This window comes from Chlamydotis macqueenii, chromosome 4 (genome assembly GCF_036417535.1).
Source record: "Chlamydotis macqueenii isolate bChlMac1 chromosome 4, bChlMac1.mat, whole genome shotgun sequence".
NCBI lineage: Eukaryota > Metazoa > Chordata > Aves > Otidiformes > Otididae > Chlamydotis > Chlamydotis macqueenii.
Window position 1 is genome coordinate 44,871,007 of NC_141559.1, and position 144,179 is coordinate 45,015,185.

Sequence of the window (144,179 nt, forward strand, 5' to 3'; positions counted from 1 at the left end):
TAGTATCCTGAGTATCATTTCAGATCAAAGTTCAGGGTGCTCTTACTGCTGTTGCTGTATTTGTTCAGTGAGTGTGTAAAGGGATGAAGTCTCCCAGGAAAGCGAGAGGGTGGAGACACAACAAGCTATCACAAGGCAAACTGAGTTACAGATTTACATTCTTTACATCACTGAACTGTATGTGCTCACCTCATCTTAGATATGAGATAATATGAAGTTATATATTCCTCAGTGAAAGCTATATATGCTTCCTTCTTTGCGTGCATTACGGCTTAACAGCATGCATGTTGTTATTAAGTGGAATAGTTGTTGTGCATAGCTAATAACTGATGTAACTCATTTATTTGTACCTGTACTTGTATGTGTGCTTTGAAGGCATCCTTAGCATGAAGAAGCTACTCCAAAGACCTTCTAACTTCAGCAGATTTAGGAGCAGAGTGTAAATTACTGATTTCCTCTTTCATTTTTTTTAAAGACTGCTTTAAAAATTGGTTAGCCATTCATTTTCTGTTGGACAAAACCGTATCTGTAGCAATAAGTAGTTGACAATCAACAGATACTAAAAAAAAAAGTAAATTATTGGTTTCTGTTTCAAAGGCTATTTTTATTTAATAAAATATAGAGGTACACAAACCTTTACATTTTCATACGTGTATTTAGACATAAAGTCTTGGGTTTTGTTCTTAATAAATTAACATCTCAGTCATTTTTATTACTAAGACAGCATCACCTCAAAACATTTGCATCACTTTCAAAATAAGGTGTAATTTGTAGCATGAATAGTGGTTATGCTTTATAAATTTCTTTCTTAATAATGAATGTCAGTGGTTGGGGTTTCTACATGAAAAAATGCATTTGGCTAAAATTTATCTCCTTGAACGAAGTGCAAACACCCATGACATCCCTCAATTCGTATGTGAGGGAGCCATCTTGTGGTGTAATTTATACTTTCCTGAGAAAATATGATGCTGCTACAATGAAACAAGAAGGGGAAACTTGTTTTGCATATAATGCTATCAAGTATAAATGAAATTTGTAAGAATTTCCACGATCTTCTTACTTTAAATAAGTTCACACAAATTATAATACCATGTGGATTTACTCTCTTCTAGTATACCTTTACGAGAAGACCGACAGGACGCTGCCTGGATCTGGGACCATAGGGACGCCTTGGACATGTGGTGGTAGCTATTATCCTTTTTTCCTATCTTTACTTTTCCTTTTCACTCCCTTTCACCTATCGCATCTGCTTTTTTTGGGCAAAATAATAAAGTTTGTGCTGTTTGGTTGAAACCAACCTCTTTGTTATGTTCACCATAATTTTGTACTTCAAGATCCCACTAAAAGAACCATCACAAGTCCCGAGTGGACCGTGACATATGGTCCTGGGCAACTGGTTTTAGGTGCCTCTAAGCAGGGGTTTTGGACAAGATGACCTCCAGAGATCCCTTCCAACCTCAACCATTCTGTGATTTTATGAGTCTCTGAAGTAAATGTTGAAATATCTAATTTTTCTCAAAGACTTTATATTATCTATAAAAATATATTTGTTGATTAAAGGTTTGGAAATATATTATTGAAATTTTGAAAAAGTTTAATTTATTTCCAAAATGAAATTTTCCCTGTAATTCTAATTTTCTGACTTTGGTTGATTGTTGCCTAGGTTTTTAAATTCACATGTGTCTTATTCAGAAAAAAATGCTCTCAGATCCTGTTAGTGTATAGGGGGTAGGATACTAGAAATAAAATCAATTGCATGGACCACATAGAATTAAATCTTATTTTAATTTTTTTTTATATAATTGAGCAGCTATATATGCAAACATGAAAAAGAGGATATTTTATGTCTGTTTTTGCAGAATTCTGTGTTGAAAGGGCTGCACAGTTTATGCAATACAATCACATATTGAGATCTCTTTAAGATCTGTTATTTCTTTTGTCTGTGATTCTCAGCTTGCATTACCTGGCTGCTACTTTCATATTTAATTGCTTGTTGCACATCTGGTACTGTATATTTGTGGTTTCCATGCTGTGGGAACTGTGCATCTCAGCATGAAAACATTTGCTACTACAGTAGTTTCGGAATATTGCTGCTTGTGAACAGATCCGAACAAGGGCAGAGGTACTAGTTATGCTTTGGTCTTGGGAAGACAGATGGTATAGACCTGCTGGAGCAACAACTGTCATAAATAGCAACGGTCTGATCACGCAGTTCTGCGGGCTCTTTGAGGACACACTCAAGATTTCTGCTCAGATTCCTCTGGTGCTCTTGATACATTTGGCTGTTCTTTTGAGAAATTCCCATTTCATAAAGCTCCAAGCCGTGCGTTGCTGAACTGAATTATTAGCAGCAGATAGTGGAAAAACTTTATTTGTGAATATGGCAAAGTTTGTGTATTTGTATTCCATCGACGTGAAAAGCAAGTTGAAAGGAGTGAACTGATGTTGCTCAGCATCTGTGCTGAGGCTGCTAAAGATTTCTAGCCTAAATGGCATCACATTGACGTGTGGTTGTTACTGAGATGACCATTCTGTATGCTCTTTATAAACATATTAACATCACTTTAATCAGATTAGCAGAACTCAGACAATTCTCAAAGGACTTATTATTTGCTAACTTCAGTTTTCTTGAAATCATTTTTCTATCAAGGGGTACCTAGGAGGGCCCAAAGATCTATAAATTTTCCACAAGGCTGTTTTGCTGCAAGTGAAATTCTTTGCCTTTATGATAATAAGATCAGGAGGACTGTGGCTGTACTTATTTCAAGAGGCATTTATCAGGCTAGCTTTCCCTGACTTTTGAGAATGGGCTTTTTAGAGAACTGGAGCCCATCCTCTGCCTGTTCTTTGGAGAGATCTCTTTCTGTCTCATCATGGTAAAGGAAGCCTTGGAAGATCAACCTCCTAATTCAATGCCTGCCATCCTCCATCATGCTCCCTGAAAATACCTCTTTGTATATTTCAGTAATGCAGGTAAAGTATTTTGAAGCTTAATCTGAATAATAGTACAATTGAAGACACTCTATTCCTTCCCTCTCAAGTTTTCACTCCTGGAATATTCAATGGTAGTGCACCTTAGCTACTGCTTTCATCCTTTTTTTTCAATGGTGTTGATAGCCCCTCCTGTGACTTTAAACCCATTGCCTAAAGTATCGTAAAAATAATTGCACAGTTTCTGAAAAAAGTTAAGTTTATTGTTTTTGAACAAAATATCTACAATGACATGGGTGACACCATAAATTTCACATATTGTATGTCATTTAAGTGCAATATGATACTGTAATACAATAAAAAGGAATTTAATCAAATCCATGCACAACACATTTACGGGATTTTACCAAAAAGGAAGTACTTTGAGATGAAATTGCCATCAGACAGAACTCACAGGAGAATATTTTGAAAACTCACAGACAAGTTATTAATACACATATTAATTTTTTTTTATTTTTTCTTGCTGTAGCCTTAAAAAAGCTGGGATCACTAACGAACAAAATACTGTATATTATGTTAAACATTTATGTCAAAAGCTTATGGCACAATTTCTTTTTATACAGCTCACAATGACACATTCATGGAACATCAGTAGCTACTTTAGTCCATTTCATCTGTTAACATCACTCTGTCATACATTAAAATACAAACATAAGAAATACTTCTTGCATATTTCACAAAGATGAAAGTGAAGAAGTGCAGTAATATTCAAGAATGTCAAGAATACAGGATGAGCCAACATTTTTCTGGCATTTAACCCACTGCTTCTAGCCATCTAACCTGCTTCCACAAGCCTTCCAAACTAGATAGTGTTACAGTAACCACTGTAGGTGATGTGTGTTGCCTGAAGGCACCTTTTCCATAACCACTCCAAAACAGAATACTCATTTTAGTATTAACAAGTAGCTTAGTTTGTGATTTATATTGTTGTTCTTAGTTGTCTCAAAAAGGAAAAAAGCTGTGATGATCTGATATTGTTCTCATCTAAATAACCATATGATTGTACAGTAAGATGTGAATAAAGTTATTTTACTACCTCACATGGGTACTGTAAGAATTAACACCTCATTCAGCAGTTTCACAGTATAAGGCCAAATTCTGCTCTGTTGGATTAGATTAATTCCTATGATAGCTCAAATGAGAGCAGAAGTTGCACATAAATTGTATCTATCTTTTGCAACCAACCACCTCAGCTTGGGCTGGGAACTGTATAAATAAATCCATTTCATCTAATATAAAATTATTGCTAAAAAATAATACTTTTTTTTGAGGTTAAGGAATACTTTTAAATCTTTCCCTATGGTTAAAAATATAAGGTTTTGTACATTTTATCATATTCTATTTTTATCTACATTATCAAACTACAGTTCTGTAAGGGGTTATAGTACAAAGTAGAAGCAATACCTTACTCCTTAAACGTAAAGTGCACATCTAAATCACCTAAATATAAGTACTTCTGGTCATTAAACAGAATAATGTCTCATGTCTCATGAAGGATTCTTTGCAAAGCAGTCTATTAAAAGATTATGGAACAAACTCTAACAAAGAGAATCCAAAGAAAACCAATATATAATTGAACTGAAAAAAGAATTGAATTGCAAGTTCTTCCTGAGTTCCACTAACCTGCTTAAATAACAGAGCTTGCTGTAAAAAACTCCTTCAAAGTAGAATGTGCTTTATTTTGGTGTTACAATAGCTAAATTATAAATAGTAAACCCCTAGTATGCCTTCTTCCCTTTCTCCTTCAAGCCTGCTCTAGTTTATCAGCATTACAGAGAAAAAAGCCAGCCCTCTAATCATGCAAGTCTATTTTGTTGATATTTGAATACAGTTTAAAAAATAAAATGCATTTTCTTATCCTCTCACAAGGTCCTGAAGTTTTGGCCTTAGAAGGGGTGACATGGGTTTGGCCACATGTCTTTAGTGCAGGAAGAAAAGACAGTCATAGGAGAGGTTCCAGGCACTGTTTTGGGCTTTCTCTCTCCCTCTGGTCTCTGTTGTGCTATGTACAGCCCAGGCTTTTCCTCTGGCACCTTCCTGCTCTGATTCTCTTTCCGTGAAAAAAGCGGATGATGTGGGAGTAAATTCTCTGTCTGCACAGGTAGAAACTACAGTTCCAAGAGAATACATACTTTGCAGCAGTTGACATGAATTGTTTTCCCCTGCAGCTACTGCTTCCACCTGAACTAGTGTACCTGTGGAGAGGATACTGGGGACGGGGAAAAGTAATAAGGATGCCTCATGCTTCCTTCTTTCCCCTTTATGGTGACTGAGTGAGCTCTTTGTCAGCTGTGTTACTGCAGTATTCCTCCAGATACTACAGTTTATCCCTGTTTTCATTGTATTGCATGGGTCTTCTTGTGCTGGTATTTTATTTGCGAAGTATAGGGCCGTTCTACGGAGACTGCAAAACCATGACCTGAAGAGCACAGAGCCTGCACCTGTGGTGATAATGATCTGGGGCAAAGCTGCACTGGCTGTCCTCTGTCACACAGTGGTTGTGCTTATAGGAAGCCTTCTTGTGTGGCTTTGCCGCAGACCTGTACTCTGCAGAGCTCAGGTTCAGTGAGAGTGAGATGAGGTAGATATCTACTTCAACCTAATGAATAAGGTCTTTTTTAGATGTGGGAGAAGCCCTGTTAGGTAGCATCTTTCTCAAGCGTTACTGCCTTGATGATTCTTTTTGTGCTTCTTTCACAGGACCATAGCATAAATACTGCAGTCTAATAAATACTGCAGAGTACCTTTCAGTTCTTCTGTTTTCTTGATGTTATTTGCTGCTACTTCATGATAGAGTTACAAAAGAATAATCTCCCACACCAGTGTTAGCTGGTGACAGTAGCTGTTGATTCTAGCTTTGTATAGAGGGCTGGCAGGCTTGCTGGCATTTTTGGACTTTTCCCCTAGTCAGAGGTGAATAGCAGGCATTTGTGCCTTGAAGTTTCTTATAATCTCTAATGACATTTCTCTTTCTTTATTTATTATGGGACTTCACACTGTCATTTAGGAATAAGCTAAATAAAATTTAAATTTTAAATTCTGCATTCTTTTGAAAAACACATTATTTAGTGGACTGCAGAGGCTACTGTTACCTTGACCAATGTTATAATTCCAGTAAAAAACCACATAACCTTCAGTTCAGGAGAGATCTTGGTTCTGTTACATCAAAATAGAAAATCTTTACTTACTAACGGCAGCAGAATGACATGCCAAATGTTCTGTGCGTTTGAAAACATCATCATGGAACCATTTTCTGCTTGTACCCTCTGTTTGAAATACTTTTGTTATTAATGGATTGCTAAATAAAAAAAATGTTCCAGCAACACTGTAGACTTTTCATAAGGGTGTTTTAAACATATTTAGTTCTCTTTATTTTCAATATGCCCCATCAGAAAACTGAGCATTATATGTAAATTTTCAGCATAGAAGTACAGTATGCTCAACTTGCCAATGGAACAGCCTATGAAAGAGAAATATAACTACATAAAGGAAGCGATATAATTTCCATTCATCAGGTCTAAGACCTTCTTCTTTTCTCTCAGCATAGTGCATGGCTGAAGAGATGCATCCTGAAAGGCAACACTAGGCACTAGGTCCAGTTATTAAATCTACACATCACATTTCTTTTAAATAAAACATACAGGTAACAATCCATTAGGGAGATCAGAAAATAATTGTAATGTAGATTTATGCTTTTTGTTTTATATATGCCATATGCTGTCATTTTTTTTCCTCGGATTAACATAGTCTAGTCAAAGAGAAATGTGGCACAAGGGTTATTCCCCCTTGCTGAGGTAACAGGTTCAAGTATGAATGAAGGATCTTGTATTTCTTGCTTAACAATTTACATTCCTTCTGACTCCTTGTTACATTTTGCCAGAGTTATAATAATATCTATTTTTATAACTTTCAAGATTTCTGGTCTCATTTCTCTATTTGAGACCATAGACCCTTTTTACCTTAAAGACTGAAGAAAGAAATCAGGGCTAAATTTATTTAGCTCTGCATTACTCAAATGTGTTAATGTTTTCAAAACAATATAGTACTACTAGAAACAGACTTTTCAACGATTGGGAAAGAGGCAATATGAACAAGATAGTTAAGTGTTATAAACTAGAATAACTAGGAGGTATTCTGATCTGACCAGTATTTTTTTTTATACACTTACCTCTTCAATTAAGAATTCTTTATTGAATGCAAGTCAGCTATTTTAGAAGGAAATAAGAGAGATGAGCCTGAAAGACAACATTATTTTTTATGATTGCCTGTTGATCACGGATCCAGCACTTCAAACAGTCCTTGAACACAATGCTATTGACTTTGCTGATAGCAGAAGCAAGTCCCTTTTCGTACAATATAGTTAATTATAACTTTGAGATAGACGGATATAATTCAACTGAAATGTCAACTATTAGTTTGTGACACCCCCCACACAGATATTTGAGCACCTTTATAAGTGAACAGGAATTTCTGGAACATTTGGAACGTAAAAAAATCAACAAAACCAAGACACAATCTCAGCAAACAATAATTGTTTGAAGTGAATTGAATTAATTTCCGGTCATAAAGGAAGAAAAATTATAAAAAAAATCACTGTTTTAAAATAAAGGAGGATTATACAGCTTCTTTCTGACACAGCTGAACAAAATCTGAGAGCTACTGTTTTAGAATCTCTCTAACTAATCCTTGGAGGAAAACAAGAACAAACCCAACCAAACCCAAAGTTGGTATGCCATAATTCTCAGTGCAGAGTTACATTGCTTCTGTAACTTCGTATGCACTGTGCCTTTGGCAGTGCACCAGATGTTTGCCTCGAGCTGTATTTTGCTTTTGTATGCACATTCTGAGCAACAACAAACAAAAAATTTTAAACATATTCAAACTAAAAGTATTTCACAATGAGAAACAACCTCAGCTACTGGACTTGAAAGTATCTAGTAATTCTAAGTATGTTTTTGTTTTTCAATAGACAAGATCAGCAAAAGTAAACACTCTTGCCTACAAGAATATGACTTATTTAATCCTAAACAGGAAAAATCTTTCTAAGAGTTTTAATAGTTGTTATCCTATTTATTAATGTGAAGTACAATAAATGCAAAAGACCATCCAGATCCTTTTTCATATTTTAGAATATTTGCATGTTTTCCCAAAGTTGTGAAGTGCTTCTTAACCAGTATCCAAGTCATATCAATATAATTCAAAGAGCGAGACAGAAAATTTGAGATTTTAAGATATTAAGCTTCCTGTATCTATTTAACATGTAGGAGATAAACGTGCATAAACAAAACTGTGCTCATCCTCTAAATGCTTCAGTTGAAGCAGTTGAGTGTTTACTTTTAGTTTTGGTCCAAGATCTCTTTGCATTGAATCAAAATGAAGCATTGTAAAATGTTGATGTAGATTGTCTATCTCAAAAGCTGTATGAGTTCTATCAATTGAGAAAAAAAAACCCTTCAAAAACATAAAAAGGATTTTAAAATATTATAAGTTTTGATTATCAAAGTGTTGGTAATTAAAAGGAAAAAAAATCCTTTGCAGGAATCGGTACCTTACAAACTTAAATATATTTCCCATGCGATATGCAGACTATTAGGCTGTAGAAACCTTGTGCTGTCTGTGATTATTTCAACATACACCTTCTGGGGAACGCTAATATGAAGTACATTGAATAAATTATATATCTTAAATGTGTCAAATATGCTTATTGCAAAACCACAGGTACTGTTCTTAAGACAAGAAAAAGTCCTTAAAACTGTAATCTCAAATCAGTAATTTGTTGTTATCTTGTAAAATTGAAATAGAGGTTACAAATACTAATCTATTCTGTAATACTGTGAGATTTATCTAGGGTATTCTGGATCCATTTTTTTAAAAATTAAAAATACACCAGAATTACAAAAAAAAAAAAAAATTAAGGAACATCAAAGAATACTGTACAATTATATCACTATGTAACAGTATGTATAAATACTGGGCAGTAAAGCTTCAGTAGAGAGTGATTTACAATTTAAAAATTGTTAATATTTAGTTTGACACAGAATGTTTGCAATAGCAGATGTATCTTCTCTGGGTGTCTTTCTTAAATCCACTGTGACTGGGCATTGCAGGCCATTCAGGATCTTTCTTTTTCCCCTTCAATGCCTTTAACTGTCCAAATCACTCCTTGGATGCACATTTCTAACAGAAAGCCTCCCGTTGAACATCACAGTCAGATCTGTATGTACTGCAAGCCTTGATCTTGTTATTGGTGAATGTCCTCATGCCTGATGATTTTGTAAATTACCCAGTAAAAAATATTGAAAATCAGGAAGGCTAAAGGGAAACAAGCTCTGGATATTGTGTCTATCTTCTTCGCCCGGTCAATGAATACCTTTCTCATCTCATCAGGGCTTTTTGGTGCAGCTTGAACAGGATTATTTGGCCCCTTTTGTGTCACTCCATCTTTTGCTTGCAGACATGGGCCCATTCCATATGCTGTAAAACTAAACTGACTTTCCCTTACATCATCATCCTGCTGAGGGGAAAAAAAAAAAAAGAAAGAAAAAAAGCAAGAAGGTTTTTTTTTTATTTACAGAAATCTTAACAGCTGCACATGCACCATTACCACAGTGACTTCTTGAATCCACAGTTTATCTTAACTGGTTGAAATTTCAGCCCTATCAATGTCTGTTAAAAAGATTGCAGCAGCTTTAACAAGCACATAATTTTCCTATTCATTTATAGATTCTGTAATCTATTTAGAGAAAAGAGAAAGCTCAATTAAACTAGTGGTAATCAGGCATACAACTGATTTCTTTTGATTTTCTCTGTTTACAGTCAATATCCACAGTCTTCAACCAAATAAACTTCACACAGGTCTTTAAACAACAGCCATTAAGTCTGTACATTGCTTAACAAAATGGGATCCTGGCTTCTAGAGATACTCATCATACAAGCACTAATGATGTTCACGTTAATTATAGAATTCTGCCTATTTGGTCATTGTATGCTTAGTCCATCTTATCTAGATGCCATATTTCTGTTGTTCCCTGTGAATACATCAGATAAAGAGAATAGTATGTAAAGTCTCTTAGTTTAAAATAAAGCGAATGAAAGCTAAAGGCCAGATTTTTTTTTTTTCTGGCTCATTCTTTTGTCAATTCAGAGGAAAACTGGTAAAGACATTCTGAATTCAGGGAGCTATAAGAGAAAGTGTTTTTTAATCATGTGTCACAGAATCAAAAGTAGATGGTCTGAAGATACACATATTTTCATAGCGTGCATTTCAAGAAGGTGGCTTCTGTTTGGAGGCACATTTTATAATTCTCTTTACCTGGTTATAGGTGTTCTGAAGCAATAAAGGAGGTACAAATGCAGTGAAATAAATTAGACTGTGAAGCCAGGGCCAAATTTGATTATGAAATATATTCCAATGTATTCCTTCACTATGTATGCTGCTCATAGATAGATATGTGATTTTGATGGCTTTCATATTTTTTTAATACTGATTTTAATTCAGGATTTCCTATTTTTCATGTCTAATTTAGCCTGGTTGCTTTAGGATTCTAGACTTTTAAGAAGTATGACAAAGTATTATGTATATGTTATTTCTCAAATAAGTATTTTGGAAAATAATTTTCATAAGTATTGAAAAAAGAATTGAGCAGCAGTCAACTTCCCTTTTATAAGATAATTTTTGATATTTTGAAACTCTTCCTAGCTTAAATTAAAATAAAAGGGTAAAAACATTTATTTACCAAAGCAAGTCAACTAATTAGTGTTTCAGTTCACTAATTCTGAAGCATTATTGTTTTATTTAATCCTATTCATATAGATGTAATTTTTCAACAGATACAGTTTAAATCCAAGCTTCCAGATTTTTCATTTTGAAAAAGTTTGTGACATTTGGAAAATCTGAAAATGTTTTGGAATGGAGAATTAATTCTAAACATATTTAAAGTTATGATGAAGTTGTACTTGCTAGAAGAACAATTGTTAATTACTTTGTTAAAAAAATCCAATGATGTTTATTATCAATAGTATTTGAATAAGTTATCCACGAAAGAATGCAGATCAATTACTAAGTCTGAAGTGACCTAGTTGGCAATATGCATGAGCATCCAGCAGAGCTGTAGTTATCACTCAACTGCTGAAGTTATCACCCAACTGCAATACTTTTTAGTATATGTAAATTGAATAAACTTATGGACTACTATAATTCACTGAAACTTCTATACTTCAAATCTGTATTAGAATTCTCCTATAAAAAGAAAAAAATAAAGAAAAATTAACATGAAAGAAAAGGAGGAGGAAAATTCACTGACTGACTGCAATATGGAAATGAATAACAGAAATACAAAATGACAGGATCATTATTTGATGACGTGATAAAACAAAGAGCTAATTACTATGATAGTGTTTCTCTCCTGTCAGAAAAAAATGGGAAACAACATCTAGATTGTGGTTGTATTCCAGAAGAGTTATAGTGTTGTATTCCAGTTAATAGAATTTACACATACAGGGACTGTGAGAATTTACGCTAAACTTGCCATTTAAACACCTACATAGGTACAAAAATCTGTGATTCAGGGTTTAAATCTTTTCATCCTTCTCCAGAAAATAATGCTTATGATTGCACAGGCTCAAAAGGATTATAAAATAATTCTTCTGAGAAGCAGCTTTCAGTTGAGTATGTTTTCAGGATGAGGCACTATATACTAAAACTTTACTGTCTCTGTTGTACACTTACCTGAATTGAGAGAGCCCCTAGAATGGTTTTAAAGGCCTGGTCCCTGCTTGTTTTTTTTTTCACTTGCAGACATCCTGAACTTAATCTGCAAGGAGGCTGCTTGGAAATGCACTTTGTTGTTGAGGAAATGATGTGAAGGTCCTTCTAGGACCTAGCTTTTCTATCCTGTGTCTGTTGGACGCTGTCTCCATGAGAGCAGGCAGGATGGTTGGAGCCTGCCAAGTTGGACCAAAGTGCTAGGGCTAATGGATATGCGGGAAAGGGTACTTTCCAGAGCATTGTAAAATGCCAGGTACCACTGTACTTTTTTTTTTTCTGTGGTACCAGCTGGAATATCCAAAATGTCATTCTGCAAATTTTCCAGCAGGTTTGTGATGCAGAAAAATAATTAATTTGGCCTCAGGTTCATATCTGAGGGCACTTGTGCACAGCAGGAAAGATGCAGATACTATTATTATTGATATTAACTTTTGAGTGCTTTCTTGACTGCATTTTTATAAACTGTCAATGATGGCCTATTTGTTTTTATCAATTGACTGGGCTACAGTCCCTCTTTTTGACAAGAAATATTTATCATAATGCATGTGTCTGAGTCCACAGCTGTTGAAATAATCTAATGGAAGTACCCTGTATGTCCCAGCTGAGAATCTGGACAGGGAATCTTCCTGAAAAAGTCCTGCATTTTGGTTGAAATATTTTCTTTTAAATGTTATAAAGAAGCTTTTTTTTTTTGCCTTTTGTGTATTTGTTTAGTGCATCATCACTGAAGAAAAAAATAATTAATGATTTCTTGTTGATTTTTGGTAAAGCTTTTAAAATCTTATTATGAACGAACTTTCATAAAGGTTTGATATGAATGCACTTTTCACACATATGGCTTTGGAATTAACAATTTGAAAGTTATTCTGCATATATCTACATATAAATATTTTATAATCTCTATTAAAATGACTGTAATTAAAGAATGGAAATAAATTTAGATAAAAAAATTTATTTAGAATTCTTTCAATGCCTGAAGGAAATAATTTAAATTATTTTATTTTTATATCAGTGTTCTTCAACAAAATACTTAGCTATAAAGTATTATAAAGCTGTAAGTTTCTGTGGCCCTGTGACTACATTGTTTTCTGTCCATATATGTAATAATAAATTTCTCTTGAGGAGTAATATGCATAAGACTGAAAATATCTCTATAGCCTTTTGACTGTAGGTTATGGTTACACCTTGAAGACTTATTTGAAGCCTTGGCTTTGTTTATCTGAACAGTATATTTTTTGCTGTTCATGAGAAGAAAAGTGTTATTGAATTGTTTTGCACTATGAACAGCTTGGTTTTAAACTGATTTCTCCTTGAACTGGTCTCGTTGTTCCTCTGAAGGTAAAGAAAGTAAAATTTTAATACTATGTTTTAATCTAGATTTAAACAAATCAAAATGGATTACAAAATTAACAAGACAAGTACCTTTATTAACATTTCACGTCATCATATAGAGGTAGCAATGAAGGTATATGGAGTTCACATGGGAAGACATTATTTCAGACATAAGGACAGGGCCTCTGTTAATGACTGGATATCACATTATGACAAATGGGACATCTTCTTCATAGTTTACCCTTAAATTTGTACTGTAGATTTGAGGCAAAGTCCCGTCTATAGGTCCTGCACATCTCAAGCCATTGCTATGATGCAATGATTCACTGATTTCATTTCCATCAAGAACTCCCTCAAAATACTTTCACCAAAATGGATGGGTTGACCAAAAAGAAAACAAAAGAAAAGAGGTGTGATTACCATTAAAGACAATCTAGTTTGCATGTCTATTTTCCTCACTAAAGATACAGTGATCTTTAGATTTTTGAAAATAGAATTAAAAGATTGACTATTCCTGAAAACTAAATACATTAAAAACTAATCTAAAATCAAAGTGTTATTCAGTAAATGTACACAGTTAATGTTTTTCCCCATATAGCGTAAAGGCAACTAAGAAAAAACGCTGATCGTAGGTGTATCCCTGTATGACTTCTGATTCTGCCATTTTTATCCTTTTGTCTTTCAAGACTGAAAGGAGTGTAACCGTAAATGAATAATTAGTATTCATACATTCTGAAGAAATGTTTCCATTACATTAGTAACATAATATTTGTGAAACAGTTATGTTCATTGGCCACATTTTTTTCTCTGACAGAGATAGAGCACTATGGATCATATACTGCCTACCAAATGAAGTCTCAAATTTGGAACTAAAATTCCCCTGTTCTCAGAATTTGTTATGCCATTTGTGTAATTGTAAAGAAATGAGACCCTTTTCCAAAAATCTCCTACACCTATTGTGATGTCTATTGGAAAACAGCAATGAGTAGGTTGCATATTATGTTGCAATAAAAGTTTTAGTTTATAAATGTATTTATAACACAGTCCCAGACACCTTATTTATAACACAATCCCAGACACTTCAACATTTTTTTTAATTCTGTACAAATTGGATTGGGCCTCTGAAAATAAATTTGCCTTCCCGTTATTTGGAATCATTGAGTGAGGTCCATACCTACAACCATAAAAACAGTAGCCAGAGGGTGCAGTTATACCTAAGAATCGCCTTTAATGGTGATGTTACTGTTGTCTGGGAGGCTGCAAATGTACTAGATGGTGTAAGAAAGAGGCAGTGACTGTAGGTGGAAAAAGCACAAGGGAAACGGCAAGGATAGATGATAGATTTTGGATGCCAAAATGTCTTGATGCAGTTCTGTACATAATTAAATTTTGTATAACTGTATAATTTTCCATAAATCTCAGCAGTTCTTATTGGTTTTGCTACACTTGTTTACTACAGAGTTGTTTGTTTTTTCTTTTTTCTGAGTTCAATCATATGTTTTTAAAGAGAGATATTTCAGTTCTCCTGTATTTTTAATCAGCATTGAGAATGAATAACCCACAGGTTTGATTAAATTTACAAAAGATTCCAACCTGGAAAACAATCCAAATTTGTTTGAGGATATGTTTAAAGTTAAAATTGAATTCAGTGATTTGGACAAAGAGTCTGAAAAATACAAGAGAAGAGCAGTAGGTGCAAATACAAAGTACTATACTTCACCAGGAATAATCAACTTCACAAACATAAGATGGAAAGTGAAGTGCCGTACTTCTGGAAAAAGACCTGATACTCATAGAAGGTCACAATCTTGATATGGGTCAACATCATTCTGTTATTAAAAAGGCAAATGGCAAACTAGTTTGGATAAACAAGTGTAAAACTTGCATTATGTGATTCTTTAGCTGCTCTCAACTGTTACTAGCTAGCCTTTATGTTGCAAGCAGTTTTGAGGAACTATATAGACTTATTAGGAGAATTTCCAGGGAAGGAGAATGAGAATGAGAAAAAAAACCTGTACCAACTGGGAATATTTAAAGAAAAGAAGACTGAATGGAAATGTGGAAATAGCTACATAAAGGAATGAACTAGTCTGTTCTCTGTGCCTCTTCCAGACAAGCCAGAAGAGGCAGAAAAAGACATGAGTAAAAAACTTTCTAAACCTTTGGAACAGATTGCAGGGGAGCTTCTGGAATTTTTATGACTGGGATCAATTAGGTATAACTGATCCTGACTTAGGTTAGGAAAATGGATTCATTGATCTCCCAAGGGCATTCCAGCACTGAAATTAAATCCTCTGACTGTTGCTAGGGTTACTTGGTAAAAGTAAATATTTCTTGCAACAAGCATATTTTTTTAATTACAAAGAGAACAGATTTTGGAAAGTCTTCAGCTGCCCTATTGACATTAGATATTATTTATACACATTCTTTTCTGTCAAAATATACCTGAAATGAAACATTTCCAAATCTATCAATTTTTGGACTTCTGCAACACAGTTGAATCACTAGGAATTTTGCTGTACCCTTGCAGATAAAATGCCAGTGCTGAAAAATTCTGTATTCATCTGTTGGAATTCACCTGGTAGAAAAACCTAATCCTGGTGAAATGACCCAAGATAGTAAGCATATGGAATGAAAAAAGTCTAATATTTTATCCTAACTCCTCTACTTCTCTGAATTTGGACATAAATACTGAATAGAATAGCAGTTTTCCCTTTGGAAAGAAAGAGGATTTAATGTTCATGGAAGTTTATTTTAAATGCAACCTTTTAAGATAACTTATTTTCATGCCTTTTGACTTTGTGGTCAAATGAACATTTCTTTATACACATCAGTTTTAAAGGGCAATACAGTCTAATTCCTCTGAGCCACTGGCTGTTTGACCTAGTCCAAAGGGATAACAAACATGTACAAAACTTTATAATCACGAGCTATAGTAACTGACTTTGAAAAAAGCAAAAGAGGAAGGAAACACAAGTTAATTTGACTTATGATCCTAGGGCCTGCATTTCATGTTAGAAATTGTGGTGAATAGAGAACAACACTTGTGGTACGGAAGGCTAGTTATTAACTGTTTTCTTTAATCCATAAGACATCATTTATTATTTGTATACCAGAGGGTTTAGGATGCAATCCAGAGGTTTTTTTTAAGAGATAAAATCTCCATGCTGTGACGTTTCAAGTTCTAGTATACTTGTTGGGGAAGGAATGGTTTAACAAAACATTGAGAAAAAGAAAAGCAATTAGCTGAGCTGTCTCTAGAGCTTGAGAAGGTGTATTCTCAAATATTAATCCTGGCCAGGAGCTCTAGCTCTACACAGAATTTGAGTCAGTCAAGAAACATTCAGTTAAATTACTCTTTTCAGAAAAATATCTATTTGTGAGAAACATTTTTGGTAAATTTTGACTGAGAAACCTGTTTAATGATGAAACATACAGATACAGGGAGGAATGGAAAGCTGTATACCCCTGAATACAGTTAATAACCTCACTTGGCTATGTTATGAAGAAAAGTATTGAAATGTGTGTCTTCATCCTTCAGAATCTAAGGAGGCTACTTGATACTTTACCACAGACCTTGCAGTCTCTAAGTCTAATCCTCTAATTTTATGAGAACCTAGCAGATAATCTACCTGAAGCTAGAAGACTGTCTAATTAAGTGTAAGATTAGAATAAGGATTTCTAGTGTGAATTAAAAAACAGCACGATGTCAAGCACTGATCCAGCAAAACACTTAAGTCAATTAGGCTATTCATGTGCTTATTTTTTTTTGATTAAGTGGTCTTCTCTTAGAAGTGCTTTGTACATTGTGGATACTTCCTCACATACCTCTAAATTGAAATTTGATTTATTGTGATTGCTGTCTTTGGTGAGCTTGAAGTCTCACTATGAGGGGAGTGGAGAGAGTTTTGGTTTGGTTCTGAGGAAGGAAGGAAGGAAGGTAACATTACCTGCCAGTTTCTAACCCTGTGCTTATAATTGACTTGTAGTGAAAAGACATCGCTGCAGTTGAACATGGTAGATTTGCCTGAGATGCAGAAGACACTACAGTATATGATGAAAAAAAGAAAAGACTGAAAGTATAGTCACATAATACATCACTCACCACAGCTGTTCTTACTTGATACAAGACACATTTGTTGTGGCTCACCTGCTCCCTATCTGGTAATCCATCTCTGCCCATCCCATTCTCCCCAGTCCTAACCTTTAAGCAGCTTTCAGAGAGCTGCCATATTTCAAAACCAAAGAGTTTGTTACAAAAATGCTGCTTTCCTCCTGTGTTTCTCAGAAAGTGGTTTTTTGTTTTTTTTTCTTCTGCCACTGTCAGTGAAAAGAAAAAAGTACATTTTTTTTTTTCACAGGCCAAATGTTGAAAGCAGGTACGTGCAGTCTGAATCACTCTCTTGGCTACAGTACACAAGTCTCCCTCTGCACCTGAAGAAGTCTAGGACCCAACACACAGGAACAGGCAAATGTTTGAAAACGTCCAGCCTGCCTTTTAACATGGAGTCTTGGTAGCAGAGACTGCTTAGGTAGGCTTTACAGCATTACGGATTTTCAGTATCTTCTAAGTAAAACGGAAACAACCTATAAGTTGTCTTCTCCTTGTGATGTAAGCAGTAAATGGAGGTAAGTCTTCAGGAATGAAAGATAACTGAACCGAGTCATGTTTTTATGGTCAGACTTTAATCCACAGTAATATTCTAGATAGTGACTGAAAGGCAGTGGAAACATCAATGGTGGGTATTCATTTAATGAGTAGGTTGGAGAAATACTACGCTTGAAAAATTAGAAGTTGGAATTACATATTGTAAGAAATTTTGCTTACTGCTTGATTTAACAGCAGACTTCAGAGTTCAAACCTATAGCATTAGCTGTTTGGCTTTGGATGTTGGTAGTGATTTATTTTACCAGTAGTCTAAATAGCTTCAGCTATAAAATAAATATTCATAACCTTTGCCACAGTAAAGTTTCTTACTAATAGTATGAACAATTTACACTAAATTAACATGGCAGAAGGAAAAAAAATAACTTCTCAGCCTTTTAAAGTACAATATTTGCTCTTCCACCAATAATATTAATTGAAAAAGTGGTTTTGTATTTAAAATATTTACATGAAACACAGCTGTTAAGGCTTTGAACTGAATACTAGAATGAAATTTAGAAACGTTATTTGTTGAATATCAATGCAGTACAAACTGCTGCGAATACCAGTAACATTCATCCACTGAAGTATAATCTGACTCTTCTAGCAGAGCAAAATTCATGCTTGTGCAGATGGATCCCACATGGCCCATGCCTCATTTAAATCCCTCTTAATCCCTCTTTCGAGAATTCAAGTTGGATTTACGCAGTGCATAGTCCTTGTAGTGACCCTGAATTTCATTCTGTGCTGCCATTTTATTTATATTGCCACTTTAAGCTGCAGTATGTTTACCAAATTAACCCTATATCCTGGCATAAATCAATCTCAGACTCTCTTTCAAAGCTGTGAATACTGTTACTTTTACCTTGTTCTTCTTCCTCTTGCGACGGAATCGCAGAAGTTCTTTATGCTGCCTTGACACAAAGTTTACAGCTGCGTACTCCAAAAGTGCAGAAAATACAAAGAGCAGGCACACAGCCATCCAGATGTCAATTGCTTTGACATATGACACCTACGGAGAGAATAGAGCAGAAGACTGAATACGTTAAGACCACAGATGTGAAGTTTAGTATTTCACATCAGGAGGAAGTGCATTAGTATCTCCACATCCCAACATTACTTTTATCAAACAAAACTTAACATAAAAGCCAGATAATAAGAGGGACAAAGACACAATCTATAAGCATTAAATATTATTTTTTAAAATGTAGTCTTTCATAAAACATGTTTACTGTTTACATCATTAACAGTTCCTCATAGTGTACCACGTATTTTATCACAAACCAAATAATCCATAAGAAGCACATGCTTTTCCTCCATTTGTCCCACTGCAATCTGTGAATGATCCTAAGGATAGCTTATAGTGGGATCAGTGGGCATTCCTGTATTATAATGGATCTGATTTAAATTTCCTGGAATAGAAGTTAGGTAGAAGAAAGGAGATAGATGGAGAACTCTGATATGTTAAATCTCTGGTAATATAGGCACGGTAAATCAAAGATATACATTCAGATTAGTCCTGTAATTTTGACACAGTGGAAGTACTGAAAATCAATTACAGAGTAGACAAATTCACTGCAATCCTTTATTGCCCAGCTCGGCTGCAGGACATAAATTGAACTAGGAAAGTAGGGCCTGTTCCCTCTCTATGTGCAAATTTACAAGAGCTTTTTCATATAAGACAACATAGTTAGCTTCAGGCCTCAAAAATGTGACAAAAACCATCTATAACTCTCCTTAGGAACCTCTTACACCTCTTACATTCTTACTTTTCTGAGTTTTTATAGCATTCAATTTTCTTAGCTGTTGATGTTACATTCGGATGCATTTAGATCCATATATCTGAGGTGCAAAACGCATTCACCTCTGTTAGGGGTATCTGTTTTACTCAGAAAATAATTTAATTAGCCAACCTAAAAATAACATGTTAAAACTAATAGAGAACTGGACTTCGTGTATTTTTATTGTATACATTTTATTTGTCTTTAAAGCAATGACAAGTCAGAAAATTTAAATAACTAATCATAAAAATATACTTTAAGCTATTTACATTGTGTAGTGAACTATTCTTTATACAATAGTTTGGAGCTATTTAGCTTACATTTTTCTACATTTTAATATAAATTTGTTTGTAACTAGTGAGTTAATTCATAATGGAGGCAGGTTTTGGGAAAAGAATATAGTTGAGAACAGGTTGGAACCTGCAGCCTGTAGAAATTCAGTCATGTCTGCTAGCGTGATATCAGATACTAGAATCTGGAAAAGGACTATCTAGTCAATTGCTAAGCAGCATTTATGTCGTACTGAACAACATTGCTTTCATCACTAGCTGAGGTTTATGGAATTTAGTAGATATGTTGCTGGCTAATAGCTGAAAAAGGAGAGAAAGAGAATATATTTGATTGGTCACTCAAAAAACCCCCAAATACTTAAAAGCTATTTCTCTCCTTTAAAAGATGCTTACATGCTAATAACAAAAACAAATAAAGTTGACTGAAGGTGTTTATTTGTCACATAGCATTATAACTTTGTACTAATGTGGCACAAACAAAGGAAATTCTGCCTACCTTTGGAAGAGATGCTCGTGAACCTGAGCTTTGTGTTGTCATGGTCAGTACAGTTGTTATGCCTAAAGCCACTCTGGCTGGAGCTGCATCCATATTGATCCAAAACGACACCCAGGAGAGGATGACAATCAAGAGACTTGGTATGTACATCTGGATGAGATAGTAACCCATCTGCCTCTCAAGGTGAAATCGGACTTCAATACATGTAAACTTTCCTTTTTATAATGAAGAAGAAATATACAATAGAAATACAATGTTTTTTTTACTGTCAACATCTAGTGCACCCTCTAAAGAATTTACACTGTCAAATATATTTGTTATCTAGTGAAAGATGAATGTTTTGATTTCTCTTCAGTGGTTTTTAATATGTACAGTCCCCATTATAACAGGAGTATTTACTGGAAAGAAGCAGTCAGAAGAACTGAAAATTTAAAAATTCTATAAGCTCTACAACACTTATTTCCTTCTAAAAACAAAGAGATAGGTGAAACACAAATAATTATGATATAGGAAAGTTCCTCTGTGTTATCACACTTGTTATCCCATTCATTATTTGAAAATACTGCTGTATGCAAAGAAAAGGTTTGCTCTCCCATTGTATAAAATCTGCTTTATCTTTTGATTTAATTTTAAGCTTAAACTTACTGTTTCTAATCCAATGAATTTGTGAAAAATATAGTAAGATTAGTGTGAATTATCAATAGGAGATTCTGCTAAATGTCTCCCTTTATCCCCATTCAAACTATTCCAACTCAAAAGTACAATGACGAAAATTAAAACAGGTATCAAGAACTTGAGATTAGGCAACTTAGGAAGCTGATTAAATTTTCCAGATACTGAACATCAAGCAACTTCCACTAATTTAACCAAACCAGAACAACAACAACAACAACAAAATCTATTGTTTGCTTATAGAAATGCCATAAACCCATTTTTTTTTCTTCTGTCCAGATTGTTTTTTTTTACCCTGTAAACTGTCGATTATTTCACAGATCTTGACCTGGTCTCATTAGATTTTCTAGTTCTGCTCAATGCTCCTATTAGTCAGATATGAATGGTGCTGAAGGCAATGCTGTTACTATAAATAGTGCATAAGTGAAACAGTTTTTCACAGCAAGAAATACACAGATTTCTTCCTTATTTGCATGAAAGCATTTCCTAATTCTAAATTTAACATGGAAAGCTACATAGTTATTTATTTCTTAAGTGGTATAAAGTTTTTTGGTTTTGTTTTCCAGTAGATTTTCGTAGATATTTTGTCAATCCACTTTTATTTGCCAAAATGCCATTTTGTAGAAAATAATTTCACATTAAAAGTGCATTAATATTTATCATATCAACAAAATGTATGTAATGAGCTTATTTATAAGCTTATCCTATGATAATTTAATATGTTGTATATCTTACTGTGGCGATAGTTTTAGGTGTACAGAAATGAGTTTCAGAGAAAATCCAACTTAATGTTTTTATTCTAGGCATATTAAGTGCTTGGAAATATCTTCAGAACTTAATTCTTTTCATAACAGCTCTCTTAACAGGCCATTAGTTCTTTCTATGATGTCACAGTAAATGTGATTGTATGAAATTTTTATTCTACTGAGGAACTAAAAAAAAAATATTTAGAAAGATGGTAGTTATGATGTTAAATTTTAAAATGGCATGATATGTCTCAGGAGTTTTATATCTGCCAGCTCAGTTATTAGTTCCATTCCTAATTGCCAGTGTTTTCTGAATCCTATCTACACTCCTGAAATCTGTGTCCCAAATCCTGGCTCAACCATCTGCTGCCCTAGCTTCAAAACTGTTTTTTGCTTCAATCAAGGAATTAAGTCCTAGTTTAACAAAGTGAATGGGAATTTTGGTGTTTGCTTCAGACAAAATAAGGATTTTCCCCATGTTTCTCTTCCAGGATCTTCAAAAGGATATGTACATGATACATTGTTTTACTTAGCAGTTCAGCACACACCACGTAAGTACAAGTCCTGCTCTGACTGGCTTTTGTCAGAATAATATTTTTCAAGCTAGTCCTTACCCTGAAGATTTTTTTTTTTTTTTACATTTGTTCCGTTAATTCAGCAGCCTTGGCCAGCAGCGGCCTCTCATACGTCACAGTAAATCATGGTGGTAAGGAGTGACAGAAATGCATCACCAAACCCAGGTCATCGTTGGCCAAGGTAAAAAAAAAAAAAACCAAAAAAACCCCAAAAGATGAAAAAAGAAAGTGACGTTTGTCTCAAAGAGGAAAAATAACTTTTCCTTTAAGTCCACAGCATGTGTGACTTAGAATCCTACCTTTGTCTTAGGCCCAGTGAGTTTATGGACATGCCACTCATATATCCACCTTTTTCCAGTCAACACCATGTGTTCCTTATCTGCTCTGTTCCAGTGCAGCACTGAAAAATTAACTTAATATATGGCAACTCCCCAGGGAACTGGTGGCTACCCATGTAGACATGTAGACACTTCTCTCTGTTAGTTACTGCTGACTATTGGCCTTCTCACCAGTGGGAAACAGCAGAGAAGAAAGACAGCAGTTGGAAGTCAGTCTCGGCACTGCAGTTGCAACAGTTGCTCGTCTCAAGCGTGGAAGGGCTGATGTTAGTTTTTGCCCTTTCTGGCTGAGATCTGAACCATGTGCATAAACTTGGCTACTGAAGCAGAATGGAGAAAAAATCATTTGCACTAGCAGATGTGATCTTCAGCTAGGAGGCAGCCAGCAGAGATTCTGCTATTGTTTCCCAACTGAAGCCAGCATCCTGCTGTTGGCCCCTTTTCTTTTCCTGTATTCCATTTCAAATTCAAAGCCAGGTTAGCTGTGGTTTAATCTATTTGACTGGATGCTTGAATGTATCTGAAGAGACATACCCAGGAAGTCACCTCAGATGGGGAAGGAGATGGACAAGCAGCTAAGAGCATTGTTCTAATACTTCATTCATGGTATGTAAAAGGTAAGCTCTTGTTCATTCTGATACGCACCGTAAATGTCACAGAGAGTGACTAGGAGGAGTATATGAAACCTTTGTGGTATTGTGGTTTTGCTGAGACTGAGTAACAAACTAAGGTATGGTGGAGGACCATGGCCTAAAGACTATATATCTTACATTAAACTATTTACTTAAAATAAGAATTTTATACTTGCTGAATACAGAATAGTTAGCAAAATTGAACTAAACCAAGTTAAGCAAGTCTGAATAAATCTTTATGGAGCCCTGTAGAGTATGAGTCTGTCATAGTTCAGCCCCGATCAGGACCAGACTACGCGGTCTCTCTCTCACTCCCCCCACCCTCCGAGAAAACAGGGAGAGATAATATAAGAAAAATGGCTCGAGGTTTGAGATAAGGACAGGGAGAAATCCTTAAAGTTACCATCACGGGCAAAACAGACTCAACTTGGGGAAAACTATTCATTTATTATTACAAACAGCAGGATAATGAGACAGAGAACAAGATAACCTCCATCCACCCCTCCCTCTTCCCAAGCTTAACATTATCTCTACTACCTTCCCTCCCACCCCGAGTGGCACAGGGGGGGAAGAGGGAATGGGGGTTGCAGTCAGTTCATCATACGTTGTTTTACGCCGCTAACTTTCATGGTCGGGGGAAGAACTCCTCACATTCCTCCCCTGCTCCATTGTGGGGTCCCTCCCACGGGCCACAGTCCTTCGTGGAACTGCTCCGGCGTGGGTCATCTCTTCCACGGGTGCAGTCCCTCTAGAACAGCTGTCCCAGCGGGCCCTCCACGGGCCACAGCTGCCTTCAGGCATCCACCTTCCCCGGTACAGGGTCCTTCCTGGGCTCCAAGTGGATCTCTGCTCCTCCGTGGACCTCCATGGGCTGCAGGGGGACAACCTGCTCCACCATGGTCGTCACCACAGGCTGCAGGGGAGTCTTGGCCAGGAGCCGCGTTACTCCTCCCCCTCCTTCTTCACTGACCTTGGCGTCTGCAGCCGTTCCTCACAACAGGCTGGTAGATGTCTCTCAGGATCTTTTTTTACATCTTATTCACTTCTCATCTCCTTTCCACTTCTTGCAGCCGGGCTGGACTGAGTCGGACTGAGGCCCATGAGGCCTGCGCCTCCCCCTCTGCGCCTCTGCCCCAGCTCAGCTTCTTCACATCTTCTCTTCTCTTTTTTTTTTTTCTCTTTTCCCCTTCTTAAATACGTTATCGCAGAGGCGTTATCACGGAACATTCTGCTACCAATCGGCTCGGCCTTGGCCAGCAGCAGGTCCGCCCTAGGCCCGGCCGAGTCCACTGAACAAAGGGGAGCGACTTCTAGCAGTTTCCTACAGAAGCTACCACCTTAGCCAACCCTTCACTAACAAAACCACGACAGAGTCTTAGATCTGGGAAGTGGATGTTTTCTATTCTGATTCCAACATATCTGTCAGTATGGATGTAGACTACACAATTATGTTTTCACCAGTGACTGATGAACAACAAACAGCCAGCCCAAGGACCAGAATATTGCTAGCTATGGAGATCTGCTAACAGAGTCCTGGGGCAATTGAACTGTGATGATGGTCCTCTCCTCTAGCACTGCATTTTCCCCCTTGAAAAACAGCTGGAGACACAGGTTTAATGTGAGATTAAGTACTGAGAGACAGTAGGAAGGAGAAAGGGAGAGTGAGACTTCTTCAGTGGCTAGGATATGCTCAGCCTACATGGCTGACTTAGATTTAGATCTCTTAATACAGTGTAAAGCTTCTCTCATTTGTCTGTCTTCTAGAAATCCCTTTCTTAAGCAGCTCAATTCCTTTACTCCCTGTAAAGATCCTAAGCATTCAAGCTCAATCTGAGCTTGAAAATTGTGTTAGACAGAGTATTTATTTCTAGGTGCTATTCTGAACATCTACAGTGTTTCCCATTTTTAGACTTGTAAAAATCACAGTTCCTCATTTTATGTGGAAAAGATAAAATATTGCAAAAGCCAGCTGATACACTTTTCTCTATAAAGAGAAAAGTAAAGACAATCCTCTCTTCTAAAAGTAGGAGTTAAAGACTTTTCTTCTAACAATAGGTGGACTCAAGAAACAGGGAAACAGAAGAAAGGAACAGAAAATGCAATACATGTGATAGTCACACCAACTGCCTAATTAATGTTTGCTATCTCATAAGTATCACTGAAGAGATTACTTAAAGCAGATAGATAATGGTTTTATTGGGCTATCTAGATAAAATTGGGTTTTATCTAGATTAACTAGATAAAATCGTAGTTACCTGATGCTAATGTGAGATTCTGGTCATATGGTTTTTGTACTACAGTTTTTGAACATAAGTTGCTTTGCAGAGTGGTTTTATAGACAGGGAACCTGAAAGCACTTTATATGGATAAAGTAGAATGTCTAGACAATGTTTATTTTTTTATAAAAACCCAAAATCTAGGGGAAAAAAGACCTCATACTTTGCGAGATACAGCTGTGGCTCTACCTCTGGCCTCAAAGGAGAAACACTACAATTAAATTATATTTCTGATGAATTCTTATGGTAGTCCTAGAGGGATGATCAGAACAAATGGTAGCTGAGTAAATGCAATTCTCAAGATGCTGTTTGATTCAATAATCACAGTCTGTATGGATTGATGTGATGTGGCTACTGCACTTTATGACTTTCACTGTTTTCTAATGGTTAATACCTTGGATTTCCAGGTTCTTACTAAATAGTTGCCATTGTAATGCTTTGAATATTCTCTTCTACTCTTTGTACCTTTGTATGGAGGAAAAAAAGGACCAATATTTACTCAAAACAAATGTCTGTCACAGGACAGCACATGCTGACAGTAATTTTAGATTGCTTCTCAGCTGCAGTCTAGTATGATCTAACATCAGGCCATCATATTTTTGCTTTTTTTTTTTTTCTGTATTTTTCCTTCCGTTAAGACTGGTTCTGGCACTCATCTCATCCTCAGTTTGGACACTTCAGCGTGCTAGGTAGTAGAAAGCTAGTCCTTTATGTATGAATGTGTTAGACCCCAGATATATGAAGTTTTGATCAGTATTGTCCTGAAATCAAATCATTCACCATGTAATTAATCAAACTTTTTTTTTTTTTGTTAAGTGTCCCGCATTTGTGAGCTTTAATGTTTTAGGTTATCTAGTACATAGGATGGAATCACCCTGGCAAAAGTTGCTATTGTCTTTAGTGAGAGTGAGGGTATTGGCTCCAAGTGTCCTCAGACAAACTGGATTAATGAAAAAAAAAAAAAAAAAAAAGCCAAACTCCAAATAGAAAGCTTTTTATTTTTAAAGTTATTAACGTTGAAAGAAATTTTCTGACAACAATTTTATGTTCTAACTGAAGTAACAGTTTGCCTGAAAACAAGACATATTCTCAAAGTGAAATAAAACTGTATTGCTGTAAGAGGTAATAGACCACCAGCACTTTCCTTCTGCCTTTTGTTATGTTTTCTTTTTGCTCTGCATCTGCTAAAATAAGACCAAAATTAACCTCTCTTGGTGACAAAGTAGTGTGTTATGTATCACACGGCAATCATAATGGCAGATGACTATCACAGAAAGCATGAAGAAGAATGAAATATCTAAACTGACTTTTCCATGAGGCAGTACTGCTCCTTTTGCTTTCTCTCCTGTCATTCAGTCATTATCAGAACCACCATGAGGCAAGCAGTCTAGCTGAGTCTACCTTGTTCAGTTTCTTTTTATTCCTCCCAGAATGTTACACCACATTCGAGAGGCATTCTGCTTTACTTATTACTGAAATACAGTTAAACACTTTCTATCCTTTGCCTCCCCATTATAAAATTTCTTAAATAAACAAGATACTCCATAGTGTGTGTGTGCACAAAGCTGGTTATTTCAAGAGATTGTCTATAAAATTTGTTACATGTAAGTAAATTTAGCTGAAATTATTTTCATACTTCTCTAAGGAGACAAAATAATAAAAAAACCCCACTTGGTAAGTATAGTGTCCAGACACGTTTTGCAATTTGCACTGAAATATAAATTGCAATTTGAGTGTATTTTGCAGATAAAAACTGCTTATAAAAGTACTTGCCTCTTCCTCATCGTAAAACTTTCAGGCTGTATCTGTGGTCATGCAGCCTGACTAGAAATGAGGATTTTTGGGTGTCTGGCATGTGAAACTAGATGAGTTCTCATACATATGGCTGGTGTCTATGTATCTAAAACCAAGATTCACAAAACTGTAGGAATGTACTACCATTCGTTTTTTCTTTCAAGTCCCAGTCTGCGGATTTCAGTGGCGTATTGGGGGATACCAGTGCTGGTGCTGTCACCTGCCATTGACTACATAAATTCTTAGGAAGGAAGTGAATCTGGAAACAAATACTGGGGCAGGTGACAAGATTTGTGTAAGACTGATAATGACTGCAATAAAAGAAAGATGAAAATAAATGTGGAAAACAGCAACTAATTATTTTCAACTTGATGAATTTGCATTTGCAATTCCCATCTCTCTTAGAATGGAGAACCAAGGTGCCATTCAGAGGGACCACCGTAGGCAGGAGGAACAGACCCACTGCAACATCATGACAGTCAGCAAGGACAGTTCTGCAATGAGGATGGGGTAACCCCATGCACTGGTACAGGCGAGGGATGAACTGGATAGGTAGCAGTTCTGCAGGAAAGGTTTGGGACCCTGGCAGATAAGTGCACTGAGTGACAATTAAGGTCCTGTCTCCTGCAAAGAAAAATGCCCTGTTGATGCCAGGAAGTGCTGTTTTCTGTGTCTAGGGATGATCACATCCTCAGTCTGACATAGACTCTGTTTTTCAAAGTGTTTATAATTTCTCCTTTTCCAGTGAGGGAATGAGCAGCTTCAGAGATTTCACGCTCATAGAATACCTCCTGGATAGAAAGTACAAACTTCCTTTTCTGAGAAGTGATCTATGAAAAAAACCCTGAGGGCTTAAAAATCACTGCTGTAGTCTCAAAAACAGTGGTTTAGGTGTTTGTGAAAACAAGCAGGGGTTTGAGTTCTTGTCAGCAGAGTAAGACATCAAAGATGTCTCCTTTAATCACTATGTTGGCAGCAAAATGGCTCAATATACGGCACTAAGTCAGTTGAAGGTAGGATCTAGAAGAGGCACAATCTACAGGTTGTTAGGCAAGGGTTAACTTGTTTGACCTTAAGGGGGAACCAAAAGGATCATGTGAGAAAAGATTGTGTCTGGGATGTATGTGTTAGGAGGTTGAATGGGAAACGTGGAGTTAAGGAAGTGGGCCGTTCATTGAGATTGCAGATTTACGGACACAGAGTTATCAGAAATGGTCACAAACAGAACCCAGCAGTTCTGGTGCTGTGAGTGTAGCAACCATAGCTCCACTGTTTCTGGGACCACTACATCCAATACTTTGAGACAAAACCTGTCAACAGGCATAAGACAGTTCTGAGCAGCATCATTCAAGTGCAGATGTCGTACGTTATCCATGGAGCAGGAACAATGCCAAGATTCAGAGTATTTCTATTTGTGCTTGTTAGCCAATGCTATTATGTATAAATTCATGCTCTTGTATATTGGGTTTTTTACAGCTGTGATTGAAATAACCTGTGATTGATTGAAATTAAAATTGGGTTTTGCATAAAAGCCCAGGAAAGCAATACACGCGACACAGGAAGTGAATGAGCACAAGGCAAAACAAGACCATCTTGTAATGTGAATGGTTCACATGCGTTTTATCTGGTTGTTGTGATTCTACTTCACTTCCCAAATTTGTCACCGTGGATATGCCAGTGGACGCAAAAACTTGAAAATGATCAGAAATGTTGTTGCATCACTTCAGAACACAAGACTTGATGAGCCATTATGCTGTACTGTTGCTGAAACGGTTATGTCCCTATATTTAGAGGCAGTTTGTTTTTCAAGCTGTGGTTACAGTGATCCATTTTCAATTGGGCATCAAATGCTGATGAGACATGCACTGATGAGTTTCCACATACTGTCTTAAAGATTCATGTTAATTTGTTTCACAGGGAGACTTTTGGGTTTTTTTTTTCTGTTTTATGGCATGTCTCAGAAAAGCTTTCCATCAAATAAACTTAAATTGAAAACCCTTCTTCGGTCACTTATTACGTACCAGCCGCAGTTGCTTGGCATTCTTTTAAGAGAATCATTTTCATCTAATCTGTTGTAGGCCAGAGAAATAGCCTGTATTTTTAGTTTTGAAAAATGATTTTTCTTTTTGTTTCTTGTGGATTATCCTAAAGGGGTATCTGTCTACAGTATCTCATTGCAGGAGCCTTAAGAAAGCATATTATTGGTCACATGTTTCAGTGATGAGTGAGTTATCTCAGGGATCTGTACTGGGACTAGTATTATTTAACATCTTTGTCGGCAATATAGGCAGTGGGATTGAGTGCACCCTCAGCAAGTTTGTGGATGACATCAAGTTAAGTGGTGTGGTTGATACTCTGGAGGGAAGGGATGCCAATTCAGAGGAACATTAACAGACTAGAAAGGTGGGCTCATGAGCCTCATGAAGTTCAACAAGGCCAGGTGTAAGATCCTGAAGCTGGGTCAGGGCAATCCCAGACATAGATACAGGCTGGGCGATGAGTAGATTGAGAGCAGCCCTGCAGAGAATGACTTGGGGGTATTGGTGGATGAAAAACTGAATATGAGCTGGCAATGTGCACCTGCAGCCCAGAAAGCCAACCCCATCCTGGGCTTCATCAAAAGAAGTGTAGCCAGCAGGCCCAGGGAGGTGATTCTGCCCCTCCACTCTGCTCTTGTGAGACCTCACCTGGAGTACTGTGTCCAGCTCTGGGGCCCCAGCATGAGAATCATAGAAAGACATGGACCTGCTCGAGCAGGTCCAGAGGAGGGCCATGAAGATGATCAGAGGGCTGGAGCACCTCTCCTATGAGGACAGGCTGAGAGAGTGGGGGTTGTTTAGTCTACAGAAGAGAGGGCTCCAAGGGGACCTTATAGCAGCCTACCGGTAATTAAAAGGCAACTAACAGGAAAGATGGGGAGGGACTCCTTATCAGGGAGTGTAGTGATAGGATGAGGGGTTATGGCTATAAACTGAAAGAAGGTAGATTTGGATTAGATATTAGGAAGAAATTCTTTACTGTGAGGGTGGTGAGGCACTGGAACAGGTTGCCCAGAGAAGTTGTGAATGCTCCATTCCTGGAAGTGTTCAAGGCCAGGTTGGATGAGACTCTGAGCAACTTGGTCCAGTGGAAGGTGTCCCTGCCCATGGCAGGGGGGTTGGAACTGGATGACCTTTAAAGATCCCTTCCAACCCAAACCATTCTACGATTCTATTATATGACATAATGGAGGAAAAGAAACTCTTACTTGTTGTTGTATTTTAATATAAAGTTTAGGGTTTTTCAGCCTACATACACTAGTAAATAATACCGGTTGTAACAAAGAAATGCCAGGCATGCCTACCTTCCTAGAAACCAAACCAAACCCCTCTAATTTGATTAAATTAACTTCATACTTAAGGCTTGAATAAAAAAAAAATAAATATTGTGGACAAAACACTGTTCTCTTGAAGAGGAGACCGTCACAATAAATGTAGTCCTGTGTGAATAATACTATCTTTTCTTTCTCGTTTGCTCTGTCAAAGTTCTTCTAGATTCATACTTGTAATTTTGGTGCTTTAACTTGGAGCAGGCCACTCTGCTGCTTCCTCTGATGAGGACATACCTTTCTGCCTGCAGCTGGTGCCACTCAGTATTGCATTTTTTTCCCCCTGCCAGTCATAGGCAAGTCCCACAGTTGTGCAATTGTCTTCTTGTTTGTTGAGGTCTTTTAGAATCTCCATCCTGAAATACATGGTGGGTGCCTGCACCCAGTCTTCCAGTTTTTCTGTATTAGTAAATGGCTTGGCTTATGGACAAATGAAATGACTTAATTATTTTTCTAGTTAGAGGCACAAACTTCAGCCATCTTTTCAGAGCTGTGGGCTGCACTCACATTTTAGAGCACCCGTTTGGCCAAAGCAATACGGAAATATAAGAGACTGATGATCTGCCATACTGTCCTCTAAAGTTATGACAGTAAACTTCTTCTCCTACCTAAATGTCACAGCAGTATAGCAAGCTGCACTTATCTTGAAGGCACATTTTGAGAGTCATGAGACCTCACGTGCAGTTAATAACATCTGTTGCTCCTGCTTCTCAGCTCAGTCTAGGGCCACAATGAAAAAGGCAGTAGGTGTAAGCTGACCCAACGCAACCTAGTGTGTTATGCCTAGGCCTAGCATGTTTTCCTATTTCTGCTTGGAAGGAAATGAATACCAACTTAAACAGGCTTGAAAGATAGGTTATTAAGAAAAAGGTAGTGGCTCAAAAATATTGAAAAATTAAGTTTCTGTCAAAATTGAAAGGTTTAAATGATGATGATTTTAATGAAAGTTCTCAGACAAATGAGTAAGAGGACAATTCAGCTTTGGAAGACATGTTTGGAGAGATGTTTAGAAATCACAGGAAATTCTGACATTTTGAAACAGGTTTCCATTCACTGTCAGATTAAGTACCTTAGTCATGTCTGAATTACTCAGTTAGAGATTTTTGATACATCATATTGTCCACATGAACTTTGGAAAAATGAGAATAGTTTCTATCACAAATTCTCATTTGTCACTATACAGGTTATAGAAGTACAGTCACAAGCATATGTTAAAATGGCACAAAAGCAAGAGATTCCTAAAAATGAAGAAGAAGTAATCTATATATCTCAAAGGAGACAGAGAAAAAGAATGAAAATAAAGTTTTCTTGTTTGTCATAGGAATTATGGTAAAAAGAAAAAAATAATAATATTTATTTCATTCTCATCATTAACAAAGGGATGTTTAAGTGAAAAAAAAATACCCTACTATAGGATATGTATCTCCATTTCTGGAAGGTTTTTAGGCAAGTATTAGTATTTGTACAGTAAAAGTGCATGTTATGTATTTCCAATTTATTTTAGGGAACACTTCAAAATGTCTCTGTCAGTATGTCCCCACTCTGAATGGAAATTATTAGACAACCTTTCCCTCCTTAGGGCACCATGGCAGTTGTGATAAAACCCACTTTTGAAAAGCACTCTTCCTTAATTTTAATTGCAATGGGATGTTCCTTAAGAACGACACCTGTTGAATTTTCTCCCCACTGCCATTTCAGCAGAATCGAAATAAATGAGTTCTAAACTTAAATTTCAATATATGTTTAACCTATCAAGAATCATATTGGAGAGCAGAAATTAAAAGATATATGGACTAGAATGAAAGTATTCTAGATTTTTTTTCCCCGTGAGAAGATGGAAGCTATGCATTCTTAGCCTTTGCTACATGCTTTTGGAGGATTATTATGCTTGTGATTGTCCAGGGTTTTTTTTTTACAAGTAAAATTAAAATAACTATATTAGTAATGTTGAAACCCTTCATTTTCAAATAATCCCAGAAATGAGGAGCTAAATATCGCAGTTCTACCAAGGCTTCCACTCAGAAAGGTCATGTCCAGTCTGGACACCTGGCCATTGTATACTAAGGATGCTTTCAACTTGTTTGCATTGCCCCCTTGCTGTATGAACTAGGACAGAGATAGTTGGCTTGGTAACCCTGTATCCGTTTTTCCTGACTGAGCCAGGCCACGCTTAACACACACCATATGGACCTATGGATTTCAGCAGTGCTTCATATCCCACAGTGTAGCTCATCACGTGTGGTCATGACACCCGCTGTAAAAATAAAACTCTTACTGAATTTCTTCTGAATTATTTCATCTATGTATTTTCTTAAGCTTACTGTAATAGAAGTTTGATCACCCTTTAGGTCCTTTAGTTTCATCATGTGAATTATTTAAGACTGCATTATCCTCCACAATCCATCTGTCTATTTTAATCGTCTTGTGAGTTCAGTGACAATATTTGAAAAAACCCCAAACAACTCACCAGAATAGCAATAAATGTTAAATGTCTCCCAGTTTTAGTCACTAATATGCTGTCCTACCTGTATTGTAATGCTTGGTGCAGTAACATAAATCCTTTTCTTCTTTCAACAGAAACTGTGGCAGAGTGAGACCTTCTGCTACTTGAACTGCTCCCTTTTCTTGCCATTCAAAAATGAGATCATTCATTGTGTAGCCAACTAAAAAAAAAAAAAAGTGCGAATGAACTCTAAGTCAGCTGCAAACTTTAAAAAGTAGTGATATACCAAATAGTGATGAGTTAAGTAAACTTCATAAAAATGAGAAAATACAGGGGGTCGGGGTCTGCTTGTACCATTCTAAACCATACTGAACTAGAAAAAAAGGCCAGTCATCTTTGTGAAATCTTAATAGTCACGTAGTCTACTAATGGAATTAAAAGCATCAAAATGTTGCTTTTACGCACATTGAAATCTCTTGGGTGCTTGGGAAAATCTTACCCTCCCCAGCCCATGAAGGATAAAATAGGCTCTTTGCTCTCAGATCTTTCTCTTTTTTCCTTGAGGTGAAATGATGGATTGTCAAAGCTGTGTTTGTGCATTTATGTCAATTTGAATTGTTAGGTACAAAGTCTTTAAAGAGAACAATGAATGAAAATTTCTTCAGGAGTGAGGCGCTATTTGAATTGAAAAAACACATTTCTCTGAAAACAGCATAAAACAAGGGAAAGTGATTGTAATCTCATATGAGCTGACTGTGACATATTATGATATTAAAAGGCATTCACTTTAAATATTCAGATTTCTGTACTTATCTGTTCCTCATGCACGTGTGTGTAAGGGTAAATAAAACAGCAAAAGCTGTAGAAGTACTAATCAAGGGCCAGACTTTGTAAGGGGCAAGTACTTTTTCCTTCTGTTTCCCTCTCTAAGCTGAATATTTGCATGGGATATAATTGGGGAAAATATACTACTACTCTGAATATGTGATATATTAACTTCCTGGTGTTATATATATGTGTGTATATATATAATTTAATATAAATCTCTAGCATTTTATTCCAAATTTTTTTCTGAATAAATTTTATCTGGTTATGATAACTGGAAAAAAAAAGTGGCTTCCTACTCTTCTTATTCAGGTTTCATTAACACTTTCTCAGAATCCAATAGAATTAGACAAAGTGAGATTTTAAGACTGAAATCTAAAACTAGATGGCTTCTGTTGTTGCCATAGCTTGAATGAAAAAGGTACACTTGAGCCACAAATAGCTAGAAGCAGAAGGAAAAAGGAGTAATTTTTCCATCTAAATTATATAGTTTTAATTCATTTTGCTTTATTGCAGTATTTCCCTTCTTCTTTAGTACAATGCTAATCTGTTGTAGGGAATAACCTACTGATAAGTGGAAATGTCTTTTAACCTTTCAGTAACAAATTACTATTCTAAGTACATTGTTCAGAACTTTCTAAGAGTAACTGTCTGCCCAGAAATACTGAAATTTTGAGTTCTATTTAAGGAAATAACCTCTTTGGTGTGTGGGCATAAATCTTTCCCCTGTTATATTCAGTGACTTCATTACTCTTCGAATACATCTATAAATGCTCTTCATGCATAGTGCCCTGATATGCTCAACTCAAATCTGAGACACACTTCATCCTTTCTGATCTGACTATGTTGAAGACACCTATAAGTAAAGAATTGGTGATTATAAATTTAAAATTGTTTTCAACACCTCTCCTTGCTCCTAGATTCTTCATGTTTTTTTTGGGGGGAGTACCTTTATAGAAAGGCACTCAGGCTGACTGTTGGTTTACTTGGGTATCTTTTGGGGGCTGGATAAATATGCTAAAAATGAGACCATATCCTTTTAAATAAGTATTTAATTAAGATAAGGCATTACTCAAGTCATGACAAGCATATATTAACTGTGCAACTTATTTTTCTGTCTTCTTGAATGCACAATATTCTATAAACGCAGTCCTAAAATTCACTATTAAATGCCATAAACTATGACAAATCAGAAGTATAGCTCTTATCAAACTTTGCATGAATTCAGACAAAAAGCAGTTGTGTGTAAAGCAGATTATCATTTGAAGCATGTAGGTTATGGCCAGAAGTAATATCCCCTGAGTAAAACTCATTGAACTGACAAGAAACAACTGCTGTGTCAAAATGTATTTCACTAAATCAGGATCATTCATCTCTAATGTGTGCTTTTAATTTTGATTATCTACGCTGACCACTAGTTTTTCTACAGTGCAATCTATTAAAAATAACAGCAGTGTATGCAAAAAGCTGATGTAGTAATTCATGTTTATCGTGTTTACATCTTAAATACCCAAATACAGCTTTAGCATTCAATACTGTAACTTCAGTTTTGTAAGTCAAGACCATATTTAGAAAGTAAATGTGTCTTAAAATATAGAGGAGCTTAATGGAGATGTGAGTTTCTGTTATACCAAAGAAATTTAAGATAGTATTATATGTATAATATTTCTACTAAGTATGTTAAATTAAATCAAATTAGTCTGTATTAAAATTATGGTCCTTTATTAAATATGAAATACATGGCCCAATCAAATGTGCCTATTGAATTAGGGATATCTAAAGTAATGTAATAATCCTGTACTTGGGGAAGTGAGAAAACATACATTATTAAGTATATTGAACTATTTGATAACACAAACTTGTTTCTAAATATTCTTTAGTAAGCCATGTTAACAAGGACAGGTGTTACTGATTTTCCAACTGAAAATATTTCATTATTTGGTACAGTTCCAAATAAACTGATGATCTCTTTCTTCTTTCCAACTACTGCATCGTTCTTTTGTCTTGGCATGGAGCAAAGGAAGAAAGACTACAGTGGAAAGTATCTAGTCACTTGCAGAAATAAAGCAGAACCAGAGAATTTACAAGAACTTACTGTAGCTCATGTCCTAGGCCCATCCCAGCATATTCTGTGCATGAAAGGGCTAAAACCCAGATTGTTCTGTATTAGAAATTTTTCAGAAGAAACAGCAATACTATTAGAGCTAACTGAGCTTCTTAATATCTCAAAAAAAAGGATTTTTAAAAAAAATTAATTTTATCAAGGAGACCTGCTGAATAGCACAGTGTGTAACATTCAGAATACTTGGTATTGTGTACACTGTTAAGACTGTTAGTGGTTACCATACTGTAGTATATATACTATTACAGTTTAGGTGTATGGTGTTCTACATGTAGTAAGCCTAAAAATCAATCCTCCAGCACTCTAATTTTTGGAGTTCTGCTGATTAATGTAATTAGTATCCCTTATTGAAGTGGCTGGGCTCCCAGCAGCAGCAGAAGACATCATGGCAGATTTTGAAATTACCTTAAAGTTCAGTCTCAACAACAAAGTAGGACTTTTGATCCTCAAGTGGATAAGGCACCAAATTGCTTCGTGCCATCAATGAGGGGCAGGGGTGGGGCTAAGTGCACAGTAAGTAGCCAAAGTGTAGGGAGCTTTGGTAATGAAAATTTTGAAGCCTTGAGGGCAGAGTGTTATTTTTTTATATATAGTATTTTACAATTGCCAGTCATATAAGTTGTCAGTATTAGAATTATGTGAATAACTTTAAAATTCTGATGCCACTGCCTGAGTTCAATGGGACTGCACAGATATTTCATGCATACGTGTTTGCAGTACTGAGGCCTACATTTGCAAAATGGAAATTATTAGATGTTGCCACAAAGAAGGTCTCTACTAAAATGCATCTACCTTACTCATCTAGATGAAAAAAAGTACACTCGTCCATCCACTGCTGAAATGAGTTTTGCAAGAATAAAAATGAAAACAAGTGAATTATTTAATTGTATAACTGATTAGTCAAGGAAAGGCAGACGAGAGAAGTGAGTAATGGTGCTCTCTTTGTTCCAGGTTTATGCAGCACCAGTCAATCTAACTGACCAAGCTCATAGTAAAAGCTGAGTGTTCCTGAAACATAATTGCAATTAAAAATAATTGATCTGAATGCAGCAGTACCCAAATAGTAAAATTCAATAAGACAGATATCTTTGTGTGGTCTCTCAAATTTTGCTTTGATATTATTGAATGATGGCACCACTAGCAGAAAGGGCTAATTTGTTGGGTAGATATATGCAGGAACAATTCAAACAGAATATCTTAGGAATAGATTATACTGCCAATGATTGATAAATATATTACAGGTTCAATCCAGTGCATTAATTTTTCATGAAAATAATTAAAATAAGGCAAACCATTTTAAACTCAATTCTAGAAATAGTAAACCTGAAGTCCACCTGAGCTTTTGGTTCCTACTCCACTGTTTATGGTACCTGATTAATAAATGTACATCATCTTCAAAGCAACTTAAAGAAAATTATTCAGTAACATAACTCTAAGAAAAAGTCTAAATGCCTGTTGCTGTTACTGGTCTGCTGTCAAAGATTAGAGATACACTGTATATTTTCCAAATGGCCTATGTGATAAAGTATCTCAGAAGCTATATTCCATTACATGGTTATCAATATGCACATAGAGCAGTGAAGAATGGTTGTATGATCAGATCACCTTCTCAGCAAACTCTGGGCTTGAAAAGTGAAGACTTTATTCTGAACAGATGTGTGGTTATCAGTGCAAACTTGCACTCTAGTGTTATATTTTAAAATATGTTCTGCATCTTGTAAGAACTGCACTGAAATATGTAGTAGCTATAAAGAACAAGATGTTTCTCTTTAGAGATTCTAAGTGATAAAGAAGATAACAATGTCTTTATTGTACTGTTAGGTCCATAAATACTGAATCTACAGAAGCTAGCTGTCAGGAGAGTTGGCATAATGTAGGACCTTGAATTTGAGGAAACAGAGGAACCAATTCACAGATATGTCATAGAATGATGAATCATGTCCCTTGCAGTTTTCCAAGTTCTGATTCACACCTATGGAAACCCTATCTCCCCAGTGATACCTCTTTCTAGAGCCTCCTCCTTACAGTTGCTATGCCACAGAAGTCCATGCCAAATGTTAATGCACTGAAGAGTTTTGCAGTTTATTTACATCTTTTTTTTAGATTTGCAAAAATAGCAAAGACAATACCTAATCGTATTTCCTATGCCTCTTAACATTTCTATCAGGAGAGCACTGTATTTTGTCTAGGGAAATAATTTCAGTGATCTTCTACTCAACCCTAAGAGTATAGCAAGAGATGACGTAAAATCAAATCATTATAGTGCTTTTTGCAACTACACGTAACTTTAAATGTTTATTAACTCTGCTTATAGATGTATGTAGCTTATTCTGTAGCAAACTGAACTGGTTCTGGCTAGGATAGAGGCGGGGCTAGATAGGGGGACACAGCTGGGATAGGCTACTGATTGGCCAGCAACTGAGATAGTTTACCCAAATTGGCCAAACGGCTGTTCCATACCTTGTGAAATCATGCTCAGTATATCAGTAAGGAGGGGGCTGAGGGGAGGTTCATGATACTTGGGAGGGAGCTGGTCATTGGGATCTGCTGTAAGTTATTGTACTGTAAATTATGTGCTTCAGTATTTTCTGTTATTGTTTTTTTGTTTGTTTGTTTTGTTTTCCATTTCTGTTTTCTTTTCCTCTATTATTCTCTTAAACTTTTTTTTTTTTTTTTAATCTTGGCTCATGAGTTTTGCCTTTTTTTCTTTACCAGTTTTCCTCCCTGTCCCACTGGAGGGTGAGTGAGAAACTGTGTAGCTTGGTCCTGAGTGGGCCTAAGCTATGATACAGACATAAGTGCTTAGCTCTTGAATCCTGACTTCTTCTTGGGTTAAGACTTCAGTGTAAGATGTTCTCTTTGTGCCTTGCTTTCGTTGTATTCTGCTTTCCATAGGAAATGTGGTGTGCATGTCTGAAGGGAGCCCAAGCCTGTATGTCTGGAAGAAAAAACTGTGAATCTATTTCTGAGCATACCTGTCTTTAAGGGTAAATTTTAGCTACATAATAGTTATTCATTATAAATGTTTATCGTTCAGTCTTACTGTATTATCTCTCCTGCTGGTTATTTGTAAGCAGAACATAAATATCTCTTACTTATTTGCATTTTCTCTAGGCCAACATCATATTTAGCCTCTCACTAAAAAGGAATTTTTCTTTTTTGAGTATGAGGTGGTTTTGGTGATAATTATAAACTGCTGCCAGATATTTTTATTACTGTTAATTGGGAAATACAGTGTTACGGAGGAAAGTAGTAGTGGCTACATTTTAGCGTTGGAGAAAGGATAGTCAGTCACTGGCTTAGTGAGTATACGAGGGCACAGCTTACTAAGTCATTGATAGTGGGGAAAAAAGTGACCCTTTTATATTAAAAAAATACCTGAAAGCAATGGAGACTATCATCTAGTACAGTTGTTTACAGGATCAGGCCATTAGTCAGGACTTCTCACTGTGTAATAAGTGCTAGGGTTCGAGTTTGCAGGATATAAATGCATTAAGGTTGAGAAAGGAAGTAGAGATCACAAATTTTGTGTGTTATGGGACACAAACCAGCTCCTGTGGCTGTAGTAGACTGCAGTTTGCAATGTATTTGTTCTCGTCTGGCTACTGGCCAGGTGTTTGCTCTTACTTAGTTCTATAAAGATATTAGTAATTACACAAAATCTAAGTGGTGTCATCATAAGACTGGAAAGAAAGGACAAAAAAACCCACATTGTTATGTTGAACAGCAGTGTGAGTAAACTTCTGATCCAGTTGAATACCAATATATCTTGTAAATTTTCTACTCATACTTTTTTTTTTTTATTCCAGGAAGGTTGTGCTGCTCTTGTGTCATTTTATAATACCTACAGGCATATTGAAACTTTTTTCTTTTTTTTTTCTTTTTTTTTCTTTTTTCCTAATGTTTAGTAAGGTACAGGTCCAAGAATAACTTTGGATTTATTCAGCAAACCAAGCAGTTCTGTAAATAGCCAGCTGAGGCAAGGACTGCAGTCATGTTGACTAAAGTTATTTCACTACTCTTCTGTTAGGTATCCCAACAGTGTTCCTCCAGGACAGGCTTCCTGCACATTACTGTTCCTAAGAACATCACAGAGGTTTGAATTGTGCCCTAAATTCCAAGCAACAAAGCATGTGTCAGAGCTAACAAATCTGCTTTTGGCTTGAGGTTAGAATAAATTCTTCTAATATACATTATGCACTAAAAATATTAGCTTCAAGAAATCAGCTGTGATGCACTTCAAGGCTAAATTTATGCTGGACCTCCAGGAAAGCAAGATTTTATTCTATGTACTTCTGAGTCACTTTGCAAAGGGTCTGCCCCTTGCACTGCCCTCTAAGTTGTTCTGATGGCTTCTCTCCCTTTGGAGTTAGAGATTTATCCTTCTCAGACTGAATTTCAGAAAAGAACAATATTTCAGGCCCAGCCCTCTAGCACTTATCTCAAACTTAACGTTTCTTGCTGAAGCCCATGAATTTTCAGCTGTCACTTTTATATTGGTTTCTGTGGGTTCAGTAGCAGTTGTACAGTTACTCAGCCCTCTCATCCTGAGTTGATTGGGAGCTGACGACTACGAATATCTAGCTGTTTGTAGCTGCATGTCAGATCTTATTTCAGATGTGCACAGTGGGCCGAGTCGCCCATCTGTACAGTAGAAACCATACGATGACTTGTTGACAGCTTTTGTGCTACTGAAATGGAAGGGATAGAGATATGGTTTCCACACATTCAGGCACAAGCAGGCATTGACCTAGTGTGTCCATAATTACTGTCACTGAGGAAGACACCTGAGGCTCCCTGGCAGATAAGAAATACACTCTAGTTTTATTATCTTTCATATGGTGTCTTTGTGCTGTTGTGGGAAAGGAACAACGTGCGCTTCCTTTTCTGTAATGCAGTAGCCTATACTGCTGTAGCCTGCTTACAGATCTTTCCACTTACACAATCTCCAATTTAAAGACTGGGAGGAAAGGTATTATGCTATTCGGGTAACAGTGTCATGTAGTATGGAGTGAATTTTCCCTAAAAATTCAGAAGACAGGAGGGTGATTGTTTAGAAAGACTAAAAAGCTTCCATAAATCAAAAAGGGGGGAAAAAAAGACCAGTAAGATTTATTATTACTATTTATTATTATTATTATTATTATTAAGAATTTATTAAGAGACAATAAGCATCAAAATAAAACTGAGGTGAGCAGGTGCTTTCTCCCTTACATATGTTGTTTTTCATAGTGTATTTCTTCTTCTGTAGCTGAGCTAGTCTTTTCACTGCTCTTTGAAAACTCAGGAATATTGAATGTCACATAAAGTTATAATTGTAGTATATGAATAAAGGAATGCTGTGAGATAAAAGTGAAACTTTAAAAAGAGAGAGACAACAAGCTCTAGCACATGAAAGAGAAACATTTCTTTCCTGGGAGACAGGCCACAGAAATAAATATGTATCTAGCTGACATTTCTTTGTGTCTTATTCAAGCAGAATAAAACTAAAATTATCTCACATGCCTATAGGCTGCCCTGGTGCAAAGCACAGAAATTGTAGAAGGGATTACTTTGTATGTGCATTTTCATTTGTTTCCTTTTTAAGATACAAAAGCAGCTCATTCTAGTTGCTGAGAAGTCATTTGGTAAAATAAATCCTTTAAAAATAGAAGATGTTTCCACTTAAATATTTTTCAGACACTTCATGATGTAAGTCAAGTACTTTAACTAGGGGTAAATCCAGCTGCTTAGACTGACCTTGGAAAAAAACATTATTGAGATGGATAGAAATATTATTTGTGAAGAAAAGCTATACATTAATTTTCCTCTTAGACCTTTCTATGCTGGAGCAACAGTATCAATGTTGAAGGAAAGTATCTAGAACTGAACAAAAATACAATCTTATAACAGAGGTAAAACATACAGTCTGTGCTTTATAAGTAACTATGAGCTTTTCTTTGCATCCTGGTTGTAAGATGAGTAAGAAAAAGATGAGTGATTTGTTAGAAATAGTTTAATGCGCTTAGTGACAGATGCAAGAGCAAGGCTTGCAAAATCAGATAAGATTTAAAGAACCTGTGAGATAAACAGGCCTTGTAAATTAGTAATTGTATGATGTCCTACCCAATTTGACACTCAGTGGAGAAAACAGCAATGATGATCACTTGAAAAAGAAACATCTGAAAGCACTACTGCTGCTGTTTTGATCCTGCAAGGACTTTGGTTTTCGCAACATAGCCTGATGATCAGATCATTTACTCAGGACATGAGAACTGTGTTCTCGGTTTTGAAACCCCATGTCTTCCACTTCTCTGGGACAGTGCTTTGATCCTCCTGTTTAAGTTGTCTCACTGTGCACCAAAAAATTTAAGCCAAACAGCCACAGGAGATTATGACACTGTGGCCTAGAAATTAGAGATGCTTGGATGGATTCAGGCTCTCAGGATTATGTCTGTTCTTACCTCTGGAGATTTGATATGAAGCCCGGGAAAATGCTAAGTGCACCCATCCTCCTTTCTTCTTCTATAATTTTTCAGGAGAACTGGATGCTTGTTCTTAGCCAAAGACTCTGGAATTTGAATGTATGTACTCACATTTTTCTAAGTTTTGGAAATTGGTCAGAGTTCAAAATCATATAAAACATTTTTTTTACCTAGTAACTCTCCTATCTAGCATGTAGATAATTTTTGTAACTCCTCCAAGGTGTCTATTTGCCTTCCTGTACTTCCTGTGTAGAGAAACTGGTTTTGGGCAGGTGAATTCCTGCTGTTGAAGACCTAGGAGCTTGGAAATTATGTCACTGTGCCTATCTTCTTTGGATCCATCCCAGAGTTATTTCAGGGAACAGCTGTCTTGTTCTTATGAACCTAACTGGCTATTCTGCTATGAGACATGTGGGTGTAGCCAGAGTTCCTATATGCTGCAAAATTTTCTGCCTCAGGCCAGCTACTTTGCCCCTAGTCTCTATTTTTCAATGTATAGAGTTACAGCTAAAATAAAATTAGATAAGGTGATATGAGGAAAGCTTTATTACTTGTACTTCCTTATGAAATCAAATCTGATCTTTCTTTGTAACTAGAAGATTTTGAAGCACTCATTTGTATTCTGTTCAGCTCTTCTTTTGTGAACGTTGTGTCTCTCTACTGTGTGAATGTGCAGCAGGGAATTTACTCCCACTGAACTGAATGATTAAAAACAAGACTTCAGTGAAAAATGTTCTGCTGGAAAGTACAGTAGAACATCTACAGTGCTACTCAACTAATAAGTATTGGTTCCCTATGGTGCAGTTTGTGGGAATTGTGAGCTCCTGCAAGGTTTCTATAAAGCAAACCAGATGCCTGTTTGTTCAAGAACGCTCAGTTGTTGTATGACCTGTCCTCACAAGTGCTGAAAGAGAGGAAAAGTACAGATGAGTTTTATGAAGTTGTTAAAGCAACAATTTCATAACTTTTTAAACACAGGGGTGTTTTAAATTACACATTTTGTGTGTTCAGTGAAACCTTATGATATTTTCTGTTTGAAGCGTAATTATATGTAGTGGATATACCTGCCATCTGTACGTGCTCTGATACAACGGCCTCATATTAACCTTTTATTCAGTCACATAATTATAAAGGTGACATAGATTATTAGTAGGATTATCTGCTTCGGTTGACTGTGGAGTTTTGTTTAAATGCTGAATATATGATAGCGCTAAGTTCCTTGACATTTGCAGCAAAAAACTCTCTCAATTTTAGTCAAGAAAATTTCTGCTGTCAGAGTCAACCATTGCCATCTTATTGAAAACATGCTTTATAAGATCACTATGTCTGTTGTGATGAAAGATAGATGTCTTTCATACTTTGCAACTTTTTTTTTTTTGCAAAAGCATACCATTATCCACACAACAAACAGTTCTCACATACTTACTGATAGATAATTACCTCCCTGTTCTCTTAGATGCTACTTTGTTGCAGCAAAAGAAAAAAAAAATCCAAGAAACACTTTAATCTAATTATGTGTCATACTTTTCATCTATAATATATTTCAAATAATCTAGTATACCTATTCTATATGAAAAAAAATCTGAAATATTTCACTTATTGATCCTAAAACTGTAAATCTAGATCTTACATTAAGATCGATACTTATTATTTATTTACTTTTCCTCTCTCATTAATTTTCTCAAATGTCAGATTGCTGGAATCTTTCAAAGAATGCTTTACTCTATTTTAACTTTTGTTCTTCACATAACCAGGAGGATTTTTCTGCTCGTAATCTCTTCCAAAGTCCTCTAATTTTAAGGGGAAAAGGCAATTCCCAAATACTTCATAGCACAAGGAAAATGAAAATTTAATGCATACCTGTGCCTGCCTCCTCATAGATCCTGTCTAAAGCTATGATCTGAGCTAACACAGAACCTTTGGTTTTGTCTTTTTGTCTCTGTGTGTGTGCCTTGAAATGGCATAGCTGCTGTATGCTTTACATCCTCTTTTATGTTCTAAGCAAGATATCAAGGGACATAAGTACAATATATGACGGGTTGAGTTAAAAATGCAAATTTTATTTCACATGAAAAGTATTGCTGTTAATGGAAAGAAAATTCTCCAACCCTGTTTTGTCTAAGCTGGTTTTACCTTCTCCTATTCTCTCCTCATGATATTTGTGTATACTGTGAATAGGGCTTTATGAAGAGGTTATTTAAAACACATGGAGTTGGAATTTCACTTTTTCCATTGAAATTCCAGTGTAACATCAGATTTGGTCAAACTGTCATACCTTCTCAGTGCTAGAAAGCTATGAGGTCTTTTTTTTTCTTTCTATGTTTTGCTATTTGTTTTCAATGTCAAGCTATCTGTCCCACTACAAATTTCCTTAAGCCCAGAATCTTTGGAAGATATGAGAAATTTTTTCCAGTGTTATGATTGATGGTCAGATCACACTCACATTTTATCCCTACTTCTTCCTCCTCATAATGGAAGGGCTCTAGAGCCCTTCCCAAGATTTCTGGGGGAGTGTTCCACTGATCCAAGATGTTCCTCAAATTGAGAAGGTGAGGGCTGTGTAAGTAACATAACCTCTGTAGGCCATATACATATATATGCTTTGCAATCTTCTACAGTTCTCCTTTGCAGTTAACACTTTCCTTAATCCCTTCTAGGATGATAAGGTAGAAACTATAGATGTGTAGCTGTAACAGGCATGCTGAAGAGCTAGGGCAGGAATCTGAAGAACAGGGGCTCAGTATATATGACCTTGTTTCCAGACACCAAGACACCAAGTTATTATGAATTTCAGAATATTCACATAAATCACATAAATCACTTCCTTAGGTTATTCTCATTTTTCCTTTATGCTCTCCCATATTACTGTCCCTCTGTATGTGTGAATACAGGGAAGATCTGATGGTGAATACTCATATGCATACTTTTTGCATAAAAGTAAACTGGCACTACATACTTAAGTTTATTAGTAACTTTAGTTTGACACAAAACTCTCGGTTTTCAGTACAAGTAAAGATGAAATAATCTCTTCTTTTGAAAATCATATATATTTCAGATTCTTTTGGTAAATAAAGGATTCTTTTCTGAAAATATGTTTTTGTACCACTACAAGGGGTCTTTCTACCTCCTGGTTAGCTGTTGTAATCATTACAAAAGTATTTTTAGGACAATACATTATGCAAACTTACAACTTTCCAGCTGCATTATACACGTTTGCACATCCATTGGAAAATTTTTGAGATCCATTGGACAGGACAGTATTAAAGTCAATCTGCAGAAACACACACAAAAAAAAAGTATTAAAAATATACCACAAAAATGCCACGGAATTGCACATGAAGAATCCATGAAAACACTGAAAGGCATTAGAAATAAAAGAAAACACGTTTTTCATTTGGAAGCTCTCAAAAGAGTTGTATATTAGATGAACCCATTTCACTTGCTTAGCCTGGAAAAAAAAATTATTACAGACTTTCAGAAAAACATTTTTTCAGGAGGATTGCTTAACTTAATGAGAATTCTAAAGGGATGCAACAACAGCATACTTTTTTGTGCTACAGCAGAATTATTGTACTGTTACAGTATTTCAAATCCTTGACATAAAATTTACCCAGATCTACAAGAATTTCATAACAGATGTCAACTGCAAATCATGGTGGCAAAGTAATTTATATGTTATTGTCATAAAATAAGGTGCTTAAATTGTCAACACAAAGGTTTAAGATAACATTTTATGATATTGGTCACGGACTGAAATATGCATGTAATTTTGAGCTGCAGCTGTGTTTCACGTTAGTCCTGATACTTCCTGTGAAATACTTTGCAACCTATAGGTAAAAGAGGTATTTTTACATTTTATATCAATACAATAACTTATCTTTAGAGTGATACTTCTCAGAGGAATGAGAAGAATGTAAAAGGTAAGGCACATGTTTTCCCTCACTGGCCATTTTTAGCTATCTATTCATCATTCAGTCATGACTGCACTTTTCTTGCTGAAAATTATTTTGCCTGAAAATTTTACCCCATATTCATTTGTCGATTCCATTGATAGAATGTTCTCCAAGATCCTCAGGGGCTTTTCTAGAATGTGGTGCTTTAATCCTGCTCTCTTAAACCCATTCCCATGTTTTTGGCATTGGAGCTGAAGGGAAGTGGGCAGTAGGTGGTGAGTACAACTATTTCTTTTACCCTACACTTTCTCTCTCCGAAGCTTCTTGATTCTTTCTTGCTATAACTTCTGTTCAGCCTACCAGTGACAGATCTGCAAGGGGAGAGTCCGAGGAGGGAACTCAGACCTCGACCTTATTCCCATGCTAAGTCTGACTAGTAGGCTAGTAACATGGCAAGTCATTTCAGAGAAGAGGCACTTGGACTGTACTTAGAGCTTCAGTAAATATTTTAGTATTGTATATTAAGTATTCATTGAATCAGGAATGGGAACCATCTCATTTTCTTTTCTGAATTGTTCTAATGCAATTAGGGGAGGAAGAGACAGAGAATGAAAGGAAAAAGCACATTTAGAAATCTGCTTTTCTTTTTTTAATATCAGCACGTTAACAATTAGCATGTCTCCTCTCATCAGAAGCTTAAAGAACTCAAATTCACACAAGTCAACGTAACTCAACTAGATGCCAAATATACGATTTTAAATCTATTTCAGAAATTGTAATAGTTCTTAACCAAATCATGGCAACATAAACTTTCTGGCTCCATAAGAAACACAAGAGCCATCTGGCATCTGCTTTCATTACAATCAATGTTTGTTTTTATGATTTAATATTATATTTCTCATTTTTGATTCTTCCCCCTTGTCCCCCCATTTCGTGTGACCATGAACTTGGTCTGAATTCTATTGAATTGCCATCTAAACTTGCGTCAGTTGAGTGGTGGTGTCTATACTCTGTGTTGTATGTGTCTAGAGGCAGTAGGGCAAGGAGGAAGAGTTATTTCATTAGAATGGAACAACTGCCACTGCCTCTCAGGGTGACTCAGACAATCTGGATCTAATTGATTTAGCTCTACTTTCTACTTGGGTCTGGAGGAGGAATCCTTTTTACTTGCTTTCCATCTGTTTCTAGTGACAGAATACATGTTGTGACACTGAAGAACAATTATGTTCCCAGATTGGCAGACTAACCTCCTTTTGGATATGAAATGCTTGTAGGAATTTTAACCCAACCATTCCTCCCTGCTTAAGCTTGACAAGATGCTGCCCACTTGCACTGAAAGGAGGGACGAAGGAGACTCCTTTGCCACTGATACATCTACGCAAGTCTCAAACATTTTAATTTTTTTTTTTTTAGTATGCAAACTGTTTTACAGATTCCTGATGTCTCTTCAAAAAGTCCAGTTACCCATTAATACAGTGTTGTAAAAGCATGCAAAGCAAAACACTAAGTGGACACGAAGTACATTTATTTTGAGAAGTGTAACATCTTACAGAATAGAATCATAGAACAGATTGGGTTGGAAGGTTCCTTTTAAAGGTCATCTAGTCCAACCTCCCTGCAAGGAGCAGGGACATCCCCAACTAGATCAGGTTGTTCAGAGCCCCATCCAACCTGGCCTTGAACATTTCCAGGGATGGGGCATCCACCACCTCTCTGGGCAACCTGTTCCAGTGTTCCACCACCCTCATTGTAAAAAAATTTCTTACTTATATCTAGTCTGAATCTACCTACCTCTATTTGAAAACTGTTACCCCTTGTCCTATCACAACAAGCCCTACTGAATGGTTTCTCCCCATCTTTCCTATAAGCCTCCTTTAGGTACTGGAAGGCTGCAATAAGGTCTCCTTGGAACCTTCTCTTCTCCAGGATGAACAGCCCCCACTCTCTCAGCCTGTCCTCATAGGAGAGGTGCTCCAGCCCTCTGATCATCTTCGTGGCCCTCCTCTGGACCTTCTCCAGCAGGTTCATGTCCTTCTTATGTTGGGGGCTCCAGAGCTGGACACAGTACTGCAGGTGGGGTTTCACCAGAGCAGAGTAGAGGGGCAGTAGTGTGGCAGTGCTGGCTACACTGCTTTTGATGAAGCCCAGGATGCAGTTGGCTTTGTAGACTGCAAGCCTACATCCACCAGTACCCCCAAGTCCTTCTCCTCAGGGCTGCTCTCGATCCATTCTCTGCCCAGCCTGTATTTGTGCCTGGGATTGCCATGACCCATGTACAGGACCTTGCACTTGGCCTTGTTGAACTTCATGAGGTTGGCATGGGCCCACCTGTCCAGCGTGTCAAGATCTCTTTAGAAAGTAGGATAACTAGATTTTGTCAATACCTATGACTGCTGCTTACAACTTCTTAAACATTTTCAAAAGTTTACTTTATACTTTTTTTTCTCCATCTTCAGCAGTAAGTGAACTATTCTTTAAGTGTCATGCTTCCTCAAACAGGTCATGTTTCCTTGTTGAAGTGCAACCGCAATATCCAAAAAGGTGAAAAAGAAATAACATTGGATTGTCATGACGTTGGAGGTTGCAGCATGTGAAAAATGCACACATAGGCCAGCTCAGATGATAATACTCCAGGATTATTTGCTCCATGCAAGTGTCCTAGCTCCTCTAGGCTCAGTATCTGTACCTTAATATGGGAAAGATACTTTTCTTATTATTTTTACTATGTGCATGTGCATACCTAGTGAGGGATCCTTTTCTATTTTAGTATTAACAATGAACAGTAATGATGATAAAGTTCTGTAATCAAAACTCACAACTACTTTAGTGATAATTCTGCATGACTAGCAATTGAAGATACTTGTTAGCAGTTCTTAGGTACACTTTTGAGCTTCTATCTGAAAAAAAAAATTGATTAGAGACTCACCTGATAGAATAAAGTACATTTCCATTTTTGAAAATTCGCAACAGTTTATTATCTGTTGTGACTTCATGAAAGTTGGCACCTTTTTCATTAGCAAAGAACAAATCAGGTTTCCAAATTGAATCCAGCATGGATGGATCTAAGTCTAAAGAGTCATCTGGATATTCACTGTATGCGAGGCGTGGATCATTCCAATTCTGACGGAGAAAGATGTTTACTCGGTAATCCTGAATGAAAGAGAAAACAAGCAAAGCTTTATCAAGCATAGGGATTTAGCTTTTATTTCATTTCTTAGCCATGTAATCCCCTGTCCATCTGTGGATGACAAAAGAATTACTTAGCTGAATGCCAGCATGATACCTATTTGTATTAGTTGGGACACAATGGATAAGAATAAAGATGCATTTCAGGGCAATTGAAAAAATCTGAAGCTAGGGAAATCCATGTACAGTTCATATAACTCCGTGTAATTGTACCCCTACAGCAGCTTTGTCTTGAAATCAAAATGAGAGCATAAAAAAAGTTTTATGGAGTTACTTTTTTCTGACAAACACCTGGTGGGGGTATTTCCCCTTCCCTCACTTATGCAGTGAGAATCTGACCTTCTGTAAGGGCAGTTAATGTCTCTTCTTCTCTCTCTAATTCTTGCATATTTTACACCCACCACTTAGACTTTCTGTGCCTTAGTTCCCTATTTAAAATTATGTGAGCAATAACTTACTATACAGCTGTCTGAGGATAACATGTTCCTCCTCTGTGGAGATCATGTAAATCCTTATGATAAATTAGCTTAAGTACAAGTGGAGTAATCTTAATTTCTACAGACAGCCCTGTCTTAATCAAAGGTGCTCTTATGACTGGAGTGCCTCAAATTTCTGGAAGTAACTTTGTCTCTGATAAAGAGTGTATATGACTCCAATGTTGTATTTGTGGCACACTTTAAAAAAAAAAAAAAAACCAAACAAAAAACCAACCTTACTACTCTAAAAGATGAATATATTTGTTTTTAAATAAAAGTGTATATTAGCATCTCATTACATTATATCAAGAACTGAGAGAATTGAGATGCTGAGCATAAGGACATAGGGACTACACTTTTATTGGTCATCATATGATTTTCCTCATTTTTTGCACTACTACATTAATGAAAGAAGATGAAAAATAGAAACAGAGATGTGTTAGGTGCAGTGGAGAAATGGAAACTGGTTGTCAGAGTTTACATGACACTTCTGAATGTAATAGAAGCAAATAACCACTTGTTTATTGTTAAAAAAAAATGAAAATTAATCTTAAGAAAATTTTCTGAGTCAGAGTAGGAAACAAACTGTTTAAGGCTGAACAAAACAATTTGGCCAATAACTATGAGTAGTAGTGATTATTGGTTAGAATAAGTAGTTAAAACCCCACTAGAGTAGAAATTGTGGGTACTGTTAAAATTCCAGTGTCATATCAGTACTTGGTTTTATTAAAATTGGGATGTGTAGCCATATAGTTGTGAGAACTAAGCCAACAAATATAATGAAAAACAACAGGAACCTCAATATGCAACATTTACTCATGAGAAATAGTTTTTAATATCTTCAGCATCCTGCTGTTTTGGTCAATTTAATTGCTTTGCTTGAATAAGGGTAGCCAAATATGCTAAAAACATGCTTACAAGCATTTGTTGCTTGATAAACAGAAAATACTGCATATCATATGGAGGAAGTCCCAGTAAAGGATTTTATATTGATACAATCTTATAAATTTTCAAGACAGAGCCAGTAAGTGGAAAAACTACACCTGGAGAATGAAATTAATTCAGATTACTGTTTTCAGCAGACATGAAAAAGACTCTCTGGCCAAATGGAAGCATATAACATTAAATGCCAGGTGGAAAAAGCATAGAATTTGTTAATTGCTTTTTTAAAAAAATTGTTAATTTGTTAAACCCTCTTTCAGAAAAGCAGTGAAAGAAATTTCCCTTTTTCATCATGGCTAGTGACAGCCTCAAGAGCCGTAAAGACTTCTTAAGAGAAGTTGTTGGTATTTTTCATAATTAGCACCATGGTGTGATGAAACCAGAGCCAGGGATTTGTACTTCACAGACGCAGAAACAAGCTGCTTTTTTTTTTTCCCTTCCCCCAAAGTAACCCAAAAGCCTTAGACAAGCTTATGCTTCAGTGTTCATAGGAGTAAGCTTTTGGTGTCTTCCATGAAGAGGACATAAGACCCCCCTAAAATGCCCTTATTTCTTTGTGTGATATCCCAAACACCGTGTAGCACCAGTTCCCCTTCCAAATTCCTGTATAAAACCAAAAGACCTGAAAGAAGCAGGATGTGGGAGCAGTGACGGCTCTACTGCCTGTTGTAACATGTGGAACCCTTGCACTGAAGGAAAATTAGCTCTAAACCTGGGGCACTGGGTGTGAGGACTGCAGCTCTCAGGACTTCATCTGCACTTTAGCCAAACCCAAGCTTTATCTTTTTAATTTGTATAACCTGAAGTATGTCTATTTTACTTTTTTCTGTAGAATATGATGAGCCTATGAATGGGATCACTTATAGAGTAAGAGGCTTCTCATATGTGTAAGACAGAACAGGTGAAAAACGCATAGCAGAAAGTTGAAATGAAAATGGAGGAAGATAAATGGAGGAATCTGTTCTAGATTATATTAAGCTAGGCAAACTGACAAAACTACAGAATAAAATATTGGTTTAAATTGTTTCCAACTTGCAAGATGAAAAAAATACTAATTAAATTTTTCATTGAAGCAACTGAAGCTATTTGTCACTGTTCTCTCCCCTGAAAAGTCTGACTTAAATTGGCTGTCATTATTCACTAAAAACTTCCTAATCTATCAAAAGGAAAGAGATACTTTTGACTGCTATTGTATGAAAGATAAGTATTCATCGTCTCAGTTTATAATTACACATTGTGAGTATAAGGCTTTAAGCTTGTAGGGTGGTTTGCTGCAAACACAGAGACTAGAATTAAACTGCCAGAATGGATTTGTTTTCCTAAAGAGGATTACTATTCTCACGTGCTTCTCACCTGGAGGGGTGACTTGGAACTCAAATAACTCTGTGCTGGGGTGGCTCCTTGAGTGGAAAGAGAAATCCTCATTTAAGTTGTGGTGATTTCCATAGCCGCTTCTATAACCTCAAGGCAGCCACCATCTGAACAGCTGCTGTAGCCTGGTTTTACAGATTGCTTTATGGGTCTGCACTTGCCCCACTGTCCTTTGAAATCCTTAGCCACAGGTTGAGCTTTCTTAGAGGGTCAGGACATTGTTCTTCTGCTTCAAAGGGCTCAATAAAATAAAAATTGGGAGACCAGGTAATTGCTCTTTGCTGTCTGTGCTGAGGGCGGGACCATTGTGGACTCTAGTACTAACATTTTGATTAGCCATATCCAGCACACAGCGAAATCTAAAATAAAGAATATGTTGATTCCTTCTTCATTATACTGATATAGACAGAGCTATATTCCCATAGTATATATAGAATATACCTAGACTAATTATGTGGTTAGACCTTTGCACAAATCATCAAGATATTAATTGCCTAACTCTCACTGGTTTATTTAATGAATTTTTTAATATGCACTGTATGTGGAATCCTTCCAGATCTGAGAAAGATGCATATAAAAGCAAATTTTCAAAATATGCCCTTCATGTGAACATTGCATATCACCTGCTTTCATAATTTTTGAATGCTATCTTTTGAACCAAATCATTAAATTTTCATGAATAAATGAATAATCTTCCAGAACTCTACCTGTTGCAGTTCCAAATACTATTGTAATTTTGACTAACATATCCATCTAAGTGAAATCTAGACTTCTCTTTTGTATAATGTAGTCAAATGATTCTTGCTTTATTTGTTCTATCTCACTGTAAAATTTTAACATGGGAATCTTATGGACTTCCCAAGAACACTGCTAAGAGTAAATTTAAAGGCACTATAAGAAATACTGTTCTTGTGAAGAATTCTTTTTTGATCTGATAACTACAGAACTCTGTTGTAATGAAAACTCAATATGATCCCCTGTTCCTATGAAGATATCACAGACATACTGGAAAGAGCTGCTCACATGAAGGCTGAAGTGAGGAATGAAAATTCACAGGGTGACCTGGAGTAAAGGTCAGGCAGAACTAGAAAGAACTACTAGAGACATAGGGGAAATGGGGAATTATTTAAGTGGCTTATGTAGATGTTACAAGGAAGAGGAATTTGTATCAGGAAGAATAAGACCCAAGGGAATCCTGGCCTAAGAAAGTAACCAATGTTGTGAAAAGCCAGTTCAAAGTAAGTATAACTTTGTAACTATAGTAGGCTATTTGTTTTATTGAATTTGTTTATCATCCCATAGGGAATGAGACTAATTGGTCATACAGTTGTGTGTGTGTTATCATTCGGGGAGACAGCATCAGTGGGCAAGGGACAAGCAATGGATATCATCTACCTGGACTTGTGCAAAGCTTTTGATGCTGTCCTGAATGACATCCTTCTCTCTAAAGGAGAGAGGCATGGGTTTGATGGACGGACCACTCGGTGGATAAGGAGTTGGCTGGATGGCCGCACTCAGAGAGTGGTGGTCAACGGCTTGATGTCCAAGTGGAGACCGGTCACGAGTGGCATCTCTGAGGGGTCCGTGTTGGGCCCGGCCCTGTTCAACATCTTTGTCGGTGACGTGGACAGTGGGATAGAGTGCACCCTCAGCAAGTTCACCAATGACACCAAGCTGTGTAGTACCGTCGACACGCTGGAAGGGAAGGATGCCATCCAGAGGGACCTTGACAGGCTGGAGAGGTGGGCCCGTGCCAACCTCATGAAGTTCAACCAGGCCAAGTGCAAGGTCCTGCACCTGGGTCGTGGCAAGCCCAGGCACAAATATAGACTGGGCGGGGAATGGATCGAGAGCAGCCCTGAGGAGAAGGACTTGGGAGTGCTGGTGGATGAGAAGCTCAACATGAGCAAGACAATGCACCCTTGCGGCCCAGAAGGCCAACTGCATCCTGGGCCGCATCAAGAGGAGCGTGGCCAGCAGTTCGAGGGAGGTGATTCTCCCCCTCTACTCTGCCATGGTGAGACCCCACCTGGAGTGCTGTGTCCAGTTCTGGAGCCCCCAACACAAGAAAGACATGGACTACTTGGAGAAGGTCCAGAGGAGGGCCACGAAGATGATAAGAGGGCTGGAGCACCTTTCCTATGAGGACAGGCTGAGAGAGTTGGGGCTGTTCAGCCTGGAGAAGAGGAGGCTCCAGGGAGGCCTTATAGCTGTCTTCCAGTACCTCAAGGGGGCCTACAAGAAAGATGGTGAGAGGCTGTTCAGTAGGGCCTGTTGTGATAGGACAAGGGGTAATGGTTTTCAAATAGAGGGCAGTAGATTTAGATTGGATATTAGGAAAAAAATTTTTTACACTGAGGGTTGTAGAACACTGGAACAGGTTGCCCAGAGAGGTGGTGGATGCCCCATCCCTGGAAACGTTCAAGGCCAGGCTGGATGGGGCTCTGAGCAACCTGGTCTAGTTGAGGATGTCCCTGCTCCTTGCAGGGAGGTTGGACTAGATGACCTTTGAAGGTCCCTTCCAACTCTAACCATTCTACGATTCTTCTCCCTTTATCCACCCCTGACCTTCCCCATCTCCCCCACATTATCGGATGTTGAGTTATCAGGTGTTCAGTTGCTAGTGAATTAGTATTAGTAGGTTCATATTTCAGCACAACATCCGTGGTACATCAGTCTAAAAAGGAATGTTGTAGAGCATATGTCACTTCATTTTCGATTTTGTTTCTTAGGTAAATGAAAAACATATTTGGCCTTTGTTCTACAAAATATTATGGTTGCCACATGCATTTTATCTTAAATATAATTTGATTTCTTAATCTTGATGTAATTTGTTAAATAGGATGCTTGCAACAGGCTAATTAATATCTTAAAAGTGAAATTGATAAGGGCTTTTAATTTTGATGTAAAACTATTGGAAAAAAAAAAGTTAGAGTTAATAACTCCACAATGGGAAGATAAAATGGTAAACTAAGCAGAAAATAGTTTTCTGAACCAGAAGAGTGCTGCACAATCCAGTATAGTACTAAACTTCTTACTGCTGTGGAACAGCAGTAAAAACACATTAACTCTTTTATTTAGCAATCTTTGAGATGAATTTTCCCCTTGTAACATATGCTTTCCTGGTTTATCATAGCTAGAATTAATTTTTTTTTTTTTAGCTTTAGAAAACCATCAGAGAAAATCTCACAGAAACTGAAGGATAACTTTGAGTTTTGTTGTACTAATACAAAGGTAGTACCACGTGATGACTTGATGGATATACGTTGTTATAGCTGCCTTCTCTCTCAGGTTTGCTTTCTCATTCTCAATGTCGTACATGAAAAGCTATGATGTCACAGAACATGTTAATAGTTTCAATTTTTACTGGTGAGACTGTCTAAAGTTGCTATCTCAGTCTCTGAAAAACATGCAACTGGACATGCTTTTTATTGCCGCCTTGATTAGTATAATTAGACAGGATGCCCTGTAGCATATTAGTACTTTGTGGCAATAACATCTTTCCATTTTAAATTTGTTCACTGGCCCTAAGCACTATGGCTGCACTTTAGGTAACCTAATTACTTTGGGTAAATTGATGGAGTTTCCTTAGTTTTCCTCTACATATCTGAAAATTTCAAATTGAACTGAAAGCTATGCAGCTAATAATTTCAATATGCCTTTGAAATTTCCCTAGTAAGAAACTGAAGTATTTAAATTTAAGTAAGCCCCTCAAATTGGTAAGTAATTTTCCATATGGGTTACCAATGTCACTGCAAAATGAAAATAGGAGAAGACCCTTAAAGTTCACACTAATATTTGAGAAATGTAAATAAAGTTTGTGTAATCTGAAGGATTCCTCTGTATTGCCTCATGCTTGATAGTTGGAATTCTATGATTACTGAGATTATTTATGGTGAGGCCTCACCTGTAGTCATGCATGTTCGGAAAAAGAATGTACAGAAGAAGGTGCAGAAAAGGATAATATAGGACTGGACAGGACATCCAGCTCTATGAGAGTAGACAAGAAAAGCTTGATTTCTTTAAACCAGTAATACAAAGGACTTGTATTATGACTTGACTGATGATGTGATCGCCATCTGTAAGTATATTGAAGGGTAAATACTAGAGGGAGAAAACATTTTAAGTCTAAGGACAAGAACATCTATAATTATCAATAAACTTAGAACTGAAATTGCTCATCTTTTTGCTTATGCTAATAAACACTGGTGATCTTTTCACTGACATGATTTATTATTGTGAATAAGGGGACTCTTCTTTATTTTCTGTTATATTTTTGCATTATTACAGGTCTGAACTGCAGCAGGGATAGTGTATAAGTCTATGCTGTATGGCAGTTTAACTAGTGAAAAAAATATTGCAACAGACTCTATGTTCCACCATTAACTGTAACTCATTAAACTGTCAGAGATTTACTACAGCAGCTAAAGAGAAATTAACTGTGATTTAAATTGATCACTGAGTACTTAACTTTAATTGACATGTCAAATCTGTGTCAGAGTAACAAGATTTGACTAATGCCAAACATCCCTAAGAACATGCTTTTCTATACTGAGTATCTGTAGGGCTTTCATTACGAGAAACAATGTAGATATGCTGTTGTTTATGATAAAGAGTTTGTCTGACTCACAGAATCTTTCCTGATGATCTGCCCCTGGAAAATTCCATACGTGGAAGCTCTCTTTCCAGAACTGATTTTAGCAGTGGGTGAAAATCAGGATGACCTTATTGTTTTCACTCTGGAATTGCAGAACCCGTAGAGAGACTGGGAGCCTCTCTGCACCACTCCTTTAGTAAGAAGCAATTTTGTGACTTTTAAAAACCACAGGATTCTCCCTCAGAAAGGAATGTCTTCATTGATGTACCTTAGGAGAAAGCTTTCCTCTTGAAAGTTTTCTTTCTCATCCTATGACTCTTGCAGTTTTGCTGTATAAGGGCAAGTATGCAATTCCATACAGAGACACAGAAAAATTCCCTGTCTAGTCCTGCCTCAAGTCGGTTGGCTAAGCACTTCATTAATGATTAAGATCTCTAGATTTCAGCCCTTGCAGGCTGAGGATGAGCAGTAAGGCCTGTTCGGTTCCTGGCAAAAAGCTCTAATCCTAGAATAGTTTGAAAGTGGTGGGTGCTCTTACCCCCTCCAGTAAGTAGAACAGGCCAGATGGTTTGGGGATTTGAGTGAGGGCTAACTTGCCTCTGATTTCAGGAAGCTTTAGGATATTATTTGAGCTATTCAGAAAAGATTGCTGATGGATTTTGGATGAAGAGCTCTCTCTTTCTTTGTCTGTGGATGGATAAAAGCAGATTTTAAGGTGTTCATTAATATTTTAAATCTTTCTAGATTTTTGTTTGTTTTGGTGATTTGTTTGTTTGTTATGCTTCTGAACTTCTAGGTATGCAGGTGGATGTCCTGTGAATAGTTTTGTTAAAGTGTTACTTAAAATTTGCCTAATTCCTTTGCAGAGTTTGACTCCAATAACTGCCCAGCAATACTCATTGAAGTCAACAGAACTAGAACTCACTTGGGAAAGAATTAGCTAAAACTAAGACTTCAAAATTGCTACTTGTAATATCAGAAGTCTCAGAATATAAAAACTCAAGAGTTTGGCAAATAAGTATATACACTACTTGTGCACCCAGTGCTCTTCCTAGATGTGACACCTGCTTTCATAACCTTCTGCCTGCAACGGATGAATGTCACTTGCTTTCTTTTCTTCTAGGTTGAGTAATATCATCACTGCTAATGGTTTGGAGAATGAGAACTGTTCTGTCACTATTCCAGTTCTGTCTTTCCTTTACTGAAAGTATCAGGTGACTTACAGGATTCTTCTTAGTACAGAGCTATCAATCTTTGTCCTTCAACCCATAGCTAAAATAAGAAGAATTTAGTCAGTAGTTTCTCTGAGGATTCCTTGATTTTTGGCTTCTGATTCCCTTTATTACAAAGCATTCAAAATCTGTTGAATTCAAGCATGCTAAAAAAAATCTACTTATTTCCCACAGGAAATGGGGGATGGAAACGTTTTAGGATGGAAACGTTGGAAAATTGTCAGGTTTTGTTAACTTTAGTGGTTTTTTTTTTTTTTAATTATCCGTAGCAATGGCTGGATTTTAGTTGTTGTCCTCACAAATAATCATATCAAAAGTCAAAGCTAGTTAATATCTAGGATATTTAATCTTAAAAAAAATTAATTAAACACAGTACTGACATACTGTATAATAACATTTGTCAGAGCTCTTACTGCTTGTCCTAGAATATTTATTAATTGAAGACCGAATATGCTACTTCCATTCTTAATGGAAGTTGTGTGTTTCCAACTCCTAATGCATTACACCAAAAATCACTTTTTGCAGCTTGTTCAATGTAATTGTTTTTCTAAGCTTTAGCTCAGGGACTTTTAAAATGTTTGCACTTTCAAGCAGTAGTATAAGGGATTAGATGAAAATGGACATGACAATTACATGAATAAACATCAGGCACTAAGCCTCTGTCTTCATTGATCTTTGCCATGTTCTCAGTTGACAAAAGATTCTGGATTTTTTTTTCTGTAGGCAAATAATGTGTCCCTGAAGAAGTTTTTGCTCTAACAGCAGAAGGTATTTCTTGCTAAGTGCAAAGCTGAGTTTTTCTGAGATTATTCATTTGTTCAGAGGAATAATTGATGCTGTATATTCCATGTTGTTATTAATACATTTTGTATTTTAGCACTTAGAATATGACTGGTTTCAATGAGTGACTGAATGGGCTAACAGTAAAAATCTTTACTGAAAGCATGCATTTGAAATCATCCTCAGTTTCATCTCCTTGGGGTAATATAACCCAATTAGATCAAATAGGTATTTGGGAATTCCATACTAACTTTACCTGCAGCCTTTCTTGTGTTGGTTGGTAAATATGATGTTGTCTAGAATAGGGGTAAATAGGGTAAAATATAAAAGGTAAAGCTGAACTAGCTCAAGTCCAGAAGCAGGGCCTGCTAACTCCAGCAGCTCAAACACCTGCTAAAATGGGCTGTGGGTAGCAATATATCTCTAACTAACTTGATTAGATATGAGTTGTCTTTATTGATAGGCATGAAGTACCAAGAAATCTATCTGGAAAATCATATTGTTTTTGAGGTTCTACACTTGATGCCGGCAAGACATAAAAATTACAGCGGATTTGAACTATACCAGTACTGAAAAGAAAGGGAACAATTTGTTCATCTACACAAAGACATCCAGTGGCATTTGAAATGCCCTAAGCCTTTTGGCTACTGGTTCAGAAAGATGCACATCTGCAATCCTGTATGTCTACCATAAGGACTCTCAGGGGTTATTAAGGCCATCTCTAAAAACACTAAATGCACTAAAGCATTTAGTTAAGCAACTAAATAAAACTTGAATAGGTGCAAACTCCCTTCAGTATCCATTTGCTAAACTGCTGCTTTCGTGACAAAACTAACTTTGTGAACCAGTGCACATGGGTCTACATGAGTAGCATAGGGAGAAAGAAACATCAAGTTAATGGGCTTACACTAGGCTCACGACGAAGGGGTGGAAGTAGAGGTTACTCACTGGAAAGCCAATTCTAACCTTATTTTGATAGATCTCAAATACTGCGGCTTGTAATACTACAGTCATACCACAAAAGTAGTGACAGGCAGAAATCTGAAACATTTTCTCTACATTTTGCTAAGCTGGGAAACTGTTTTGTTACACGGTAAGGTTTAGTATAAATATTTTAAAATTGCAGTAAAACTATCCAAAATGAAGGAAAAACCAGTGTGAAGTATAAACATATAATTTGAAAAGTGTTGTTATAAATATCTATATTATATATAAAATACATTATATCAAGGCATGCATATTATGTATTTTATATATTCAGTTTTTTGAAACTGTAGAGTAGCCAATTTCATAACATTCACAAAAGTAAGGAAGAATATATATTTCAAAACAAAAATATATTGCAAAAGACTGACTAGAAACATCAAATTTTCAGTATTCTATCCCTTCAGTCTTACTAGGAGTCAAGTAGTTAAACCTTCATTCAATTTAAGTCTATAAAAGAAGATAGAGAAACTAAAAAGAAGATTGTGAGAGATCCCACATATTGTAGCACACAATATTTGTAGATGAAAAGCAGACTAGAAATCTTGAAATCTTCTTTAACTAATCCTGTTATGCCAGTAAATTAGTTTTCATATGTTCCTATACACTTACATTTTGTAAATCTATTAAGTGAAAAAGAAATCTACTGACTGAAAGATCAGGCAACATAAAGACTGCTCATTTTTTAAAGCAAGCGAAAAAAATTGGATTCCCCGGAAGTGCTTTTGAAGATGATATTTTATCATTAAAAACAGGTAAAGAAAAAATAATGAACCCATATTTTTTTTTTCTCACTTATGTGTAGTCAATATACTTGTTTTTAATTCACTTTCAGTATCATCATGATTGTGATAAAGTATTTTAATCAATATCTATTCACACTGGCTCACAGTCTCCAACAAGAAATGCCTTGAGAGGGTAACAGGCTGGTGTTTTTTTTTTTTTTCTGGGAAAGAAAGATATGGGATTAAATTTGCTTCTAGGGTTTGGTAATGTTTTGTAGAGGCTTGCAAGTTCGGAACTTTCGGAACTGTAGAGAAGGTTGCAGCTAGAGGGAGCTGATTTTTGTTGGCTTCTCTGGGTTGAAAGCCCTGGATGAAGTTGTTGAGAAAGTAAAAGCTGCTGCAGGCTGAAGCACTAGAGGCAGAGGAGCAGAGAAGACTGTGAACTGGGATTACCTGCAATTTGGAGAGAGGGAGGAAGGTGACAACCTGTAGATCCTTGTCTAGAAACACGTGTCTAGTGAATCTAGATGGAAGGGTAGCGCTTCCTGGGAACACGGTTAACTAGCTGAAGGGACAAAGGAAAGTGCTTGAGACTGAGAGAAGATACAGAATTCAGTTTCTATGCTGTAGGAGATGACTGGGCCTACTGATTACCATGTGATAGGTGAGACATTCTGAAGTCAGAAGGGTTATTTTGTGCTGCTGAGGAAACCAAACTGTCTCAGAGATGCTGAGTTTTACTATTGTGTTAATTGGTATTAGAGTCTAGAAGGATTTAGGGGGGGAAGAGATCTGGCACCATTGTTACAATGCCAGTAATGACATAGGGAGGGGGCCTATCAGTAAAAAATGCATATAAACCCATACCTTGCTGTGATTGCATTGTATTTTTAAGAAAATTAAAGCCTGAATAAAAGTCTCATAATATTTCTCGTTCTACGAGCTGTTAATGACCATATTTGATAGCACGCTGTGTATTCTCTTTGTAAAAGGAGAAAGGCTAAGTAGAAGACATTCTTACAAGCTCTTTTGATAAATGTTATAATTTTATTGTTTAATTTTAAAGTATTATATAATGGTTTCAACTTTTTTTTTATATATGATTTAGGATATGTCTTTGCAGTATGGATATAATGTCTGAGTGCACAGCTCTTACATGCTGAGTGATTATTTTGGCTATTGTAATTAAAAATGCACATCCGGAGTACATGAAGTACCGAGTATTCAGAATGGAATGAAGACATTAGAGCAGAACTGAATTTTTAAATGATGCCAAAATAACTCAAATTATTCAAGGAAAGAATTTCAAGGTTAATGCCTCATGTAAAGTGTTTGTTCTGGAGAATTTTCCCAGTACATATTTACTAGACTCAAGAACACAAATAAGGAACAAAGGTGACAATCTGAAAATCCTTTATTTTCTTAATTCAGGTTCATTTAACAGTTATTCTGAAGTTGACTGTAGCTTTTGTTTCTGTAAATGAAGTGTTAGTAAATTGCAGGTTCATACAAAACTGAGGGAGAAAAGCTATATCCTTACAGCGATAGATGGGGATTACGGACTTAACTCCTATTAGTGTTAATGGGAGTTAAGGACAAAATCCCCATATATCATGATGAGATTAATTTCCATTGTTTAAATACACATCATGAGGCAGCTACACTAAAGATACTTGAAAAAAAATATTTATTTTTGCCTAGTCTTTTAATTATTTTAACAATGTCTTTACATTGGTATCTGTGTCCTTATAAATTAAAGAAACATCATGGGTGTAATCTCTTTTGTGAGAAGGATCTTGGAGATTTTATTCAACTTTTAATACTTTGTTGCTGTTGTTTATTAATGAAAACATTTGTTTGTGGATTTATGTATTGGCAAAGAATACCAAAGTGTTTAAGCACTGTATCTTAGTCTTTTGTTAAACCGAATGACAAAAATCTGCTAAAAATCTGCTAAAATTTAGGAAGCAAAGACTATCAGTGTTTGCTTTTAAAAAATCTGTGTGCAGTTCTCTTCAATTAAATTAATTTGTAGGTATGGAACTACATCTTCAGGCACCACAAAAACAGGATGATCAAAGAGCAGTCTGCTTTGAAATGGGAAAACCTGTTGTCAGTCTCCACCTGCAGCTTTTCCACATGGGCTCAGAGTGCCCATCCTCTGCATGTGCCATAGTCTAGAAACACTGTTCTTGCATGTTGGGAAACTTGAGAGATTACCTCTTGTTTGTTAGCAATAAATAACAAAAGCTATAGATGGAAGCCCTTATGGCACCATACAGCTCTGAAATTAGTCATCAGTTACCCCTATGGATTGGTATTAAGATCTAGATGAACTGTTTATATCAGTAGAGAAAGTTAAATGTAACCAGAAGACTTCATTTCTGACTTAGATGTTTATTTTCCATATTGCATAAAGATCCCATTAATGTCAATTCTAAGTTCCAGAAAACATTACAGAATTTGGCTGTGACTCAGCCACCAAGCCTTACTGGGATAAATACAAAACCTATTCCAATTAATCTTCTTCATAAAAAATCTGGAAATAAATCATAGGTCACAACCACAAAAAGGAATCCAGTTTACAAATCAGAACAACTGAAATGGGTATTTTAGTTTTTCATTGTGGAATTTTTAGTATTTCATGTAGCAGACAAGAAGCTCAACCTAAGCCCACATTGCATGCTTGCAGCCCAGAAAGCAAACAACATCCTGGGCCGCATCAAAAGAAGTGTGGCCAGCAGGTCGAGGGAGGTGATTCTCCCTGTACTCTGCTCTGGTGAGACCCCACCTGGAGTACCGTGTCCAGCTCTGGAGCACCCAAGATGAGAAGGATGTGGACCTGTTGGAGAGAGTATAGAGGAGGGCCACGAAGGTGATCAGAGATTGGCCTCAGGATGCTATATAAAATAAACCCAAGACTCAGTCTTGAGTTGGTTTGTTCCTGATTTACAGTTACAAGCAAGAAATATTAATCTAATGGTTAATTAGACATGTTTATTTGTTCATTATTTACTGGTATGTGTCTATCCATAGTTTATATTTTTGCTTTTCTCTATACCCATATTGAATAGACTGGCTTTCAAACATATGAAATATGTGGAAACCATCCCTGTAACTGAGCCTCTTTTTGAAATGACGTAATCACACTCTATTAACCAAGGAACAAACACTACTGCTCCCTAATAACTCACTGGAGAGTTGCTTCTGAAAACAGCTGAAAAACGACTCGCTTGAGGGAAAGAAGCCTGCCAACAGCTTCTGTAAATGTCATCAACTCCAGCAAAAGCAAAATGTCTGGCAATTTAAAAAAAAAATCAATTTAAGCAACAATTTTTGCCAGTAAAAACCTAAACCAAACATAACAGTCAAAACTATTTCGTTCAGTGCAAAGCCCTTTTGCTGCCTAAATTCCTGGAATTTAATTCTGGAATGATCCGATCCAAACACTGACTATTATTTTTTTTTCCAAATAATTTATAAATCATCAAAGGAATCATAAAGGAAAAATTGACATTTCCTTTACTTTTTCAGAGTCCTAAAAGGAGCCCCAAAGGCTGGAGTTTTTTCCTGAAGAAAAAAAATCCAATATAGATGCCAGGAAAGAATACAGAATGTTCTCATCTTATATGAAAGAGAAGGCTAGGAAAAGGTATAGAATAGTACAATCATCTTCATAAGCTTTCCAGAGGCCAGGAGATAAACACGGTGAGATTATTTCTCCTCATTTCTGACTTATTGTGTAAGGATGATTTTCAGTGTTAGCAGGGAACACTATTTCCCCAGATTTGGAAATTCAACTGTTGGTACCTGATAACCATTATGTGCAGTATCATCTGTAGTAGTCTCTTCTATGCATAGCATCACCCAACCTATCCATCTGCTGTACCATTTATTACAGTTTATCAGTAAATCGGTTACTTGATCCTCATGTTTTTATGCACAGCTCCAGTTGATCTCATTCTTAAGAGGCACCTGAAAACACCTCTCCCCAACACTTGTTAGCAATATGCAATACACACTCTTGATCAGCTGTTGCAAGGAGTTGGTACCATGCCACACCTTGTAACTTGAGCGGATGGATGGGAGCTGGCTATGCTACTTTTGTCTAATGTTTCCTTGTCCCTCTCTGCTTTGTCATGCTGTTGTGCTGTTGTAATACCAGCCAGCATTTTACCTGGTACCTTCCACCGCTCAGTATCTGAATTCCAAGATTCCCTTCTAAAATGTTATCCCAGACTAAAAGTTTCAGAGCACAAAACAATGTTTTCCATTACTACTTATAAAACCAACAGATACAGGTTGTTTTTTCTTTTTATTTGAAAACAAATGATGCTATATGTTTGCTAATTCATATGCTGTATGCATCACAACATGCTTTTTCAAGCACGCTTTTGTTGCACCCTATAGAATTTCCATACAATATGGAAAATAGATTCTGTATCTGAGGAGGGTGATACAATGCTCTCTGCTTAGAATGCAGGTTCAGTAGGGAGATTTGCATGGATTAATCTGGTCATGTAACATTTGACAGCTGTAGACCCGCTAGAATTTGAAAAACCTCTGTCTACTCCTGACTTTGTGACCCAGGCTCAGGGTGGCAGAGGTAGGTTTATGATAAAATGAAGGATGTTCAATAATGTGCCTTCCGAACTCATACAAGAAAAATCTGTTGGCTTCTCTGTGCCTTGAAAGAAGGAAGTTAAAGTCAAATAGCAAAAAAAAAAAAAAAAAAAAATTGAATGTTTTTTGTAATTTTGAAACTGCAAAATGGTCTTTATTCCATGTTCATCCGTCTGAGATAAAAATTGTGCAATGTAGCTATTTCTGGCCATCACTTCAGTATTAACACATTGCTATATCCATTACTCAGAAGTTTCAGCATATTTTTACCCAAGGTAGGCATATATTTCCTTGTATTTGAGACAATCAGCTAAATTATTCACTTAGAAAAAATATTTGGTGAAACTCTTCAGCATTAAGCTTTGCAATGTATACAAGTAGACACTTGTTCCAAGTATTCCACTTAAAGACAACCCAGAATAGGTAGAATAGAACATAAACAGAAATGCTCACTTGAAGAAATATGAAACTAATGAAATTAAAGAGCCGTGACTCATGAAAGGAGACTGATTATGATGGCTTAGAAATGGGTTAAGGTTGATTAAAAGTGTATTTTATTTGTAAATGTAAGATAATCTTGTTAGTACTGGGAGTACAGAAAGAGATATCACCTGCTTCCTAACAGCATTCAGGATAACACTGTTCTTTTCAGACTGAGTCAAGAAATACCCATTAGCAAAAACGTGGCAAGAACAAACAACAGACATATGCTTTTTAATGTGTTAATTGTCTGTGCTGTTGTCATTTGCCATTGGGTCTCTTGGTGAGTGTCCCTTTCAATACACTTTTAGCACATGCTTACGCTAAGGGTATTAATACATACTTAGTAAATATTGCTGTAAGCCTACATTAAGATCAAAATGGTATTCCTGACCTTTAAAACTCAGAAAACCTTGAGGAAGTTGGTCAGTCATATTTACTAGAATAAAAGGAGGCTTTTTGGTATGGCTTACTATCTGCCCCATAGCCTGACTATACTGTAGCCTTTGCTTCATGCATTCAGTATTTTATCTCTGAACGCTTATAGTGGAAAATGTTAGCATTGATGTTATTCTCATTTTGTACAACTGAGTAATCTAATAATTTTTTTTGTTGTTGTTGGTAACTGCCAACAATACATATGACACTGCTCTTAACAATCAGGAAATCTCTTAGTATTAGGAGATACAGTGCAAATACAAGCTGAGCACAGCTTGAGCTACAAAGAGAAAGCTATAAGAAACTCTTGAGGATGTGGTAAAACCTGAAATTTAAGTTCTAGTGCACCAATAAGAAAATTATTCAGTTTCCTGTAGGATATGGTTCTTGTATTGCCAATATACATTTAACTTTACATGACCAAGAAATCTAACTGATTTCTCAGATTTTTTTAAGGTTAAGTGTGCTTAGGTACTTTGCTATTTATCTTAAACAAAAAACCTCAGATATTAATTTATGTTAATTATGTTACGTTAATTTAATGTAATGAAATAGTCATTTTATTCTGGGCTTCCACATTTTTTAAATCTCCTGCTATTCTTCAAGATTTCTAAATCCTCATGTGAAAAACAAGAATAGTAGCAACATGTAAAAAAGAAAGACTAGACCCTTGTTTTCCAAGGTGTGAGGCAATAAGAGTTTTATTTAGCTAGAGGATGAGCATAAACTCACTTTGTGAGTATCATCGAGTCATATACAGATCTGGTACTACCATTTGGCTGAATATCACAGAAAGATTGGCAAGGCTAGACCCTAAGTGGCGCCGACAATGAAAGTTTGTTTAAGGGAGTTTTTAATTATGTTATTTAAATTTTTCTGCCTCCTCAGAGCATAATTTACAGACTTAACAAGCTGTAAGCCAAATTAAGCTACCTTTTTAGTCTGGCTGTCTCTTCTGACCTGTTAGATTCCCCTGTACGACAGTAAGCAGGCCTTGATGAGTTGAAGAAAATCCACTTGCCAAAAAGCCAATTCCTGCCGCACGCTCTAACTTCCCATTGCACACTGACAAACTCCTCTTCCTTACTGAGAACTATGAAGTCCAGTTTATAGTTTCTGCAGCCAATTTTTTTTTTAACTCCTTGTTTTTCTGTAACTGTTTACTGTGTTATACATAACCGAGGCAGCAGAGGGAGCTCAAAGATTTTGGTCATCGGTGAGAGAACTGGAGAACCAGAGACAGGGAGAAAGCGAGAGACTGACCGTGTCAAGAAGAATTAAAACTACAGAGAAGAAGTGGGTTGATGTACCCGAGCTTCTTTAAAGCTAATAGATTATCTGCATATCCCATTATTCAGCTGGTAGTTTTAAATACCAGGGAAACTTCAAGGTACCACTTAGTGACCAGGTTCCATTTTGCACTTATTGATTACTTAGGCTGTTTTATTTACAATTTGGAAAATATTTATCAAGGATATAAAAGTCTTTTAAAGTCTAATAATTTTTTCAAATGAGTCATTCTATGCATAAAGATTTAGAATAAATATTAAGACATAGGTACATGAATTTTAAGGACTACAGTAAATAAAATTGGTAAAACTGTGAAAATTGGTAAAATATTGAACTGCAGTGAATTGAATTTTGTACAACAATGCAGAAATTCAGTTTGTAAAATAATATAAGATGGTTTTGATTGTAATGTTAAGACAGAAAGATTTTCATGTTTTTCAGAAGATGTTCGCCTTCAGTGCTGGGGAGAAGTAAAGCCAATAAAATACATAGTTGAAAGTCCTATCTACAGAAAAGCATTTGTTCTTCTGCAAAGGAAGATTTGAACCTCTGAGAGGTCAAGACCTGCATCATGAAGGCAGCATTTGTCCTAAGGCCAAGGTTTTGCTTAATTGTCCAGTTTTTGAATGCACATAATTAATGGAATGAAGGAACCTATGGTTCTGATTAGGTTTACTATATACTATAACACACTACCTAGAACTATTTGTTACAGATCAGATTGTAGTCTACCTTGACTGTTTTAATTCACTTCCAAGGCAACACAGAACAGAATGTGACTTCATTAAAAGAGAGAAGTATTGTACTAACTTACTAAGTTCTACTGAAAGGAAACGTTTATAATTCTCATTTTTTTTTTGAGAGAAAATACACTTGGTGTGAACTTGGGCATCCTTTTCCCAAATTCAGGACAATTTTTTTAAGTGGCAACAACTTCAAATTTCCAAATATCCTTTTTATAGTGATCTAATTGCTGGGTCTTTTTACTGACCTTGTGGACTTTCTCCTGCTTTTCACCAGATTCAACCATACATCCTCTAAAAAGTAGCTATGGAGAACTATTCTAATCATGTGGACATTGCTTAATCCTCTGATTGAACCTGAATAAATCTCCTTGGATGCCATGTCAATCTGTTTGGGATTTGCAATCTGGCAAGGCATCCAAACACAAATTAAAGTAATTTCCTGCCTGAAAAATGTAATCTGTCTCTCTCAGTAACATCTACCACTGTGTTCCAAGGTGGGTAAAGACCAGCTGTGAATATCACTTTGAAGATAGGAAGCATATATATTTGACTTTATGAATTTGTTATTAATTTCCTAACTGCAGGTCCTTGGCTAAATTCAAAGGCCCCATTTTTACTCTTACTGGTAATTTAGAAGGATAACTTTTGCTTAGTATTATTCCTTTGTTGTCGTCTTTTTTTTTTTTTTTTTTTTTTGCTATACCAATTATCTTTAGTCTGTGTTCTGTCATTTCAAGTACGTATCCTAACCCCTCAAATAGTTGGCATTTCAGAGTATTTACAATATTTGGATCTTACAAACTCTCACAGTTCCTCCTTCTTCCCTCTATATGTTAACTCTCTCTGTCCCCAAATTACTATGTAACTGCCTTTAAAAGTGTTTATCTGCTTTTCTTCAAAATATGTGAAGCACTTGTATGGAGAAAGAATGCTTATGTGTCCTCTCTCACCAAATTTTAGTGAGAACAAATTATGAGGAGATATATTTCACCTGTTGAATAAGATTATCTGTTATTTTTGTCTGTTCACAGTTCAACATCTAGTTTTACTATCTTTAGACTTTGACCCCTCTTTCTTCTCATTTCCCCCAAATTGCCATCTTTTTGTCCTCTATCTTCTGCCTTTCCTCAATAGACAAATTATGAGTTTATGCACAAAAAGTGTGCAATCCACTTATATTTACCCCACTCTTAGAACTCATAATGAAATATTACATGCCAGATCACCATTTTAGTTATTGTATTATCTCTGCACAATAGCTTGATGGAAGAAGGACTTTTAAAATAAAGTATACATCCCCATATACATTGTATATTGTGAAATAATATATTATTAACAAAGCAACCTAATGAATTGCCATTTTTGAGGTTAGAAAAGTGGAATGCTATAGAAACTAATACATATCTAATTGAAAATAATGAGTGCATTACAATTGTTACATAAAATTTATGGAGAATTTAAAAAAACCCAACACTTTACTTTACTTTTACTTGTGTGTTTGATAGTATAATGATGGATTTTCTGTTAGAAAAAAAATCAATTGCCAAATTAAATGTTCTTACTTTCTGTTCTCAGAAGCTTGTTTTCTTCTTCATTTAGTTCCAGGTGAAAAGAAGCCCTAGTGAGCATGTGAGCTCATTGAACATATTTAACTTGAACTTTAAACATTGTTTGAGGTAAAATATCTTACCATGGTTGTCTCTGCAATGGATCCAAAGCTGTTTATAAATATGTTGCATGTGACATTAACTGGAGGGCCTGTAAAAGAAAAAAACCACCTGTCTCTGTTCCAGAATAATTGCTTATTGAGTGACAAAAATATAAACCATTATGAAAGAATGTTTATTGACTTAGGATGAAATAATGCTACATTCAGAACTCATTTAATGCAAACTTAAAGTCAATGTTTTCTTTTTATTCTTTTGCAAAGCTACACTACTGACAGTTCTAGCAATAAAAAAAAGAGAAAGTTCATTATAAATTTGCATAGATGATTCAACGCAAAAAAAAAATCAACATCCCATTTGAAATATATATTAAAAATATTTTTCTGTGTGTTTCAGTGAGCAATGTATGTTACTTCTCACAGCAACTGGGGGAAAAGTGACCTTTTCGACTCAAGGCAGTGACTATCTTTAATGTTACTTGTCATCCCTGGTAACAGAAGTACATTATTGCTGCTCTTACCTCTACTGCTTACAGGAACAAATGTGGATAAGAATGACTGCTTTTGATTCTATAATATTCTTATTCCTCTTAAATCCACAAAATGGTTAAGAATCCATTTAAACTGAATTTTCTGTTACCACGAGTCTTCAGTCAACTGTTATTCTGTCTTATCTTGCATTTGTGAAGCATCAGTAGTGGCAGAGCAGTCATTATGATAACTGAACAATGAATTGTCTCTTCATGGAAAATGTTTTAAATTATTTCTCTGAAAGTCTCTGTAAAAATGGCATTGTTGTACAGCATGTTAATTCCTCCATTATTTCTTATCAATTTCAGTCTGTGTGCAGTTGAAACGAGGCTTTTTCCATCACAAGGTTTTTCTGTCACCCTCCTGCACCTTCATATTCTTATATCAATAATCCAGTTCTGCAATGGAGAAGCTGGTTTCTTTTTGCAGATATAAGCAGTCACTAATAATGAAAGATCTATGTCTTGAATTTGAGGAGTGTTCTTACAGAGCCTTATGTAATATTTATTTTTCAGGGTTGCTGAAGTAATAGCTGCTTTGCCACTGATGAAGATTTGTCATTGATTCATCAATCTAATGGTGCTCTGTCACTGATTGGTCATGTTAGATTGACCAATGAACTTGATAGTAAACACTTGAAGAATCAGAAGGTCTATTAAAAATTCTGCCAACAGTATACAACTTGGAACATCTGGCTTTCTTTTCTCAAGGCCATAATTGTTTTGATGCACTGTATGTCAATTGAAACAAAAAATCACTACATGTACTTCAGTCATTATAATACACAAGACTACACCTATGGAGCAGGATTCTCAGGTAAGGAGGTATCAGTCTGCAGTCACTTCGACACTGTTTTCACCTTGACACTTGGTTAATTATTTAGAGCTGTTGAGCGTATCCAGTGCTTCTTAGAATTCAGTAAAAGCTTGACATTGAAAACTCCTGAAAAGGATCAATGAAAAAAGAAAAAGCAGGGAAGACTAACTAAGCGAGAGTCACTAAAAATTTTCAGGGATAAAATTGTACTTCCTGGCTATGTTAGATGATTTGTTTGCAAGGCAGCTTTCCTTTCAAACACTTTCATGTTGTAGTACTTGTAATCATTTAAAATTTGGTATGATACTATCTTGTTTAAAGTAGTAGTATGATTAATGTGTAAGTTAAGTTTGTTGTATTGACATAGTTGCTTTTATAAAGAAAAAGCCCTAAATAACTGCAGTGCTGATGCTTAATTTTGAAAGCAGCATTACAAAAATATAGTTAACAGCTAGTTAAAAAGAGCATAAAAGGAGAAGCTAAAAGCAGCTTACAAATAATTTAGAGATTACTTAAAGATACTGTGCTGAGAGTAAAAACGAACTTCCCAAAATATGGTCATATAGAAACATAAATGAAGCTGTTAAAACTGGAAGTTATATTCAAACACAGGAACTCAGGCAAGCTGAACATAGATTAAAGACAGGGAGGAAAAAAAATAGGGTTGAGACTCACTCGAGACAGAAAAGGTAACAATGACCACTATCTGCAGTGCATTAAAAATAGAATCCTACCAAGACCTGGAAGGTGAAGTCAAGAGAAGATGATTAAGATAGAAAAGCATCCATGAAAGTGAAAAAGGTCAGAGAAGAAAAACTAAATGAAGTCTTTGTAGCATCATTTGTCTCCAATTGCTAGCTGTCTCAAATACTGGAGCCATTCTGATGGACGATTTGTATGAGGATTGTTAAAGACAAGTCAGACTAAGTGAACAGGGACAAACTCACAGGCTGAGGTGCTATCAAGACAGATACTACAAAAATCTTTGAAAATTGTGGAAATATGTATCACTGTGAGTCAGCTATCACCTCTGTGAGTTTTGTTATCAGTGGAAAAGGTGCCATGTCCAGCAGTATAATTGAATTAAAAAAGAAAAAAAGACTTCAGGTATGATGGTGGATGACATTGACAATGAACTTTATCCCTGTCAACCTTGTATCTGCACCACCCAAACTGGTAGAAATTATGAGAACTGTTATGATTAAGAGATATGGATTAATATTGCTTTTGCTGAAATAACATGTCTCAGATCTACTGACCCTCTCTGAAAGACCTGAGCAGCATGTGGTCAAAAGCACTCTAACATAAATAAATATTAATTTTAATTGTAATATATAATTAAATTAATTAAAATAGTGTATTTGACATTTTTAAAACTTTTCAACATGATCTTTTGTCAAAGGCTTTTAAAGGATATTAGTCTTGATGAAGTGAGAGACAGTTCTCTTACAGGTCTTTTGCTTTAAATTTATTAAATATTAGGAATAAATAGCCATTTTTCAAAGTGTGAGGTGCCTGCTGGTGAGTTCCCCTATGGATCTGCACTGTATCTTTGTATTTCAATATTAATGACCTAGAAAAGAAGATATAGCAATATAATTTTTCTTCTGGTATAAGATTATTTAGGGTGGTTGTACATAAAGCTGACTGAAAGGAGGCGCAGAAAAATCACAAAATACTGAGCTATCAAGCAATAAAATATTTGATGAAAATCATTATGCCTCAAATGCCAAATAATCCTTGCTATGCATTCCTACTGATAGGCTCCAAATTAATTATTTCTGTGCAGGAAAGAGAGGCTAGATTAATTATAGATGGTTCTCTGGAAGCATGCTCTGTAGTCAATAAAGACAGGAGAATGCAAAGAAATACATAAAAAGAAATGGACTATGATACAAGTAGATCATGAATTCTTCAAAATTTCTCCTCTGTCTGCCTCAAAAAGCTATAATAGGGAGAAAAGAGATGTCAAGAATTCAAACAAGGATCACAAATTCTATGAAATGTTGCCACATAAAACCAGCTTAAGTAGAACAGGATTCTTCACATTGGAAAAGAGATATGGTAGGGAGCAGTATATAAGTATTCAAATATGTAAAGATCAAAAGGAAGTAATCCTTTTCCTCCATTTCTCAATAAGTCATATGGCAATGCAATCAATAAAATAGTCACCAAATTCAAAGCAAACAGAAACCAATACTTTTCACTATTCCAAAACACGATAATTTTAGTGCCATAAAATACTGGAAAGGCTAAATGTATACACAGCTTCCAGAAGTGATCAGAATAACATATTTATCTAAATTAATTTTTCAGTTTAGTTCTGGCTTAAGAAGTTTCTAAACAAATGATTGCTGGATACTGTTTGGCAATACCAGGACAAGGAACATTTTACACTTTCCTATGTAAATCCCCAAATTTCAACCATAACTGATTGTTATCAAAGGGTACAATCTGGACTGCACAGATTTAAACATATAACAAATCTTCTGTATCAGATTAATTCTGAGCATCTTGAGACTGTGACAATTTTTATTGGATTACATAATTGTGTCCAAATTTGAAAAGCAGTGAAATATTTCTCATAGTTGCAGGAACAGATATAGTCTGGGATGTGGAACAGCTGAGTAAGAAAAGCACCTTGCTATAGGTTTGATGCACTGGAAATAACAATATTTTGCAGCTGGAACAAAGATTTGCAAGAGTTCTTAATTTTCTGTTTTATTCCATAGGTAAATAAATGCCAGCAGTCTTCTCTATTATTTCTGTTGAACAAGAACAGCTATACAGAATTCCTTAGCCAAAAGCAAAGCATTCAGACAAAATATGTAATTATGTGTTATTGACCAAGATTAATTATGACTAAAAGATGGCAGTAAAAAATCTTGTCTACATGGGAATTTTACTGAAAGAACAAAAGATTTAAAATTATTGTCTAAGCTCTCTTATTAGTACTCATTCTGTTTCTTTAAAACTGTTGCCAGATTAAAAACTCAAAAAGGCATTAAGCCCCAGCACTTGTTCTAGGACTAATAAAACTAACCAGAAAGTGGCGAAGTCACTTAAGGAGACACTTATTCTTAGTGATAGATCTGAACCATTCTGGGCAGATTTGTTCAAACTGCATAGCTGTCTAGAAGATTTAGAATGCGTACTTTTTGAAAAAGAACAATGTCAAATGAGGTTTTGTCTCTTAAAATTTCAATAGTTACAAACAAATGCTCTAAGTCTTTTGAATTATACTTTCAAGAAGTACTGTATTGAATTTGCTAATCTCTAAACCATCTGCCTGTTCTTCACTGTAGCCCCATCAGAAGATTGTGATTGCATGGTGTCCATGACAAGCTCCAAAATCCAATTCCCAAATCAACTGCTAAGCTGTAAGCTTCTCATTTTAAAACACTCGTTTGTAGGACTTCAGGAGAATGAAAGAAGGAAGAAAAACTGCAGTGCTTACACTGCCTGAGGTCTTTTGCCGAGCACAGCTTTACCTTAGGTTGAACCTGCAGTTTACATGCTAAAGAGTATGCTGTGGCAACAAGTCAAGATAACTTTAATATACAAGCAAAAATAATTTAAGAGCTACTGTTTATATAAGAAAGTAATTTTAGAAATGCAATGTTTTGCATTACTTTGTGAATATTGTTTGATACGTTAGCTTTCCAGGAAGCCAGGCACTGGAACACTCTTCAGAGTAGTTCTGGCAAGTAAAGTCCAAGGGACTTATTCTCTATGGCCATCAGGGATATTGTTCACTGTTGTAAATCTTTTAGCAATGTGTTTGAATTTTCTGAGAAATATCAGCACTGCAAGCTTACTAAAAGCAAAGTGTTTCCAGCTGCAGTAAATCCTAGGTAATAAGCTTATAGATACAGCACCAACTGTTTATGGCTTACTGATGAGGAAGTCATTTGATAAACTACTTACTTGGTCCTTATGAATCAGTCTGGGCAAATTCTGGGAAAACCAGCAAATAGCAATGTCTTTAGAGTCATAACCAGTTAAGTTTCTGGGACTTGAGATGTCAAAAAATTACAAAATTTAGTAACATTAAGAATTAAGATGGAAAGGCAGTGACAGATGACATAAAGGAGGAAGGCCTGTCTGCTTGACGGAAAATTTTTGCAGTAAACATAGAGTAAGACCTGCCTTATAGTGAAATGACAGAGCTAAGAGAATATCTTGGATTCAAAAAGATAGAAATAGGAGGAGGCAGCTAAGGCAAAGTAAGAATAATTTAATTTTTAGTCACAGTAGGTTTATTCTTTAAAAAAAAGTAATATTCTGGAGAATTTAAAGGTTGATAACTTGATTTAAAGATTCACAAACAGAGTTAAAGAAATTTCCAATAGATTATTGTAACTCTTTGCACTCCAAAAAAGGAACAGCCAAATTTACCTAAAATTCACAGATTGCAAAAGTTAAAATGGGCGGTATTTGTCTATATAATAGTTTCTATATTTGTATAATAATATAGCTTGTATAATCCTTCATTAAATACTCTACTTTAGCATGACTGAGCCTGGATAATATCGTTTGCACTAAGACTCTCAGAAGACGTAATCATTGCATTTGCAAACTTTGGACTTTCAATCTTCTTGAATCTCCTTTGTCTTGTTTGAATCTCCTTTGTGATAAGTACATAGAAGGCACAGACCAAGAGACAATTCTAGGTATTAAGGACCTGCAGTTCCAGTGGAGAACTGAGAACAGGGAAAGGAACGAGAGAAAAGATGGTGCCTTTTGCCATTTCAAAGCAGAACTTCGGGCACAGGAGAGAGGAATCAAATGTCACAGAATTTGGTGATAGATTCAGTAACTAAGATAAGGTCTGTTGAGATTGACTCTGATGGTCATGTAATTAACACACCCTTCCTTTTAGTTAGGATCAGGCAGGTATGAGGATTTGCTTTGTCTTTCACAGAACTTACTTTCTGGAGTGCTTCAGGCTATGGTAGTCCAAGATGGGAATTTTAACTCATTAACAAGCATTTTAGAAAGGAAAAAAGCCAGCTCCTATTAGACAATTCAAATCTAGTGATAAGATAAATTTCCAAAAGGTCTCATTTGGGCAGCAGTGAAAGTTATAAGAATCAAGCATATTGCTACTGAAATGAACTGTCATAGCAAAGAAAGGCAAAAGAAGGCACTTTTTTTTTCAGTGGGGGTACTTCTTAATTTTCATATTTTTCCAGAAACTGCATTTGTGTGAGAAGAAACAATTAAATACTGAAAATTTGAAAAGTTAGGTTTAAAATTACCTTTGAAATTTGGTCTGATCCTTGCGTCGTAGCCTGACATCCTACCCATTAGCTTATCCAGGAAATCAGAGGGTGACATCGGCATGCTACGGGATCTTGCACTGTCTGTTTCCTTTGTGGCTACCAAGCTAACAGCAAGGAAAAACAAACAAAGAGAGCAAAACATTTTGTTAGAGATTTTGTTAGGGAAACTTCAGTTTTTCACAGTCAATAGCTTAGTTCATTCTTGTATGAATACGAGAGCTAAGATTACCTTTCAAGCTAGTTTATGCTTTGAAAATAGTAGTATCAAAGAAATGGAAACAGTAAGTTCTTTTTCTATCTGTAATTTTTAATGCAAACTTTATTTTGCTAAGATGCATAGTTATAGGTAATTGTGACCTCTTCCTCAGGACTTCTGGGGATTAATAACACTTCCAGTCAACAGTAACCAAACCATTATCACAGAGTTAAATAATGCCATCTACACAAATCACTGTGCATGGGGAATGTCATAATTTGGAGTCTACCCTAAGATTGGTCTGTTCAACTGGGTGTGGTGTAATACAAGCCTAGATTAGAAAAGAAAAAAAAAAAAGTAGTAAGGGTCTTTCATAGAATAGTACTACTGCCACCAATTTTTGTTCAGCCAATGCTTTATGTTGATATTTAAACATAATACAACATATCAATCTCTTTGCAAATGGTGTTCTTTAACATTATCTCAGAGGTTTGTTTTCTGTTAAAACAAAAGTGACTGCTGCAGTGGAAAAAAACCCACAACTTACTAAAGGAACTATCTTAGGGCAAAATTTTTATCTCAGGGCCACATGGCAAATGTCATCTCCTATAGCCTCCTCTCTATATGTCTGCAGAACTCCCACTGACATTCTAAAGTGTGCTCTGCACATGTTAAGAAAGAAGAGTATCGGCACTGTGATCAGCCATGAGGACCTGAAGAAAAGGTCTTTATTGTTGTGGAACTCTTACTCGAGTGCTTGCCAACACATTGAAAAAACAATACAGTCAGTAAATATACACATACATAAAATTATGAGTAACATTGTGATACACAGTGCAACTAAAATCATTTGTGGCTTTTGGAGTCTCAAAAAAGATAAAGGGCTTTTCCTATTTGTGCTGACTTCTAGTAAAAAATCTATTCCAGAAAGATATGACTCTTTTGTACTTACCCACTTCATTGTTTCCTATTAATGCCAATTCACTCTTTTAGAAATGTTTAAAAATGCCTTTGCATAGAAGTAAACACAGGGAACAATGTAAAACCCATAGCAATTTTCTAACTCCTATAAATAAAAAATACCTATGCTGAACTTGTTGTTAACAATGGATGGAGTTCTAAAATGGAAAAATTCTATACAGATCTATAGGTGTATACAGACGCCATGTTAAATGTAGACTGGGAACATAATTTTTTTTTGCTCCCTAAACCATGTTACTCAGGATATTAAAAGTTACAGTTTCATGGTAACTTCCATTTAGAAGATCTGCTAAAAAATCTGTCTTCAAATTTGAAATTTGGATTTACTGTCTTAAATAAAACATTATTTTGTACTAGGTCTTGAATGTTACAAATTCGGACACGCACCGAATATTAACATAGAAACCTCCAGAATGCTGTGATTTACTCATTTTAATTAAAACTGACACAATTTTAATTTACTCATTTTAATTAAAATTGACACAATTTTCATTATCAATCATTCTGTATGTATCTGATTCATCACATTACTGCAACTCACAGTTAATTTATATTTCTGTAAAACATCATATGTGGTTACAAAGCAAATAAAATATGATTACACTTTGCTGGATTTGATCTATTTGCAAGGCAAGAGAATCAAGTTACTGTGTATAGACAGACATATACATATATATAAAACACTTAGATTTCTTTCTTATATTCTTGTATAAGAAAGTCATATTTCTGTTCCACAGGATAAATAGAATTGCTAGACTACAGGATATATATATCTCCTATATTTTTATTCTGGACATAAATAAATTCTCCAGAACACAAATATAGAAAACTCATTGTTAGCTTCAATATTGATCACTTTCTCTGAATAGAGAATTTGTTTATTTGTCCTTTTTTCACTTCTTTGACTTTTCTAGATCTTTGTTGTACTTTTTGCTTTTAAAAGCTGCCACATAATAGAATACTTTGAAATTAAAGTAACTAATGCTGAATACAGAAAGTAGTAATTGCTGTGACTACAGATATTCACAAAGTAGCATTTAGCTTTTCGTATGATAGCACCATTAATATTTGCTTTCATTAGCCATTTAAAAGTCTCAGAATATCTTGAATAATTTTATTGCCTGCTTCTGAAAACAATATATTCAGCATAATTAATACATTTTATATAAGCAAATTTTATTTTTAAAATTGGCTGCGATTTGTAACTAAATATTTCTTCAATTAATATTTTCTGTTTTTCTCAGCTTGGTGTGTTACTGAGTAAAAGCTGGTTGAGCACTGCAGAATTCTGCCCTTTCAAATTACCATTATTTGCAAGCATGTATTTCAAGAATACCGTTGGACAAATAATACTTTCATCGATCCGAGCTGACTTGTGTAATACTCTTTTAGTTAAAAAGGAGCAAGACAGTAATATAGTAAAACCTGAGTAAGGCAGTGGATTTTAGGAAGGTCTACCTGGCAAAGAATGGATTTTCTGTTTACAAATTAACATAAAAATTAATTCTGCATGGTAAGGATTCTTCAGTTTTATTGTACGTTGCCTCTGGCTAAGTGGTTAGAGAAAGTTAAAGTCCTTTCATGAAGTATGAATTTAGCTTCTTTTAGTGTTAATGCACATAGCTTCCTCTTTGATATAGAACTATTACATAAATCCAAGAACGGTTTTGCGCACCTCCAGAGGGAATTTACTGTCACCTGTGACTTTTTTTTTCTTTTAAAGAATTTGTGTATACATTTTCTAACAGGCAGAATGATAAGAAATTAATATCTGCAAAACTTTTATCCTGTGGTCATTCGGAGGTAAGCTACAATAGACTTGTGATTAGCATGAAGTCATCATGCAAGTCCAAATTACCAAGAAGGAAAGCGAAACAGTTTTGTTCACAGGTAGAGGCAGCAAAGGCTTCCCATTGCTGAAATCTTTTATTGGAGAGAGATTATAACCTCCCAGTCTTCTGGTCTATTCATATTTTACCAGGAAGAGTTACCAACAAGAATGCTAGCCCTAGTAATGATTCTATGTTGTTCCTGTGGGCTATTGGTAAATATTATTAACAGTTATAAGGATTTAAGCCATTTTCCAATTTCAGACTTAACACAGTACTTTATTTCAATTTCCTAAATGTGTCCTGAACATCTTTATAATTTAAATTAAGCCTTGCCAAAAAATTAAAAAGAAGTGGACAAAAATAAAGGGAAAAAAAAAGGAAAGTTATGTCAAATAATGTATTCAAAAAAATCATTTGTGACAAACTGAATTTACTTTATCAAAAATCAGTGTCAGAATTTTTTATCCTAATAAGAGTCACCAGGACTATAATTACTTCTGTCTTGAGTCTATTCTGTCTGTCAAATCAGTATTCACCTAAAATTTGAGGAGAGGTGAGCTTTGTGTCATGCCTTAAAGACTGGCGTTGGAATCTCATGGACTGAGTTAGGAAAGCATCCTGATTCACAGGTCTGTGACAGTTCATGACCTACAAAAAGACGTATTTGAGTCAGACATTGTTAGGTCAAACTGAGGACATTTACAGTGGAATATAAATGTTAGAGAGTAAGAAGCAGCCTCGCACAGCCAAGATGCAATTTCTTTAGATCAGCACCCACATCCTAAATTCTACACAAAACGCTACTGTAGGGAGTTGTAGTAAGAATGGTGTTTAGCACTGCCATCTATGATCTGGAAAGAAAATACAAAATCATTGATGGTTTAAAACTAAGAATTGCAAAAAAAAAAAAGTTGACAGAGTATTGATGAGGGCAAGAAAATAACCTATTTCTTCAGTCCATTTAAGTAGAACAGTTTAAAACAGAGGAAGGACATTAAGAGATGTATGAATTGGGAATGTGGGCAGAGTTGGAGAAAGCAGTGAGTCTGAAGAAGGATTCAGAATTCATGTTGAACAGCTCAGCACCGTCACGGTAAAGTTCTCACTACATTACTGTGTGATCCAGCGATGTGTAAAGATTGTAAGAGTGAGTAGAAGCATGATGGTCACTTATTGTTTTACATGATATTCATGAGACCAGTTCTGGGACATTGCATCAAATTCCATGTCCAAGTTTTAAAAGGATATTAAAGCATTAGGAAAGGTACTGAACAATGCCACTAAACCATGATCTGAGAGTTAGGAAAATGTTCTTAAAGTAAGAGACTCTAAAAGCTCAATCTGCTTAGTTTATCAAAAGGATTAAAAAAAATATCATGATTGAAGTGCATAAAAGTACCTCAAAGGGGCAGAAACTTTTGAACATTTATCTAAAGAAGAAAGACGGAAGAAAAATCAATGACAGACAAATTCAAATGGGAATTCAGGTATACACTCTAATAATAAAAATAACTTAACAGAAGATCAAACTGTACCAGCCAAAACAGTACATCTTTCTGGAAGAAACAATTTAGCAAAATATAAGGTATTGTGTTTCATATATGGCTAGCTTGGTGAAAAGGAATGACCTATGATATATAAAAAAGCAGGCAAATTCAGAGCAGGCATTGCAAATCTCATGCAGAAATCTTCAGATTGCCAAAAGACACTTTATGGACCCGAAGAGCTAAAGGGAGGGAAGTAATGGGCGCAGTTCAAAGCGGAAAATTGTGTCTTCTCAGGGTCCTTCTGCACTAGGGCTGGGTTGCAGGCTTGCAGTTTGACTATACTGTAGCCTGTAATCTGAGTTGCAGGTTACCTGTGGTAATGTGGGCCCACTTTGCTCACTTCATTTCACAGCTGGGTATTTGACTCAACCAGCAGTTGTATGAGCATCAGCTCCTTGCACAGTATGGAATTAAGCTCCAGAATGGAATCTGCACTTGAGTTGCCCATAAACTACAGACAGCTTAAAAAATCAGAGATTGACTACTAGCAGAAAAAAAAAAAAAAAAAAAAAAAGAGCTAATGTTCTATCTATGACATGTACCTGCAAAGAGAAAAGAATTTTCACCTAAATGATAACATTGTCATGAAGGCAAATGTATATCAAGAAGCCCAGGGATAAATTGAGATAATAAATCAAAAGGCTTTCAACCACTGAAATACTTCAGTTCAGGAATAGTTTAGCCCTTTGAGAAGAGATAAAAAAGCCTTCTGTGTTTCGAGATGGAGCTAGATAAGGACATTGCGATGCTGTGACATGTATGACTGTCATTGCAGGTGATGGGACTCAGTTCTTTTCTAACCCCTTTGCTGAGGACATGTTTACATTATTATTGATTATTTTATGCATTTAACATAATTACTACTACATAACTTTGGAAAAAAAAAAGTTGACATTAGATATGCAACCAGAGCACCAATATCTACAGAATTTAAATGGCAGATCTCATCTAGCAGCTGGCAATTTAGATAGCAAGAGAAAGCACAGGTCATGAATCTATGCTCCTGAAACATCTATTTAAAACTGGCAATTTTGTGAGAGAAAACCTCAATCTCTTCCCTTCCTTCAAAAGAAAATGATTGAGAAACTCTTCAAAGGGAATTTCACAATCTCCACAAATGTTTCCTGTAAAACATTTGAAGCTACAAAGCTAAAGCTTTCCTATATTTTTTTTAAGAATCATTGTCTTCCTACTATTAAGCTGTCTCTTTTCTATCTGCCCCAAACTTCTGCACGTTTTTACCAAAGCACAAATGGAGGAAAGGAATGTTACAAATGAAAGTGTTTTATACATGCTTTATTTTAAAAGATGTACCTTCAAAAGTAATTTCAATCATACTGCCTTTGAGACTTTTGTATCATTTGTGTGCTACAGAAAGTACTGTTTTTCACTGTTTCTTCTCTTTTAAACTTTCCATTCTTAAGGTGAATTCTTAAAAATCACTTTCACTGTGTTGTTTCTGCCTTAAAACAATACATATTTATTTATTTTAAAATATTGAAGAAAAGAAGTAATGGGCTACTGTCAACATTTGTATAAGCAAGGTTGTTAATAATAAGGTTAAGCACTCTAGAAGAACTTAATAAGAATAGTATAGACAAAAGGTGAAGGAAGAAATTATGTCTTACACCATTTGCTGACTCTTCCCAGTTTGTTGTTGCTATAGGTAGATGACAGAGAGAAAGAATATGGTGTGCTGTAATGATACCTTCCACTGGAAACTTCCCAGAGAGAAGTTTCCCAATCCAAGTTAGGGCAGTCCCCTAATTTATCCAAGTTATTCTGAAAGTAGTCTCCAGAGTCTCTCTAACTTACTTTTGAATATAAATTATCTTTGAATTAGATGGTATGTTCATTTTCTTCCTTTCATAGTTAAACTACCTATGTATTTTATCTCAAAATCTTATGTTAACACCAAGTTACTGTCGTATTTGGCTTGCTGATTTTTCCTCATATGATCATAAATTATTTCTTTCATCTCAAATGCAATCCATTTTAGCCATTCAGGGAAGTAGCAGTTTTGTATTTCATCTTACAACGCATGCTACAGAGCTGTTATAAGATGCTTTGCATGCATTACGATGGTCCAATAGCTCTTTCATTTAGTTACTTAGCTTATTCCCTAAGACAGCAAGCATGGCCAAACGCCTGGAGCTATTTGGTCTTGTGTTTGTGGTCTGCTCTCTCCAGCTGATGTTTGAATGTTTTTAATGCACTTTAGATTAAAAAGCCCTGCAGAGAAGCTCAAGGAAATTAATTACACACTCGTAAGGAAAGCTAAAACTGTAGCCAGCCAATATACACTCAGTTGTATCTCACAAACATCAATACACAAAAGCATTTCAGTAAATTAATCTGAATTGGTACTTATTCACTGGTTCACCAGTAATGGTTAGGTGAATTAATCTCATGACTACTTCCTTCAATTCTGTAAGTATGTAATGTAAGTAATGGTGACAGAAATAATAAACTTTAAAACAAAAAAAAATTAGTAAAAACATGTAATTAACAAGGTCTGCTAACATGAAGTGATCCTCAGATAGGTGTTGTCTGATTACTGCATTTTGAAAACTGTGGCAATAAGATTTTGTGGTATGAAAACAGTATTTAAACCCTCTCCTGTGCAAAATAGATCTCTTAATAAAATGTATTTGGTACAATCAGTGGGAAAAATGAACATCATGTATGAAGAGCTCAGAAGTACAGAATTTTTTTTTTGTAAAGAGAGTATCTCTAATTATTTGATCTATCAATTAAAGTAGGAAAAGAACTAAAAAGATCAGAGTTCAGAGTATGTAGAATTGGCACATATTATTCCAAGAGTGAACATAAACCTGACAAAAATACCTTTTTGAAAGAAGACCATTCCAGAATGTGTCAACTTAAAACAAAAAACAACAAATGTTAATGAGAATGATCATTGAGGGCCTTAGGCCCATTCAAATGAAAGTGTTTTCCATGTTTGAACAAAAATAATAAATCCTACTATTTTGGAAAGACAAAAATTGCTTTAGATTTTAGGAAAAAAAACCAATGTAAAGCATAAACAATATTAATTAGTTTGATTTTTGTACATAAATCTATTTCCTAAAGATTTTCCCAATTTTTGCACAGTTTGTCATTAAAATGCATTTGTTAAGTCAAGTAGACTTGATCAAGTAGATCAAGACCCATGTTATTCTGAGATGTGATGTGTTTAAACTGGCTACCTGAGATAGCGGTGTCAGAAAAGAAATACAATTCTGTTTTTTATTTCAATAAAAAATTTTAACTTTTGAAATATTTTTAAAAGTTGCAATAAAATTTTAAGGCAATCTCTTCACTCTACTGAAAATTAAAATCATTCACACAAAACAAAATATAAATAGACTTCTCTTATTGGAGGCCATTAAGTTTGCAATGTCTCAAGAAAGACAGATTCAAAATTCTTTTCCTATAATTTCTGTTAAAACTGACAATGATACGTTGATTGCTAATTAAAGACAGAATTTCTTTTATTTGTTGTAGGTCATGAAGTTGTCAGTTCCTAATACAATGAAAATACAGATTTTCATATGCTGCAGTGTTTTAGATAATAATAATTTTATCAGATCAGAGAGAAGCACAGAACTCATGTTTGCCTGAGAAAAGACTGTAACTTCAACTAACAGGAGCAGAAGTATTGTATCACCAAGAATTTAAAAAGGTATTTTCTAAGTAAAATCCCTAGGAGAATTTTAAATATTTTCTGTGACCAGTTAGATTTTCTATGTATTTTTCCAAGTTGTAGGTTTTTCTAGTTGCCCTTTTCTCCTCTTATTTTGAGTAAATTCAAATGGTCAGATTAATTTTTTGATATAATACCGCAGAGATAAGTAGTTACATCAGGACACATTTTCAGAGAAAGTAACATTTTTTTTATGTGGAACAAACAATAAATTTCCATTTTAAGATCACTAATTATCAATCCTTTATTATTTCAGTGGTTAGAAATGAAAACTACATGAAAAATGTATGTGATTGCATTTCAATGCAACAATTACAAATGTCTTTCATTTCATATTTGGAAAAAAAATATTTTTTCTGTTTCAGTGACTGAAGTAACATCGCATTTTAGTGCTCTTTGTAGGTTAGGCAATGGTTGCAAGCATTTTGTTATGATGTTCCTGATATCTTTATGGTATCATATTTTTTCCCCCTTTTATTAATACAATTCCTCCAGCCCTACAGTCTTCCTTCAGTCCTGTTTGTCATGGAAGTAAAATGGTATAATGTTTATAGCTTATTTACTTTATGTACTAGAGTTTAAAAAAGCTTTGGATTGCTCTGAAGTGTTTCAGCTTTTCTTAAGAGAGAGAAAAAAGAGAATAGCAGCCTTTTAAGTCTTCTGATTTAAGTCACACTGACCTGATCACCATTCTGCAGATCAAAAGACTTTATATTCTAGATGGGGCCAAATTTGTATATACTTGGGGTTTTTGTGACTCTCTCTTTATATATAAGAACAATGTTTTACTACTCTGCCTTTGGGGAAAAAAAAAAAAATTCTTAGTGTGAAGGAAGAAAACGAATTTGTCAGCATTCATCATAATCCTATGGCATGGCTTTCTAGCTTAATTAAGATATGGGTTCAATAAAATACAGATTATTCCTCTAATTTTGCTTTTTCTTGTTTAAACAAGCTTATTATTGCCAATTCCAGCCATGCAACATGTGAATTTTCTTAAGAAATTTTATGAGTTCTGACTCATCTGAGTATTTGTTCATTGTTTTCCCAGAAGCACCTACTTCCTTAGTAGTCTTTTGTACCTGTTTTATACCTTATTTTTATAAATATTATAAACTCAGATCTTAGTTTCTTGCTGTTTCTTAATTTATTCAACCTATATTTTGGGGGGGAAAGCTGACTCAAACAGCTACTCAAGAAGCAGAAAATCTTTCAAATACTTAACCCATGCAGTAGGTCTTTGGAAGGGTGAAAGATTTGTCAGGATTTAAGTATTTGACAACTTTCTTTGAATTAAAGATAGGCAGATCTTCCCAAAATTCAATTAACTATTTTGGGCTTTTTTTTAAACAGGTGATACTTGGCTAAAATGAACGGAATATCTTTGAAAATAGAAACTGTAAATCACTAATTTATAATAGTCTGAACTTGCATTACTGTCTCACTATAAAGACTAATTTGCGTATTAATTGAATAATGAAGAAAAGTTATTGGAGTAATGGATAGAATGCAAAATGACCAAGGAAAGTAATTTGAGAATATTATCTTTTTAACACCAGATATCCTTCCATAAAAGCATGTCAGAGCTGAACAATTACATTTATTTTTGTGATTAATGAATGATTTCTCTAACCAATTGAAGTTGTGCAGGAACAGGCTGGTGTCTTTTACCACTATAATGAATAGTAATTCAATTGATGTCAATGAGGCAACACTAGGCTGAAAGGAGAATTAATTAAAATGGGACTTTTGCCTGGCTAAAAAACGTAAACTATTGTTTCCCAAGACAAACTCCTCCCAAATCTGGGAGCAACCTGTGAATATTGAAAACAGAATTCTACAGATTATAGCTGCTTGGTGAATTCTGTATTTTGAATGCATTCCAAGATGTCCTTTAAATTGTAGAGCTCCATATTACTGTGTTTTCTAGTTTTAATTTACCGCCTAGATCTTTTACTATTACTGTGGCATTGCCCCATCATCTTTGCATCCATGAGGTTGCTGTGCTTTCACCCAATATAAACAGGATCAGTGCCCACTGAAGTGCGCATCTGTAGAAAAAAGATATTTATTGTAATCATAATTAATGACCATTTAGAGTGTCCTCTGTTCCTCCTTTGCCTTGTTTTGCTTTAAAAATCCACTTTTACGAGTTGAAAATCATAACTGAAACTGAAAACGGGGGTTCTTTGATATGTTTCTTCTCAAACAATTCTTTTACAATTCTTAAAAATCTTATAAAAGAATGAAATGGTTGGAGTTTATCAAAACTAGATAAAAATTTGTTTTTTACTAAAAATCCTAGGTTTTGTGAAGACTGAAGCACAATTCAATTAAACACTATTCCATTTGCCTTAGGGAAGCTCTACTTGTATCAGTACCACAGTGTTGTCCTGTATCTTCAATGAACATGTCAGATGGCTGTTTAGAAGATGAGACTTTTCCTCCAAAATAAGTTTGATAAGATATAAGTTCAGTTAGGGAAAAGCTGAATATAGCCTGAAGAGTCACTCACCTTAAAATAAAGTATTTCAACAAGCAGAACTACAGCCCAGACGAGTCTAAATTTAGCCATAAATAGAACTCTTCTATATAAAGTTCTTTCCAAAAACACTTCTTGTGAAATAGTTTATTTTGATTATAGGGTAATTATAGTGTAGATACTGTATTACTATTGATTATGGATTTTCAACTAAGACAAAACAGTTCCAGTTGGAAAAATACTGATTTATTGAAATAGATTTTTTAAGAAGCTGTTTCAATGCTGTTTTAATTAAATGATAGCAGACTTGGGTGGGTGGAATATTGTCCAGTGTCCTTTCTATTCTGCCAGCCACAATCAGTTTTCTAGGGTCAATGGGAACTGAAGGTGGGGTCTCAAGTTCTAATTTTTGAAAAATTCTCTAAACATCTCCCACATAGAATTGATAGAATTTTTTTCCCCTGCTTTCTGCAACTTAAAATTCCTTTTATGCGCCGAAAAAACAATAAAACCTTTCCAGAGCTTTGGAATTTTCTGTGAGATAGAAATGCTGATATTCAACCAGCTGTGTTAATTTACATGAGATAAATGGATTAGGTATTTTTTTCCTTTTTCATTGATTCTACCTGGAGTCAACACGATAATAATTCAATATAAGGCTTTATTTAAGGAAAAAGAGGATTGAGCTTCAGGGTGATGATAAGAGTGGCAGGATTCATGCCACAAAATGACAGAACCCAGTTTTCCTAATGCATGCACTGAAGCATATTCCTTACTGAATAAGTCAGAGAAAATAATGTGAAGGTTAAAAAATAGTGCTGCTAGCCTTTCATGTTTTCACTAAAATTATCCTGGTCCATGACACATACAAACATTCTTTTTCACACACAGAAAGTGGTGTTTAAACTTGCCCTCAGATATATGTTTTGTCTTTGCTATACTAGTCCTGCTTATGCCACATACGCAGCACCCCCCTTGGCCATTATCTGAGTCTTTTAAGCTTTGTATAAACACATAGAAATACACTGGGTGAAGGAAAGATCATGACTGAATGCATTTTGGTCTTTATTATGTCCAAGACTCTTCATCTCCTGAAAGAGTCATCACTGTTAAAAATGAGGAAAAAGGCCATTCTGTTAAACATTACTTGGAGAATCTGAACAAATGCATTTGTGCTCACATCTTGATTACAGATGAAAATTTGAGTACTTTTAAATCCAAAAATCTGTGTACAGAAACAACAAAAATAGTTAGATATAGATATGTTCTCAGAGTTCATTTTCAGAGTGTTAGAATTTTGGGATAAGTTTTGGAGGTAAAATGTTACTGGATGTATGGAGAAACTGATTATGAATACCTCTTTTAATTCCAGTACTCTACTGTATTTTACTTTTTGTAATCATGTATTACAGTTTCAAGTGAGTGCATTTCATGTTCATTTTGTGCAGTAAAAAAAAATGCAGTGTCATGTTCAAAACAATTGAGTATCCAGTCCTCAGTGTGCAAGAACTGAAGGAAAAATAGAAGATAGTTTATTTTACTTCAACTCTTGAAAATTAAGCATTAAAACAAACTCTGATAAATCTTGCAAACTGATAAATCTGCTTCCTTTTTTTTTTAAAATAAATTTTCATAAAGCATTCTTTCTGATAGGTAAATAAGAAAACTCACTGTGGTTTCAAAAATTCTTTTTTAGGGGATGTAGTCCAGATGTGATGCTGAAATCTGCATACTTTGATTTTAGTTCTAATACTGCTGAGTCAGAGATAACGGATCTGACCTGGTAGCATCAGGGAAACATCACTCAGAGATGCATCCCTTCATGGACATGTTACATAAATGCTTAGACACAGATTTAACATTCACATTAGAATACTGTATTTAGTTGTAATTTAGCTGTATGAGGTCAGTGCTTTAGTCATGATTGATTTTATTTCATGACTTTATTTCTCCCTTCAAAAAAAAAGAGAAAAGTTTTACCCTACATTTGCCAGCAAGTTACCTGTTTGTGACATTTATTTTACTTATCTAGTAGGGCACCCTTAGTCAGCAGATATGTTTTTCACAAAACTGGAAGTTTAGTTGGTTCCTGTAGATAAATGTCTTAGCCTACATATGCCTAGAGCATCAACCTTCCTGTGCATTACTCAATCTAACAGATGACAGTGCAGTTTTGAAAACTTTATGAAATTAAAAGCCATGCCAGGACAAAAGCTCAGGATCTTTTTAACAATCAAGTCCCACTGTATCCTAGAACATAATAAACTTTTCAGAAAAAAATCCCTAAGCTCTGCAGTCACCCACTAAGATAGAGGTAATAATAATTTTTAATAACCCCAACTTTCTGAAGAACTGTGCAGGTATAACTGTATAACTAGGCATTTCTGTTGAGTGGTTAGTTATGAAATTAAAATTAATTAAAGTTAATAATTGGTAAAAATTATACAAATTTGCAAACAGCCAATTGTATAGTAAGTTACCTTGGACATCACATACCTGTGGATCCTCAGAAAGACTACTTAGGATTACATCAGGCTCATGTCTTACCTTTCAAAATTCTGAAATAATTTATTTTATAAGAAACTGCAGATAAATTCTAGACATAGTGGAGTCTTATACAAACTGTACACAGGATGTGAAGCCTTGGGAATGGTGAGATGGGTAGCATATTCCAATGTTTTTTTTATATCAAAGATTTTTTAATATATATATTATATCAAAGATTAAATGCAACAAAGGGCAAAATCTTAAGACAGTAGGTTATGTGGCTATAACTGCAAGTTGAATTTTAATTAGGAACAGGAAAAAAAACATAGTTTGCTTTTTTAAATGTTATAGCTGTACTGATTTTGGTTGTAATACCCTTCCTAAATTAGTTTTATCTGTCAGAATCACATACAGGTTAATAGCAATTAACTCAACCTCACAATTTGAGATGATTTAGTACTCCTGTGTTTGCTTTCTACTCACTTTATTCTTTCACTGAAACAGTCTCAGGATAATCTGCTGGCTTGCTTTTTCCTATAGCCATTGCATTACACAGAAGCCCCACTACTTGTGCAGCTCCACTCTTTCAATGACCCCATCAGTGACCACACGATTACGTCAGGTCAGAGTAATCTTGAACTTTTCTACATTTTCTGTGGTCTCAAACTGTTTCCCTTGGAAACTGCATTTCACTAATATTTCATGTCACCAAATAGAAATTTTGGTAGTAACACAATTGAAGAGGACTGATATTCCTTAGGGAAGTTCCTGCCTGGAAACAGCCTTGACTCTTCCCTCTGTCCCTGCTCATTTTGTACACCTGTGTGGGTGGGCTAGAGGAATAACAAGATGGTATGTGGTATAGGAAAATTATATAGGGAGTGTTCATTATGTAGAAAGTCCACTGCAATGTACACCAAGTTGAATAATGTCAGAGCAATTCATTAAACAGCTAACAGGAAGAGTAATAACAAAATGCATTCTTTTATACTTTTATAACCACATACTGTCTATTTTTGTACTTTTTTTCCTTCATTCTTTCTTTTTACTCACACTACTAAGCACTTATATTGACGCAGTATCTCAAGACCTCAGTCAGGAAGGCTCATATTTCTTCAGAAGCTGTAAAAAATAATGGATTATAGTCTGTGCTAGAAAAAAAAGGACAGTCTCAAAGATTCTCGCCTTCTTTTCTCTTAAGTTTACTGTGCAGAATGTTCTGCTTCCTAATGCTCTTCTCATTCTTCTGCTTTGGTCTTGCATTCTTGTTACACGTAGTTTCTAGCTGTGTTTTTTCCTGCTCTCTGAGATATTTCCTTTCTGCTGGTAGTTGATATCACAAAAAGGTGCCTTTATCTCTTCACGATGCCTACATATCATCCTTTTCGTTCCTGTCCCCTTTTACTGATTCTTCCAATAAACATTATGAAGAGCAGTAGGAAAAGCAATAAAAAGGAGAAGATGCAGAAGGGCTCTTCATCGTTCATTACTTGAGAAAAGCTGATTTGCAGGAATTCCCTATAGGTATTATTACATAATACTCAGTAAGGTCATTTGAAGCTTGTATTCTAAATCTGTTAAAATAAGAAGCTCTAATCTTATAAAAAAATTCATTTTCTCTAATTGTCATGATTCCTAGAATATCTGGACATGACCAATCTGATAGAGGAGCTATTACATTTTTCATCAGACAGAAGCACAGCACTTATCTCATAATATTACTTGCTTTCAGTTGTTGTTAGCATCAATTAGCTAGGAATGAATTAAGAGAGGCTGAAAACTAAGAAAATGTCACTAGCACAGTAAGAATTGAGAGTCATATTTTTAACTGAAATTTCTTTGTTATTTAATTTTCTTACAGTTTATAACATTATAAACTCAAAAATCTATACATAACTCTTGCTCAAAATTGTAAACATAGTAGTCACAAAAATAATTGCTCTTTATAGAAACAAAGAATGGACAGTAAAAGCTCTGATCAAATTCCTGCTCATGACAAAACTCATATTTGGTTCAAAGGGATTTCAGTGTTTTCACTGGTATAATTGAAATATAAGAGAATTTGAACTCTAGATTCTTGGTCACAAAAAGCCCCACTTCCTTTTTGCCTGGGTTTTGGAAAGTACAATGCCTGCCTATGGGTACATCCTGCAAGGGAATCCCAGTGCTCTCCACCTGACATTTTATAAGGACCTCGAGCACATTTCCTTCATCCCAGGGGTTTGGCTACCTGGGCTCAGTGCCAGCTCTGGTAATGCAGCAGCCCAGCTTTGAAGCAGAGCTGTTTGATAAAAAAGCTGTAGAAGCCTCAGCAGGGATTCACCCTCCTTCTCTCAGGAGCTGGTTTTTTTATTTGTTTATTTATTTATTTTTCTTTTCCTCCCTCAGGAGTGCTGGGGAGGATGCTCTTGGTCTCTGCATGAGCTACTGCACAAACACACTCGGCCTTGTACCTCCTTAATTCTGACCCTGAGCCTGATCTGCTGACCTAAATTTTTGGCTTGACCTTGAACCTGCCTCATCATTACCAGCTTTGCCTGGCCATCTGAACTGTTGTCTGGACTGAATCTGCTCTGCTCCTGCACATGTGCTGTGGGACCGCAAACTTTGTTGGTAGGACCCTGCTCCTGCTTGCTTTGCTGTGAGTCTGAACTCCCAGTTCACCTTCCCTCCCCTTGCTGCTCCCTGAGACATATCAAATCTTTTTCATTAGGACCTGGAGTCTGTCCACTGATCTGTCTCACAGAAACCATCTTTTCAAATTGAGTGTGGGCTACTGAGGAAAGGTACTGTGCTTCAGTGCTTTCCTCTTGAATTACTACATTTTCTTTCACACACTATTTTATTCACATCTTGATTTTAGCAGACACTTTTATTTCTTCAATAGTATCGTAGGTATAATTCTTAACATATTAATAAGCTACTGAAGTCTCACCAGAACATCAGAAAACCTTTATTTTCAAAGATGTTTGTGATATGTCAGATTTAATATGGCTTAGCTGCTGGTTTTTTTTCTCTTTTGTTATTTGGAGGAATTAATGCTGTCTTAAAGGGTATTGACTTCTGCTTCTTAACGCTATTCATCTGAAATCAATTTGCAATGCAATGCAAGAATAATTTCAAAATCAGTTAACTGTGAGCTCAGACATGCCCCAGAGTTAGGCTGCACGGAGGTTTTTTCCACAAGAATCTGATCTCTAAGTGCAATTAGCTGTCTCTGCGATACTGTTTCCTTCAATATAAGGACAATGGGGCAGTGAATAGAACGAGGAAAGAGGCAATAACCTAATCATAGCATGATTCTTGGTCTATGCTAATATGGCTATCTAAGGAAATATCATATAGGGAGAATCTATTTTGCATTTCCACCTTGCCACCTACCTTTTCATCCTGTGCTTTCCTCATACACAGGTCTACATATGAAATACCTGTACTATACTCTTGAAGGTGCCTGGCAGTGTAGTTCTGCTAAAGCTGTGCTGGGGCCAATGGAAGTTTGAGAGTTGTCATGAAATTATTTGACTCACAAATATGATCTTTGTGTTGACTTTGCAAATGTGATCTTGCTTTCAGCATGACCTCTTGGAGTGCAGGCAAATCCAGAGGAATTTTTGCTAGCATTATTACTTTAATGAAAAGAGAGGAGTATTCAGTCTTAGAGATCATTCTAACTTCAAACCATGTCTTAGAAGTGTCTTTAGGCTCCATGAAATCCTTTTTCCTAGTTTTTTCCTTCATTTACACACCTCAACACACTTCTTAATATCATACTGGGGCTTGGCCTGGCAATCATTAATAAGTAATATTTTTTAATTTTTCGTCCGATTATAGCTTTTCTCCTAGGTCTCAGATATATCACTGAAAATGTAAGAGTGCTCTTGTTTTTAATGTCTAAAATCTATAAATATATTATGAATAAGTATATTATTAATCTAAGACACAGTGCAAACATGCACAATATTATGAAAGACTATTAACAACATTTTATTCTTTCTAGCATCTCTTGCACAAATAAAATTAATAACTAGACCCTACAATGACTAATATACATCTTCTTTCAGTCATTTCAATTTGAAGAGCCTTTAGATGTGGGATGAAAACTTAATTATTTAAAAAAAATAAATCAGGTGCAGCTTCTGCTTGTAAAGCATGCCAATCCAGAAACTTTGCTTATTAAAGTGGCAAGCCTGTAACTTTATCCTTCTTGGTTTCATTTGACCTGTACTGAAAATAAAACTAAATGTCTGTCTTTACAGGCATGTAATTTAAACAGCCACTTTAAACTGCCTCAGAGCTGTTGGACAAGAATTGAAAGTTCTTCCTGTTAGGTTCCTTCAGTTTCCTCACACAGCCTTAAAATCTTGTCAATGAAGAGCAGAAAAGTATTAGTGTTGCATGATGTAAGAGAAGGTACATTATTTTTTTCCGTAATGTTTGCGAGCGAAACACTTAAGGTTTGGTTGTTCCTAGAAATACATAGGACATCCATCTTGTCACTGAGGGTGTTATACAGGTGCTAAAGAGTCTGTGTCCTACAGAGAGTGGAAGCACTGTCCTACTATTCCCTGTTCCCTTTGCTCTAATAAAAATTATTTCACAAAGCTTAAGTTGGAAAAGAACTAGAATTAATAGCTCCAGGAAGCTTGGGAATTTTACAGTTTTTACTATTTTAACCTTTTTTTTTTTAAGTCTTTTTCCATTTTAAAGCATGGAGAAGACTCCTGTGTGTGTCAAACTGACTCAGGTTTCTCAGGTATTATTGACAGACCTGAAGTCACTAGCCATCTCTATATTGAGATATATATCAAAGACTGATTCTGAGCAGCTTTCTGAAGTCTTTCTCAGACTATATAGACCTTGTGCACAGTAACCACATTCACTGTGATAAAATGACTATTTAAGAGTAGCAGGTTATTGCAATACAACAGTTTTTTGGACATTGAACAGAATAATTTGAATGTATGCAAAACAAAATGCCTGTCTACATTTTGAAACAATTAAATGTTAGCCCAGAATTATGTGATGCAAAATACACGTATGTTTTCCAAAACTTACCCCTTGGAATGTAATATGTGTTTTTATATCATTCAAATAAAGGATGAATCATTCAATAGTAGGATGGCATTTAAATAACATGCAGAAGGAAAATAAGTTCTACGAGTACATTGCAATAGGATAATAATAGCACAGTACTGTTTGTATTGCCTACACTACACAGGGGTTGGATAATCTACTCTGAACACGAAACACTCAATGCAACTGGAAAATTTAAACTGTAATATATGTGCATTTGCTCTTTCCTCACAGTGTCAATTAATCCCATATCATATGACCCAGTTTCTTAAAATCTCTTTCATTTGGCACATTTACAATAAACATGATTGTAAGCTATTTACATTACATATGTTGGTACAAAACGGATCATTAAACAAACTTCAAAAAGGAAAGATTTGCTATGAACCTGTGAGAACCTGTAAAGTGTGTCATCATTGTGGGGCACTGCACGCTACATTTTAACTTTGTGGTTGTAAATCCCTTACAATTATAATCCCCAAACTCTCTAGAGAACCACTTTTTAAATTTAAGTTTCCTTTTTTTATCTTTGTCAAGTAACAACATGATTCTTAAAACAGTCTGACATTGTCATGTTATATGCCATAGTCTGTTTATTGTGATACAGAGCCAGAATGTTTGTTGATAACAAGCATGGTTAACTCTGCATCAGCAGTGGATACATGATGACATTTAAGTCTGCTTCTTTACATGTCTGATTTTTCTTCCTAAGTTTTCCCCCCTCCTTTAAACGGTGGACTCAAGTTTGTCTTTGCCTGCTACCACCACAATTCCACAATTCCAGAGCTATATCTTAAAAGAATGCTTGCATTGATATCGTAACACTACTTTAGCTAGAAAAAGTGTTCTGGGCAGAAAGTAGAAAAAGCTGTATGAACCTCGGTCTTCTACTCTGGTCATAATTTATGGATATGTTGCTGTCTTTCGTAATACAAATCCTAGACTGCCAGTAAAACAGCAAACGCTTTCCATCTTAAGGGAAATCCTGTAGACCATATCCTCTATTCACTCAGCTATAATTTTTTTTTCTGTTTCTATATAAGACTTCTCTGACCTTACGCAATCCCTGATTTTCCTTTTCTGAAAAGAACTGATAGTGATAAATAAGTCTATCTATTCCTACCTCAGATTATCTTCTGTAACTTTTACATATGGACACTTTGCACCTGAAGAATTTTCAAGATCATTAGCGTTACATTTCCTGCCAAAATTCACAGATCAAACAGGCAAACGCCAATTGTGAGCAGGTGAAGGAAATGTCCGGCGTTCAGCCTGCAAAATGCAAAATCAAACTCGAGGCAAGGCAATGTTAGAAAGTCATTCATGAACCACGCACCCCACGCATTCAGTTTCCGTGCCCACAATCTGGCTGCCGAAGGCAGCAGGGCGTCAGTGGCGAGGAAAGGCAGTGACAGCGGCGACTCTCTGCGCGAGTCCCCAGAAAACCGGCGGGTGGGACCTTTGCTTACTCCAAAAAACACAACTCACCTCAGCAGTACCGCGGCTTCCCACAGATAAAATCCCGAGACAGCGGCGCGGAGGTACCTCATCCGGGCCATGCTGCTCGGAGGCGCCGCGGAGCCCTGGAGCGGTGGTGTCCGAGGCATCGGCGGGGCTGCGCGGTTCGGCGCGGCTCGACGCGGCGCGGCTCCCCGCGGGCGGACGGGCGGCGCTCCAGCACCCTGGAGAGCTCCGGCGGTTCCGCGCCCGCCGCCCCCTCAGCGCCCGGCGGCGCCCCGCGCCCTCCCGCTGGGCCCCGCCGCGCCCGCCCCGCCGCTCCGCATGGCAGCCGGGCCGGCAGCCTAATCCCAGCCGCGGCGGCGGCGCCCAGCCGCGGCGGCGGAGGGAGCCCACCTCCCCGCCTGCCTGCCCCCGGCGCCTGCCAGCAGCCGGCACTCCGCCGCCGCCCGCATCCCGGGCGCGGGGGGCGCCGCGGCCCCGGCGGCGGCGAGGCGGGCGGGGAGGCAGGGCGGGAGGTGGCCCCAGCCGACCACCCCCCCCCGCCCCGCTACCTCCCGAGGGCGCCGGCGGGGCGGGATCGGGGACGGCGGCGGCGAGGGGTCGATCCGGACCGGCTGCCCCGGGAAGGGGAGGTGGCCCCGCCGTGGGGGGCGGGGGAGGGCTTAGCTGGGTGGTGTTTGGGGTCAGGATAGCCCCTGGCTGAGCGCCTGTCCTCCTGCGGGAGGAGGCGTGCTGGGAGTGATGCCTGCTGTCGGTCAGGAGCTGGGGTGAATTCACTGAAACTTGGGTCTCGGAAAGGATTGGGGAAAGAGGGGTGGGAGTTGTTCTGCTTTAGCTGTAGGGTCGGCGGTATGCCTTTCCTTAGAAAATGTGGAGGGGAAACCCCCATCTCTGTATTTCAGTCTCTTCTTCTTTGAAAGTACAGTGCTGCTGGACACAAAAAAAAAAGTATATCCTGTTCTGTTCCACCTTTTAGAAAAGAGACATCTAGTGCCATAAGGCAGACTAATAGGGAAATCCAAAGAGTTTGAAAGTTTGGCTGGGGAAAAGCATGGAAGGGATTATGGGAAGGAACAAGGGAAAAAAAACATTGTAAGAGGGAAGCAGGAAAGTTATTCATGAGAAGAGGGAAGAACTGATAACGGGTTTACAAGTACAGGTGACAGTAGGACAGTGAGATGATTACAGTTACTGTTAGAGAAACTAAATGACATTTCATGCAAGCCAGGAGCTGCTTGTGTTAGAAAAGGGTGAGGATTTATGAGCTGATATTGAGAAACATTGTTAAGAAATTATTGTGGGAATCTGTATGTTTTGCGCATGAAGTGAAATGAAAGATAATGTGAGGAAGGGATTGAAGAGAGAGGAAATATATCTGAGACTGAGTAGGGATACTCTCTGTGAGCCTAAAAGGCAATGATGGCCTTTGAAGACCTACATCATATCTGGAAGAGCCAATGGAGGGAGAAATCTGGAAGTAGTTTCAGGGACACATCTTGGCATACATGAATTGTATCTGGCTGGGCATATCCCCCTCTCAGTGTTTGCCTCAGTAAAATCTGCTGGCTTACTTTTTACTCTATCCATTAATTTGTGTCAGACAGCAACTAGACTACTTGTGCAGCTCCACTGGTTGCATAGCCCACATGATTATCTCAGGCCAGAGTCTTATTTAAACTATTAGAAAACTTTAGAAAGCTCAAGTGCTGAAGAAGGAAGGAGATGGGGAAAAAGGCAGAGTGTGTTAGAAAAAGGATATTTCGTTAGAAATATTTAGAGGCAGTTACATGTTCCACCTCCAAGTATATTGTCCTTTTTTTTTTTGTTTCAAAAATATCCCACATGCAGCTTTTACCTCGGTTCTTAACTTATGTTTTCCATTTTTGCTGTATCCTTATTCTTTATTTTTTAGCTCTTCTTCAAGGTTGTTCCAGCCGATATCACTAAATAATAACACCTACCACACATTTTAGATCCAGTTTGAATTTCTTTGTTGATATATATCAAGTGTACAGCTGAAGAATGTACAGGAATATCACTAACTTATTTCCTCTGTTCCCTGAACTTTATTTTTGTTTTGTATTAGCAGTGGTTACATAAATGCAGGGACTCTTTGTATTCAGTACTTTTAAGTTTCTAAGTCCACTTTGCAAAAAGTTTATCCTTTTGTTCTTGTTCTCCCCTTGCCCTGGGTGGCAACAATGATAATGAAAAGAACCTAATTTAAACACTTATCTGAAAACATAACAGCAAACAAGCTGAAGGATCCCTCTGTTTGCTCAAGGACAGTCTGTCAATGCAGGTGCTCTACAGAATTAGTGTAGAGTACTTCCTTTGTATATTCAGAACAGCCGATTCTTATCTTTCCCCTCAAAATAAGTATTTAGTGAGGCTGCTTCTCCAGGCACTGTTTATCTTTGTGCATTACATACTTCAACAGTGAATTGGTCTAACATTTCATTTATTTGCACTAATGCAAGTGCATTTTTCTTATGATGATATTAGTTAAAACTGCCAGCACAAACTCTCCAGTTCTCCAATAGGAACAGTTCTATTAATTATCAATATAGGCTATACTTTAGATATGCAGAGTTCAAACTTCTCCAAATCCCTGTGGGAAAAACATACACTTGCTTGTGCTTTAAGTAGCAGTTCTGCTGTTGCATCATTTTGTTCTGCTAAATACAAATATTGTTTTCGAGCTTTTGAAAATTTTCATGAGTGGTGTTGAATATTAAAATACTCTCTTCTGAGTGGATTCAAACAACTAGCCTCGATTCATGAAAAGTTCCAGTTCACCAAAGCACTCAAGCACATACTGTTGCCTTCAATGAGAATAGAAGCATAGAAGCATATTTAGTTTTTAATCACAAGCTTTGATGAAATGTTGCCTAATTGTTTTAAGTGGTTTAATTCACTGTTGGTTTAATTACCATATTTTTATTTTTTCCATATCATTACTGGTAGACTTAACTGCTATTATACAAAGCTGAACACATGGTTATGTCCAGACTTTAGAAGATCTTTATGGTATCTCTTGATACTTCTGGTAGATACAGTAAATTCAAAGGTGAGACTTGTTTTGAGTGAAGGTGTTAAAGAAATTTTAGTAGATATGGCATTGATTAATTATTGCTGTGCATCCTAAGCAATCAAGTTGATAAATAGTGCTTAATGTTTTGCTAACTACTTGCTTAATAATTTGCTAACCATTGTGCAAACTATCTGAAGCAGAAAGTCTTGCAATTCTTCACGAAAGACAGTTCCTGGTAAGGACTAGGGGGGTCGCTTCAAGAACCAGCTAAAACTGACCCTGCAGCTTGAATGAAAGCCAAGGGATAACTGAGTTTGCGCAAGAACAAAAGGTTACTAGCGGTGACGAAGAGGAGTCACCCGCCTTCATCCCCACAACCCCCGATGACCACCACCAGGAGGCACTGCACAAGCCCAGATGGGAGGAGTTTATGAAAATGACCCCTTGGGACTAATATTAATATGAAGCGGGATAGGTCATGCATATGTATAGGCGTATTGCGAAACTTTATGTATATGTAACACTTGGTTGTATAAATTTAAAGTGAGCTACCGCGTCAGGCGCGCATGGTTTTGGTGGAACTACCTCTCCGTGCTGCCCAGCGCTGAATAAATATACCTACTTTTACAATCTTACAGATTGTGGAGTCCGTTTTCCGCACGTCAGTTTGAACATCCTTTTTAAAACTGAAATCCATAGAGTGTCACCATGGTATGAATCTGTCTCAAATATTAATGTTGTTCATTATATATATGCCTCATATACTTGGAAAACAACATCATAAAATATTGCTCGTCATTCAAAATACGCTAGCTGGTATGCATATACCATATGTGTGCAAAGCTGAGCTGTATAATTTACTTTCAGTAGTGCTGGAGGTTAATTGAAGCATATTCTTTACAAATGGAAAACTCTAGTATATTGAAATGAAAAGTTTTCACCAAAATATGTTAACATAAATCTCTGATTGTCCTCTTAACCAGCAGCCTGTAGAGCTACTCTTTCTCTGAGCCAACCAGTATTTAGATATATTTGAAAGTGAACCACTTGTCTTTATGAGCTTGAAGGAACTCCACCAGGAGCAGCCTGGGAGCAAAAATGCTTTAAGATTACTGGAAGGAGATGATCCTAATGCGGATCATAACAGTAGCTTTTTTTTTTGGTCCCCAAAATGGAGATACTTGGAAAACTTTGTGTATTTGCAATCAGCAAGAGATAAGCATAGGTCAATTTTACAGAGTAGCTCTCTTTAATAACACCCAGTTTATACAACTGAATGCAAGATCATGCAACTCAACAGCAACTCAACAGCATACAGAGAATCTAATGTCCAGATATGGACTGAAGGATTCCTGAATGTAGTTTCTGGTGTGACAGAGTCCTTGTGGAATATTAAGACAAACTCGTCATAGTGGTAGTCGTGAGAAGTTGTTATTATCACCTTAGTGTGCCCAATCCTGGAACATGTTATGGTTCAATATGTTTAAATAATCATTCTGTAAGAAAGCTGCTGACAAATTTGAAAGATTTCTGAAAAGAGCTACAAGAACATTACAGTTTGGAATACTTTTCTAACATAAGATTAAAGGAGGTTAGCTTGTAAAAGACAGAAAGGTTTAGAGGTATCTTTAGACACCTTCATGATGGAAAAAAAGATTGTGAAGTAAAGGTAATTTTTTTAATATGTAGAGGTAGTAAATAAGTGAGACTGGAACCTGATAAAAGATTAATTCAGAACAGAAAAAAAAAATCCTACTTTGAAGTAATTAAAGGATAGAAACAACTGAAGAGGGAGCAGAACTTATCACCATTTAAAGTCTTTAAATCTAGGTCAGCTGTATGTTCTGGGTTTGATCCAGAAGCCGCTGGGTAAAATTTGATGAGCCTTGAGATTCAGAAGTTCAATTCAACAATGGCTCCAGTGTTAAAACATGTGAATCTATAAAACCACAACATTTTGTCATACTATATCCAGCTACAAAGTTAAAGTTATTTACTTTCTTAGGAAAGCAATAAATTGACCTTACAAACATTAAATTCACTTCCAAGTTCACAGAGTTGAAAACCACATATATCATAATGGTAAAGAATAAAGATCTCACATATGTACTCTTTACCACACTTGTAGTGCCAGTTTGAACATTCCAGCATTTTAAGAGGGTGTTGTGATGGGATATGACATCACTGTAGTTTTAGATCCTGGTTTTACTGAGACATGTTTGATTATGTTAATTAATCTGGCTTTCTCAGTACACAGGATTCCCCAGGATGTAATTCATTCAAGTGTGAAACCCCAGAGGCTTTGACCTATTACTAAACACAAAACTACAAATAGAATAGATTTTTTTTATAAACATAATCCTAAAATAGAAAGGCCAACTTTAAAATATGGGAGTAAATTCACTAAAAAGAAAAATCTAGTTTTTCAGCATACCTCAATAAGCAACAAAGGCTTAGCAACATACCTCAGCCTCTGAAAATAAAATGGGGAGCCTGTATAAGAGCATTTGCCAGCTTTCTCTGTAAGATATATGGGTGCTTACCACAAGGCTGTAACATGACATTCTTCAAAATGTATTACCTCAAAAGCAAGTCTTGGGGTAACTAAAATAAATAGACTTTTTAGTCTGGTTTGCTTAACTGTTGGCTGTTGCATTTGAATTCTGGATGCATACAAATAAATAATTTCTACTTCATGGTTAATTAAATTATCAGTCTTTTAATAAACTGAGATATGACCAACAGATTGCATGCATTTTCTTCAGATAATTTTTCTTCTCAAGCATCTTCTATCTTAAGCCATAATTCTCTTAATTCAGATGGAATTCCCCAGTTCTAGTGGCAACTGATTTTCTTCTATCCATCATGTTCTTTAGATCTGTGCTAAACTATATGAGAAGCTGGGGGAGTGGATTACAGTAGTAGCAGAAATTAAAATGCAGATAGAGGGTCTGTATTTTCCTTTCAATGCTAGAGCTCATCCAATGCTAATGAGTGGTATATTTCAGAGTAATAATATATCACGTAAATATGAAGCATATATGTAGCAGAATTTGGAAAATATCTTGATACAGGGAGAACATATTGGAAACTTCAATGAACAACCCCACAGTCTTGTAAATAACAGGTATATAAAAAAAAAATACCATCCTGAAGTTGTCTAATATCTAAATATAACATTATTATTTAATATTAGTCATTATGTTCACAAAATGTGTGACTATGTATTCACTTTATATGAAGACATCTAAGCAAGTGTATAAATACAGTGTAAATTTGTACTCTGTAAGTAGTCATCATTGAAGAGAAGTGCTGAGGTGTAGCTGATATGTTTATATTCACTATAGTGTCTTGACTGCCTTGGAGCAAAATCCGGTCTTTTCTTTATGCGCTTATAAACAGAATTTCTGTTAGATAATCAGAGTCAATAGGAAGTTACTATTTTCTCTGTGTTTTACAAAAATGAACAGAACAAACAGTGGTCTAAAAAAGGGGCAGACATACCTGCGAACCGTTGTGCGCAGAGTCAAATCAAATTGAAATATTTTCAAACTAATTTCATACTTTGTTATTTCCTCTGTTTACTAATCAAGGCTTCAATCTGTTAAACACAGTTTAGCTCAAAGCAAGTGAGCTGTTCTGCTGGAGTCAGCGGTCCTCTGACTGTTTTGCTGGCTCTAGCCTCAAGGGAGACAGTTCCCGTAGTTAGTGAGCACTCCACTGTTTTTATTTAATTACTCCTTGTAATCATAGCAGAACAATGCTTAAATATTCAGAGTAGCCTGTCATTTTTCAGTGTGAAACTTTAAGTTTCTTCCATTTTTTTTGAGTGTTTTTTTTTTCTTTGCCTGTGGGATAGTTTTGTATGCAAAAAATTAAGTTTGAGAAGGAAATTGTACCTATATAAATTAACTCCCGTGGATTTTCATGCTAGAAATATAATTGCTTGCATCTGTAAAACATAGTACGGGTTGAGACCATTTTAATGATACAGCTGAAAATGTGTGCATCTTGTAATGAGTGCAATTATTACAAGGACACCTCAGTGTTTTGTGTTGTAGGCTGTATTGATGTTTCTGCTTAAAGGCAGAGCTTTAGATATGACATTTTCAAAATCAGCTGGTGTTGGACTATTTTTGTTTCTAATTTTACATTAAAATAAAAAAAAAACCCAAACAAAAACAAACAAAAAAAAAAAAAAACAAAAAAAAACCCCAAACCAACCCTTTCAAGGAAGCACTTCTCACTGCCCACAAACAGATGCAGCAAAGCCGTAGTGACAGCAGGTGTAGGTAAAATGGAAGGAATCAAACCTGGGAGCCCAGATTTTCTCATCCTGCCATACTTTACAGCAGTTCTCTCATTCATTTGGAGAGTATACAGATTTTGCAGCATATTCTGAAAGCTAATAAACACAGGTATGAATCTAGGGAGAGACTGAATCCTAACAACAAGGACCAAAGTGGAAAATCTCCCACAAACTGTTCTCTCCCTCTTGCTATGGTCTATGCTAGCTGCAATGTTTGTACTAATTGTACATGCTACATCTAGCATAAGGACAGAGAAAGGACATATATCTAATGGACTCTTCTCCCAAGTAACTGGTGATAGGATGAGAGGAAATCATCTAAAGCTGCATCAGGGGAGGTTTAGATTGGGTATTAGGAAAAAATTCTTTACTGAAAGAGTGATCAGGCACTGGAACAGGCTGCCCAGGGAAGTGGTGGAGTCACCATCCCTGGAGGTGTTAAAAAAATGTGTAGACGTGGCACTTCAGGACATAGTTTAGTAGGCATGGTGGTGTTGGGTTGATGGTTGGAGTTTGTGATCTTAGAGGTCTTTTCCAACCTTGATGATTCTATTCTATTCTATTCTAATAAGAAGATTACGAGCTATATGAACCATCAATGACTCTTTGAATTCCTATATGACTTCAGTAACTTGCAGAGGATCTTTTCTAACAATCCAGGAAGTGATTCCAAAATGTAAGACCTAAGGTAGCTTAGTTTGGTAGATGGTTGTTACTTTATAAACACAGTTACTCAAAACTGATTTTTAGAGTTGTGACTGAAAACAAAACTATTTTTGTCCATTTTTTTTTCCTCAGTAGCTCTTCTTAAACACATTTTGACATCCATTGACCTATTTCAGCTAACTAATTTGCTGGAAAGCGTGTGGGTTTTTTGTGATAATTACATAAAATTGTTTGTATATGTATTACTTTTTATATGAAATGAGTGGTTGAAAACATATTTTGGCTTGTTTATGAGGGCTTGGACAACTGAATCATTTACATTGAGGTGTAATTATCCATCTCTTCACCAGCCTCCTCAAGAATTCTGCACTTGGAAGCTCTTTAAGACATATGGCAAATGGACATTATCACTGAAGCTAAACAATAGATCAAGGTGAGATCACCCTTATTGTTCTCTACAGCAACTGATCTATTAGATATATAATAACATTTTGGAAAAATTGACACAGTATATAAAGTGATACTTTATCAGCAGGCAGTATTGCTCTAACACACCCTGATGTACATTCTTTTTACAGCGAGTGACTTAATACCTAGGTTTTTTGAAATTGTGCTCATGGAAGCAATCCTGCTGAGGTAAATTGTGAACTGTATCTTCATTAAAAGTGCTGACTTGTTTCACAGAGGAACTTGGGAGTACTAGTAAAAACTTCCTCAAGGGAAGGTGAATGCATCTCCCTCAGAGTTGTTGCAGAATGAGTTTAGAGACAAGAGCCTGGAAGAATAACAAGTCAAACTTGGGCTTAAGACCCAGTTTTAGCCTGAATGTTTCTCAACCCTTGTAAACCCAGCCCTTAATCTCGTAATTAATTAAATCTGGATAAACCATAAAATACCTCATAGATCACAAGATTTTGAATATATTCATATTATAACTCAGAGACAAATATTTTCAGTTTAGTGATGCTTGTTAATTTCTTCCTTTTCTTTTTGCTGAAGTCAACTGGACTTTAAAATTCTAATTTCTATAAAAAGCCAACAGTTGTTCTTGATCTGAATCCATAGTTGTCAAGAAGAAGGATTTAAAGCACCAAAGTCAATTGTGCATGATACTTCAAGATTTTTTTATGTAATAGCAAGCAACTTCGCATAAATAGTTTTCATCATTGGCATCAGGTCTTGAAGATAAAAGATTGCAACAGTATTAGCAAAAGATTGAAAATTTTCCATTACAAAGTAAATATTCTACAGTTAGCAACTTTCCTTTTAGCATTTATTTTGGTATAGTTTTGTAGTGGCATAGTTTACTGGTGGAATATATTGTCATTTATTATTATTATTATTATTATTTACTAATTTTAGTACTAATTGCTAAATGTGATCAAAGCGTTGAAAACTGGAAAAGTAACACAGCATTCAGATGTCAATGATTAATCATGGTTATGGTTATTTTGTCTTACTTTCACTTTTTGTTTATCCTAGCTTCCATTTAACTGTTTCCACAGAGAGCGAGTTCAGTAGGCTTGACTATGAATGGGAAACCGCTGTCTGGGACAGAGAGGAAAACTGCCCTGTGAGGTCTGCTGTCAAAATGGCCCGTGCAGCAATATACTGAAAGAAGTGTTTGATATTAGTTATCATTCTACCTGACTCAGTGTGGTAATCTATAAAGATACTCAAGCTAGCTCAAAATAATTTGACAATGCAAATAACCACAGTATTGTGATGCTCTGCCTTGGCTTAATTAGTTATGTTGGCAGAGGGTGGGAAGGGAACAGGATATACACCTGCTTGCATAGCATTCATTCCTCTACTTAAGGAGCTCCTTTGTTTCTTCCGTGCAGTGGTATTTCTGTGTGTATTGTGAAGGTGAACATAGGTCTGGAAGTTGACTTCTGAGGCCTTAGGTTTAGTCCACAGCTATTCTGAGTAATTGCTTCAAGTAAAATCATCCACAGTTTAATAAATCTATCTTACATTGTAAAAATATCAAACCCTTTTTCTGCTGCTGCTCCTGGGGGGGTAGTATCTCACTGCTTTGATGATTAGAAATGTTTTTCTAATTTCAAACCCTGATGTATTCCTGGCAAGTTTAAGTTCACATCAGTTTTCTGTTTGGTTGGGTGTTTTTTGTGTTTGTTTGTGGAGTTTTGGACAGTATTATTCTTTTCCTTCCTTTGTGTTTACCTCAGGAAAAGCATTTGCTGAATGAACCAAGCTCTGGCGGTCTCCTGAGTAGCTTTTCTCACTTTTAATTTCAGTTTGAATTTCTCTTTCTCAAAACTAAATGATGAGAATAAAATGTAATATTCTGCCTAAAGTCAGCGTAGGACTTTATAGAGTGGTCTTAATACTTTCCTAAAAAAATAACTTTCCCAGTGTTCTGGATATATGCAGTATTGATTTGGAACAAAATAAAAGAAAATAAACAAAAAACAGCCCTGTTCATAGGTTTTGGACCATGTTGTTAGATTTTGTTTTAAGTGTCTTGCTTATCTTTGTCCTTCATTTATGTTCTTCAGAGCTCATTAATTCTACTGGATTCAATGGCTTTTAAGCTAAAGAAATTTACCAATAAATTAATCACATTCTGAAATATACTGTGGTGATCAGTAACTGATGATTACTTAAGTCTACATATAAAACTCTAGGGCTATATTTCTTGGTGTGGTGAGCTATTCTACTGAGTTTGATGCTGGTTTCAGCAACGATATAACTCAATATAGATTTTCCAGGTGGTAGAGCAAAGCAACCAAGGCTCTCTTGCGTGCCCCTGCTGTACCTGAAGTCCTGTCAGGACAAACATGTCTAATGTGCAGAAACTGGAGACACATTCTTTCATTGCTTTAGTCATTAGTTGCTTGTCTGGCCTCCTAAAAACCTCAGCCCAAGCATAAGTAGATATACAGATGCTGCTACAGTTTGACAAGACTGACAGCAGACTGAAAAGGGGGTCAGCATGCAAGAAAGTTGGAGTCTGTCTTTCAATGCATATTCCAAATTGCAGCAAGGGCAGCTCAGTTGTGTAACAGCCTTCAAACCTTAGTGTTCCTATTACTTAAAGATTCATTATCTGACCTTAATTTGTTTGATGTATTTCAAATGACAGGGAATTCTGAGCAGGCAAGGAGTAAAATTTCGAGCCTTTCAATGAATGCCCTGAACGGTGTGATCTTGTACACTCGTGTCAGGGTCCTAAGTGCACTAATGGGCATTAATGACCCTGGCACAGCCTCATCTGGGGCATCCAGCCACACTCAGCAGTAGGCAGGCTGTAAGATTGCTATCACCTTTTCCGTTAGCTCCACCTTTTCCTTAATAAGCTTATTAACCAACTTTAAGTGTCACTGCCTTTCTTTCCAAGATCCCTCAACGCAGAACAACTCAGCACGTGGGCCCAGGAGCCCCATTTAAGCTCAAGACTGAGCCTTCTGTCCCAGCCTGAGCTATGTTGTAGGTGTGCCTGTCTCCAGTCGTGTCTCTTGCTGGTCCTGGCTGGACCTATGTTGTAGCTCTTCCTTCAGTCCCCTCTTTGGCCCATCTCCGGCTGCCCCTTGATGGATCTCCCTCCTGGACCTGGTTCACCCCTTGCCGTATCTGGCACTGTCAATGGACCCTGTTACTAACATGTGACTGTACCCATGCTGTTTGGGTGCTGTGAGGTTGTCCCCCCATCAGAGAGGGCATGGCTTGCACTGGGTGTGCCCTTGGCCCCTGGCTCACCTTCCCTCCAGGGTCAGCCAGCTCTCGCAGCTCCCCGACATCCTGCTCTACTTGTTGCTGGAAACCTGTACATTTCTAGGAAAATGAAAAGCCTTCATGAAAGCACATTGAAAAGTGGGTATGAAAAGCTTCTGTTCTCACACAGTAGTGCTTTATACCTACTTTGATCCTACAAAAGGCCAGGCTGTGAAGACTCAGTAATGCTGTATGCAGCTTATTGTACCCATATCCATGCTTTGATGATTTTAAAAAAGTATGCTAGTGATGGCAACTCTCAGAGAATATATTCTCCATTGGCTTATTCCTCTCATGTCAGCTTCAATGGTATAGATTTGTGTCCAGTTTTCAAACTAGAAATATCAAACAACTTGATATGCCTGACTGAATTTAATTCTTTTTTTTTTTTGTACTAATACATATTTATTAATGCGGAAATGTGTAGTACAAAAGTATGTGAGTTTATGCACATTATTCTTCTATTTTGAACGCTGATATAATCTGCATACAAACATCATACACAAGCACAATCTATTGATGATGGATACTACTTTCGTAAACTTTAATAAAAATCATGTCAAACAACATCTAAGATGTTTATACAAAACGTGTTTAAAATTCATAAACATCTTAAAGCAAAACCTTATTTGTTTCCTATAAAAGAAGAGTTTTGAGAAAGACTGGTGAGGCTGCACCTCAAATACTGTGTTCAGTTTGGGCCCCTCACAACATGAAAGACACCAAGGTGCTGGAGCGCATCCAAAGAAGGGCTGTGAAGCTGATGAAGGGTCTAGAGCACAAGTCTTGTGAGGAACAGCTGAGGGAACTGGAGAAAAGGAGGTTTGGGGGAGACCTTATTGCTCTCTGCAACTACTTGAAAGGAGGTTGTAGCGAGGTGAGTGTTGGTCTCTTCTCCCAGGTAACAACTGATAGGGCAAGAGTGAACAGCCGTGACTTGTGCCAGGGGATGTTTAGGTTGGATATAGAAAAAATTTCTTCCCTGTTCCAATGCTTGACAAACCTTCCAGTGAAGTGGTGGAGTCACCACCCCTGGAGGTATTTAAAAGATGTGTAGATGTGACACATAGGGATATGGTTCAGTGGTGGTTTACAGTGGGACTTGATTCTTAAAGGTCTTTTCCAACCTAAACAATTCTATGATTCTGAAGCTGGATTTGTTTTTTAAGACAGAGTATATTAGTGTTACAGTGAAGAAGCTTTTACAGTAATGGCTGTCTATCAGATATTCACTACAAAGCTCTAATTAAATATATCTTATTTCATTCCTTAAGATGTGACTTCAAAAGTAGGAGTTTTATGGGTTATAGATTAGGTCATTAGCAAACAAGATAATTAAACACAATTTTTTCTTTCTTTTTTTTTTTTGTCTTAAAAAGCACAGATATAAAGGTTAATTGCTGCTTCTATAACTTGTAGATGCTTGAATACAAAGTGTTAGAGAATGTTTTTTCCCCTCCAAATGCACTGTAACCAAAGGCTTTTGCCTCAAAGGTACTAGCCTCGTTTCCAGACTTTTGTATGAAATAGATAACTTCGTATTTTTAAAAAGCCTCTGTTCAGCAGTCATGCTACATGTATGTGCTGATCATGCATGTGATGCATCTCACCTTAAAGCATCTAGAAGTTACTGAATCTTATTGAATTGTCTCTTAGGGTTATTTAAGTGAATAAAAACTTTGCTTTCACTTTGGCTTATTTTCACTACCTCTTTTTCTGATCCAGTATAGCAATTATTTTGTTCCTGGATGATTCAATTACAGAAAATATGATCTCCGTGCTCCTAGATGCTTCAACAACAGGAGGGTAGCATGACTCCCAGATACTTAACAGTAGCAATTGTTCAATTTATAGTTAGTATCTGTCACCATACTGGACATGGTAAGAGAATGTTGGACTGTGTTAATATAAAAATCTGCTTTGCCAGAGCTCCAGAATGACTTCAATAATTGGCAACCAATTACCATTGGATCAACTGTACTGAGGTTATTCTCCAGGATTTTAGCAGCTAGGCTGACTAAGGCATGTCCCATTAATCTGTAACAAAGGGGGTTTATAAGGTCATCAGGATGTGCAGAAAACTTGAAATTATTACAGCTTCTAATTTGAAATGCAAAGAAGAAACATCAACCCCTGGGAGTAGTCTTCACTGATCTAGCTAAAGTCTTTCATACCATAAGTCATACTCATCATTATGGCTCTTAATCAGAAGGGCATGGAAAATCATATCATTGCCCTAATTAAGAACTTGTATGATAACATCAATACTTGTACTGACCTGAAGAATGAACAGCTTGATCACACTGAGATTTGTATTGGTGTAAAAGAGAGTGACCTAATGTCTCTGATTCTCCTTAACTTGTCAGTGGAGCCCCTGCTGTGTAAGTTGGAGTAAGGAAGTGGATTCTAACACTTTGTTTTGAAAAATATGTTTGAAAAAGAACAGCTATGGCTTTGCAAATGACTTGATACTGCTGAGTGGATCATGGGAAGGAATTCAGAAAACCATTGAAGTTTTGGAGGTCTTTTGTGAACTAACTGGCCTCAAGATACAAAGGGAGAAATGCCACTGCTTTTACATCAAACTTACAAAGGACTCTTATACGATCAATGGCTGTCCTTCACGGACGATCAACAGCACTCCTCTCAATATGACTGAACCTGGTAGTTCTGAAAAGAACCTGGGTCCATCTGTTGACCTATGAACTAGAATATCTGAACTAGAACTGCTGGAAAAAGTAAATGGATGGCTACATCAGATTGGGAAGGCTTTATTTGAAACCATTTTGGAAAGTCGACGTCTTGAAGGGATATACTGTCCTGCAATTGATTTTCCAAGCAGATCAAGCCGATGTAAAAACCACATACCTGGAAACCCTTGACTTGGTAATGTGAATGGCTGTGAAGGAATAGTTACACTTACCAGCAATGCCATCCTGTTTTCCAGCACCCGGAACGATGGCCTCAGTATCACCAGGCTCTTGGGATTAATCCCTAGTATTCAGGCCTGAAGACTATAGACAATTGCCCAGTCCTTGAGTGAGATGATAAGAGCATTTGTTCAAGAGGAGGGTATTGAGAAGGAATTTGAAAGGCTGTGGATAGCAGCTGCTAGAGACAAGGATAAAATTCCATCCATTTGAGATCCCAGAGCGGTCACAGTGATAACAGAGGAATTAGGCATTGAGGAACCAGTTTCAGAATGGGAGATATCAGCTTTTTGAGACCCTGTGACTGGAGAAAACAGGAATTTATCAATTGGACTAAGCTGGTGTCACGAGGCTGTGGGATTTCCAACTTTTAAGATGGATTAAAATTAGTAACAACTGGATTGAGTATTATAGGGGCATTCTTCACAGAAAGCTCATCATGGTGTTACAGCCAAGAGCTAATGTTTACCCCACAAGGGACTTCTTAGCAAGGGGTAGACAAGAAACTCAAATTACGTAGGCATTGTTAAGTGGACAATGAGACCAGTTTGCATATTATTGGATATTGTCCCACAGTACAGGACATGAAAATTAAAAGACAAAATCAATTATGTGAGTTACTAGCAGAAAAAGCCAGAAAGAATGGGTAGTATTTCAAGAGCTGCTGAACTTTATAAACTGGACCTAGTATTCCTTAAGGGAAATCAGGCCTTAGTGATAGATATTACAGTTAGGTATGAGAGTACATCAACATCGCTCATAGATGCAGTGGTGGAAAAAATAAATAACGACATCTTAAAAATCAGATCCCAGAACTGACAAATGCCACTGATATTAAATTTATAGGATTTCCTTTAGGTGCACATGAAAAGTGGCATCACAGCAATTATGAATTGCTAACAGAATTAGTACTCTCAAGTTCCTGACAGGAAAATGTTACTTGGTGTCTATCAAATTGAGCGCTATTTAGTTCAATAAATATTGTACATATGTTTGCTAGTCAAGCATGGACTATTGTAAGATCTTGATGAATTGTAATTGCATGCATTAACAAATTGTAAATAAACTGCTTCTTTCTATTTAAGGAGAGAGCAGAATCCCCAGGAGCGCCTGTGGCAAAAGCCAAGGGTGACAAAGTAGGGTATTGATAGTATGCAGGGACATTTTGGGACTTGGAATCATGATGTGTCTATTTAGGAAGGAATTATGTCAGGGAAGGGAATACATTTTACTGCAAATGGAGTTTAGTGTGAGGTTTCAGAAACCACCTGCCCCCCCTCACCCCCCTTCCCCCCCCAAAAAAAAAAAAAAAACAAAAACACACTCCAAAAAAGCTCAAAATAAACCATGCCAACAATCACAACCAAATAATCCCCAAAACAAACAAAAACCCCTCAGACAAATCAGTTTGTCGTCTTTTGCTAATACAGGTACGATTATAGAATAAAGAATTTACATCAGTAAGGAAAAACTAATTTATATGTGCAATCTCTACCTAGCAAACACATACCACTTCTGGATTTTTGATGTGTAAAATATTATTTGCTTGAATTATAGAAGAAGAGAAAGATGTATAGTCTACCTAGTCTGCCTTTTCTTCCCCCCGCACCCCCCGATATATTTTGCATGCCCACACACTTTAGACAACTTAATTTTGTAACAGAGGGAGATGGTACTTAAGAAGTTATAACTGCTGACTCTGAAGCTGTATTTAGTTGTTTTCCGTCTGGGATGTTCAAATCTTCTGAAGTAAAGAGAAAAAGTGCATTTTATCATTTGACTTCCTTCTGTCTGGAAGAAGACTACCTATATGTCCCCAGGGTAGTTCTCAGGGAGGGCTTCTTAATGCTTGACCACTTCTCTTAATCAGAATCAGATTTTGTTCTTTTTTGATATATTTGTGTTATTTGCTTATCGAGTTAGAATAATTTCTTCCTTTTACAGAGTAGAGAAGAATTAATGTGCATCTTGTGTCCAGCTTTATCTCAGACAAAAATGTAATGTGTGTGTATTTAAACATCTCATTGGTGGTGGTATGTATCTAGAATAGTTGAGTTCATGCACTGCTCACTGGTGTGGCCTACAGCAGCGTTGAACAGTCCATGTTGGTTGGTTTATAGATCACTTGTGTAACAGGAGTCTGGACTAACTCTGCTTCAGGAGACTGGGATGCGCTGCTGGGAGTGATAACCCATAGGAGTAGGAAATGGGAAGAGGAAAACAGATATGAGGTTCTGCAGTTTATCAGTCCATATGTTGACCAAATTGTATCTTGCCTTTTCAGAAGAGACGAGGGATGGAAGATTTATTTTCTCTCTTCCTGACTGTACTGTCTGGGAGGTAGGAAATAAAAGGAATCTATAGTTTATATAAACTGCAGCAAAAATAGGAGGCTGCCAACAAAATATTGGTAGAACAGCTACTATATGTGTTTCTTTGAGGGGCAGAGGGATGTGACATGGTTTTGCAGATTTAAGCAACTTGCTTCATTGGACAATGTCTTGACTCTGTTTATACTCTAACAGCAATCTCATCTGGACTATTGAGTTTCTTCATTCTGAATGATGATCCTGATATGCTTTTGCACCTTAGTTTTTTTTCTGAGGAGGGGCGGAACATGAAGCCAGTCTATTTGATTCACAGATAAAGACACAAACGTTCAGATTCAACTGAAGTCATCAAAAGCAAGGTGTATGATTAGTATGTCTTTTAATACTGTGGTTTCAGTTTGAACTGTGCACAATTTTAGAGATACTAGAAGACTAGATACTCCAGTTCTGGAGCCCCCAACATAAGAAGGACATGGACCAGTTGGAGAGGGTCCAGAGAAGGGCCATGAAGATGATAAGAGGGCTGGAGGACCTCTCCTATGAGGACAGGCTGAGAGAGTGGGGGCTATTCAGCCTGGAGAAGAGGAGGCTCCGGGGAGACCTCATAGCGGTCTTCCAGTACCTCAAGGGGGCCTACAAGAAAGACGGGGAGAGGCTGTTTAATAGGGCCTGTTGTGATAGGACGAGAGGTAATGGTTTTAAAATAGAGGGGGGTAGATTTAGATTAGATATTAGGAAAAAATTTTTTACACTAAGGGTTGTAGAACACTGGAACAGGTTGCCCAGAGAGGTGGTGGATGCCCCATCCCTGGAAACGTTCAAGGCCAGGTTGGATGAGGCTCTGAGCAACCTGATCTAGTGGGGGGATGTCGCTGCTCCTTGCAGGGGGTTTGGACTAGATGACCTTTGAAGGTCCCTTCCAACCCTAACAATTCTATGATTCTATGACTTAATGAGATCCATTTATCATCACTGCTTCAATTATTTATAGGTGGTATTTCCATTCTTCCTTCTCAGTAAGGGTGATTCTTGCTGAAAATGTCCTCAAAATACAGAAACTTTTTTTTTAAGAAATGGTCCTGTATGTCAGCCCAGGAGATGAGACACAAATGAGAAATATGCTTGTAGTTCTACTGGGCGTAAGATCTTGGAACAGATGAGACCCTGATGGATCAAGTTCAAATCCTTTCATAATTGGTGATAGGGAGCCATGGTCTATATGCAGAAATGATGTTGAGGAGTGATTCATACTTTCAATCTGGAGATGTAAATGTGTGGAGCTCAAATAGTCTCTGGCTGGTGAGTAATCCTATAGCGGATTTTTGTGACCTGTTCCTTGAAGTAAAAAGTTGGATGAAAAACTGCAATACAAATGTAAATAGCCTTGCACTACGAATGTAGCATGTCAGTTTGCCAATTAGAATGTCTAGCAATATGAGGCCTATTACCAAGGGAACAGGAATGCAGTAATAGCAAAAAGTAAATTAAGCTGCTGTGCATTTCCTGGCCTCAGTAGGGTTAGAATACAGTCTTCAGGAATACAGATTGAAACTGATGCTGTCAACTGTTCTGTTCTGGTCTCTGTGGCACTGCTTCATACCACTTCTAGGGAAGTAGAAAGAAATACGGAAGTCAGCAAAGGAGTTGTTTTTTTTATTTCTCAGGAAGAACCTAAGTCTCTGTAATCTGGAGAACATGTATAGCTATTTTCAAAATCCCTTATATAGTATTGCAATTTTATTTTTTCTTTACAAAGTCTAAAAGGGGAGTAGAAGTTCTTTTCTTTCTTATCTGCTTCTTGGTATAGCTGAATAACTGAATATAGATGAGATCCATCCAGCTTGTTGAATACAGCCCCAGTGATGGATGTAAAGAAGAAATCGTATCTGTGAGACATTAGTAATATATAAGACTTTCAAGTAGACTTGACCTGCTGGAAATATTACTCACTTTTGATGAATGTCAAGATAATTATTCTAGAGGAAGGTCAAAAATATTTTTGCTGCATGGAAACCTCTTGGCAAAAATACCTCATTCAAAAAAAGCTTTTAAGAATGGCTGAACCATTGAAGCTTTTAAGACTTCCTTGCCAGCAGATAAGGCAACAGAACACATTTAGGAAAAAGATAACTGCTACCTACACTTAGCTTGAACAGCATTCAGCAGCAATATTAACAGACAAATTTTAACATAGTTCAAAAAAAAAGAGAAACCCTAACCCCTTAAAAATGAGATGTAAACATTTTTCTGTGTTCTAAGTATCTGAGCAACGTCCATCAAGAATCCAGGGTTCAGTTATGATGATGATTCTTCTTTCATATTAAAACATCACACAAAGTATTTTTGTTATAATGCTGTAGTGGGTACAGAGAGAGGAGGAAGGCTTCAGAAACGCATTCAGAGTTATCCTGGCAATTATGCCTTTACTGTTACATTTTATTTAAATGATTGTATTTAAAATTGCTGAAAGGTGAGATCAAGCAGTGTGCTTTGAGAAAACTTTCAAGTCAATATAACCATGACATATATATTTTCAAGTCAATATAACAGCATGGCCCTTGTGCTCTTTCTTAAGGTAGTACTTTTTGGCTTATTACTTCACAAAAATGTTTTCTAATTATCATGCATGCCTAGATACCTGTGACAGCCTGCTTTGAGTAAGTGAAGGCCATTAGGCTACTTGTCAAAGTTCACCCTAATTTATGTAAGGTATTTCAGTTGCTACTGGTCATGAGATCACCGGTCCAGACAGGGAAACAAACTACCTGTTGTGTGTGGGATCTATTTGTTTATGGAAAAGCTTGTGCTACTTCCCTTAGCTGACTAGCTTTAAGACAGGGCCATTCCACCAGGGCAAAGTTGACTAGACCTTCTTCCAGTTCATAAAAATACTTGATGCCCAAAAAACTTTAGCTGAGATTAGGTGAATCCAGATAAAGCCTGAGAGCAGGCCTCCAAAGCAGCCTGTGAAATGAAAAAACACTTACCAATGAGGGACTCTGTAGGATTCTTAGTTTAGCCCTCAGTGCCAGATGATTTTCCAGATATTTTTGCATCTCTTACTTCATGGAAATTAATTTGTGCTGGGTTGTTCTTGCACCAGACTAGATCACCAAACTGAGGACACTAAATAGGCATGAAGCAAGCATCTCTACATTTGCCAAATTGAACTGACCAAGAAAATAATTTGCTTGTTCTGCAGTTTTTCTCAACAAAGGTGTTACTTTTTCTTGAGTGGAAAACAGAAGCTGAAGAAATAATAACTATTCTTTTCAACTTTCTGTAATGGTCAACATAGATATCTATCTTTTTTTTTATTTGTTAAACACGAAGACAGCTTGTTAAGGAAGCTTAAAATATTTTTACATTTTGTAATTAAAAATTCAGAAGAACGAGACATGAATCAATTTCGCATAAATGTATACTAGTCCCCTACTTAGCTCTACCTAGCATCCAGTAGATGATACGAAAAGTCTAATGGAAAGCTTAAACAGCAACTGAAAGCTGCTGAATGCACTTTGTTTGTTTATTTGATCTAGGAAAACTGCTCTTTGATGGACAGAGCTTATCTTTTCTTTTGTATTACCCTCTCCCAAATAAGACTTGTCACTGTATCAAAAAATCTACTAGATTCACAAAGTGTCCTTGCCCAAAGAGGAAACAATGCTGCAATTTTAATGGCTTATGAGACGTGTGAAGAGAATTTCCAGTACAATTACACTGTTTTCAACTGATGATAGAAGGAGGAAAATGCAAGCAAATCTATAAATGCCTTGACTGTAACTTTTTTTTTCCTGTCCAGGATGATGTAAGTAGTCTTTAATACAATATTTCACCAAGGCTTTGGAGAGACTTCTTCAAAGCCTGTAAAAATTCGTGTACTGACTCCCTGTGTGCTCAGGAGTTTGTGCATGTTAGAGGTTGTAAGCGTTTATCTGTTGTTACTGCTAATTCGAACGGAGTTCTGACATATGGTGCTGCACTTGAGATCACTGACACTGCATGCTCTAACTGCCAATTTCCAAGTAGTATGTTACTGAGAAAGCTGTTAATGTGCTATGAATTTGTAAAATCCATTCAAAAGGATAGGGTGTTATCTGAAGAGATTTCTCCAATGTGTTCAGCAGGATGCCTGGTCAAGTGTGTTGGCTAAACAGCATCAATGTTGTCTGAATAGAAACAGAAGCTCTGTAGCAATACATGTGAAGTTGCAGCTTCTCACTGGCAGGGAAATGGTTTCAGACTTGCAAAATGACCAAGACTGGCTGATCTTCACCTGCTGCAGGTATTACTGCTGTTTCTAGATCTAAGACTGTAACAGAAATCAAGCAAATTCTCACTTGGAAAATTAACTAATTCCCAGGGCTATGAAGTATAATGAAAATAATTCAGAGGGATTCAGCATTATAGAAAGTGGAGCTATGTGTAGCAGTTTAATGACTGTGCAGTGAGGTACTGGGCTGGTTTGTAAGTGTCCTCTAATTTCCTGTGTTTATGCTTCCCATAAGAAGAAATCTTTCACTTGTTAACGTAATACACAAAGGCAAGCTTTTATTGGGCTAAATATAAAAAATAGAAGCTGACAGAACACTGCTTCAGGAATTAATAATTACATGTTGGTCACACAGATACAGCAGCATTATGTCTTAGAGTGGATTGAATGGATCGTCTACAAGACAAAACATGAAAAACCATACCTGGGTTGAAACCCAAATGAGTCTGCCCAGGTAGTGTGAAAAAGCAACAGAGAAGAAGAATGGAAATATAACTGCTTATATGTATGCTTTCACTAGCAGTATAGTAATTGCTTTAAGGGGCAACTATTACATCAAAGGTAGATAGAACTGAGGTGTGCGTTTCGGATTTTTTTTTTTTTTTTTTGAGAACAGAAGGTTGTGTTTTTTTTTTTCTTCAGGAAAACAAATCAATATGCCTTCAATAAGATCTTTTTTCCTAAAACTGGTTTCATTGATTTCACATAACAGATTTCTTTGCTCATGTTTTGAGGCATGTGCTTTAAAGACATGGGTCATTGTGTTGAGATAAATGTGTTATAAAACAAATTATGGGAAAACAGTACACATCAGGCTATAAATACTAATAAGTTGATTCCCAGTCATTTATTTCAATAGGGAAAATAATCCAAAGTCCAGATACTGGAAGGTTATTTGATCATTTTTAAAACTTGTCATGGAATTTTAGAATCCCAGGAAGGACCTCTGGAAGTTGTCAGGTCCAGCCCTCCCTGCTCAAGCAGGGTCACATAGAGTAGATTGCCTAGGACCATATCCAAATGGCTTTTGAATATCTCCAAAGATGGAGACTCTACCATTTCTCTGGGCAAACAATGTAGCAAGCAAATGCATGTTTGATATTCCTTAGCAGAACAGGTGCTGGCGGGCACACAGGTGTGGTGATGGTTTCTGTGGGTTGCATAGAAAAGCATTTTATTAAAGGTTCTAGCTGCTCAGTAACAACTTCTGACTTGTACCGATTCAAAGAGGATTTTTCATTTATTTCTGTGCTGTTTCTTTAGCCTGGCTCTGCTTACGGTATATTGTAGAATTGCTTGGGATAGCATCCCCTTTACAGTATATCTGAGCAATTAAGCAAAAAAAAGAAGCTTTGTCTCTCAAGATGTAAGCTGCTCAAATTTACCTTTTAAAACACAGAAGACTGAGTTCATCTTGTAATATATCCCCTACATTTTTTTAAGTCACTATTTGTTGTCTTCATATACTAAATCTTAATGTAATCCACTTATACATGATCAAATAACTACTGAAAATACAAAGTTCTTAAGCCCTACTCCTTCCCCTCCTCCAGTGGATACTAAAAAATACATGATGAAAACAGATACATCTAAGAAATAAAAAAAAATAAAAATTGAACATCAAACAGTACTAAGGACTGAAATATTTACTTAGAAGCCTGTCCAAAGAAGAGAACTGCCTCCAAGAGATAATTCAACTATAAATAACTTTTTTGAAGCTAAGAAGTGAATATATTCTTTAAATTCATTAAGTTTTCTGCTGCAGTGAGCAGCTTTCCAAACAAACTTCTTTAGCAAAAGGTTATTTGGTAACCTTTAAACTTGATTCCATGCACTTAAACTTTCTTCTTTTTTTTGTTCTTTTTTTCTTCTTTTTGTCTTTTTAGGGAATCCCACTAGAAAACTGACTGTGGATATAGAGTATCTAAGACGTACATTAAAAAGCTATAAAGGAAATATTTTCAAAGTTGCACTTCATATTTTGTTGCATTCACATTTTAATCTTTCTTGCACATTCAGGAAAATAAGACTTCTATACGGTGGCATGAATCTTAAACTTGTGATACAGAGATATTCTGTATCATAGTAAGCTGTAATGGCTATTGTAGTTACAAACATTTTCTTAATCTTCTCGTGTAACCTTCTCTCTTAACAGAGTGAGCAATACAGGACTTTCCCAGGCATCAGTCCAATGCCAATACTTGGCCAGACCTTGGAGATCTGAGCATAGTAACTTTAATTGTAGAGCAGAAATCTGGAGTTCATTACCATATCTGTATGTTACAAAAATGTGTGGCTCTAGGGTATAAGGTGAAATCCTCAACTGTGAATGCTTGACATCTGCTTGGCATCCTATGGAAGTGGACAGATTGCTGGCTAGGTGTAATAATGATATTGTTGAATTCATCCTGAGGACATCTGTAATGCCTCCAAAGGCAGCTGATGTTTTGAAGATAGAACTGTAGTAGCAGGGTATGCAGTAAAACAAACCGTGGGACTGCATGTGTATCCTTCTGTGCAATAGATGCTTTTCTGGCTGAGCTGTATCACTCCACAGGACACCAGGGCACTTGAGGGATTACAATTATTTACAAATAACCCTAAGCTTCTGTGTCAGACTTTACAGGCTTTTAAGTGTATGTATGTGTCATAACAGCATGCACATCTAAGGAGAAACTTCAGTTTTAATTGTCCACAACTATCGGATACATATTGGAATATTCATTAGAAGTTTTTTTCTCTATCAGTCCTGTTTTTTTTTCTCTGCTTTTCCAGTACAAATGTTAATGATAATAAAATGGACACACATTACAAGGGATCCCTGGGAATGTTTTCTATCTCGGAACATTCATACAAGATTTTTTGCCGGAATGTAACATTAGCAGGTATTGGACTTACCACAGAGAGATCACAAGAAAATAAATACTCATGTTTAAATGTGTTATAGAAGCTACCTACAATTCTGATAGCTTTATGGTACTCTAAATTAAGACAATGAAGCCTAAGTTTAGAAATATGATTATAGAAAAATGTATTGACACTTGGAGTTCTGACAGATTTGTCACTTTTAATTTCTAAGGTGTATATTTGGTGACGTTGTTGGGGTGGGGACGCAAGTGTAGGATTTACTACTCTTGACTCCTCGCCCTGCTTGGAAGTTCACTTGTGATACAGATGGCTTTTTCAACACATGTAGTTCCATGACTATGGAGTTTCCATTGATGGAAAATTTTAAACGAAAACTGGGGCAAATACTGTGAGTGCCTTGAGACCTAGGAGGTCTGAAATACAGCCACAGTCACTCTTGAACCTACTCTGTTGGTGTTCATTAAGTATCTATTATTGTCACATTACACTGATCTGTGAACAATTCATTTAGGAAAAGAAGCTAAGAATGTAAATTTTCTGTCTTCAAATATTTGCTAATATAATTCAATAATAGTAAGACCAATGTTAAAAACCAGCATGGTAGAATATCTGTGAAAGCTCCCGTCTGAGGCATGCTTTAGGCAGAAGAATAACTTGACACTCTTTTCCATTTAACAATTGGGGTTTCTATGCAGAAATAAAGTTCACTTTGTCAGGCTCTGCATGTTCTGAGTATAATTCACCCCACGGACTCAGTTTACTAAATGAGCCAGACACTGAATATACATATAATGTATTTAACTCTGAGTTAGAATGCTTCCTTGGCATTGATATGTCCACAGACTGGTAGAAAACCTAAATGCACTCGATAAATTTCATAGCAAGACCTAATGAAGGCTTAAATCGGTATCAGTTATCTTTTTTTCTTTTTTTTTTTTTTTTTTTTTTTTGGCTGTGATTGGTTATATTGCTACCTAAATATGGCCACCAGCAAGGAGCAGGGAGTTGGACTTGATGATCCTTATGGGTCCCTTCCAATATGAGGTATGCTATGATCCAATGAACTGCAGATGTAACATGTCCCAATTAGGTAATGAGAAGTCTCAAATTTGGGGGATTTATAATTCTAGACTTGAATCTGGTCTATTTATGAACTGTAACATTAAAACTTCAATGTTATTTGTTTTTAACAAGAGAGGGGTTTTGGTGAATGAAAATTGAGAGAAGATTCAATAGTTTGAAGATAAAAATTGAAACTTCCTGCAATTTCTTGAAGATAAATATCTTTCAGAAACTTGCTCTTCATCTGTATAGTTGTTAATTTTAAAATAATCAGGCTTAGCTGATAGTTAGACTTGGATGCAAGACTGGAACTCTTGAAAGGCAAGAGACAACTGAAGGTCTCTCATCACAAATATTAGCTGAGTTCTGGAAGAAAGTCCTTTTGATACAATATCTAGTCTACTTATGTTCTTTCCCCAGGTGTAAATGTGATGGCTTTTCCTGTGTTTGCAAGATTTACGAAAATGTTAAATACTTGAGTAATCCTATACTGCTTTGTTCTTGCCTATTTTTCTTTAGTCTCTTTTGTGTGTTGGTGTTTTCCCCACAACCTTCTGTCTACCCTACAGCACTTCTAGTAGCAGATCTGTTTTCATAAATCACTTTGAGAGAAGCCAACACTCATAAAGAAAATATATGTTGATTTCTGCACTGTCCTGACATCTAATGGAAAGTTACGATAAAGGCCACAATAAAATTCCGTGGCAATTCATACCATGCTTGTTTTGTGTTCTGTGGATGTGCAATTTTTCTTTTAGACTAGAATATCATTCTGATTTTAATGGGCTTTTTGCTTGTGAAATAAGATGGTAATGAAATGAAACACAACTGGGTTCCCATCCTGAAATCCATTCTCACTTTTTCATAAAGGCAAAGCTTTCACTGACGTCAATGACAGTTTTGCCCGAGTCAGAATTGCAGGATTGGGCTGATAGTGTCTGACTTAATGAATTTCAGAGAGATTTCATTTCATGACCAGACAGATCATTTTGGAGCATCTTTCACAGCCAGTGGAAATACTTTTTGTGATTGTGTTTTTGTTTTCATGCTTCTTTAAAGCTTCCCCCCCACACCGGGAGATAATACTCTAACAAATGAACAGAATGCTTTAATTGAAAGGATAGTAGTGAGAGTACTGTAAGAGCATTTTAAAATCTTACGGAAAGATGTGTGGATTTTCTTGTTTGTTGGTTTTGGGTTTGTTTTTTTTTTTTTTTTTTTTAGTAATATGACTGAAAAAGGTTTTGCTGCAACATTCTTTCTTTGTAGAAGCTTGCATTGCTGCTTGGTAGCTACAAGGCAAGGTTTATTTAATTAAAAAAAAAAGGAAACAAACCTACACACTTGAATCTTTTTAAGATTGATTCGTAGGTCAAACAGGGAGAAGGCACAGAAGAAAGAAGGGGAAATTTCAGAGCTCATAGCAAAGAAAGAAGAAGGGGGGGGGTGTTTTTCCTTCTCAGTTTCCTTTGGTAGCAGAACTTGCTCCCTGTTCAGCATAATATGCACCGCTCTGCAACTATTGCCATTTTTTTAAGTAATAAATGTGACTCTTCATAACCTGAAATCAGGCTTTAGCCTATGGGATTTGATAAAGGAAAAAATACTATTTTTAGCAGACCTACTACACAGAACTTATGATACTTGTTTGTATGGTTAAGTTTTTTTTGTTTATTTTGTTTTGTTGTTGGCTTCTTTTTAAACACACAGGCAGTCTTTGTATATGAAGCTCTTTACCAAGCTTTGCAAGTGGCCTTAACCTAAGGTTGCCTTTTGCTGAAGTGAGGGAACTCAACATAGTTTTTTCAGCCACAGGCTAGTTCATAGATGATACTGCCTACCAGTATGCAGTCTATAGCTTGGCATTATATTTAGGCTAGAATTGTAATGACCAGCACTCCCTCTTGGCCACATGTGGAACCATGTAAACAACACAACAGACATTTGTCAAAAATACTGATAACTGTAACTACATTTATATGTGCATATGAAGGGAAAGATGCAAAACTTTTCCTTTCAAAAATGTTAAATGCAGAAGACTGTTATTAGTGAAACTAATATCCCAGGCTTCTGATTCACTACTTTCTGAATATGTCAGCAGAATTTGTGTTGGTTTAGCTGGAGAAAATAATCCGGTAAACTATTTTTGTCAGGGACTATTTAGTTAACTCTATTCATGCTGAAGCCCTTCATGCTGTCATTGCCTGCAGCAGTGCTCATACAACACTAGCTCTTGTGGCTACCATGTTCCACATTAGTGAGCTTAAAAGACCTCTTTTCTTGCCAACTACAACCCAACCTTTTGATAAGGGCTTTTTTTTTCTTCTCCCAAGTCAATGGTATTTATTGCAATAGTAAGTCTTCTACTTCAGGAACATAAAATCCAGAAATACAGTTAACCACCTATTATACTAGACTTTTTTTTTCTCTTCTGTTAACGTTTTGTCTACTCTATTACTATTTTATGAATAAGTGTTGATCCTGACAGAGCCTTCTGGTGAGCTCTTTTAAGAACTGCTAATAGTATAAAAATTACTAGCAGTTCTTTATTTATTTATTTTCCCCACTAAATTGATAAAGGGCACCAACAACTCCTTGTGGCAACAACTTTCTGGATAGAATATGTATTGCCTATTGTGAATTGCTGGCCCTGGATCTAGTATGGAATAAACAAGTTACACCTTATAGTAAAGGGGGGACCTATGAGTGTATTTGTATTTACTTTTATCTAGATTTGCCAAGATAATCTGAAATGGCTAGCAACAACCCAGTAGACTTCAGTGTGGCACAAGTTATTAAATGCAGCTCATCTGTCAGTCTAACAATGTCATGTTCCCTCTGTGTTGCCTCTGACCTGATTTGCTACAAGGCTAGGTCAAATCTCTTACTAGGGGAGAACAGGGAGTTTTATAGCTTGCTCCAGGGCAAATTAAAAATGGAAATGTTTGCCACCAGCTCTTTCTCCAACTAGTTAATGTAATCTATATTTATAAAAAGAGAAGTCACTTCCATTTGAAGTGGTATACAAGTAGCTATTGAAATATATCCCTTACTATTCATCAAAATCCAGAATGTTTTTTTTTCAGGGCTGCTACAAACTTCATGTGTAATCCATTGCAATCTTTCTGTGCTATATAGTCGAACGGGATAAATAAAGATGACTGTCTATCTTCATAACATGTCACATAGCTAACTCTTGGCCACATGGAAAATCTGCTGAATCACTTGCATTTTGAACAAGAGAAACAGGTTTGTTTTGTTTTTCTTTAGTCTGTGATACTTTGGGAAACCTCATGTAACCTCTAAACTAAACTTTGTGGAGAGTTCTTCTAGAGTTTAATCTTGCTCCGGACAAAGTTTCAGTGTGATACAGTTTAAGACAAAGATGTATTGCATCAAGCTATATCTGTTTTTAGCCCTGAGTCCTAATGTCATGTAGGCAGTCTCACAGCACTGTAAAGCTCTGTGCTGAGCTGCAGTATTCTGCAAGAGCTTAGTTTCTTGAACATATTTTTCAGAAAGATGTTTTTATGTAGAACTTTTGAAAGAAGTTTTATATGTAAGGAAGAACTAAACCTTCTGGCCAATAGTTTGGCTTAGATTTGCTTTTACTATTTTCCAAGTATTGTGTAATACATTTTTGAATGTATGTTGGATTAAGTGAATTTTTAGGTGGCCAGATTTTGATGCTGTATCTTGGATGTTGAAGTGGAGTGCACAAATATACAAGATACAGAAGGCAATACATTGCTTTCAGTTTTAGCCCGTTAGGTTAACAAGAAATATGAGCATGGGTCAGACACACTTATTGTCACAATGAGTCATGGCTTAATCATATCTTAATAGCTGATGTTGATTCAGTTGACTTAGTTATCTGAAATTTTAGAACTTTATTATGAAAAATAATGCAACATCTATAGTAACATGAAGTGTAAATACATTTTTATGCTCACAAAATCAGTCTGTCTCAATCTTCTGAGTGCTCAGTGACTACTGAACCATTTGAGAAGCTATCATTGTGAAGTGTGAGCTTTTTAAGGCAGATCACTCGTGGGTGGTCTTAATATCAGACATGAAAAACAATTTTCCAGGCTAATATTTCTACCAATTTTCTTATCTGGCAATTATGTCACATTAAAAAGAACTCAGATTAAAGCTGGAAACAAATAAGGAAAATTTCTTCCTGTGCCGCCTTCCCACCCCTGCCTCCCCACTCCTCCAAGTAGTTGAAAAAAAACTTAAGCTGTTGCTTAGTGCTGATTACAACTGTAAGAATTTGTGGTGAATTTGAAGGATTAATATTTGGCTTTCTAGACACCACTGGAAATTGAAGGCTGGAATGTCTGGGACAGCAATAAATCAGATACTTTGACTTACATACCTGGCTCACAGATGTCTAAGTTAAGAAAGGGGAGAGATGATATCTCTTATTCCCCCATGCAAGATTCTTACCATAAACCTTAGTAAAATGGTGAGAAAGGGACAAGATGGAGCAGAGAAGATGAAGTTTCTGGAAGTATTTTGCCAGAATTCTTTGTGGATGCAGGTGTCGTCTTATAAAAATTCATAGGACCAGCTGTATGGAGTTTATTTTGATTCAGACTTGATACTCTGCCTGTGTTCTTAGTATACACTTGAAAAATAAAATCTTTCCTCATTTTTCAGATAATCTCACCTAGTCCTGTAAACACTGATAAATAATTAGTCAATTTTGGCTTGGTACTAAAATACACAAACTGAATTTTACACAACACAGATATATCCAAACTGTGTAGAGTTTATAATGAGATATAAAAATCTTTAGATTATTTAAAGTATTTAGTATTTAGTATTTAGAGTAAATTCAACACACTCACTTCAGAGCCTTGACAAGGAGCATTATATAAAATGTAGCAGCTTTTTATTTACAACACAATTGCAGAGTCTGTCTTGTTTTACTGCTACTTGTACTACAATAATTCAGAATGATTTAGGTTTATTCATGGTTCTCCTGAGTGATATCTTAGATGTAACTGAAATGAATGTGATAGTCTGGGTTGTTTGTGAAGTCATTGTTGTGTTGGTAAATGTCAGTGTTGAAACTGCTTTTATAAGCCTTCTGCTGGCTTTCACCAAATATAATAAGCATAATTAGAGAGCTTATTGTTAAACATTCCAATACCTTGTTGGGGGTGGTTTCTGGGGAAGGAGGTCGACTTTCACCATACTGGGAGTATAACAAGTCAGATCCACAGAGGATTCAGCGTCTGAAGTTCCTCTTCAGATCAAGCTTGTGACCTGCAAAATTCACCTAGTTCTATGGACATCTGTTTCTGTCACTAAAATGATCCAATGGTCTTCTCCAAATACCCATAAACTCCTAATCTCTGCTGAGATGAGCAGTCCTGATTCTTGCTGTGTGGGGTGTTGTGGGCTGCTTTGCTTGTTCGGAGATTTTTGTGTGTGTGTGTGTGTGTTGGGGTTTTTTTTGTTTGTTTGTTTATTTTTAAAATGAGAATAGTTTTCTCCACTCAAGCCTTTGTCCCAGTGGTTACAAAAGTCACTTGGGATATAAAAAACTGGTTTTAGTTCTGTCCTATTTTTAACTCTTTGTTTGCTTCAACCTTCATTTGTTGATGTCAGTTGCTTAATTTTGCAGAACAGTAACAGAAATCAGTATGGTAGGAGTAAGAGAAACATTAGGTTTTCAAATGTATATGAAGTAGCTAGAATTTCTTAATCAATTCTATCTGTTAATGTTCTAGTTGGAGAGACACAGTTCACAACTAGAAACTGGAAGGTGATAAAGGCAAAAAAGGGTGATAAAGGGAAAATACAAATGGAAAATTTTATGTGTTTGGATGTGCAGTGGAAAACAAGCTTTCCCTTCAAAAACCACCAGAACACGGGAAAGTTAAGTATAGTGATGGCATAAATCTTTTTTTTTCCAGACTAAAGGAGCCAAAAAGTATCTAATAGTGGAATATACCTTCTACCTGTATAACCTTTTTTGGCAGAACAAAGGTCAGGGGAAAAAGAGTAAAGTGATAAGACTATAACTTCCCTTCATTAATCTGTTTCATAGTTTAGTAAGATGAATCTTGTCTTACTCCTTACTTATATCCTCACACGTTTCTGATCGTGTTTCTTACCCACCTTCCCAAATTCTAATAATCTTTCTCTTCACCCTTGTGTTCATGGAAACATCTATGTTTTGAACAAACCCAGGTGGTTTTGGTGCTCCAAACATTGCTTTCTAGTATGTGGTGTGGCCTATTGCTTGTCTGCTAGTAGTCTGCTGCTACTTTCTGTCTATTTGGCCATTCAGCCCTGATATGTAGGTTTGAATTTGATTATATATGCATGGTGTTAGTAGACATAAAAAGAGAGTGATATTATTTTACACTGAGGAGAGGCTGGAAAAGCTTTTTAAAGAGCAATCAGTAACTGACTTCTGTACCTCTTGGAAGAGCAGAGGAGAACTTCCCTGGTGACACACATAAGCTCCTATTTTTCTCCTGACTTGCCATTTGCATTTGACTTCTCTCCCCTTAACCTCCTCTCAACTCCACACCAAATGTTTCACCTCTAGCCTACGTAACTGTTGCTAAAGGTATCTAACCCCAAATCTGTTTTTAGGTTAGTTTTTTTTTGTTTTATTTTATTTGAGCAAGCTCTACTAGAAATGTTTTGCTATTCTATGACAATGTAATACATGTGTCATTCTAATGAAAATATTTTCAGCTAGCAGTAGATATTATACAATTGTGCTGAAAAATATTGATGCAACTTAATTACGTAGCTCCTATGTCTTTAAAAAAAAAAAAAAAATCTGTGTTGGCTTCCAAGCCAGAAAAATATATTAGATTACAAAGCTACCAGCACAGTTTTTTTTTTTAAAAAAATATACTTTAAAAATAAAGTTTCAAAGACTAGGTAAGGTTCATATTTCCAGCATGAATTTACCTAGAGCATTTGCATCTAGTAGAGACTTGTATTATGAGATATTGTGTTAGTTGTCAGAGCTTTTCAGGGAAAAGATGAAACTTAACAGAGTGACGTGTTATTTGTTACAGAATAATGCTGCAGTTTGACATGTTGTGTCAAAACCAGAAGAATTCAAAACTAGTGAGTTCTCTTAAATATGATTGATTGTGAATCAAGTAATATACAGTGTTGAAATGGTGAAACTGGAAAAAAGTATCTTACACATAATACCTAATACTGGGTTTTAGCCTGTGACTTCAGAAGCTAGTAGGAGGAAAGAGAAGCAGATGAAAGATTGATTTGCTTTATTGTAGCTTGTTATGCTGCAAATATGCAAATTATTTAGAAAATGTATACTGTAATGTAGTAACTAAAAATATTAACTTTAATGTGACAAATGAATGCAATTTTTTTTTTCATGTTGCATAGTCTGCTCTCATTTTACATTCGGTTTTTGCGAGATAGCTACAAGCCAACTTCATGGATCTTGGCATTAATGAGAAATACAATGCAACATAAATAGAACATTGTTTCTGCTCTGACTTGTGGAGTAGGTTTCAGGATGAACAATTTGAGATTTCAAACTGGAGATGGTGTTTGAAGGTCTAATTTCCTAGCACAAAAAAGTAATCCTGCACTCACAATGCAGAACAAAAGTGCATTTAATATCTGATGTAAGCTATAAGCACGCATATTACATATGAAAATAAATATATGTGCAATAGGAGAAAGAAAGGAATCTATATGGGTAAATAAGAGGTGTATTTTTATTCTTGGCAATCCTTCCGCCTGGTAGGAATTCCTTGTAAGCTTTTCCAAAATTTCTTCCCCACTGTTACTTCGAAACTTGTGTGGCAGGCTGATGTACATTGTCTCGGTGTAGGTTTTTCTGTTTTCTTTTACTATGTCATTTTTCAATCCATCTGTTCTGTTTTTACTACAGAATATCCTCTTTTTTTTTTGCTTGTATGGTATCACCATTAGGGTGAATGGGTGAATGTTTTAGGAATGGGATGACTACATGTGACAGTACTATTAATATTAATAACCTGAAATAACACTTATGAGAGGCTCTGTATCCTTGCAGCATGCTTGGGGTGATGCAACGGTAATGGCTGGGTGCTCCAATGCTTGCACATAGTGCTGCAAAGTTAAAATTTTAACCTTTGTTAACTGAACTCCATGGATTTTTTTTTTAATTGTTATTTTTAAACACCTCTATCTGTGTACTTGGAAACTTGATCTGACTTGCACTTACTCAGGCTCAGAATATTATGAACTGAGGGTGAGCTCACAAGGTTACTGTCAGTGTGCACTAGCTAAGATTTTTCTAAGGAGCTTTGGACTGTCTGACCTCTTAAGATGAATGGTTCCACTCTCCTCTTTCTGTGGAGGTTTAATTTACTCTTCTCCCCTCCCCAGCCTTGCTGGACAACGATCTTCAGGTCTATGAATGCGTAAATAGAAGAGGGGCACGTAGTGATAAGACAAGGGGTAATGGCTTTAAACTGGAAGAGGGTAGATTAGATTAGACATAAGGAAGAAATTCCCCACTGTGAGGAACTGGAACAGGTTGCCCAGATAAGATGTGGATGCCCCACCCCTGGAAGATATACCTTATAGTAAAGAGGGGAGACTGATCTTTCTTGCATAAATCCTGACTACACGTATCTTAAATGAAAATTGAAAGCATCATTTAAGAGTAAGAATTTCAGTATCTCCCTTATCTTAGGGATTTTGAACGGGAAAGAGCAGTAGACTTAGGGCAAGATAGAGTTGCTTGGACAATCTGGAATGTGTCTGGAGCAAGGATGGCCCCGCATAAGTTCTTGCTTGCCTTGCTGTTACTTAGTCTGGCTTGGGAGGCTGGGTTTCACAGTGCAAAACAGAAAGACTTTCTCCTTGTCTCTGTGCAGCACTTGCGAACATAAATTCTGCTGAATTTTGTTGACACAGGTATTGTTGATGTGCTATGTTATACTACATTGTTTTGGTAGCATGTCCTTAAATCCTATTATGTATTTGTAAATAGTTTTTTCAGTGTACTTTCAAAAATTTTGAATGTAAAATGTTTACTCTAGAAAATGGATAAGATAAAATGCTATTAGACCATCCTCTGGTAGGAAAAACATGCTGGTATGACTGTTTACAAAGACGTGAAATTAAACAATGACTTTTGTTTTCTGCAGCGCTTTGATAATAATGCACTAAAACATCAAAATAAATGTAAAGTGTGCTCAGAAATATTGAGTAGAAAGGGGCAGGTACCCTCATCAACACATCCATCTCATAAAGCCAGAATGCTGGCTCTTCTAATCTAAAAGATGAGTCCAAATTTAACAAACAAGTGATAGATTCAAACTCATGCAAATATGCTCCCTTTGCCAAAGCTGAAACCCTGCCTTCATTTAGTGACAACATACAAGACGCATGCAGACAAATATCTTCCTCCTTTTCCCCTGGGTTACTTTGGTTTGTCTTTAGTAACTATTTTTTTCAGCATCACCTTCCAGTTAAACAGAAATCTAGAAAAGAAAGTTGAATAGAAAGATTCCTTTTGATACTGGACTTGCATAAACCTAGACTTTGCCTAAGATGTTTCTCTTTGATTGTTAGTAACAGGATAAATACTTCATGAACTTCATTGCCTAGTGCAATCTTATGTTCAGCAAAGTAAATGTGTAATTATTCTTAGTTCCTGCGGTAAGCAAACATGAATTTTAATGCCACCAAATTGAAGTGTGCAAATGCAAATATTGCCACAGAGAAATGAGACTCATTTTGTCCTTTTTGCAAAAAAAAAAAAAGTGGCACACTTCATTGCTAGTTCACAGTGCTGCCTTAGTCATTAATGTTGAGAAATTGTATTGTCAAGGGAAGGAGAACTATGCTACATCTAAGGTGGTCTGGCTACAGTCAGCTAGATCTCAAAATTCAAACCTGAATAGCTGTCACTTTATTATTTTGTTTTTTAACAAAAGAAAATCAAGAAGTGGTGAGCATATTTCAGAAATCAAAACATCATTTCAGTTGAAATAATATGTACACAAGTTCAATGAAAATCAATTATCTCTAGTTCCGGAACACTTCCTAGTGGAAAAAGCACAAAACTCAGTTAAAAAATGTCAAGTCATAATTATTATATTACTCTAACAGTATGGTAATCCAGTAGCTAAAAAATCTATAACATGATGTAGGTAACATCTGATATATTATTCAGGGGATAAATAATTCACATGCTAACTTATGGACTAAAATATTAAGATATACTAGGATCAAGGGTATACTGGGAAGAAAGGGAGATGGAATTACACAGAGCTGATGGAACTGATAATTTTGTGTATATCCTATGAGAAGCAAAGGGTTACTACAACAAAAATATCATCTTATGATCCTTCTCTCTGACTTCATAATGTGATACTTTTGCTGGAGAGAAGCAGCAGAAAAAGTGATAGTTACAAAGAAAGTAGAAGAAATATTTTACTGTCTGGACAGTGTATGTTAATCTGTCAGGTCGGGAGTGTGAAAATGTAAAGCGTGCATGAAAAAGGTAAGTAGTACTTCATCACGTACATAACTTCTTCTTTACTGCCTCTTTTCTCAGTTTCCTTCTTTCTGGTAAATAGGATTGACTTCATCTTTAGGGATGCTCTCTAGGTATGCTTCTTTCTTTTGGTACATTTGGAAAGAGGTAGTCTGAGTCTGTGTGTTCACATATTCCAGTTAACTATTGGAGACTTGTAAAATCAGCTGTCAGCACACAGCACACACAGTGCATGCAAAAGAATCAGCTGTCTAAATAACTTGTCTTCATTATGATCCTTTAGTATAATCTCTGAACTGTAGTACAGAGAATAATCCTTCTTAGGTTTTCTGTTTGTTTACATAGGTGCTTTCCAAGTTAGAATCTATTCCAAAAGTTTAATGTAGATTCAACTTTTTGTACAGTATTTTGCTAGCATCTGGATACAAAATACATTCAGTCGGTGATGCTTGAGTGTCTGAAACTAAGAAAATTCAAAACATGTCCCTGTTCCTATACAGTGATTTAACTGAGCTGAAACCTGGAAGGTAAGCTGAGTATACCTTGATCTCTTAATGATAGTTTCCAGCTATCATTAGGAAAAGATATTGCTAATCTGCTGGAGTAAAGGCTGTTGTTTTTGGGCACTTTAGAAAGTGTATAGATCTCATTACTATAGGGTAGAAGGGAGAGAATATCTCTGAATTGGTGGAATTGAGGAAAACTGCTATAAGCATCATGTTGCAAAATTAATTTTTAATATCTATAGCCCTTTACAGCAGGTTTATGTTAATAGAAAATTTAAGATAATTTAAAAAAAAAATCTTGTGTTCTTTCATAAATTACTGGGGAGCCTCATGGTTTTAGCACAAAGTTCAAAGACTAAAATCATGACTGCATATAATTCACAGCAACAAAGTGTGTGGAGGTTTCACCTATGCTCTTGGGCACAACACAAAGTACATCTGTGGGTTCATTGAGTTAGCCTAGCATAAGCTACGGAATATGTTGCTTGTTGAGGCAGCTTTTGGAAAAATACTCTTGAAACGGAAATAAGTATAGGAGATCTCTAGGGAAAGACAATTCATACTTTTGCAATAGTAATAGATCCATGCTTATTAAAAATATAATGTACCATCATTAATTGAATGTACTTTTATGTTCTGGAGTACTTCATGTTTTCCTTGGCGCCTTAGACTTTTAGAAGATAATTGCACAAAGAAGTGGGGAGAATCTTGAATGCAAATGATGCCATTACTTTTCTAGTCACAGTTTGTTAAAGATATAGCTAGAATAAATCCAACTTCTCTCTTCAACTGTGCTTCCGATGTTGACTTGAACAATAAGACACACAATGTAAGAGTTGGAATTACTTCCTGTTTCTTCCTCTCAGTAAGTTTAGGAAATTATTTTGATTAAAAAGGTATGATATACATATATATTTGGAGTCAGCAGTAATTGCTCTTTGTATTAGAGATGAGCTACTTTTGGATTAAAATATTGTTTGTTATTTTGTGATTATCACCTTGAAGAAAGTTCATTTTCGAGTTTACTTCTGGACTCTACCTCCTGTGGAAAATAGTTTTTCTATGTAAGAAAAAGTGTAGCATGTTCATATAAACTTTCAAGTTAGTTTGCAACTTGGTGAAGTTCTAACATTTACCTTTTTTTTTGTACAATTTTTATTCTTTGAGCTTATTAATACAAAATAATCAACTATTGGTATGGGAATACAACAAATTTGGGAAAACATTAGCAAAAATCGTGAATAATTTGTAAGACACTGAGACCTAACATGAGTATAGTATAGGAAAAAGGTTTCTATTTGGGTGAGCTGAATCTGTAAGTTACTAGCAAATATGTTTTCAGGATCTTTCTGTAGACTTTGAAGACCAATTCAGTGATTGTGTGGGGAAATCTCTTAAAGGAGGTGCTCGTGTGATGAATTATGTAACTGTTTTTCCACTTTATGAAAATGATGGGCACGATGATGGTATGAAATGGAAAAGGGAAGGAGTATGAGGATCTGAGGAATGTTAATGAGAAGCAGCTGTAGGCCTTAGGTTATAACAAAGTTAAGAAATCCAGAAAAGATTGAAAAAAAAAGCAGCTGAAAGACTCGGAGGTTATGAGAAGGAGAGTAATCTAGAAGGAGCTTTAGTGGGAATGCAGAACATTGACATCATTGCAGAGACATGGGTGCTGGCCATTAAGGGCAGGTGGAGCAGCCAGAGAATGTTGCCAGAGGATGCTGTAGGGGTAACAGCAGCAGGAGGAGGAAGCCTTGGGGTGCTGAAGAACACAAGAAGCTGAACTATTTGTTACTTGTTTTGGATGTGCCTGCAAACAAGTGGAGGAATAGCAAACAAAATGAACTTTGCACACAGATGTTTGCCTTGTGCCTAGTTTCCTGTCATACAGCCATTAAAATGTTGTTTACTTTACTAACCTGCTCCAAGCAATGCCCATGTTTTTTTCAGACAAATGGCCATCACAGTGAGTGTTCTCAAATGTTTTGCTTGAGCTCTGAGTGTTCTGAATACAGTTTCAGCAACACAGCCCAAGTTTGAGATAGACGTTAATTTCAGTAAGTCATCGCTTGATCTCTATGTTGTTTTAATTGTTTCCTTACAAATTTTCAGTTGTAATATTAATATGCAAGAATTAAACTTTATCAGTTATGTGGCTACAGAATAATGCTTCATACATTAACTAATCCAATATATCTGAACCTTTCACTGAAAGATTTTCATTAGCATTCCTAGAAACTGTTAGAAAACAGAGAATAAATTATTGACTTTTTTTAAACTTTCTGTAACATGAGGTTAGTGAATAAAAATGGTACGACAGTAATGTTACTGAACTAGGTGGCTGGTTTTTCACTTGAGTTCACTCAAATAAAATCTCAATTTATTCAATAGGACAAACAATGTAAAAATCATTAGCAATGTAAAAAGTTACTTATTTAACTAGATTTTGATCTCAAAGATTATTTTAGTGAAGCAAAACACACACAAAAAATGAAAATCGTCTTTTATACAATGCATTCTGGTCTAATATCTAATAGCATTTAGGAAGAAAGCAGATTAATATCCTCATAAGAATGATTCCTTCTTAAAACACCATTAAGAGACTGGTTGGAAGGTCCTTAAGACATTAAAACCAACACCTGTTCTTTTATGTTCTCAGAGGATTTTCTTTTGTATTAGCTCAGAAATGTTATTTTGTCCTTATAGCTTGTTTCGGACATTTAATTAGAAGAACAGAGAACTTACCAAGATCACATGAAGTACAGACTGTGGATGTCTGCCATGTATGATAAAAGAAAAATTTGCAGTTGACCATGCTTTTTTTTTTTTTTTTTTTTTTTTTTTTCCCCTCTCTGTGGCTTTTTTTTCCTGTGGTAGTTCTACCTATTTTTGAAACTGGTTTTTAGTCATCTTTCATGAGTACTTTAGAAGTGAACTTATACTGCTAGGTCAATTTAAATGCTTTATTGTGGTCTCTGATTGTTTATTTAGTTTTACCTCAGAAGTCCTGTAGGTTTTGTTTAACCTGCATTCAAATGCAGTCTTAGACTGGATGGGTAAGATATGACATGGGTAAGACAGCTGTTACCCCAGCTTCCATTTGCAACATCTTGATATCTATGTTGGAGAAATAACTGCTTCCTTCCAATGGAAGTTAGGTGGCCATCTGAAGTGCTAAATTAACATATTTGAATTTTTTATATGAACAGTGTAGTATGTCTTAACATAACTTTTTTTATTTTGTCTTGCTTTGGCTAGTTGAATGTTACTGCAAGGTAACAGCATATATTATCTGCGGAAGTCCTATGCTTGCATGTCCTCATCTCTTACTTCCTTATTTTAAAATTAAGTACATGAGCTGAAAAAGGTTCCCTACTTTCCACCACTGGGCAGTGGTGAACTTTTGTTGCTTTGATTTGCTGGGGCTTTCCTGGGTTTGTGGACAAGAAACTATCAGGCAGCTCATGATGGAACCCAGTCTGCTTAATAAAAAATGTTTAAAATTGGGTTTTCTTATTTCAATGAACTGGCATTTTTGACTTCTTGTGTGAGAACTTTCCAATTGACTTCTACTCTAGTATTTGAATTCTTGGACAGACACTGACAATGAAATTCCAGTTTATACAAACAACAAAACATCACTGGCATAACCTAAGAATTTTTTACTCTTATTGAGGACTTGTGATTTAACTACAGTTGCAAATGAAGAGACCGCACTCAAATACTTATAGCTGAGATTCTGGAGTCCCTGTTCTGCAGGAGAAGTGATCTGATCTGCAAACCAGATTAAAAGCAGAACATTTTGTGGAAAATCTCGGGGGGGGAAAAAAAAAAAAGTGAGCTTTTAAGCTTTTACTAACACAATCCCCCCCCCCTCCCCAGTATTTAACTTATTTAACTTTCACAAGAGACATTAATTTCCCTATCTGTCCATGAGCACTATGTATGAAGTAACAAAAGGTAAAAATGGAAGGAGAAAAAAAAAATAAAACCTAGAAAGTTTGTGTGCTTTGTATGATGCAATCATTCAATATTTTGTATTTCCATCGTGTTGGACATTGTTGACTTGCAGTGAAAATGGCTGATATTTGAATCGGGAGTGATATCATTCTGTCATTTCTGAGGTACTTTCTTTTAATTTACTCTGACTATGTTGAAAGCCATGTTTCAGAGATGACCATGGATTAAAACGTCTACAGTAGGAGAGATCTTACAGCAGTACAAAATGACTCTAGTATATGTTAGAGTTCTTGTTTAGAACCGTGAGTTAAGACTACTATTCTTGCCTTATTTCCACTGAGAATGTATTTCTGAGAGGCTAACACTAACATAAATATTCTTCCGTTTTCTAGTTCTTGATTTTTATTTTTTTTTCTTGTCAGAAATGCGGGGGTCATTTCAACAAGTGTTTTAACCTTTCAAGAGCAATGACATCTCTTTTAACTAATCATAGTCGACTCAACTAATTCAGGAACATTAGAGTAACAGAAAGGCTGTATAATTGATTCTTTAGATGCTGAACGCAAAACAAACTCTGGACATCTGGAAAAAGCTTTTACCAGATTTTTTAGAAAACAAATAAACTTTTTTTTTTTTTTTTTTTTTTTTTTGCCAGAACTGTATCATGTGAAGATCAAAAATAAGATACGTAAATGCTGGCCAGTTTTCTTTACTAAACTCAATTGTAGCTCAATTAGGTGTTCAGGATGTGTTTCAAATACTTGTCTCTTGGGTCTAAGTTGAAATGGCTTAGAGGCTTAAATCCCTGCTATAAGTCAGTCAACTTTGTCCAGTTACACAAGGAATTGTCCTAATTATCAGGCTGGTAGGTATTCTGAGCTTGAACTCTCCTACTCTTTTTTTTTTTTTTTTTTATATATATTCTACCCCATCCCCCTCTTAAGATTCTATTCTAGCCATCTGTAAATTCTTTAAAATTGGAGAAATGTGAAGAGAGAATGATAGTCTAGGCTGGCGTGTTGAGCTACTCGCAGCAAAGAGTGCCCTTAGGCTCTGGACCTTTCCAAGTTTGAATTGTGACCTCAACCCCTTGGCCAGTAGCTCAGAAGACAGTGTTCCCTTCCTTACATTTGTTCAAGAAAGGAAAAATAAATTTATAAATATGTTCTCAGATAATGAAAAGCGGGGGTTTTTGTGTTGTGGTTTTTGTTTTTTTTTTTTAAAGAAAAAAAAGCATCTAAAATATTTTTTTCCAGGTTTACTTAAAGTGTAGAGAAGAGTTCTTTAATGATCCAGGACAAATGTTTTTTCTATGAAGGATGGGGCAAACTGACCTTTTTATCCCATATCATCACAGAAAGTGCTGTAAAAGAAAGGTGTTGCTTTCATATAGGACAAAATGTTGCTTCCTGCACTCTATGGAGTAGGGTGGAGGTGTTCTAGTTTAGCTCTATTTGAGACCAAGCTACGCAGTCTCTCACTTGCTCTCCTCAACCCTCTGAGGGAATGGGGGAGAGAGAATATAGCAAAAAGGCTCGAGGTTTGGATAAGGACAGGGAGAGATCACTGAAGTTGCTGTTACAGGCAAAATAGACTCAACTTAGGGAAAACAACTTGGGGAAAACTATATTGTTATTAATAAAACCAAAGCAGTTTATGAGAGAGAACAAAGACAACTTCCCTCCACCCCTCCCCTCTTCCTGAGTTTAACTTCATTTCAAGTTATCTCCGGATCCTTCTCCCCACCCTAAGTGGCACAGGGAGGAATGGGTGTTGCACATATTGTTTTCCACTGCTCCTTCCTCCTCAGGGGAAGAACTCGTGCATTCCTGCCGTGCTCCCTCCCACAGTCTGCAGTCCTTCACAAACTGCTCTGGTGTGGGTCCTTTCCCACAGGGTGCAGTCCCTCCGGCATGGCTACCCCAGCACAGGTGCTCCATGGGCCTCATGTTCTCTTCACGTCTCTTATTTTTTCATAGCTGGACTGGGCCGAGTTGGGCCCAGATAGCTGCCTGGTGGGAGGCCAGAGGGTGAGGGCTATAAGACTTGTTTGTGCCTCTTCATCTCTGTCCTTGCTTCTACTTCTTCACACATTCCTCCCCGCCCGCCTTCATTTTTCCCCTCCCTTCCCCTTCTTAAATGTGTTATTACAGAGACCTTAACACCATAACCAATTGGCTTGGCCCTGGCCAGTGGCCAGTCCATCCTGACCCATCCGGGTCCACTAGACAAAGGGGAGAAACTTCTAACAGTTTCTCACAGAAGCTGTCACTGTAGCCCCTGCACTACACAAAACCAGCACAAGAGGGGACCTTCAGAAGAGCATATGTGAGAAACAGATTTAGGTCTGCAGCTGGTTTGAAGTACCACAAATGCAGAGCAGTATGATTGTGAGAAGCTGGTGGTCTAACATGACCTGGAGAGAAAACACAGACCTGTAGTGTTTGCATGAGCACTCAAAGCCTCAGCGGAGCAGTGAAAGCACTCTTGCTCTGCTGACTGGGAAACTCATGTACATTGCAAAGATTTGAGAGAGAAATCTGGGCTATTTGGAACATTTCAGAACTCAAGTAATCTATCATCAGTAGTACTGCATATGCCTCCAGTGCTCTTGTTCCTCCTGTGTTTATAGCATTCAGAGGCTGATTGCAAACTGTTACTTTTTCTTTTCAAAAATAAGTAGCACTTCAGGAAAAAAGTCAAGATACCCGTGAGAAATGAGGAGGTCCTCGCTATTATAGCTTCTGACAGAAATAATCCCTACTTATGATCCTCCATTTGGTAGTGGTCTTACATGGCATTTTCTATGAAGACTTTTGTTCATGTTTTTATTCATGAAGACTTTTGTTTTTACTTGAGATTTACTGAGCTTTACGCAAAGAACTTACTACTTGCACACCTTTCCTCCCTCTACCCTCCTGTTTCTTCCCCCGCCTCCAACCTGGCCTATTTAGCTCTTTACTTTGACTTTCTGTGCTATTTCTCCTAGACTGCAGCAGCTCCTGGGCTTTTCAAACCAAATAGCCTGCAGCTCTTGTTTATATGGTCTGGTTGCAAAGAAGTGTTGCTCTGAAAGGTGCTGTACACTTATCTTCATTCTACTGCAAGATAATACATTCATATTACCTTAGGCAAATATAGTCTTTCTCAATATCACTTCAAGTGGAAATAATGCCTTAAAATAGAGTGATGTGATAAAAGGAGAGTTTTCTATCATATGACAACAGCTATTAAAGGAACATACTGTTACCTAATGTATATGCCATGGAGCCTTTTGATGAACTCAACCAGCCAAGCATCGTCAGGATATTGCTCTGATAATCCCACAAAGATCGTGGTCAAGGCGAGGTGACACTGATATTCATAGTCCTAACCTGAGGTCTGATAATGAGATCTCTCACTTATGTTTGGAAGAGGTCAGATTAAAATAGCTCTGTCTCATCTAAGTTAGCATTTACAAGGTAAGAACTGCTAACTTTTCCTGCTCATCACAATAAAAAGTTTAAGATTTTTAGCCCTTAACAAAGGGAGCTCTATTACAATAGTAGTTAGAGGGAAATCAATTTGGCTTCTATTTTTATCATCTGGAAATGAAATGAAAGAGAAGAGCTTTCTTGTCTCGTGATTGGGACCACTGGCAAGGAGTTAAATGGCAGACCTAATGACAGATTGTAGGTATAAGCAGCCACAGTCTAACAAATAGTCAAAACAAGCTCTGGTGTGTTTTGAACCGTATATCTGTAATTTTTAGTGTAGCTGGATGAAAGATATCTTAAAGGGATAAAAGTCCAATAAACATTCCAGTGTTTGAAGGAGAGAATTGCTTTTCTCCTCTGCAGCTTTTAGTGCATATGGCACCATTTGGAGAAAGCTAAATGACTCAAATGTGAGCAGAGCTATGCAGTATGCTTTTGTATGTCACAAAATTGATAACACTGCATTTTAGAAAAGAATTGAGATATTATCTGTTTGGTGCTAGTACCTTTCTGGTCAGTTTTCAGCTAGTTGCCAACTCCTATGTGGGTAGATTAGGTTTTGCCCTTTTCCTGACCAGTTACAAAAGCAGTGCCTGTATTTGGACAAAGTCTAAAGGTATAGCTTTAGGCATGTTAGAGTCTACAGTCCAGCAGGGTTCTGGTAGTGTAAACATTCATTTTTGCAGATGTGGTGTGTGTTTTTGTTTTTGTTTGGTTTCGAAATGAAAGTGTGTCTACTGTGAACTTACTTACTATCATGCTAAAAAGATTGATCTCCTAACCAGAATAGGTATATGGCTGTAACTAACAACAATAATCAGTTTACTCTTTCTTAAAAACATACAGAAGAATTACATGTAGGGATAGGTTTTTTCACTCTTTTTTTTTTTCCTACTCTTTATGTAGCCCAGATAAATACTTCAATATTATGATATGTTATTAGCAGAAGCTCTACCATTGCTAGAAACGCTTTTTTTTTTTTGTTTCTTTTTTTTTTCCTCCTCTTCACTGAGCAATTCTAAAGGAGCCAATTGCTGCTAAATTAAAGGAAAAAGGAAATCTAACATTTCTTTTTCCTTGGTAATTGTTGCTTTTGAATGTTGTCAAAGGAGCATTGGTCTCCTTTTCCCCGTTGTAGCACTCTGCTAGTTTGGATTGTCTGACTGATAAAGCTTTATAAGAAATGTTCTTGAAGCTAAGAAGATAAAAAGTCCAATTTATTGGTTAAATTGTTAATTTCACAGCTCAGTGACTATTTCAAAATATACACTGGTTGGCTGAGCTACATCTGTAGACAAATATTGATTTTTAGGTATTTTTTAGTTTAATGCAAACAGAGTACTTCACCTAATTCTATTTTTTTTTTTAATTAAAAACACAGTAAAAAATTTCTAGTCAATTGGTCATGAAGGTGACATGAAACTTTGAGTTAAAGTAATTTTTTATTGTTACCAAGGGGCAGCAATGGCAATTTTCATTTTATAAAATATCTACATTTAGTCTGTGTCTACATTAACGTCTTCCTGTTACTGAGGAATTGAAAGTTCTCTCCACATCTCTATTTAAACCAATGGACACTATCAGGTTTAAAAAGATGCTGTTGGTGTTAGCTAGCAACAGCTTGTTGCTGCTCTCTTGACCCTCCATTTAATGCCTCCGTTCAACAAAGCCTGTTAGCATCTCTGTACCTCTTAAACACAACAGAATGTTTCTGACCTCAGTGGGAATAATTTACGATGTGGACATTCTGATATCTGTGCAATGTGCTGTGCTAGTGGAAAAAGGGAATCTTGAGGTTCTAGAGCTTTTGTTTTTATTGAAACTTACTGTCTCACAAAGTGCTCAGATTTTTGTATAGTTTTATGCATATTAAGACCTCTTTTGCCCCATCTGTGATTTGGTCCAATGGATTTATTTTGACTTTTTAAAAGTTCCAGTGTGTTTTTTACTGCAGGGACTTTTAAAACCTTTATTATCTACTTCTTTACATGTAATGTGAAAGGAATCTTCTTTATTGTCATAAAAACAAATGTGGCCCTGTAAGCCCTTAACTTAGGGAATATTTGTATTTTTTAATTTGCAAACTTTGGTTTTTGCTTAGGCATTGATTTATCTAATTATATGATTATTTCCTAGCAATAAACACTGGAATATTATTTAATATAACTCGGATATTGGATTATGAGGGATAAATTTCACAAAATAAGAAAAGTATTTACATATTGCTATGATATGAAAAACAAACAATGAAAATAAGATTGTACAGTGGAAACTCTCCATAAAAAGCAAAGTCACTGTTCACTTTTTAGTTAAGCAAACCACCGAGTCAGTGGGAGTTCATCCTATGTAACAGTAATAGAACAACAAAATAAAGAGGAAATAGGGATTATTCTGTCTCTTTATTCAGAAAGAAGCTTTAACTTCTTGTGACTTCTAATTGAACTGTAGTCAGTTTGTTCTGATTACAGACAGAATACTATGTTCAAAATTGTGATTCCAGTGTGTAAATGGAGTCTTAATGAAAGCTAAAATTTCATTGTAAAAATTGCCTGGATGACTCATCTATACAACTGTCCTATACTTCAATAGCTTCAATAGTCCACTTCTTAGATGTTAACAAGGTCTCTTGATGTTTTTTTTTTTTTTTCAGAAATTAGGTGTCTGACTTGAGTCAGAGTTTCTTAATATTTATTTTATTTCTATTTCACCAGAAAAAGTTATTCTAAGTGTTTGTCAGTACAGAGTAGAAGCACCAGAATTGTACATAACAATAAAGCCTAAATTACTTTTTCATATCGCCTGGGTAAACCAAAAAGCTACATCAACTTTGCAAGGTGCTTTTCAACCCATTACTGAACTGCAAATTGATTTTGAAGACATATTGCATTCCTGGAGTAACTTCTGCTGGAACTTTCTGGAATTTAATTGCCTCAATCCAGACCCTTTTATGTGTCCCTAGCAAGGCTGATGAAACAAGAGTTTATTGGTAAAATATATGTCCCTTGTCTGTAGACCATAGGTTAATGTGATCAGTAAAGACAAACCCACTGATATTTACAGGACTACTTAAACACATTTGGCATCTTTTTTTTTTTCCAGCTGCAACCAATTCAGTAAAATTATATACTGTTTAAAGTACAGAAAACGAATTTACTGTAGCTGTAAAGATGTTTGTATCAGCTAATTATGTAGACTGCAGCTCCAAGAAATTATGGCCCCAAGAGATAAAAGGGGTTAAAGAGGTGAAAATCTAGCTCTATAGGTTGATAATACTCATAATGATACTTAATTCTGCTTGAGGACAATTTAATGCCTTCTGTATTGTTATCATGCCTCCATTTATTCTCAAAGAGCTTGATCTTACTGTATTTAATAATCTAAAATTAGTATTGGAGTCCACAGTGCTCTTTTTCTGAGTAGATTGCAAGAATAACTCTAAAGTTTACTAGTTAAGTAGCATGAATACAAACTTGTTAACACAGCACAAACATAAGAAAGCCAAATTTTCACTACAGTGTTAACATGACTTTAAACTAGCAGTTTTCTTTTTCAAAAGTTCCATTGTGAAAATGTGTAGCTATAATTTGATCTTTCAAGCCAATTTTTAGTTTAAAAGAATGGTTCTCCTGATTCACAAACATTCTCTCCTTTCTTCTTTTCAGCTCTTTCTCATCACTCCTGCTGCTAGTGCTGAAGTCTCTGAAACAAAGTCTGTTGGGGAAACACAATCTGACGGTTGCTTGTAGACCAAGTGACTCCAGCACTTCAGAATGAGGCTCTGGGTGTTGCTATTAGAAGAGAATTTTCTTTCCAGACTTTAAAACAGTCAACTTCACAGCCTACTGTTTGAAAGTCTGACTACCATGAAAAATCTGAATCTCTTAAAAAGCTTCTGGAGGTGTCATTTGAAGAAAAAAAAAATCTTGTTTCTCAAAGCTTATTTTTTAACAAAGCAGTGTGTGTGTGTGTGTGTGTGTGTGTGTGTGTGTGTGTATTAAAGCATTATTTTCAGAAAGTAAATGCCAATATTTTTTTTTGGGAAATAAGTTCACATTTATGGTATCAGAAACTAAAGTGTGCCTAATAGATAAATTAATTTTCCTAGTGTTCCTTTCTGTGTTACTTTTCTGTA

At 36.3% G+C, this 144,179-nt stretch overlaps 1 protein-coding gene across 2 annotated transcripts; it reads right to left on the minus strand.

Moving 5' to 3' along the window:
- Positions 1-9,232: 9,232 nt before the first annotated feature.
- On the minus strand, positions 9,233-96,549 carry GLRA3 (glycine receptor alpha 3). 2 transcript variants are annotated; one of them, XM_086746668.1, is made up of 10 exons: positions 96,410-96,549; positions 76,594-76,721; positions 70,010-70,077; positions 49,376-49,599; positions 45,745-45,827; positions 33,228-33,365; positions 20,303-20,517; positions 18,601-18,747; positions 13,332-13,451; positions 9,233-9,502 (listed from the first exon to the last, which is right to left on the minus strand). In XM_086746668.1, exons 1-10 carry the CDS (start codon positions 96,526-96,528, stop codon positions 9,233-9,235), a joined length of 1,512 nt encoding a protein of 503 aa, XP_086602794.1. In that variant the 5' UTR covers positions 96,529-96,549. The 2 variants fall into 2 exon arrangements, with proteins under 2 accessions (XP_086602794.1, XP_086602795.1); XM_086746669.1 differs by lacking the exon at positions 13,332-13,451.
- Positions 96,550-144,179: the final 47,630 nt, after the last annotated feature.

What these genes read in the sequence shown, in the direction of transcription:
- GLRA3 (XM_086746668.1), bottom strand. Translation starts at nt 96,528, where the DNA reads ATGCCTCGGACACCACCGCTCCAGGGCTCCGCGGCGCCTCCGAGCAGC. An exon ending in GAAGCCGCGGTACTGCTGAG is followed by an intron (nt 76,722 to 96,409) that starts GTGAGTTGTGTT and finishes CCTTGCTGTTAG; the next exon opens with CTTGGTAGCCACAAAGGAAA. An exon ending in CCATTGCAGAGACAACCATG is followed by an intron (nt 49,600 to 70,009) that starts GTAAGATATTTT and finishes TCTTTCATTCAG; the next exon opens with GATTACCGAGTAAACATCTT.